This window comes from Aythya ferina (assembly GCF_964211825.1).
Source record: "Aythya ferina genome assembly, chromosome: 3".
Lineage (NCBI taxonomy): Eukaryota > Metazoa > Chordata > Aves > Anseriformes > Anatidae > Aythya > Aythya ferina.
In genome coordinates, this window is record NC_140298.1 from 38,696,054 (window position 1) to 38,817,949 (window position 121,896).

Here is a 121,896-nt window from a genome sequence, read left to right on the forward strand (position 1 = left end):
GACACAAGTAAGTCTCTGAACACATTCTCATACACTGCTGCTGGGAAACACAACACCCTTTATTGCTAGATATTTGAGAAGAAAGAAGGAAAAAATCTATGTTTAAAAGAGTTTTTTAGTTAGATAAAAGTTTTGTGAACAAGAAGTTACACAGCATTTTTAATTAAACATAGCTTTAAAATGAATATGACCTGAAAGAAAGGAAAAAAAAAAAAAAAAGAAAACTAGAATGAGAAAATTCATTTTGTTCAATGTTTCCCTGAGATTTATTTTAAAAAAGGGGACTTAAAATTAAAATCTTTTTTCCTTCTTATTTTCTTGAAAAATATGCTATGTAGGGACAGAACTATTCTCCAATTTAGACAGCATGTTCAAAAATCCAAATTCCTCCAACATAAACCTTTTTCTTTCTGAAACTGAAATTTCTAAATGTAAAGCTAGTACAAACAAAAACAGTTCAGAAGATGGTGAGTAGGTGTTTTGTAATAAAAGCTATATCCAGGCACTGTTTTCAGCAAACTGCAACATGTTCCTGAAGAAAAATACTTTTTTTTTTTAATTATAAAAAAGTGAATATACAAGTCTATATTTTTTCTTGATTTCATATCGTCTGCCTGGCGTTCCTGCATATACAGAGGCAAGAGAATTTAAATCTATTCTGTTCCCATCCCCCCAAAATTGAGAGCTTGTCTTCACAGGATCTATTTGATCAGGAACAGCAACTTTGGAATAAGTATTGGGGTAGCTCTGTAACTGCAGCACCCTCTGCTGCTTTTTTAGTTCCAAAACATGTAAGTCTACACTCCACTAAGTAGAAAATGAAATGAGTATGTATTGAACATGTTTCTTGCAATGGTTACATTATTAACTAATGCTATGTGTAGTTTATAAGAATATTTTTTTTACTATTCCAAATGGTATAAAATTGCAAGTGTATATATACTACATGAGCACTCTGGAATATCTTGTTTCTGGGTTGACATCAGGTAGATACTAGACAAAAACTCCAAACTATGTTTTATTTCACTGCTTAAAATTCTGCTTTACGGTCATTGTAGCTTTCTCAGACTTGTGGCAATTAGTAAAGAGGATTGTATTTTGACCCTTGATCATTTCACTTATAGCCTCTCAAATTACGTGTATAATTATACGAACATTTCTCCCACTAGAAAAAGACAGGGGAAAGTGATAATTGACAACAGCTCATTCTTGCAGAATTTCCTTTGCCTTTTGGACAGTCATTTGCAGAAGAGATTTTCTGCAAGGATGAGCATGGCATGTGGCTCCCCAAGCCAGCTGATGCTATCCCACAATGTCACCACTGAGCCTTCTGCTTGGGATCCATCAGTTCTTTTGAAGGAGTGTCTTATGACTAGAGATGGTCTCAGGATGTACCATTTTTTTAACAGATGGCATACTGTTGTCTAAAATGAAAACACCAATCTCTTCCTCTGTCCTTGCCTTCTTTTCCTTGCTTCCTGTTCATGCACAGAATTAAAGCTGAATGAAGTGCATTTAGCATTGCATCCTGTCTGTGTGGAGAATTCATTCAGCGTTTTCATGTGCAAACTGCTCTCTCACAAAAGATGAGCAGAAAAGATACCCAAAATTTTCACATGTTGTTTGGAAAAGTGATTTGTAGCATGAATTTTTATTCATGGCAGAATTCCTACAATGAAAAGGCATCATTGGAAATATTTTTGAAAAAGACAGAATGTAAGGATACCAAGTTTGAACAACTTTGTGCAGAGGCAATTTCTGGAGTTAACACTTTGGAGACTCATAATACACCATTTACAGCTACTGCAGTTGGCTGCATTTTTGCCCTGAAGTCTTACTGGTGTAAGGCAGCACTGTCAGAAAGCAGTCACAAATACTCCTCAAAAGCTGCTTATTGATATTTTATATAATGCTGCCAGCTAGTGGCACATCTGGTACTGAGTTTGTGTGTACTGGGAGTGTAGAGAAAGTGGTATTGACTAGAATTTGCTCTACCACTCTTCTTTTGATAGGGTATGGTGATGTGGCCATAGGTAGAAAGATCAAAAAAAAAAACAAAATTTTAATACAAGGTCCTTGGTTATTTGAAACAAATGATTTTGGTTTCAAATGTTGAAATAAGAATCATGTTTCAGTTTTTAGAAAATCTAATCTGTTTAACACAATTATTTAATGATCTAGGTTAGAGGTTTGCTAGAGGTTACTCTAGCAAAACATTATCTAGTACAGTAGCCAAAGCAAATACGCAAAACACTAAAATATTTAACTATTTTCTGATAACTCGGTCCAAATCATTTAAGTGAAGTTTAGTGCCCAGTAAGTTATGACTACGCAGGGTACCCTAAAAGAACATTAAAGTTTGTAATTACTCGATAGGTCCTCTCACAGAGACACTGTTGATAGAACTGATAACATGCTCAGTACTGGATAGCTCCATTAGTACTAGGTGTTAGAAGATATGATTTAATAATGTTAAATGTAAAAAAAAAAAAAAAAAGATTTTTTTTTAGGGTATACTGTCATATGATAAAATAAAATTTGTAAATAACACTATAGCACTTTAAAAAATATATCAACCTAGCTTTAGAAATATAAGAATTGTAGTTACTCTTAGAGATAAAAGGACAAATTCAATCAGGTACGATCCAAATTAAACAGCTCAGTAACTCATGAGTGGGAACTTTACTATGATGGTATGATATACACAGCAGTTCTGGCTTGAACACTGGGCACATTTACTCCATAAAGGCAGTAGCAAGGAAGTATGATTAGTATACTCCAAGCCAGTATGCTGTCAAAATGCTGTCAGAAGATAACTATTTTAGTTACCCTAATAGAGTGTAATCAAAAGTGCTCAGTAAAACAGGCATAAATCAGTAATATGCACATCAATACAGAGTCACAGACATTTAAAAACAGGGAAGCAGTGAATTTTAAAATGACTTTGCAAACACTGCCTATAATAGCACAGCATGAACTCTCAAAGCAATACCAAATCCAAAGGGACAAATGTGAATCTTTGTGTATACAGAGAAACAGTAAGGAGAACTACAAATGTCATATTACTTCTGTGTTAGACTGGTGTTGTGCCTATTAGAGTAGTAAGTCCTGTTCTACTATCTGCAATCAATAAGCAAGTAGCTGAAATACTGGAAAAGGTTAATAGAAGAGCCGACAGCACGTCTAACAACAGAAAAGCATATCAAACTTTAGCACAGCAATTTATTTGTGTTATCAAAGAAATTTGTATAGATTGATCACAATCTAAGTACTTACACAAAGAACAAAGATTAAGAAAGCACATTACGGTGTTTAACAAAGTACAATATCTTGTTCCAGTATGTGGGTGTTAATGTTAAAGCACTTTTGACATTAAAAAAATAGGATTTTCTCTGCTGTTCGAACTAAACACTTGAGTATTTAATGAACAATAGTATTTTTTCTTTCCTCTCATTGCCCCTTCACTGTCAAGATTGGACTTTTTTTTCTTATTTTTCTTGTTGTGTTTTTTTTTTTTTTAAATTGGGTAAAGCTTAAGAATAAATGTAAATGGTTACAAAAGTCTCTCTAGCATCCTATTCAGAGAATCTACATCAAATCTCTTCAAATGCCTCCTGTAATTTAAGCAAAGCATTTTCTTTCAGATCCTAAATGTCTTAAATTTAAATATTTTCATTATCTACCTCATGATGCCTACACCTATACCTGATGTCAGTCATAATTAGAAATGTGAATTTTCTTTCTCAGCCCTATTCATTTGGGATTTTAGTATATTACTTACATAAATTTTTCATTCCAAAATCAGACAAAAGCATCCCTGTTTGGCAACAGTGAAAGAATGTATCCAAACACATTTTGTGGCAGAACCCTGCAACTACCTCCAATGTTGAGAGCTGAATGGAAGCTAGCAAATTTTAAAAGGAGAGCACATGATTTATGAATAATTTTTTTCCTTTGGAAGACAAAAGTTTCTTCAATAAATTGACCTTTTTCCTAATGAAAAGCCCATGTTTATTGAAACAGCTTTGGAATACAAAGACTGGAGTTTTGAGATGAAATACTCGTATTTCTGGACAGTTTTTATCTTATACCTTTGACAGGGATGAAGAGAACTGCACTTTTCTTGAATAATTGGCAACCATAGAGACACACCCCAAGCTCCGCCCCCCCCCCCCCCGGTTTAATCCGCAAGCTTGCTTGTTTGAAAACAACCAACCCTTCCTGAGAAATAAGGCAGAAATTACCAAATAAAAATTCAATATATATCTGTGAATGTAAATTATATTTACATTAATTATACATAATTAATCACTACAAAAAATAGTTACTTATTTTAGCTTGGCTTCTTTCTTGTGATCTACCATAATTTTATAATTAAAGTCCATTAACAGCATAGAACACTTTATTAATAAGTATACTGAAGCAGAGCCATACTGGATCAGACTCTGAAGGTCCACTTAAGGCTCATCTTGTCTAAGATTAATGTGGTCAGTAGCTGATGCTTAGAAAAGAGCGCAAGATCAGGACAAACATATCATCCTACTGCCCCATTAATTCTCCTACTGTCCAGCAATTTCTGAACCGTAACTGATGCCTTTACACTCAATAGCCACAGGGAATTTTTCTTCCACAATTTTTCTCCTCTGCTTTTAGAACCCATGCGATATACTAGGAGCCAAAACGTTCTGTGGGGAGGAATTTCAGAACTTGATTAGGTGCTTTCTTTTGTTTTTCTGTCTGCCCTCTGTAAGCCAGAAGTATCATTGTATGTTTCCCATGCTCTCACAGCGTTCCTCAGATAACCACTGCTGGCCATTAGCCAAGACAAATCAACGGGCTAAACTAATTTTTTGTCCAACCCGGTTCAGCTGCTCTGATGCACTGAACTCCAGTCAGTGAACTTCCCACTGCAGTCACAGGACCAAAAACAACATACACTGGGAAGATTTAAGGGTGTATGCACACAAACAACTGTGCTATATAAAACAATGCAAAGTGCTTAGGTAGGTAGTAGATGTGTGTATCTGGTCACGGTAAGGCTGTTTCTCAGGTAAATGAAATGGTTGCTGATGGCTCATACAATAATAATTTGTATTAGTACAGTTAGGCTTCTGTCAACATTGTACTGTATTTAAATAAACAATGACTTACAGACATTCCCTGTGTTGTCAAAGCTTGTAAGAACATCTTTAACATTTTGGAGTCCATCGTGAAATCTAGAAGAAAACAGAAACAGTGACTTACCAACATATAAACAATCAAAAAACAAACAAACAAAAAAATTTTCATAAAAAAAGGTTCACTGCACATGTTCATTTCTCACAAATGCCTTTCACAGACAACAAACAGGTACTACTGCAGCCACGTGGGGCACAACAGGGAGGCAATCAGTAGTCTTCAAAGTTCCACCACAGTCATTCATGAACTATGAAAATGTTTCTCCAAAACTAATCTTTATCAAAATTAAAATATATCCAAACAGCATCAGTTTTGACATAGTTGTGGAAACCACATACAGGAAAGGAAGAATTTTGGTAATGAGATTTCTTTGAAGAGGAAAAACAAAAGAATATTTTTGAACAGCAGCAGTACGCACATTCCTATTTTCTTCCACAAAAGTCAAGAACATTTCATTTAATTATGTGAACAATAAAAATGGTTAATGTGTTCAGTGAATTGCATTCTCTTTGGTTTTATATTTGTATAATTAAAGTAAAATATTCAAAACTGAGGAAATTAAATTATCGTATTATTATGAAATCATATTGTTATGATCTTCACATATCACCTTCAAATTTTAGCACACAATGAGCAAATCACTCACAATTTGCAGAAGAAAAGTGCATTAAAGTTGAATGAATGTTTGCTTATGAAACATGTAAATGCTATAGACATGCTGGCTGGACTCACACAAACAAAAACAAAACCATAAAAATAAAAAAGAAGAAGAAACTAAAATTTTTTTTAACTGCTCCAAACCAATTTAGGGCCAAAACAAGCAAATAAAAATCAAGAAGTCTTACACTTTACAACAGTTAGATCACACAGTTGTTTCATAAATGCACTTAGAGTTCTAAAAATAATTCAGCTAGGCAGTAAAACACAAAAATGCAGTCTTTTAATAAGATTTCACATATAGCTTCCAGGGCCATTTGGGATCATACCAATTTTCAGCAATTTAAGAGTGAAAGAAATCCAGCACCTCTAACATTTTCAAATTTAATGCTCATTCTCTAAGCTTTTCATTCCTGAATATTAGTGTAAGAATGGGGGAAAAAAATCTAACTTTTTTTTAATATGAAACTCTATATTGCAAAAAGACATTTCTAACACATTAAATGACAAATTATGAGAAGTACAAAGCATCAACTTGACTAATTCTTAAAAAAGAAAGAAAGAAAGAAAGAAAGAAAGAAAGAAAGAAAGAAAAACAATGAAGCCAACAGAACCTGAAATGAGGTCATAAACAGGGGCAAGAAAAATGATCAAAGATATTACAAGCAACATTCACCTGTAGATCAGAGCTTTTCTCCCAGCTACCTAGAAGCAAGCCAAAAATACATTTCTAAACTGCACTAGAGGGTGGAAGTCTACAAAAATTTTCCTAGCTTGCCTGGACAAAGAATTCACTTTTTCCTTCTTTTATTTTCCTTTGGCAAGTTTGTTTTCAATCAGATTAGCCAACTGATGCAACAGAGTTAATCCAAGGGAAGTGACAGGAGAGTGAACAGGATCAGTAGTCCTGCTAACTGCAGAGCTGCCCTTTGAACTGTCTCCTGCTGGCTCTTCAGCATCCTACTCACTCCATAACCACGCATACTTCTGACAAAGTCAGGGTCTCTCAGACAGCTGTGAATGTATTCTCTCTAAATGAATGTAAGACTGGGGGGCAAAGAAAAAGATTCAGGGAAAGCTAAAGAAATATATTAATCTTTGTTGACATATAGATTAGTCCTGGAACAATAAACTGATTTTTTTTTTATATTATTATTTCTTTGTCTATATGTTTCATATATTAAAGAGATATCATAAAGTTTAAAGGTTAAGCAAGCAGAGGCAAGGAAGAACAACTTTTGATATACTTAACTTTCGTTAAAAATCTTCCTCTGATTATAAAACATTCTTTCCATGGTTAAACATCAACATACACAGACATTTCAAACACATTCCATTTATTATTCAGTGGCCAAAAGCTTGTGGCTTCCAAGCACAGACACAATACATCTTAATATTTGCTGTTTTGGCCAGTGGAGGCATTTTGCACGGGCCACCTGCAATATTCAAAGTCTCTTCCTCTCCGTCTGTGTCTTGACAGCCTCCTTCTTGCTTTCACAGATACCGTTCATGGCAAGCACATACGTGAACCATAATTTAATGATGAGAATGATCCAGCTTTCCTCTGAGGGGCATCCTTCTCCTCAGTCCCACCCCACACTCATCCTAAAAGCAGTCAGGGTTTAACACCTGCTTCCTTTAGTCTGATCAGCTTATGAAACCTTCACTGAAGAAAAGCAGGGAGCAAGCGCAAACATCTAGGATGAGAGGAGTAGCCATTACCTCAGTAATCACTTCTCATTTACTCCCAAAATCACACCTTGGGCAGGTCTTACACATATTACCATTATGGACTACTGTAAGACTGCTCCAAGTTAGTAACAATGAATCTTCCCAAGTTTTTCCATCACAAATGGGACTTGCAGCCTAAAAAGTACATGCATCTGTAAATAGAGGTAATCTCTAACTCCAAGTTCTGCCATAAATATCACACCACTTGGTACCATTCCTAAAAAACAGTTTCTAGGTTGGGATCCACTACTGCCACCCCAGCAGTTCTGTAGCTGCTGCTGCTTCGCCGCCTCATCCCATCAGCTGCTCCTCCTATATCTAACCAGGAAACTGTGATCTAATACACATCACGTCTCTTTTCTATGAATGCCTGTCATAATCACAGCTTTCAACTGTACATCTCACAAGCTGTGCATGAAGCATTTGTAAATGCCATGTGCACCAAATTATGAAAGTCAAGAAAAGAAATCACAAGCGTTTGTGTTTTTTTTTTTAATATGAAACTCTATTTTGCAAAAAGACATTTCTAACACATTAAATGAGCCCCCAAAACTCCCATAAGTTTCCACAGTTATCCCCAAATACAGAAGAACATCAGTATTGAGCACTTTGGAATATGTTATGAGCATTGTACAGTTCAAGCAAAAAAGTTCAAAGCTGTGGTTGCTGAGATCAACAAAACCTTTTGTACTTCAGACAAGCATAGGTGAGCATCACGGACAAAGAATTTCAGCTCAGGTTAATCTGATCTGCAGTGTTCTTATGATAAGTCTTCGAGGAACAGTATGCAAAAATTTCTGTGGTGGAAGCAGTAAGTCACAGAAGACAAATGAAAGGATGATGAACTAATTTAACTCATGTTTCTCCTGATATGAAGTAGCGCAAAATTCCTTGCTTTGGACTACGAATAAAGTTAAGTCACAGAGAGAGAGGGAAAGAAATATCTGTAAAGTATGTTAATGTTTCTTCCTCTCCAGTTCAGGAAACACAAGTGGCAGACTTTTACATGTAGGTGTAGGCAGTAGAATGAAGATAATCAATTCTTCAAAAGCTCCCTATAAATGTACGCTTTCCATCTAATCAGTATGAAACAAAACTTTTTTCTTCCTTTATATTATTCGTCAACAGAATTAGGAAAAATAATATGAAACTTAAACAAAATTACAAACATTAAGTAGACCCCATATAATAGCTGGGGGGGGGAGGGGATAGCAATATGTCACCATCTATTATTAACTGGGATACAAAGCAAAGCTACAGTACTTGTGGAAAAGGAAAGACAGGATAAGGATAAAATAGTTATTGCTAAGGGTACTTTACAAAAAAGGTTGCATGGTCACACCATCAATTGTCACTGCAGTCCAGTTAAGAGACTCAGAACTATATACAAACTTTGTTATTTAATTCGCTGCTTTTTCTGTGCCAGTGTATAGAAAAACAAGACAAATTCCTCTTTCACTCCAGTTCAAGATCTCAGTTTAATAGGGTAAAAATAATCAAAACAACAGCTTCTTTATCTACAAATTCTTTTTACAAATACACAAGTATTAGGCAGTATGAAGGAACAGTCTTAACTCAATCAGGGATAGAAGTATGTTGCAAATGAATTACTCTCTTTCCTCAATTTCTTCCTGCTGCAACCAAGTATTTATGCTGCTAAATGCATACACTGTCTCTTAGTATGCAATATATGGAACAAGCAATTTTATCATATCTTCACAAAGTGTCCTTAAGGGGTAGGCAATATTCCTTGAAATCTGTTTATCTCTAAAAAAAAAAAAAAACCACCTATCCATTAAAATTTCAAAATGTTTGTAGCAGAAATAACCTACAGGAATATCCAATGGAATTCAGTCCTAAACCATCTTCTAACATATCACTTGCCACAGACAAATAACATGCTTCTCATTACTAAACCAAAGGTCTAGAATAATCTAATAATTTCTTTCTTTTTTTTTATCATATTCAGAATAAAGGCATGACATCTTGCAAAGAACACTTTACACTCTTTACAAAGATTTAAACCTTCCTGTAAGCCACTGGCATTGTTCTTCTCAGTTCTGCATTTTAGTAGTTGAAATACCAAATTACTGATCAATGGAAAATATTTTACCACAAAAACAACTTATTTTTTCTGATTGCTTAAAATAAGCCTACAATTTTAAAGTAAATCCATATCCTGAAATAGAAAATTTAAAAAGATATTGACTGCTCATTTTTTAAACTCTAATAAAAGAACAATTTTCCTGTCTAAAAGACAGACAGCATTGCCACAGTTAGACACTACATCTTTATGATCTGTAATCATTTCATTGCTATAACTATTTGTACAAAATTTAAATTTAGAAGCACATTCGTGACTTAGAATAGAAGGGTTTATATATGCAAGGTTAAATAAACAAAACACGTTAAAATAATTCTAATTACTTATATCTTCCTATCACCAAGAAAACAATTATTTAGTACATGCACAGTTTTTGAACGGCAAAGTGAAATACTCCCAGTTAAGAAGAACTTAAAACTTTATGTTTCTCTTCCAGCTTCATTTTTGACTAAAAACATATTTCTCATAAAGAAAAGATTCAGAAGAGTAGATAATATCTGTGATGAAAGATAACTTTTTCCACCTCACGCTTGCAACAAACGTCCCTCAAAATGGCCTTTTTGTTTTTCATCTTCAGCCTACATTACCTTAGTTTATTCTATCCAAATCTGAATGTGAAAAATGCAGCAAGATTCCAGCTTGGACTGAAGATGAGTAAATTCTCCATGCTAGACTGCCATAAACATTCAGCCTGATGCCCAGTCTGACTTCCTATCAGCTAAGGGACTTATTTCTTAACTAACATTAATTGCAAACAACACCAAGCAATGCCATATACATGTATGTAGCCACCCAACTCGTATCATCAAGGCATGGATGTAACATGTAAGTGTATCATTACAACATACTTAGTCAACAACAAAATCTAGTCAATCACATAAATCCAGCTTAATTTTTTTAAGCAAAATTTGCCTTATATTGGGTGCTTCTGGCTTCCTGCTTTAGAAGACTTCTTACAAAAATGATTCTAAAATGAACTAGTGACAGAAAAGCACGGCATAAGAGAAAGGTGAATCCAATCTGAATTTGGATAGAAAAATATCATCTCATTAAAACAAGCTGTTCTGAGAAATTCAGAAAGTCACACACATGACTTGTAGCTCCGATTGAAGCTTTTATTTGCCTAACAAACTGATCCCAAAGTCCCTCTAGAACAGTAATTCCAGCTAGGTCATAGCATATCTGAATACACAATTTGATCAGTTTTGATAGCCCTTGAACTGATATAGCTTGACCTTTAGACTTTTTGCCAAAAGCCACTACCAACCTTATGAACTTTCTAAAGTATTTAGTCTTGTCAAGATATTAGTTGACAACCCTTTTAACATCCAACATATGAAATAAGCTTTCCCAAGAAGATGTTAATGCATGAGGAAAACATATGTAGATGAAAATTCTAAAGCACTTCTGTCAAGATCTTAGAGGGGTCATAGCAACATTTTTTTCCTGACAAAAAGATGTATGAAAAGGTTCTCCTACTCAGGCACCCTGTTCTGGATTTACCTGACCGATGTTCTTGTTATCGTTAATTATATGGTAATAAAACATTCTTGTATCTTCTTTAAATTGTTTCTATTAATGAAAATTTTAATTAACATTTTGCCAATAGGAGGAGAAAAAAATGAATGAAAACCTGTCAGACACGCAGAGGATCCTTAGGTTTCCAAGATACATTTAGTTCTCAAAAATCCAAGAATGCTGACTCCAACATTTATCTTCTAGACACACCAGTTTCAGCAAGGAGAACTGTTAATCTGTTATGTATGTTGAACTGTTTTGTTTACCTTCTTAAATTATATGCTTTTGCAGAAGCATTGAAGAAACTTTATTTGATACAGACTAACGGTAAACTGGATTTTGTTGCAGCTATTTATGCTTTAGCAAAATACACAGTGTGCATTTCTTTCTTTCTTCACCACCCTTCAATATTTTGAAATAGTAAGTATATGCTATCCATTATCACTGGTTCAATATATAGAGAAAACATTTTAATACAGAAGTGTAAGAGTACATAATTTCTGAACAGCATTCCTAAACGATCACTATGATTACCATTTTTAGAGACAGCATCCTCGAGAAATGAATAAAATATAAGCAAAAAATAAAAACATGGATCTCCAGCAGGAAACAATTTTCCTATTATCCTCAGTGTACATTTTTTAAAACCAAATGTGACCTTGCTCCAGCACAGAAACTGTGCATTCCTATTGGCAAAGATCAGACAAATACAAAAAGTAAAAATAAAATCCCTGTACTTAGTAATACAGTGTACATTGATCACCAACAATAAAGCCATATATAAACAAACATGCTGTTTGCAATCTACAACTTGAGCTGTGTCCTATCATCAATGAAGGTACTCTTAGTCAAAAAAAAAAAAAAAAAAAAAAAAAAAAAGATGACATGGGAAGTGATGGAAACAGAATTGCGCAGATATCACATATGACAGCAAGATCAGCCTGACATTCTCTCCATTTTTGTAGTGCCAGCACAGCAGAACCTTAGCTTGCCTTCTATCTTAAAATTCCTGTAAACAGTAAATCAAGAAATGACACTGAGTGTTGCACATCATGGCAGTGAACTACGGAGACTGAATGAAGAAGTTAAAGACCACAGCCTAAAGGACTGCAGACTTGCTCAGCCTAAATTCTACCAAACCTTTCCTACTACCAGTGTGCCTCTAAAGACCTAAAACCAGGGAACACAGAGACTGCACAAAGAGGTTAGGTAGACGGTGAGCATCTGGCTGAATCCCTAGCATTACCCGACAGTTCATTGCAAAAGTCCATCTGCAGAAAAAACACTGTACCTAGTTCTCTTAAAACTAGGCAGTACTTTCAAATTGAAAGGTTTTCTTTTGAAGACTTTCCACATGTGTAAGCATGGAAAAATGGAATATTAAATTTTTGTAAAACTTTAAACAATTTCAGATGTGACTTCACACCCAGCTGCAAATTTAAGACAACCTGCATGCAGAGTTGGTTTGTCTGTGCCTGTTTTATGTTTATAGACTTGCAAAAGTGTTAGAGCTAATGGTGGTCACTTGTTGGTGTCAAATCTTAGTTTCTATGACTGATTTTAATTTAAAGGTCCCAATTAAATTAAATTTTCCACGAGTCAGGCTCTCCGGAACATCCTTTACTGTGCACAGAATGCAAAACCCTACATAATCAGCAGGGCTAATCTGAAACTGCAGAACGAAGTATTGATTCAGGGATGCTTAAGCTACTGTTGAGGCAAAAGCAAGTTATAGATATGTACAGGACTGAACACAGAAAAGGAGACAAAAGCAAAAGAGAAGAAAAACATAATAATGAATGCACAGCTATAAAATGCTAAGGCTACTAGAACTCACACTTCCTTCAGATTCTTTTTGTTGGTGTTCTGTGTGTTACTTTTTAATACAAACCTCTTCATTTTCTGCTCTGACATAAAACATATTTTTTCATTACATATAAACACTTTCTGTAGAAAGAGGAATTCTTATATTCTTTTGTTTTACCAATTGGCTTCCAAATTATCACTGAGTTTTACCAAAACTAGATTGCTACCAAAATATTAAATATGTGTCTGTATTTGCATTATGTTACAGGTATAATCACCAGAATTTATGTCAAGCTCTGGCAGTTCAGTGAAATTTACTGGGAAAAAAAGAAAACAAACAACAACAAAAAAACAGGCAACCTGCTTACTGCAACAAACAACTAAAAATAACATCTAACAGTTTATTTGTAAACTATGCTCTAGTTATAAAAAAAAACTGGTAAAATGACAAATGAGTTTTATATTCAAGTCTTGTATATGATCTTAAGAGGTACTTAAAACTGAAATGATGGTTACCTTAAAGACACGCTATACTCAGGATAAAAGACACTTTTATACTGAACCCAGGTCCCAGTCTCCTCTTCAGTATTCTGGTCGTCTACTGAAAAGAGATTGAATGATGCGAACCTTCTCACAGACACTTGTTGGAGATGCACATCTTTCAAGTGCTTTTTCTTCAGAACCTTTGAAATGAAGAACAAATTAAACATTAAGAACAAAACTTTCAAGTAAAGAACAAATACAGGCTTATTTAACTGAACAGGCAAGTCTGGCATCAACCATAATAGCCACACTGTTAGCTAATAGCTATGAGTAACTCGTCCAAGTATGTCAAGCCTGAGAAAAATAACAGTGGTATTCATGATAGGGGTCAAGAGAATGGTCTATGAATGTATTATGTCTCAAGAACTGTAAAGCAAATGTACTGTGTTCACAAATAAACAAAGTTGTTTTTTTAACTCCCACTCCAGCAAACCCATGCCAGAATTGGAGAGGCACACTGAGCTCTCTCCTCTCCACACATCATCACCACAATGAAACTATCACAGACGGAGCTGTGCTCTCACTGAGGCAATTTCTGTGCCACTCACCTCTGTCTCTGCAGATAAAAAAAAAAAAAAAAAAAAAAAAAAAGGCAACAAGGCAACAACATCTTCCACAGAATTTAAATGACAGCCTCAAAACACAAAACATGATCCTCGGGTGCCCTAGTGCTGTTTTTGCCAGGTAAACTACTTCCTAGCTTAGAAGCCTGCTGCTGCACACCTCCAGAATTGCTGACACGCTTGCCAGAGTTGAGCAGCTTGCTGCCTGCCACAGGTCTTGGACTTCCAGATGCCACAATTGCATGTTTGTTCCCTTATTGGAGCCCTGTAAGGGTACTGACACCCTAACCAACCTTTGCACAATGTGAACACATGCACTGACAGCGCCAAGTTCAGCATGAAGATACCAAAGAACTCAAGGCAGCAAAAAAGAGAGAATGTGGCCATTGACATCTTTTGCAAGAGCTAAATGACTGAAACACTTGCTCAGAAAAGTGACGATGTGGGTTGGAGTCCCACACATCCTGCTGCGCTCACCCTTGTCTTCCAGGAGCAAGGTATCAGCTCCTCCATACGGGAAACCCTTGCACCCAGCCTGCTCAGGCTGTGCCACTGCACAAAAGACAACTAGACTTCTTTGTGCCACAGAAAAAGGCTAATTCTTTCAGTCAGTGATGTGGAAGGAGAAGAGAGATGTCCTGGGTGCAAGTTCTTCCTCCTAGCATTGGACGAAGTGCATAAATAATTGCCACTGCATTTTTAAAATCAAGGTGCGGAAGCAGTGGACAATGATGAAGAATGGAGCAGGAAAAAAAATCATCACTAGAGATGGGGAGGGCTACATGGGACAGCTCTATTAAATAGGAACATGCCACACTTTACAGGTTTTAGCCAACTAGAGCTAAACCTGAGGTCAGAGAAGTAGCTCTCCAGATTTATGAATCTTGAAGTGGAAGCTTTGCATACTGAATGCCTGCAAGAAAATAACGGGTCAGTGAATTTCTTTTTTTGCTGCGCCCAACCTTTGTCAACCGTGCTTTAACTGGAAAGGCACTCATATCCAACAGCCTTACAATTTGGTGCCATGACCTATTATTTTGCAGAATACTTGGAAGTACTACGTATGCGAGCAAAACAATTGTATTTGCCATGCTGTTAGTTTCTAATGGTAGGTCTGATGCACCCAGCTTATTGCTTTTGTATCTATTTTCATCGGCAGGTCCCAGCATATGAAAGGCACAGGCATTTTTATCAAAATATTAAAGATGGCTGTGTGCTGTCCACACTATTTCTTCTGCTTGTATAGCACATGAAAAAAAAAAAATACACACATGAAGAAAATCACAAAGACATCAGAACAGAAGAACCAAATTAAAAGGCTACCAGAATTAAGGCCTTCATGTAATAGTGGCATGTCCAGAAACAAAACAGACCACCTTGACAACTAAAGAAAACCACCAAGACCTGATTTTTAGAAGAGAATGCTGTTCTGGGGCTTTCTTAAAGAAGAGATTAAGTCATTACAAACATGCCAAAAAAAAAAAAAAAAAAATCTGGCAGTGACAACATTTTCCTCTTTTCTTTTTTTTTTTTTTTTTTTGGTTGTTGTTCTGCAGGGGTATCTTCAAACCACTCTGTAAAATGCATTCTCTGGGATTAGAGAAAATCTCATGAGCTTTTGAGTCCTCAGAAGAATATGATTCTCTCAGCCTCAAATTAAAATTAAGTGGTCCAAGATTTGAAAATTATAACAGCAGGTCAAATCTTTTAAAAACCTAAATGTAACTGAGAAAACAGAGCACAAAGGAAGAACGTGTTGCATTATTTATACGTAACTCTGCATTTTTACATTAGGATCAAAGTATTTTTTCTCAGCTCCTAAAAGCATCACAATTTTGTTACAAGCTACAAAGACAGGGTGCTGCTACAGCATAATCCACTAACAACAGCATCAAGAAAAAAAAGGTGGCAAACCTAGCTAATGTTAGAACAATATTTTGAAAAGGGTGAAAGGGTCCTCTCTAATTTCATGATGCCCTTCCAGTGAACTGGAATCTCTCCAATTTCCTGCACGCTGCCATTCTAAATGAGTCTCTCCCAGGGACCTGTACAAGCAGTACCTGATACCAAAGCAAGGTAAAGGCTTCTCAGCAGAACAGACACATCTCCAGGTTTTTGTGATGGCAAAGTAGAGCTATGGTAGGGAAGGCATTGCCAGACACCACAGTTCTTTGGTTGGGACCTGTGGCCCCTTCATCCCCTCCCTCATTAACTTTGAGCTGAGTTTCTCCACATATTTGTTTCCTAAAATTTCAGGAGCCTTGTTTCCCTTTCTTTGCTATCTTCTTTTCTTATACAGAGGCTCTGCCCTCTGCACAAGATCTTTACAGCTGTACACAAGTGTTGAACTTGTACACAGGTCATGCATACAGAAATTAATTACATAAATAAGAACATTTTACTTTCTATAATGAAAGATGCTCTCCCATCAATCACGTTCCCTAAAAACAAGTACAACAAACCAAACAGTGCAAGCTCACTTCTACCCTGTGTTTTTCCCTCTCCCAAATGTGCACATTTTTCCCTCTCTAACATCACCTAGCAATAGGGAATTTTAAGGCAAGCAAGGATTTTTCTCCATTTACCAGAACAAATGCAGTAAACCAGGATTAGAGGACCACATATACACACCTTGAAAAATAAAAATAAAATAAAAAAAAAAAACACATGACCATCCATTCCTCCTACTTAATTAGGAAACAAATGACATGCACAAAAATATGCAAAGGATGCCATCCAGAAGATTAACACCTTGTAATTAACCAAAACAAGCCTGAGACCCAAAGCTCTGACATATTCTGCTACTGTAACTGCCAAGTCATTTCACCAATCTGCCAACTTTTTACCTGTAGTAGAATGGAGCCAGAAACACAGTCAAGTCTTAGTTAAATACAGGTGTTTTTTCCAGGTTGCAGACTAAGCTTTCTTGCAAATCTTCAAACTAAAGCATGGATTGACTCACGCTTAGGCACTGCAAGCTTCAGACTCAAATGAAATCAAACCCAATAACCCTCCAGCACTGCTCTAGCAGCCCACCGCTGCCTGTTGCGCTGTACGAGCCGATGGCCCACTTGCTTGTTTGTTCCTACGTGGTTCAATGGGCATGCTGTACTTCCAAAAGGAAAACAAAAAGCAGCAGCTATCTGGTAACAAGCTCCTCCAACACCTTTGGGCTCCCTGAACTCATGAGATACCAGAGAAAACAAAGGAGTTGGCTGGACTCAGAGACAGGGGTTGTGACCAAAGGTGAATCCAAACACTGGAGCTCAATAAATCCAGCATGAATCCAGGATGTAAAACTGGAATGAAACAGAACAACAAAACAGCCCTATATAGAAAGGCAGAACAGCACTATTTCATTCAGTCCTGAGCAGCAGTTATTAGTCATTATCTCGGGGAATGTGGAAAGTATGTTTTTAAAATTCCGTACATAAATGAGCCAATGATATGAGTAGAAAAGAACTATTTTGGTAGGATACTCCTAGAATTTCTGTAAGTGATCACCATTCAAATGCTTCTAAAAGAATTAAAAAAAAAAAAAAAAAGACTAAAAAAAGACTATTTGCTCAGCTGGATCTCCCACCCTCACCCAAGAATACTAGAGGTTTTCCAGTATTGGTCATTGAGAACATTTCCAAATAGATGTTGGTAAACTAGCAAATGTGTCACTGATTCTCAGAAATAAAGCTCCTCTAAAGAGGCATTTCCATTTAAAGTGTCCATTATATTCAACATGTATAAATAGGCCATGAAAAAAACACCCTTCATTCTTCATTAAAACACAAGACATTACAAAAAAAAAATAGTCCAGAAAGCATTACCAAACTGTACCATTTCAGAAAGATGCTAGACTACTTCAGATCCCAATTACACTGCCCTTGGTATTCAATAACAATATTTAGATCATATTTAGAACATCTTACAAAGGCTAAAGATATTTAATCTGTTTTCAAAAATAAGAACACAGGCAATCAGCTGAAATTCACTGCATTTCTTGTATCTCCTCACGTACGGCCTAACAGCACTAAAAGCCACATTCAGTTACAGCTGGTGTGGTATAAACTCCACTCAGCACTATAGCACTGACCAGGCCACGGTATTTTCTATATGCCATAAAGTTTCAATGTAATTAGCTACAGTGTAAGCTGTAACTATACTATCTCTAAATATTATTGTTAGGATTGTGCACTATTTGGTTCTACAAGTAGTGTGTTTACCAAACAGTTTAATTCAACTGCAAACAATTTACAAACTCAAGACCAACAAAAACAAGATCAGGAGCGCAGGCACCATTCACAGAGACACGAGTGTAATAGAATAAAAATTCATTTTGCAAGTTTAACGCAGCCCCAAAATTGGCACTATCCTCACTTCTGCTAATATTTTTCAATTTTGGAAACTAAAGTGCATTAGCAGGTGAGCAAGGCTCCTATGCGAAGAAAGGATGGCTGTGAGAAGAAGAGCAAGAGGAAAGTAACAGGCAGGGTAAATACTTCGAACTTGGAGATTTCAGGAAAGTTTTCACTAAACTTTCTATAGGAAGCAAGTGTATGTGTAGGGAGCAACTTAGCACATGCCTATTTCTCCAAATCCCTGCTAAAGACTACAGACTGACTAATGTTATCAATTGCATAGACTGGCAGAGCTCAAATGCAGCCTTAGAGACTTTATTTCAGTCATTTATAATGCACACCACACGTGTACCTTACCTCAGCGTTCTGTTTAACTAAAAATATCTTCCTTGATTCTGACAAGTGAAGTATATTGCCAAACTCAGTATATATAAAACATTTTATTAATTAAAAAAAAAAAAAAGTAATTATGCAAACCCCTGGTTCCTTACACTAGCTTCATAGGATACCTGATTAAAGGGCTTTCTTCTTAATTAAATCAGCAAGCACGCACTCAAGCATCCTTACCGTAGCAAATCACTCTGCGTACCCACTGAATGAAAGCAAATTCAATATATAAACACACCACTGAACTTATTTCAACTAAGGTGTTATTATAAGCAGTATGAAAGGCATTTTTAAAAGCTCTGTACGAAACACATGGACAGTGCTCCTTTAAAGACAGATATAAAGAGAGGTTGATACCTCCTTCCAGTCCACAGATAGACCTAAACACCACCACTATGGTAAAGAGCACAGAACTGATTTTTACTTTGGATGTACCAGTAAGATTAAATTGATCCTTGCTCATTGTACCATACAAAAATCAACAGAAAGGCTAAAGAACATCAAAAAAAAAAAAAAAAAAAAAAAAGTCTGCAGAGGAAAAGGTCACAGATGCACGTAGCTGATGGAGAAACAGAAACCTTCTCCCCGAACAGCTACATACACCTCCACACACTCATCCTATTTCTATGAAAAGTTCCTTATGATTTTAAGGGACAGGGATATGCCAAAGGTGATAGACTGAAAACAAATAAAAGCGTATTGCTTTAGCACATCACAAAGGAGAAGTTTGTCCAGCTGAACAAGAATTTACAAACCCAAAGGACATGTCAAGAACCTGCCGCTACCGCGCCTCCACAGGGAGAGCTCGCCATGAGTTCCATTTGCATGAGGCCAAGTTAGGGACATAAACGTCACGTCCAGTAACAACAAACAAACAGATTGAGATCTTTAAGTTTTCATGCATATGCTTATCTATAGAAGAATCACTTTCAACGTACAGCCTCGCCTTTCTCTTAAAGGCTTCAAGAAAGCACTGAAGGCTGTGGCTGACAGGCTGCTCTTCACCAGGAGCGCTGAGGTGGCCACTTGCTGCTCCGTTCTCCCCAGCACCTTGCACCCATCGCCCCTGCCAGGCAGGGCTGCACTGCTGGGCAGGCCACCATCAGGTAAAACACAATTTTCAGCGCACCCAGCTGGATCGCTCCCCACTTCCCCGTGCTGTTGCTTGACAGGGAGCAGGGAGTCAGCAGACAGGCATTTGCTACTAACTGTGCCAACCAAGTCCAGCAGCAGTGCCAAGTGTCAAAACACGACCTAAAACTCCCCAAACCCCACCTAGTACCCTCAGCGTGCCGCCCCCGTCCCCGGGCAGGGCGGGGATCGCCCTCCTCAGAGCCCCGCCGCCATCCCGGAGGCACGGCTCCCCCCCGCCCGCGGGCTCCCCCTACCTGTCCGAGCAGCCTCCAGCGGGCTCTCGCCGCTCCCGCACCGGTCGCTTGTCGCCTGCCCGCGGCGGGGCGGCACGGGGAGCCGGCGGGCTCGGCCATGCAGCACCAGGGAGCGCCCGGGGCCGGGAGGGCGAGAGAGTGGCGGCGGGGATCTGCCGCCGAGCCCGCAGCGGGTGCTAGGACCGGCCGGGCTCCGGGAAGAAGACGCGGGGGGCCATCTTTGTTGAGGGCAGCAGCGTGTGCCCGCTGCCTGTGTCTCCCTAGGGCAGCGCTGCGGGATCGCGAGGGGCGCGGCGCTTCTCCTGCGCTACGCCCGGCTCCTCGGGAGCGCTGCGGCTCCTAACACACCTCAACACGGCTCTCCCGCAGCCTCAGCGCCCTGAGGGTAAAACCCTGAGTGAAACGCGAGCGATGCGAGCGCTCCCAGGCTGCCATCAGCGGCTGGATGAAGCGCGCCCGGCCGCCATCTTGGCTCCGGGCAGCGCTGTGAGGGAGCCGGAGCCATCTTAGCCCGGGGCAGCCCGGCCCCGCCGGGACAGGGGCTGCTGCGGGGGTCGCCGCCGTCGTGAGGGGCTGGAAGGGTCGGGGCCCGGCCGGGGGGGTAAAAGGGGTGAGGGCTGTGAAATAGGTGGGATATTTCCCGTGTTCCTGGCGAGTGGGTTGATTTTCATAAAGTGCCCGCCTGGGATAAAGTGATTCTGGTGTTACGTGGTGCTTCTAAAGTAGAAAAGAGTCAACTTCCCGAAAACTTGTTCATTTCTTCTTCCTCAGCATTTAAGCAGCTGTGCAGTTACATCTGCCTTTCCCTACTACAGCTAAACTTCCAGCTGCCTGGACCCACTCTATGAAGCAGCGTGGCAGGTCAATGTGCAAGCTGAGCTGCGTGTATCAGCTGTTAAGAAACAGCTTCACTTTTACGCTTCCAGTCTGATTTGCCTCATAAAGTAGTCTTTGAAAGATGAAGTTTTACCTTCTGTTTATATCACGTATGTTTCACATAGTGCAAGTGATCAGGAGTTTGGGATCTTCGTAAATTTCAGGGTGACTGCCAAGAAAAAGATTCAGACATCATGTGTTGGACTGCAAAATCTTTCATCCGAGGGCTGAGCTACAGTGTCAAATACTGCTCTAAGGACAACCATCTTCAAAAAATACGTCTCTATAGTAAATTAAAACAAAAAAAATGCCACATCCTGGACTGGTCAGGAAGCACTGTGCCACCTGGAAGCATCCTGCCATGGAGATTCTTTTCCTGCAAGGTATGAAGTTTACGTGCAACCTTAATGTCAACAGCCATCCTGATGCATCTGTTAAGGAAGCCAGCCATAGTTTTCAGAAGTCAAGGAAATATGTTCTTCCTAAAAGGTTTGAAGCAGAAGAATAAATACTAGGGTTTCACTTATGTTGAAAGACACATACTTCTGCTCAGCTTCCTGTACTGCTTTGATGTCAAGCTACATTTGGGTTGATTTTCCTGCTGTAGCAATTTGTAAAATAATAATGAAAGGATCTTCGAGAAAGATTGAGTTAAAGTGGCAGGAGGGAAAGATCAGCTAGTATCAAAAGTGTCCAAACTGGTGACACTAGGCCTAACCATGAGGTGGCTCAGAAAAACTTGGCCTTTTGTATCCTGATCAGTAAATCACATTTTATACCATATTGTAATATTAAAATATAATGACTTCTCACAATCATGTACACATTTGAAAAACTGTACTTTAAAAAGCACTTGTTTTTATTTCTCTAAATAGCTATTGTGTAAATCACTGGTAATGTATCACACAGTCATAAAATGGGCTGAAATAATTTCAGATCTTCTGCTCCTGTGTTTCTAATTAAGAATTTTCTAACAGTAGCAAAAAAATAAGTTTACTGCAGTATGCCCACCTGTAAACTGATTTATATGTGTAACACATAAACGCCATAAATGTCATGTTAAGACTGTTGCATTGGTTTATCTTAGACATACTTTCAGATGTCTGTGTAGTTGTTCAAAAATTGTTTTAAGTTAACAGTGTTTCTTCAAAGTTAACCCAAAGATTATGTTTGAAGTATTTGTTGTAACCCTCTTATTTTTAACCATAATGTAACATGTTGCTATGTCTGTGCCATCAGCATATACTAATGTTTCAAGGAAGGTACTTGACTTACCTTAACTAATTACAGAGTTCCCCTAGAGCTTTTTTAAGAGCTTTCATGGTTTGTTTGACATGTGCTTCTGATTTGATATGCTAGGCCTAGGGAACTCCTGGACTGAACTGGTAGTGAACACTCATGCTCTCATGAATGATGCAGTTTATGTTGCAGTTTATGTCTATAGGCAGCTTAGTAGTTGAAGCAGACATAGCCTGTGAAAGGAGAAGGAACTGCTGCTAATGTTCACATTTCAGATCTCAACCATTTGTGAGGACAAACCAGAAACAAGCCAACAGTTCTTGCTGCAAAGTAAGGATGGGTTATAAGTGTATACAGCTTTATAAGTTCAGAAACATATTACATAGAAAGTTATAAAATGCTCCTTCATGTGACCTATGCAGTGTTGCGTACTGTAATACATATTAAGCATAGTTTGACCAAATGACATTTTACAGTAAGCAAAAAGAATTAGCATTGTTCTAGCAATTTTAACACATTTTTCATGTTTTTACAAAGGACACAACTTTGTTGGCAATGAAGTAGCAGAATATAGCAGCTCATGGATTGTGCAAAACCAGATCCATGAGCTTATTCCTGATAAAAACTTGTTGCATAACCCTTATCAGTTCACTGCTTCACTTTGCTCTGCTCCTTATGGACATTTAGACTACCCCTTTAGAGGAGGTGAAGAAAGAATCAGAACGAGCTGCTAGGACTCCTAGCTACAGGGATAGGCAGCGTAGGGGCATTGCTATGTAGAAAAGGAAATAAGAAATAATACAGTACGAAAGGAAAAAGGTGAAAAAAAAAAACACTCCTGAAGAAGAAAAAAATAATAGAATTCAATAAAGATAACTGAAAACTAGTTTTAGAACAAAACCAAACATACTTACATATAATCAGTTAAGAACATACATTAAAGTACCCTAAACTTGAAAAGGAAACCTCAGTAAATGTGTTAAGTAGAGTTCATTTAGAATGCATCCCTAAAATACCAGGAAGAATTGAAGGAATCCTTCCAACTGTGGTTGTTCTTTTTAATGGCTTGTACTATTGTAATAACGCAAAGTTGGTTTGTGGGTCTGTAGCTCAGGAAAGATCATTATTGCCTCAGTGTATTCATATTGGAGTACAAATTGCTGGCTTATAGCCTTTGTTTTCTTTCCTTATTTAGCAGGAAGGGACAGAAATCCCTTGCAAAAGAAAAAAAATAGCATCTATAACAACACCAGAGCTTTTGTACAAGGATCTTCTGAAATCAGAGCAGAAAAACTGGAATGAAATTTCAGGAAGATACAAAGCTATGGCAAAAAGAATTAAGAAAAAAATAGAAGAATTGCACAAGAAGTATACACTCAGTTCGGAAAGTCCACGGGTAAGTGGCAAAAAATACAAACATTTTCCATCGTTGCGTACAAATGGCAGTGAAGTCATTCGTGTTATAAAATGCTATTTCACTGGTTATGGTGGTAATTTCAACTATTGAATAGTTATGGATAGTAAAAGTATGTGTTTAGAACAGCTTGTCACTTTACGATAGTGTATTTGACCTTAATTTCACCATAGTCAAAGACAAAAAAAAGGTTCAACAACAATCTGATATTTGATAAAGAATATAAGACATTATAAATTAGAAGAGCAGGTACAGGTCATCTCAGCCATTGATTAAATTTAGAGCACGTTTAGGTTGCTTAAGTACACACTAATTTTGAAAGAACCTTTCTGATGCATGTAATTCCTTCTTTCCCCTCTTTCTGTTATGTGCTATTTTCTTTGATTTACATACAACTGTGCTGTACAGAACACTGAATATTGGTTTTCTAAGGTCATAATCTGGCTGTTGGACTTGAAACAAGTTTGTTTTGCATTGAACAGATTAAGGTTGGAGAGAGTGTGTACTTTGAGGAGAATGGATGCATATTTCTTTCAAAAGCAGATGATGGTAAGGGATTTCTCTTCCTAGCATGGTACAACTGTTAAAATAATTGTGCATGTATCATCAGCATACTTCTCTTATATTAAAGCTTAATTGCTCTTTAAAAAAAATTAAAAATTATAACATTCTTTAACAACTGATGAACAGTTCTAAAATCTTGACTCTGAAAAGGTGAGATGAAAAGAGTAAGGAAATAACATATACTGAAACTGAGGCAAGTTTCTAGAAAGGAAAGAGAAAAACCTCTTCTTCTCAGAGTCCTAATTTAAAGTTTTAAAAAAGGCCTATTTTATTTCAGAGAGGATGAAAAAAAAAACTGATTATTTTTAGTAAAACCACATACTATAGGTATCTGAACTTTAAAATTTAGTACATTTTCTAGATGCCAGTATCTATACTTTTCAAATATTTGTTATACCAACAACACTTTGGGGAAGGGGAGGAGTGCAGTACTTATTTCGTTCATTTTTACAAACTGCATTTGCAGGTGTCTCACAAAACAAATACCTGGTTCCAGCAGTATGCTTATGAATACTGTGAGCAGACTTATTAAACATAGGTACTAACAAATACTGTTCATTTTGACATGCCTTAATTAAAGGATTTTTTTTATTTTTATTTTTTCATGTAGTAGATGAAGGAAATGTTCGTATTTTATTCAGTGCTGAAGATCTTGGCTTTGATGATACCTTTATTCAACGGATCAGAATTTCACCAGATCAGAGATACATGGCTACCAGCTTAAAAAGTGAAAATTCTGAAGAAGCAACCTGTGTTGTTATGAAACTTGGTGATTTCCCTGTCGTGGAAAAAGTCATTCCAAATGTATTTAGTTTTGGTAAGCTGTATTTATAAATATCCTGTAGATCACTCACACCAACTTTCAAAGCATTTTTCTTAGTCTACATATAATAGGAGTAGTGCTTTATAAAAAGTAAGGAAGTAACATTTTTAGATTTAATCCTTACAGCTGTTGAACTATTTCTCATTTGAGAGATGTGTTCCTCCACACTGCAAAATTACAAGTTATTTGATATGAGTGAGTGACTCCTTTCATGATGCAAGTTTTCCTTCTTTATAAAAGCAAGCATTTATACATGTTTGAACACTCATGCACATCATTCTTTTTATTGAATTCAGTATGCTTCCTTAAAAATTTACTGACATAACTGTTTGCAATATAAGGATCTTTTTGAGAAATGTAGGTATTGAACTGAAATCACTGATAGCTGTAAGCACTTAGCTTAAAAGTATGCAAATACTAAGTACTACAAAGTGTTGGCTGGAATTTCAGGCAGACCCTAGGATGTGGGTCACCATTCAGAGCCCAATGAATTCAGTTAGGGCTTCAGTAAACTCTTTTAGCATAGGTGAGGGAGTTTTACATTGCTCTTGAAAACATGCAGAAGTAAACCTAAATGAAAGAGAAATCTTTCTTTTTTTTTTTCTTTTTTTTTTTTTTAAATAGTATATTAAAGAATATAGCAAAAAGAGCGCAACAGATTATACAACGTTCGACAGCTTGTATTTTGGAGTTCGGTAGATGTTATCAAGGATATGTAGCGCAGTAAGGAGTTTGCCTGGCCAGGGCAAGAATTTACCATTCTAGGTAATTACCACATATGCAAGCACAGAAAACTGGAGTATTTTTATCTCAGGAGTACCCATGGGACATATACATCATTGTTTTCCTCTATATGCTTTCCCTGCAGCCACACGCAGCGGTGCAGAGCTCATATCCTCTATTGTCTGGGTGACTATTTAAATCTCTGCTGCCCTGTGCAGCTTTAAACATCCACATATCTCCTATTTTTCTGTTACCTCCAGGACTGTGACAGCATCAAGAGCTTCCTCTTCCTGGGCCCTGTTTTTTTTTTCTTCCCTTCACATGTTACGAGATACGTGGCGTTCAAAGAAAACATGGAAAAATCTTTTTGTGGCGTACCCCAGCCTCTGGAACGTAGAAGTGTTGTCTTCAGTTCCACATCAGTTGCAACCCACCTTTTTCAGAATGTTCATGGAGCTCTATTTTCTGTCAGCAATAGCATGTACTGTTCCCAGTTTGACATGCATTTGTCTTTTTTCCAGAATGGGTTACAAATGATGTTTTGTATTACACAAGTCAGAAGAACCTTAAATGCCAAGATGTGTTTATGACCACTTTCACTAAACAGAAGCATACTGAGCTGGTTTATACAGAGCAAGATGCAAGGTAATACCCATCTAAAATAAAATAAGCCCTTTGCATATTCTATGGTATTTAGCAAGTAAAATACAACTGGTTTGGAAAACATGTTCTTCTATACCACACTTCAAATGGTAGAAGACATGTTGAAGTTCTGTTCTGCTGTGCCATGTAAGTTTTGTTCAGTATTGCCGAATACAGTCTGAGAATGTACTTTTGTCTCCTCTTGATATGCGAACAGCAGTGATTTAACTTTTCTCTGTTACCTCACGAGTTCAGCTAAGATTATAAATGTCAAGGTCAGTCTCGGGTCAGGGTGTCCTTTAATGAGTATGTGACAGTTTCATACAGGATAAATCAGACTGGGGGTTTCATTTTGTTTTCTCTGCTATTGATGTCTGATACATCTTTTAAAAAACATAGAAGTTCAGGCTAATCCTTGCTCTGGGTAATGGATGAGCAAAATCATTACAGCGTGCCCAGAGAGAGAACTATTGTTGACTGAATACCCTCTCAATAACCTTTCTTTAAGCAGTGGCTTCGGAAGACAAGAGGGCTCTTGCTGAATTGAGTGCATAACTTGTTTTTCGGCCAAGTAGCATTAAAATGACAGATTTGTACGGCATACTATAAATGTTTGTAAGTATTCTTAATTCAAGTAACATATTCAGTAAAGAAATTTCAACTATACATTCATCTGGAAAAAAAAATCTGCAATTGAGATGGAGTAAATCAGATCTTTTATTCCAGCTGTAGTTGTTGCATATTATTTTAAAATCAAGTTGCACTGGCTTGACATCTCCCCACAGGGAAACTGCTGGCATAATTTTGAAGGTCGTAGTCATTACAGTAAATCTACTAGAAACTTACTCTAAAGGTTCATGTGCTAGTACAGCTCATGACTGAACACACTTGTTTGTGGAGAAGGGCAAGACGGGCTTGTGCACTGCCAGTAAGCAGTTCTGTTCTACATATCACCAACTCTTTTACTTGCAATCAGATATTTTTTGTACAAGCTGACATTAGCTTGACTTCCTTAAAAAAAAAAAAAGGCTAGATATATGTTTCATATGTGATATGAAGGCCAGAGACCTTGGGGAGAACTGTAACCTGCATTTCAGATTGATTCTCTTAGAGTTAAGGTCAGCAGAGCCGGACTGTTGGAATTTCTACTGAAGGCAGTGCCACACTTGCCAAAATTTGTGTGGACTGGAGAGCTAGGAGGCTGATTCCTTGCAGACTTGAGAACCCCTGCTGTCTCTGTCCTCTTAAAAACATCAAGAGGGTGCAATTAGACAAAACAATTGTACCAAAATAAAATTGGAATTTCTCCACCTGCAAATAATTAAAGACACTGAAAATACTGTCCAAAGCTTCCTTTCTTTCACCATTCAAATATTTTGAAGTCTAGAAGGATCATTATTGCAGTCTTGCATCTGATTTGTATAATGCAAAGTACAGTTCTCAACCCTGCAGTTTCTTCATGAAATCTCCTGAAGCTGTGTGTTGGACGTACTTTGTGTAGAAACATCCCATCTTAAAGATTAAAAATGACAAAGAAACTCTTAGGTCCCAAGCTGTGACATTTCAATTAATTTGTGTGACTTATTTAGAAATTTGAATCTGACTTGCAGCCTGAACTTGTTCAATATCCAGCCACTGGTTACCATTATTTCCTGTTTCTACATTTTAGAAGCATTTAAAACCAGTAGAGTTTCTAAACAGTTCCTAGTTTCCAGCTTTATCACTTCAACACTGTCTGTCTTGTCTTATACAGACAGTATTGGTTTTTTTTCTTTTTTCCAAGTTGTCTTCTTGTCTTACTTCGGGGAAAGTTAAATCAGTAACAGGCTTTTTATCAATTTATCTTTATAAAAGCTCCTACTTTGCTGTTTCCACATGATGTTCTGTATCAATTTTAATTTAAGTTATTCTTTAGAACTTTTTTTTTTCTGAAATAAGGTCACTAGCTCAATAGAAATTTCTGCATGAATTTTAAAGCATATACATCTGTGACCTTCCAATCCATATGACTGACACAAAAACCTGGATTAATTTGGGGAATAACTGAACTGCTTTCCCTGCAGACTTCAGGTTCCACATACAAAGTTGTTGGTTTTTGAGTGCTGAAATAAATGCTGCAGAAGTGGTTTTGGAACCAAGTGGTCTGGATTTTTTCCAGCCTACTTGTAGGCATGCCGTTTCTTACCTTGTAGCAGGAAGCCCATGATTCTGGATTAATTGATATAGTTTTTGATTATTAATCAGGTTTAAGCTTTATTATTATTATTATTGCTTACAGATTTTTTGTGGACATATACTGCACAAAAGATAGGCGTTTCCTCACCATCAACAGCAACAGCAAGACAGCCTCAGAAGTTTGGCTGGTTGACTGTAGACATCCTTTTAAGTCACCTGTTCTTGTACAAGCACGAACAAAAGGTGTCATTTACCACATTGAGCACAGAAATGATGAGTTGTATATTCTCACTACATACGGAGAACCTGCAGAATATAAGGTAATCTTAACGGATAGTAAGAGTCGTAAGATTAATTCAGATGCCCGTTGCAGATGATAGAAATAGTAAGGCTGGGTTTTAACACTGTGCTTCACAGTTTACTGAAATAATTCAAGAGAATTACAAAGATTGCTGCATGGATTCAAAAACTACAGTACTATCCGAGTCTTGCCTGTAGCATGCTGATTTCACTTTTAATTTCTTTGGAAATGTCAAGAAATGAGCATTCTTTACCAGTTATTTGCCCTCTTAAAATTTAAGTTTATCTGAATAACCAAATGATTTGCAGTGCCACTGGACACACTGAAAGCCCTTACAAGATTTGAGCTTCCTTTTGCAAATGTATTTAGATAGAAATTGTTCCATAAATTTACTTCTATCCGTATCAGTTTTCCTAATCACATTAAAACGTTTCAAGTGGCAACCTTCCCTTGGTAACTAAGACTATACAACTTACTGAGAGGAAAATCCTTGCTGCTCAGGTGGCAGCATTTTGTGTCCTCCTGTACGTAGTGCACTGCTGCGAAGTGCTGACTGCCAGACAGGGAACCTTCCATCAACACCATCCAACTTGCCCATTTTTGTGTACCAAATCAAGTCCGTACATTGTAGTATATAAGAGTATATCAAGTATATACATATATACACACTTCAGTGGTGTTACTTTTTTTTAAAGTATTTCCCTTTGAAGCAAAACCCTTTACTGAGGAAAACAGCTTGCTATGATCCTGTCTTCCTTACAAAACCTTTAACACCCATGTGACTGGAGGCTGAGCCAGTACAGGTGTTTTGTTTTTTTTTTTTCCTTGTTTAATAAGGTTGGTTTATGCTGGATCAGCTAGTTGAACAAGTTCACCACTTGGGTTTAATAAGTAGTAGTTGTGCCGGTACAGAGCAAGCAGTGGAAATTCATAAGAAGGAGTGGAAAAGGCAGTCTTAGAGCAGACTGGATTTAGCCTTGTCACCTCCATAGTATAAACCTATTGCTTTGTGAAAGAAAGGTGGACTGGAGCTTTCAGGTGACCTCCCCAAGGACAATTAAAAGACATTTTAAACTGGAAAGGGGTAGGTTTCAGTAAGCATAACTAAGAATAATTATCTGTAGTTATTTTGAGTTGTTTTTTTTTTTTTTTTTTTTTTTCCCCTGTATTTAAAGATCAGACTGAACAGAAGCAAAAAAAAGAACTTCTGCCCTGCCTGCTATGTCTGTGCAGAGCCACTCCTTGCTCCCAAGCTCACTTTCAGCAAACTTTGGAAGGGGAGGCTGGAGAGACATCAGGTATGATAAGCAGAGGAAGTGAGAGAACCATGGCAGAAGGAGCTGAAAAAATGAGATTTAAACAGAGAGACTGCCTGCTTAGATGAATAGGCAGCAGGAGCAGCCTTCGTGGAAAACCCCTACCCTGCCCTCTCGCTTCCAGAAGTGTCTTAAAGCAACATAGTTCAATTGCAAATGGGGTTGTAAAAAATAATTGCCATCTGTCACACAGATCTCTCTCGCTATCAATATGTATGCAGTTACTGAATTGTTTTTCCATTCTGCCCAAGTAAAGCAAACCCTCCAGTTTTAGTCAGGAAGAAAAAAAAAACACACAATCTTTTCTAATTAAAATGTTGCACAAGATCAGCTGTATGTCTGTACGTCTCATAACTGTTACTACATCTTAGTAATACAAGGTTGTATTTTGTGTTTACAGTTGATGAAGGCACCAGTAAGTTCCAGTAGCATGGAGAACTGGCAGCTAGTTTATGCACTGGAAGAGAAAACCAAGCTAATAGACTTGGAAATGTTCAGTGATCACTGTATTTTGTTCCTGCAGAATGCCGGTCATCTCTACTTAAATGTGATTTCTTTTGTTTCACATTCAGTTCAATCAATAAAGGTAAGTTTTAGCTTCCTCGGGCAACTTGGTCTTTTTCCAGCAGTACTTGATCACGGAATGGCTGAGGTTGGAAGGGACCTCTGCAGATCATCTAGTCCAACCACTAGTTCATGTAGTCCAGGGCCACCCGGAACACATCTCACAGGATCAATTTAATTCTTTTAAATATAAGATCATAAATCAAAAATATCATATAAGATTATAAAGCAAAAGATAACTTTTACTGGGCTTATTTGTGGTTACAGTCATCAGCCCATGCAAGGAAGTAAGCCTGGCCCTCCCTGAGAAGACAGATCAGAACATTCAGAAGACAAATACGGTTGCTGGAATAATAAATGGGAAACCTGGGTATTGCAGTACAATTTATGGGGAGTATTTCTTCCTGTCTCTAGTTGTTGCTAAATACTTGTGGAATACAAATATGGTGACTTAATTAAAAACCATGGTTTCTGGAGACCACTTAGCTGAAATATTTGATTGATCTGTTTGCCTGAGAAATACTGTCTGAAGAACTTGCAAGTTTATTGCAACAAGCTACCAGTACTGTGTTCTATAAAACTGCTACAGAGAAAAGGTTTTTAACAGAGTGTACTCTACGGTCTCTGAAACCTTTCATTTTTGAAAATGGTCTTAGTTAATTTATTTATTCAGAGAGGGTCTGCAGTTACTCTGGAGAACTTTGACTTTAGCTGCCATTTCAGAAGTCTCTAGCACGCTAACTCAAGTAAGCAGTGGCCTGGCAGAGGGTTTGACTATGTCCCCGCTGCTCTCAAAGAATGAATCTTGATTTCTTTTATTCTTAGTGGAGTTAAAAATCTTAAATACAATAGCAGTAAGTGTCTGAGGGTAAATGTGCCAGGAAAAGGTTTTGTTCTTCACAATGGCTGGCACTAAGAACAAAGTTAAGAGGCAGGGGTTTTCAGTGGCTTAGCATTACTGAGCTAACTCACAGCAAAAGCCTAACAACTGACATGGACTTGGCTGTGTAACATGGTGAAGTACAACTGGAAATCAGAGGGGAAAGAGGATATAAAAATTAAAAACCATGTGGAACCGTTTCAAAGAATGTTTTAATTTTAAAAAATCTGCACTAATGTTCATTTCAAACTGGTTTTTAATTTGGATTTATTTTTCAATTTCATTAACAAACTTCATCCAATGGCCTTAGGTGAAAAGTTTACCAAAGTCTCGCACTTTATGACTGTTATATTACTGAATTTAAAAGAAATAAAGATTGGGCTACGTAGAAACTGAAGATAATTAGCTTGCTATTCAAAATCTTTTCCTCTGAAGGACACACTAAGCAGAATTTATAGAAGAAGCGTAAGGGTCTCACTTGAAATGCTGTGTTTTCTCAGCTGCCTGCGTGGGCCTGTGCATTTGAATTGGAATCCCATCCTGAACATACCACCAGCACTTGCTATTTTCAGCTCACCTCCCCAGTACACCCCCCTAAGCGTTTTGCATATTCATTTAAAGAAAATAATCTCATTGAACAAGCTGTGCAAGAGGTACCAATTATTACCAACTGTCACACTACACGTTTACTAGCTAAAAGCAAGGTAAGATTTTCCAGTCCTTTTCCCATTCCCTTTATTCTTCCCTTCCTCCCCACCCTTTTATAGAAAATGCATTTGGCAGGGAATAGAGATTAAAAATGTAAAAGAGCATTTGGTGCTATACTTACTTACCAGTGGGTGTTTTCTTCAGTACTGTAGAGAAGAACAAGAAGGAGTCGTGATAAGATTTTTTCATTGATCTGGGCATGCTAGAGCAGATAACAGCACACGATGAGTCAAGAATCTTAGTACAGCGTAACTTAGACTCCCTAGCTGATGTATGGAATCACGTTCTCTATGATAAATGAGAAAAGTATGCCAGCAGTTGAAAAGGACACCCCACAACCATCTACACAGTATAGATCGAGAGAGTTTTAACAGCCTGCGTTTAAAAAATTGGTGATGTTAATAAAGAGTTTGTGCTGAGTGGTAAACTATTTAGTTAATCATAGATATTCTTAGTGTTAAAGAGGAAAGGAAGACTTGGGTGCTTTGGTAGTTTAAAAACTCCTCAGGTGTTGCACTTAAATGAATTTTATATTCTGCATCCATAAGCCTACACAGCAGAGGTTCAGTCTCTTGCTTTATTTTTCAAGAGTGCTTTGTACAATCTAAGTGAAAAAAATTACTGTAATCAAAAAAACCACATTTTAAAATAAATAATTGAAGTTTTCATTGCCATGTGTCATTGAGATTTCTGAAATGTCCTTTATTGTAAAATACTCCTTCATTTCCAGGATGAAACTTTGGTGCCAATTACAGTTTTTCATAATACGAATTCTAAAGAGCTACACAGGAAACCACTTCTAGTTCATGTATACGGAGCTTATGGCATAGATTTGAACATGAGCTTTAAAGAAGAGAAGCTGTTGTTAATTGAAGCGGGTTGGATATTAGCATATTGCCATGTTAGGTAAGTCAAATAGAAATAACATAGAAATAAGATTTTCGTTTGTGGGAAATACAGATATTTCTTGATGTGCAACTGAAGAGATAGAGAAGTTTTTTCTCTGCTTAGCTATATCTTAAGTCTTCATGCTTTTCACCTCCATCTCTTTAGAATTTTTAAAAGCCCTTTAAAAAAATTGCTCTGGGAAGAAAATACACTTTTACAACTACATACTGTATTCAGGTTATTTAAATCAACAGTATGGTTGTGTATAAGTTTTAATCTTTTTGAAATTTCATTACTTTTCATCTCATCTTCACTCAAAAATATTTGATAACATGTTCAAATTGCAGTATATGTTACTGCCCTCTTCTTCTGTGGGCATTGTGTACTAATATTCAGTGTGTGCCTTCTGAAAACCATTTGCCTTTCTACAGCAACAACTAAACATTTAAGCTGCCTCTGTTCTTCTGTTGAGTAAATCTTCTGTTTTTAGTTTAACTACGAACAAATTAGTTTTATAAAACCACTATATACAACAGACTTCACATTTTCATTGAGATAATTCATTAGGTAAAGAAAGGTAATAAAAGTATCACTTTAAGGAGGGGAAGGAAAGGGGAGAATGAACACGTTATAAATAATAGTTCCAAAACTAATTCAGCAAACAAATATATTCAGTATTGTGCTGTTTTTCCTCCCTGTAAGTATCCCTGTATCTTACAGTGCAAGTCAATCCTAGAGAGTACCAAAAATGAATTTTGGCAGACTAATCAGTGGATTGATTTTAAACTTGAAACCTGAATAAGGAAACTTTAGGTAGCTTAGAACTAAATTCATGGTTGTATGTAAAGGAATACAAGTAAATTTAGTTTAAAAAAAAAATCTGTGAGTATTAAAAACAACAACAACAACAACAACAACAACAACAACAACAACAAAAAAAAAAAAAAAAAACAGCAAACCACCATTTCCTGTAGTATTTGAAATTCACAGAAAGAAAAACTTACTGACACTCTCAAATTTTAAGCTGCACAAAAGAAATCCTGAGCATCTTGGCACGGAGCTAGGAAATAATATTCTTTCACTCTTGTTAATAAATCTAGTGATACCATTATAAGAAAGGAAAATGCTTTAGTTATCATTTTAATAATTTCCTGTATAAAAAGATAATATCATTATTTTATTTTGTACTGGCTACTTAGACAATGACATTTCCTAAAATGCTTTTTCTGCAAGTTCTGTGTCCTTGTGCTCTTGTGTCCTAGAACACCCTTATGCTGTTACATTTTCACGAGTCATGCAAGGATTTTTTTTTGTTTGCAGGTTGTGTATTTTAGCTGTAAGGGAGGGTAAAGACAGGAACACAGAAAAGTTATTTGGAAAGGCAAACTATGTTTTTGCGATTCTGTGGCTGCTGCTGTCCTTTATTATCTGAAGCTTTGCTCTGTACTCTTTTTGAAAGAAACTCCCAACTTGAATTATTTTAAATTCCAGGGGTGGAGGAGAGCTAGGCCATAGCTGGCACAAAGATGGATGTCAGCATAACAAACTCAAAGGTCTCCATGACCTTAAGGCTTGCATCATGCTGCTGCACGAACTAGGATTTTCTCAGCCAAAATACACAGCACTAGCAGCTGCCAGTGCTGGAGGAGTTCTTGCAGGAGCCCTGTGCAACAGCAATCCAGAACTTATCAGAGCCATGGTTTTACAGGTAAGGTACTGTACTGCAGACATCTTACTCGTTATGATGTTAAAAATACCAAACTAAAGAACATCTTGTTTTAAGAAAACTCTTTCAGAATTTGAAGTGTTCTAAATCTCGTTCCTCATTTGAAAAAGCCTTGACTTTTGAGCATTTGAAGTCTGGTATCCTGTTTGCCAACTTTTTTTTTTTTTTTTAAATATTTTTTAAGGCTCCTTTCGTAGATGTTCTAAACACAATGATGAAAACTCATCTCCCACTGACAATTGAAGAACAAGAAGAATGGGGAAATCCATTAGCAGATGAAAAATGTATGAAGTATATCAAAAGCTACTGTCCTTACCACAATATTAAGCCACAGGTAAAGCTACCCATTCTGTGTGGAATACTACAGGAATAAACATGTAGCACTTGATAGGAAAATAATAGAGAACATAACTAGAATTTAAAAAATGTTTTACCTTTTCAAAGCTTTCTACCCCAGCATTTTAAAACTTAGCTGCTTCTTTGTGTTAAAATGAACCATTAATAAAAATATAAGCTATTTCAGTAATAATCTTAGCAATATTTGAGTCAGAGAGACTACTGGCATTAACCAAATGCCTTCCATTAAATAAGAGATTTCATAAGCTGGTTTTGTTACAGGACTGCCACATACTCTATCGTCTAACAAACCTCAGCATGTAAAATATGTTCTTCATTTTTGGGGGCTTTCTGCTGTTTTACTGCATTTTCCATACTTTGCCAAAGCAGAAAGGAGGTATTTTCTACTGATTAAACATCCTTTAGAGGCAAACAGTGAAATAGAAAATGAGCTATTGCTTTGACATGGTTATATCAGAGGAAATCTGTTTTTGAGGAGGTGCTACCTGTGTTACATAGCTTCATAAAAAATCTTGCTAAATAAAAACAACTTGAAGTGTAAAAAGAGTTTGCAAAAGTAAATCTCAACTACTTCTGTTTAAGGCTTACCATTCCATGATTATTTGGGGGGGGGGGGGGGGGGGGGGGGGGGGGAAGAGAGAGGGGATTGGGTGATAATCAGCATCAAGCAGTCACATATCAGACCTTTAACAGCAGAAATACAATGTTTTTGATTACCTTTTGCAGGCAGATGATCCCCTAATATTAATTAGTCATTTGTCAGACCAAAATACTTCTCCCATTTACTGATAAAAGTAAAATGTTTTCTTAACTACAGGTAATTATGTAATAGATACATTTTATATGAACCATAACAAGTAGTACAGTAAGATATATGGAGAAAAACCTGCTCACTCAATTGAATAGAAAATCAGTTGTGATGTATCTAACCTTTTTTTTTTCAACAGTGTTATCCCTCAGTTTTTATAACGGCATATGAAAATGATCAGCGAATACCACTAACAGGAGTTATACAATATGTTCAGAAACTTCGGAAGGCTGCACTAGATCATGCCGGCAGAACAAAAAAGAAAGGTAAGATAAGAATATTACAGGTGCATGGACTTAACTAAAGCAGAATATTAGCAGTCATGTAATTAAACATTATAGATTGACTCCTCCTTAAATGAATTCATACATACAATATAATCCAGTATCCACCTTAGCTCAGAAGGAGAAAGCACATCTTTCCAAAGAGAGACAGAACATATACATTAAATACATAAACATTTTTCAAATACTTAGTTAACATAAATATAGTTCATCCAGCAAGCCCCTAAATAATCCTTTTTTCCCCCATTAAAGAATAACAGAAATGATTTCAGAACAGAAGGCAGAATAACATTTTATCCCTAAACAACTCACATCTCCCACTTACCTTTCCTTGTTCATTCAGTGTCAAGTGATTGCTGGCTTCATTGTTCCAGGAAATTGGATCCCTAATATCATCTTAGACATCCAGGCAAATGGCAGTCATTGTGACTCATCTTGGGAGGATTCACTAAATGAGGTATGTTCCCTTTATTGTACACATCCATAACACAGTGTGGAGATTTTCCTCAATTAATACTTCAACCTCAGTAGTTCATGCAGTCATTGAATGTACGTTTGAAGTATTAAAAGAAAAAAAATGTTGGAATTAAGGCTGCTCTTGAGTATTTACACAAAGGAATCAACAGCAGAGTAAAATTATTGAATCTCATTATGCCTTAAACCTCAAAATAGTGTTAAAATCCCACTGTAATATGCCAGGAGCTTTGAATGAAAGGTTCTAAGTTGTGCAAAACATTGTTCCAGCATGAGAAGTCTTGTACTATACAGTATTAAGAGCTTAATTTAGCCATACTGTTTTTTTTGTTTTTTAATTTACTTACATATTCCTCATGAGTAAAATATATGATGGGTTTGGTCTTTATATTTTGGAATGCATGATCTGTACAGTCAAAGGAAGCTACTACAATTAGGTTTCAGGGTTTTGCACTTTCTGCAAGTATGTATGCTAAAAGCAACAGAGACCTGCTGCATTGTTACTGGTGTCTCAGACTATCACAAGTTTTATTGCTGTTAATTTTCACAAATCCTAGCTAGTGTTAGTTATTGTGGCAGTTATTCCCAAATGAAGTTCAGGAGTAAAAGACTTACTTTGTTTCAGGGCAAGGTTTTGCTTAGCATCAGTGTAGGAAAGGAAGACTGGAATAGCTCTACAACAATCTGAAGCCTTATAGCACGAAGAGTTTTATTATTTTATAATAAAATATTTTCCTTGCTTTAGGTTGCAAGACAGCTTGCTTTTCTGAAAAAAGAACTTGAGGATGTGTGATATGCCTCCAACATTACATCAAATCCTGCAAATAGCTGATAAGAACATCAGCTACCTGAAGAACTTGGTGTCAGATTTTTATTGATATGAAAGTGAACGCCTTCTCCAGATGGATCTCTGCTCTTTGAGCATAAGCAGACCAGAAATTCAAAGGCAAAGTTGGGCGTGACATTGCTTTATAAATATACAAACTGAGCTAAATTTCTCCACCACCAAATGGTACAGAAGTACCTGCTTTTGTGTACAGTTCTGTTTATAAGCCAAGTGTATGTACAGCACTATACAAGTGGAGCAGTAGTGCAAAACAGTGTGCTGAAAGCCTAACGTATAAAGACACACAATTTTTATGGGCAGCATTTCTAGTCTAAGACCTCTCTTCCAAGACCAAATTTTACACAAGGCAGTAATTCTCCCACACAGTTGTATTTGATTAAAAAGTCTCAATAAGTTCTTCTAAAAACTAATCCCCAGCTGTAGGCAGTGATGATTATTGCCCTTCCCAGCCACACAGCAGCCAGAGAGTGCTGATCACTTAGTGGGGCCAAACCAACTACAAAGGAAAAATGGACTCTTAAGAACAGGGATTTAGAAGTAGAACTCTTTCAGCTGAGAAGATCTGAAATCTTGCAACGGCCTTAACTAGCATGGTAAAGGAGGTGCCAAAGTCCTTCCAGAGGACAACACAAATGAATACCCCAGAAGGAGAGGCCAGAGTCTCTCCAGAGGAGAGAACAAAAAGAATGCTCCCATTGGAGCAGCTTGATGCATAGCTTTCATAATTTCTGAGCAAGGCAGTCTTGCACAAGAGTGCTACTCATTGTTTGGGAAGACAGACGCATGGTACATATTCAGAGCTACTAAGAGCTGAGAGAAGAGGGGAAGAGGTAAACCATCAGAACATTATATACTCCTTATCATCTTGCTTTTTCCTGTTTCAACAAATACAGAGCTGCCCCTGTGTAATGCTCATTCTAAAGTTACAGATGTAAAAATAATTAACTAAATAAAAATGTCAACTGCCACAGGCTCCAGATTCTCAGGAGTGCTTCACTACCAGCAACTGTAAGGGGCAGCACCCAGGAAACTGTTCCCATTTCTCACACACACTTAAACAGGCTACTCTTTCAGGGCATTTACTACTTTTTTCCACAGACCCAGTGGGGGTGTCTAAATAGCTATCGTTGTTTATTCCATACCAGTGTTTCATTACCAAATACAAGACAATTACGTATTAATTTCATTTTTCAGGCTGTTTATTTTGTACACAAAGCAAGTTTGAAAAGACAAAAAAAAGGACAGATTTTTACCCCATTCTTTGAAATCAGCATTTTCTAAACTAACATGAAAACTTGGTTACTCTTGCACTTAACAGTTCACATAGAGTAAATTGAAGGCACTGGAATAACAAGCTTTTTCTGCCACAAAACAGTTGTCTTGAAAAGCCTCCATAGTATGAACAGGCTTTCCTGTTTTATATTCAAGGACCAGGCCTTCTCCTGCTTCAGTTTTAATTGTGTTGGTATTGACAGCTTTACCAGTATTGCTAAAATTGGTACTTAGTCTTATAGTAGCTACCGAGGGAAGACTAGGAACTATAGCTTGCATGTCTATTGTTGATTCCAGTCCAAAATTGAGAACCATCATAAAGACTCTATCTAACCCATCCAGTTCCCTCACATACACGAAAACATTACTGTCATTCCAGACGTAGCACATCCACCCCCGATGAATGGGCAGCTCATTGTTGCGAAGTGAAGTTAGCTCTCTGTATAAGCTCAGGGTTGAGTTGGACCAGGTCATCTGTACCTGCAACAAAGCCAGCATTAATGGGGTTGTTTCTTCCCACTGAGTGGAGGAGATATTACTTCCTTCACACCCACACAGTCTGCCAAGAACACACATATTAAAGTTCAGTTTTGACAATTAACGCTTCAAATTTGTCTGCTAATTCCACTGAAAACCTGCCTTTTCTCCTGCACTTTCTTGGGATTTGTGCAGTGGCAGAGATGGAGGTTTTTGGCAGGACAGAATTCCCCCGTCAGTGACGCTATGTCTACCTCCGCAGGTGTCCTTTTGAGTATTTATTGTTTATTCCACAGAAAGCCATAGCCATTAAAAGCTTGACAGAATCACAGAATTTATTTCCTATTTTATTTTTTTCCTGTCTTTGAATCATATTTTTGTCTCCAGTTCTCATCAGCACTGTAAATCAGCAAAATCTGTTTGATCTACTGCTCAACTGCTTTGAAGAATTTATTTACTTACATTAGAGATGGTCTGTATTAAGTTCTTGTTACAAGGATGGTGCTTTATATATTAATATAAAAAAAAAAAATGCTGGATTTCAATTTAATGTTAAAATGATTAAAAGGATGTTAAAAAGCCACTCCTACATTGTAACTGCAGTTGCTCTGTTTAAATGAATATAGATGAAGTAGACTCCTTGCTGGTGCAAGGATTTTCTTCTCTCTTTAAATTAGTTAGGATTCCATACCTTTCTGTTTTCCTCCCTGGAGTTTGTTTTTATTAGCTACGCTGCCAGCTCCCACTAGGAAGTCAGAGCAAAAGAGATGCATTACAATATTTTCAGACCTTTGGTTTGTCACACAAATACCTACTTCAACATTCACACTTTGGTAGTCAGGGTTAACGGGTAACCAGCTACTGGTGCCTTCAGTAAAGCCAGCGTTAACTTGGCCATCCCACTGCATGGGGGATTTCTCTGGGAAGGTGACCTGGAAAATAAAGTGGGTTTAGAGCCGTTGCCAAGAAGTTCCTGCTTTGATTAGTCTGTTAAAAAGTTATCCCTTAAATAACAGGCTCTCAACATAGTCCATACAGTCACCATTTCAGTAGTGTTTTCTCTAGCTCATGCTAAGATGCAACAAGGAGGATGTAACCCTGCTGCAAATCTAAATAGAAACAGTGAGAAAATATGAATGGAGACAGTTGCTGAAATGGAAGAGAACAGAAAGTCTGATAGATGCGGCATCACTGGGTAAAACTGGGAGTCCCCAGATGATTTTAGTAGCCTTGCCTTGCAACAGAAGGTTGGATAAAAGACAGCTAGAATATTCTGATGGGTAACTAGACACGCCAATAGGGAACATATGAGGTAACGAGTCCTAAGAAGAGAGAACAGTAAACAACTGGTAAATGCTCTTTGGTATCTGCTTTCTTGTAACCACCCCACTTTTCACCATAGATCCCTTCAAGCATATGTTCTCAAGGACTACAATTTGGAGAGGATTTCTTATATTAGAAATAATTTTTTTCTCAAGTGCAAAAATTGTACTGAATACCAGCTTTTAGTTGATTAAAAAGTGTTGATGCAAAATGTCTGAAGTTCTCACTTTGAAGAATTCAGAAAAATTCTGGAAAAGCTTCCTCATTGTTATTGAAGAGCTTGCCAAAAGATCTGACACTTAAATTTAATGATATAAGAGGGCATAAAATATTTTGCACATACTTTGGGTGTTTGTTTTCGATGAAAACTGTTTTTCATATAAAGGGCACTTTTCAATACAATCTGTCAGAAAAGCAGCTCAACAAAAGAAATTGTCACTTTGCTTCGTGACATTATAAATAACGGGTTTCTCCTTTTAGCATGTTCTGAAAAGCAGGAAAAAAGAAACCTAAGTTTTCAGCACTGGTAACACTGCCTTTCATCTTTACCTCTTCTAGTTTTTCTTGAAGATTTTCAAATGCCAGGGATAAAAACTATTCCCTTAGCAAATACACTCCATCTTTCTAAGACACCCATTAATCAGGGATTCTTCCTCTTCCAGACTGAACGAAGAGTGGTTTTGCATTGTTACAAAGCCATGAGCCACAGGGTGGCTACTAAATGAGCGTACCCTGAGGAGCCAAGGGCAAGCCACTTTTCTGAAGAGTATCTTTCTGCCTGCAGTAATCAACAGCAGTAAGAAAATGCAGGAGATGCTTTGACCCAGGCATTTCTCAGGGGAAAGATTCCCTAAGTCAGAGAAGCATTTCCTCACATCTGAATCAGACAAACCTGGAGACAATCCTGTGCTTCCGTGCAACTGCTTCCTTCCCTTTGGCACAAAACTTGACAATACCATTGATAACATCACCACAAGTGTCTCATTCTGTAATAGAGGATTTCCACAGTAAAAACAGCATCTGCCATAGGCGCATGCTCTTAAGGTGCTCAAATGTGGTCGTAAGAGGCAGAGCTGAGCTGCTGCCTTTTGGGCATGACCTTTTCCAGCCATGCCAGTATGTCTCTGACAAAAGATACTACAGCAGTCAGGTACGATCAGAGGAGAGATGAGAAATTAATATGGGCAGAATTTGAAAACTGAAAGTCAGGTAGGTCAGCACAGTGTGAAAGGCACGGGCACTTTGGTTTAATCCCTTGACCTTGAATAAACGTAATTCCGAACATTTCCATCGCCTAACAAAACACAAACATCCTGCTGTGTTACCTGCAACCACGAACAAATGAGATAGGGACCTGGTCCCAAGGCTCAGGTACCTAAATTTTTTTACACCTTTGGATCTAAAATACAAATCCAAATAAATCCATTTGTGTGGTACAGAAAAGCCCCTTCCACCAGGAAATGGTAAGCAGAGGCTGGTCTGTACGGCCACCCTTTTTGGGGGACACCCCCTCTCCTGAGCTTGGGCATTTTAGTGAGGGCTGTGGTTTAGGGAGGTGCCTCTATAGTGAGAGCAAAGTAGTCTCCAGGAGACAGTGGCTCCAACAATGCTCCCGTGAACTTTGGTTTACTGTAAGAAGTCGCCAGGAAATAATGGACTTTGACAGAGTGAATCAAGTACTGTGAGAGGAAGGTGATACAGGACTCTGTTCCTCTTGCCTCAGGTGACCAAACACACCTCTCAGAGCCACTAGCCCAGGCCTGGGCACTTGCTGCTTCCTCTGCTGAAGTGAAGCAAAGCAACAAAAACTAATCTGGCAGCAGGCAGGGACCGGGATTGTGACCCTGCAGCTCAGCAGGCATCAGGGCCTCAGTTCTGGTCTCCGGCCTGGCTGTTTCTGCAGTCCGTACAATGGCTTTGCAATGTGGAACACAGAACACCCCCTAATCGTTGACAAAGACTGGAGCTGGTCAATTAATCAAGAGTTCTTGTATTTTTGGTAGTTCCATTTCTCAGAAATGAGTAACAGGATCAGAATTTATGTACTCTTCACTTACATTTTCTGAAGCAATGTTCTCCATACCAATTTCTTCACCATAGTAAGTTATAGGAGTACCAGGGAGGGTTAAAAGCAGCATGTTTATAACACTGACATATTCCTTCCCAAAGCGAGATGAAATCCGAGCAGTGTTAGGGCTTCCGGCCTGAAGAAAACAACATTCTGTTAAACAGACATTATAAAAATCTATGTGTACACGAAACTGCTCTAAGACAAAAACCATTTTGAGTGAAATTCTATCCAGAGGCAACAAAATAAACAGAAAAACATATTTGAATTGGCCTGTGTTCACTGTGCTGAAAGGGAGGACTCCAAGGGACATACACCAAAAACCACCACCTAGGTAAGCAGCTAAATGTATTTCATGTGTATTGGCCAAACGCTCACTTGAATATTCCAAGTGCATAATTACACTAATGCTACTATCACCCAAAAGAAATAAATGACAAGAGTGGCTTATTTTGAGAAAAGGGCCTTACCACTTAGAAAGACCTGTAGTGCTATTAGCTGATTTAATAATGTAGTGGGTAATTTTTCCCCTTTCACCTGCAGGTCTGTAAGGTGAATCCTGATTTTGATGCCAGTACAAGTTTCTGCCCAAAATATTTTAGAACGTAGGTGGTAGAGACACAGGGAGATGACAAATCAGCCTGAGACTTCGTTAACTCCCCCCGGTAACATTTCCCTCAGATTTCTACCGTTTTCTCTGCCACACGAAGGTGGTGCTTGTTTTGAGAAGATGATTGCTGTTATACCGGGGCTGGGAAAAGCTGGCAGCCCTGAAGGAGAACACCCAAAAGGTAAGCATGTTTGAGCATGGGACTGAAACAAAAGATCTGCGTGTAGGAAGAAATGTGGTGAAACACCAGTAGCTGCAACTCCATATGGTCCCGGTGTGTTGCCTTTTTCCTTCTGAAAGCCATTACAGCCAAAAGCTGTTTCTAAATACTCCCTTGGGCATTTTGCCCCCTTCCCCAGAGATACAGCCTTCAGGATACAAAACTGCATTCCTGAGGGTCCCATCCAATAGGTGAACAGAACTGCTCCCACGTTACATTTGTGGAAATCAAAGCCCGTGGTTTCAGTGCATTGCCTATGGCTCATCTCCTGTACGTCCCAACCATGCTTCACTGCAAATACCTGTAAAGCTAATCCTAGGGAAATCAACGTGTGTGGGGGAGATTTCTATCACCTTAAGAGGAACTATCACCTACGGTTATCACCTAGGAACAGGCCCTTCCTGTAAGGATAAGTCCAGAACTCTTACCGCCCAGTTTGGCCATTTCCCTTTAGGCATGTTTTGCATCCACAAGTTGACGGCTTCGAAAATACTGTTTCCTGACAGATTGTTCATGTTAATTAGGTAGAAATTGAATGGGAAGTCTGCTTCTTGGACAAAAGTTGTTCCATAATACATCATTGTTGCTCCTATGTCTTCCTTTTCATCACCGTCAGAACCCATAAATCTACAAAGAAGTACACAAGCTCTTTTTTTGTCTCAGTCCTAGTTTGTACAGAGCTGAAGAAAGCTATGAACAGTGTCTGGCATTCTTAGAAAATAATACAGGATTAAGAATTACATCTGCTTACCTCCTTCCCATCAAAGACACAGAGAAGCTTAGATTTTGTGAAGCGAGTAATAAAAGATATTACTTAGAAATTTCTGGTGAAAAATCTACAGCAAAAGGCTGTATCTTAATGAGCCCTCTCTTTCCAAAACCACACCCACATAAGTGCATTTTCAGCAATTTCCATGCTGAAAAGCAGCTTTGTAGAAAATGTCCTGGGGGTGCTGGTGGACATGCTGAACAAGAGTCAGACACGTGCCCTTCCCACAAAGACGGTGACAGTTTGGGGCAGCATTGGGAGCAGCACTGCCAGCAGGTCAAGCAAGATGATCCTTTCCCTCTACTCAGCACTGGTGAAGCCACACCTGAAATGCTGGGTCTTGTGCTGGGGAACCCAGAACTGGAGAGACATGAACTACTGGAGGATGTCCAGCAAAGGGGCACAAAGATGATGGGCATCTCTCCTGTTAGGAGCTACCTGAACCAACTCACTGTACACTTCTCCTGTACACACTGGGGAAGAAATAGCGTAGCCTGTGCACTGCCATTTGCATTTTATAAGAAAAGTATAATTTAAAAAAAAAACAACAATACATTTTATTGCTAACAAGAAGGTGACAATCAGGAAAAGAAATCACTAGCCCTAGTAACAATTACCTGTATCGGCCAGGTTCACGGCTGTATTGATCCATGGTTTCGCGGAAGCTGCGGATGATGTCGTGCATGCCAACTTGGGTGGTTGTGTAGTCATGGTAGAGCTCAGAATAGGCTGTGATGCTCTCCTTGAAGACCAAGGCAACATTCCCCATTAGTTCCCCAGTATTTTAGAATTCAGAACTCCTCAAATTCTTCCTGTCCACTCTTTAGACAATCCACCAACACAGGTAAAATTTTAACTGACATGAGCTTGGCATATCAACAGTAACAACATGGATCTGAACTGTGCTCTGGCTACACGCCAGGCTGGAAGCCGGGACCATGTTGTCGTTGTGGTAACTTAAAGCGACAATATTTGCGGAGCTGGTGAGTTTTATGTGATCCCCAGCTCAGCGGGGGAGCAGCATCTCACCGCCGGCACTATCTGCTAACATCACCGGGTTCACCACCTCAGCAAACACAACGGGGCGGGTGCTTCTCAACGCCTCTGGCCACCTCTCAGTGTAACATGCTGCCAATGAGGTGGGTTTTGTGTTGCTGTTTGTTTTACTCTAATTCCTATTAGCACTTAAAAAGAAATACGTGCTACTGACTGCTGTGGGGTCCCAAGTGAGCCAGAGCACTGAGCCTACCTCTTGTAATGAGCTCCCCAAAGACAACTGATAGCCCTTTGAAACTCACAACGCTGGTCTTTTTAGAATATAATTTGAAAGCCAAGTATTTCAAACAAAATTCAAAGCAACTGTCAGAACAGAAATACAAGGGAGTATGGACAATCTTCTTTGCACTCCTACTTGCTTCTTTCTTGTACATGCTCCTTCTGCAGGGAGCCCAGGAGCCAATTCCCTTCCAAGGATGGGCTTCCTAAAACCTTAATTAAGAGCCAAAAGAGTAAAAACATACACTTCTCTTGCCCCAGTAGAAAATAGAGGAAAAAAAAAGAAAATATACATTACAGAATTCTGAGACTTGTTCACTTGCGGTTCATTTCGAAGGTGCGTGGCTTCTAGAAGAAATTTAACAGCGACAAAACTAAATCCATCAACTCCTTTACCAAGCCAAAATTTGATAATATCCTAGACAAAGGGAAAAGTGGAGAGTTTCAAGTGAGCCTATAGCATTCAAAATAGCATGTACTTAAAGAGGAAAACTAAATCTACTGTAGGTAACAATATATCACAACTTAATTTTGATTTATTATTATTATTTTTTTTAACTAGAAGTTAAAATGAATCCTGTTGAGTTAGCACTGACATACAAATAGAAAATGTCTTATTATTTCTTCCGGTATAAAAAAGAAAGACTGGTCTAAATTCTCCCGTAATTCAGGAGACCAAAGCCAGGGCATGCCTCACTAAGAGCCTTCTAATCTCTTCCATCAGAACAACTGGGATCATGCTAAGCACTATTGTTGGTGAACACCCATCTTGCCTGCACACAATTAGAACGCATTGATTCAAATATGCAAGAATATGTTGTTCTGCACAGACCTTGTGCCACCAATTTTCTTTTTATACAATAGAGCTCTTAAAATGCTTGTTCCCTTTTATTTGACAGATGTGTTTGTTTTTTTCATTTTATTTTATTTTCAGGCTTACTTGTTGATTTGCAGGAACATGAAAAGTTTTAAATCTATAGCAGTTAACTTGGATAATAATTCCACTACCAAAGGCAGAGGTTAGTCACTATTAGTAGAATTATTTCCTACTTCAGTAGCTGTTATAATACTAAAATTCTGATTGTTCTGGTTTTCACAAACAACTCTGAAGTTCAACCCCCCTTGAGCAGTTTGTGCACGTGATCTTTTAGACCAGATGCTGTTTTTTTTTTTTTTTTTAATGTAAGTACAATAAATTGTCTTACTTTTAACATGTGTATGAAACACACTTGAGAGCATAGGCTGGAGTGAGAACCACTCCACATTCAAGCTTTACAGATTTTTGGCAAATCAGGTGTCCACCTTTGGAGCTGTACTTTCTCGTGGAACCATTCTGAAGGCAGCAGCTCTCAATGCAGTGTCTGTCCAATACTGAATCCACCAAACAGTGTATGTTTGGGCACGTGCTCATCACAAAAGCAGCACCAGGTATCAGCAGTGCAAATATCAAACACTGACTTGATTAGACCGATTATAGTCCTAACCTGAAAGAGGATTTTTAATTAACGTACTAGACAAAGATTATTCTTCAACGTGCTGGAGGAATCAATGATGTTTACAAGCATTTACCAAAGGTGGGTATTATCAGATCAAACTTACTGGTCTTTGTTTCGCATAAGACATGCAGCAACTATTTGCTACTTCAGCAATGTATCAGGTAGCATTCAAAAAAAAAAAAAAAAATAGCCATGGCTATTGAAAAGTATGTTTAACAAAAGAAAAAAGGAGAAAGATGTGATGTTATGGGAAGCATCAAGACAGAGAGGTTACCAGGGGAGTTGGTCAAGGATCAGTCTTGAAATCAATCCCATTTCATGCTTCAGTTAACAATTAAGACCAAAAATATTTTGGCTTGTTTCTTCATGCACTTGCAACATCAACAGTGAAGAAAGATACCGCAGAGACAGCCCATGAGATATTCATACTAGAATTGGGCAGGCATGAAGACTAGCACCCAAGAAACGCACCAAAATTCAGCAGTACAGAGCAACAAATGCCAAAGAACTAACATCAACACCCTTGAGGTAGCTGTACTACTCAAAAGGAAGAAAAAAAGGAAAAAGAAGCAGCTGTCATGCTCCCCATCTTCAGACCTACTTCCCAACGCGTTAATGAATTATGCTTTGTCTACTGGGAGACGTGGTGGAGGCAGGCATGAGGTTTTATCAGATCACAACCATTCCTTGGTGAAACATTTCTGGCTGTAAAGGTTATCCTTGTCCCTCCCCACAGAAAGTGGTCAGAGGTGTGGGCAGACCAAAACTAACTCCTTCTTATCAAGCCCAGGCATTCCTTGCATTTCAGATCAGCATTGCCTCACTTCCTCAAAAACGCAAACACCTCTGCTAACACAAGGTGACACCCCCCATTGGGCTGGCTAATTAACACCTCCTTGTATCAACAGAGATTAAAGCTTCGCTCAGCTTGCCTGATTCAGCTGTGCTTCAGCACCAGCTTCAGTGCAAGACACTTGACCATACATGTCAGTCCTCTCATTAAATGCTGTCCTCCATGCAACAACCAAATTCATTAAATACCTTCAATGTTGGTTCCTGGTGGAGACTAGACTTGACAGCACACAACTGTTTCCTTGCAGCAGTCATGTTAGATTATGTGACTACCAGCAGCATCTTCAAGACAAGTAACAATCTTAGGGCTTACAGGGGGAGTATTTATGCTACTGTACAAGATCTGACCCAGGCACCTCTTCTGTAAGTATGTTTAATTCTGGCCATCCATGTTTGAGAAAATGAGTGGAAAAAAATACGTAAGCTAAAGGATGTGTATGGTTCACAGACAGCAAGCATGAACTGCTTATGCATGAGGTTATGCTAAAAAGCAGAGGGCTCTTAAAGGTTCAAAGCAAAGAAATGAAGATCCCCTTCCACTTCCCACTGAAGGCTAAAGGAACTCCTTTTAAAGTGCACTAGCCTGTTCAAAAAATGATCAAGATCTTGCCAGGTGCTTGTGAAAGCAGGGATTTAATTCAGCATAAAAAGCAATAGTCATCAGGGCCAGAGCACTGCAAAAAACCCACTGCCAGTGCCTCCGCTCAAGGACAGTTTCATTTGGATTATTTATTTATTTATTGGGGGGGAGGGGGTATTGCTTGCTTTTAAATTAGAAAGACTTGAAAAAAAGTAGCTCTGATACTGGAAGCATCAGAAGATAGAGCTTGAATTTTTAAACTTAAAGTTCGTCTAGATGCTTTTTTGTTTCCATCCATGCACTGTAGCTCTTGAGTTACTTCCAACTAGATTGTAAATTGTGTAGCACAAAATCAAATCAAGCAGAGAAGTATCTGCTTAGCTACTGGTGCAGCAGCAACAGGTCATATACTTACATGGATTTCTTGTTGAACAGCGAGGTTGCGGAAATTTAAGTCTGGCTGTTCTTTCCCAAACTGATGAAAATAACACTGTTTTCTCACATCGTCAAACTGCCAGCTGGAATTCCCATAGACACTCACCTGTTCATGTAAGTGGGAAGAAAAATAATCCAAACTCTCAAATTAACAAACAATTAGTCATATGCATACTTTACGATGTGGTGCATTACAAGCACATAATAAAGCACAAAATGCCTAATAGATGGACTAAATTTTAAGTAGACTTTGATACTTCATTTCTCATTTCCTTCTCCTATTAGTTGCTCTTCCTTTCAGTCAGGCTTTGCCACATGTATCTCATGTTCAATGCTTTGTTTCATTCCTCTTTAAGTAGACTTCTGCTGGGAATTATAACAAAGAGGGGGAAACATGGGTGGAACCATTTCTTTTGGAATTAGTTTTCCTAAAACTGTTGTTAAAAATAGCTTTAGTTCACTTTCCTTAATCTGTTATTGTCCCTCTGAAGCACTACCCACAGTCAGTGTGTTAAAATGTTAATTTTATGATCTCTGTAATAAAGAATTCCAAAAACTGAGGTGGCTCTTAAGACTCCAGTTAAAAACACACCAAAAAAAGCACAACAAAATCAACCAAACAAAATTGTTGTTTGGGGGAACAAAATTGGGAAGAAAATAATAATCCTACCTGGAGGTTTTAGAATATAAGAATTGTTAACCATACACCCATCAATTCAGATTTTAGATAAATGAGAATCGCAGAGTGGTTTGGGCTAGAAGAGACCTTAAAGATCATAGAATTGCAACTCCCCTGCCATGGTTAGGGACACCTCCCACCAGACCAGGTTGCCCAAAGCCCCATCCAGCCTGGCCTTGAAAACTTCCAGGGATGGGGCATCCACAGCTTCTCCAGACAACCATATATACAGAATACATACATTTTCCTTTTTTTTTTTTCCCCAAAGCAAATGAAAAAGTAGATCCACCTTCCAGAAAAGGGGGAAAAAAGCCTAGAGCATATTGCTTTGCTTCGCTTGTACACAACTATGATTGCAGAGCAGAGATAAAGTTTCCAACACGGAAGAATTTTTTAATTGTTTGAAGTAGGAACCCCTCCACCCTGAACTGGTTTAAATCTTAACCCAACACAGCCTCACTTAGTAACCTCGGTCTGTACCCGTGAGCAACCATTTACAGCCCCGCATCCACCGGGACAACGATGTTTTAGGCATTGTTGTTACAGGCAACCTGCAACCCAATTTACAAGTGTCCCTGCCCACACTTACCCAGTTGTTGGGCACAGCGATCGCTGCCCCTGCCTGCATGCAGTCCTGCCAGATGTAGTAGTCTGTGTACTTCCCAGTACGGTTGCGACTAAGCTGAAACCATTGGTGCTTGTCACTTGTGTGGTTTGGTATTAAGTCCATTATCACTTTTAACCCTTATAAAGCAAATCATAAATAGATTTAATTCAACCTTTTAAGACTTTTTTTTTTTTAATATATTTTTTTGGTATCACAAGTATTTGAGCTTCTTCAAAAGCCTGGGAGCTTGGGTTTGTGCTCGAGGGACAGGCAGGTAGCTTGGGTTTACATAGCCCCATTGGCTGGGGCCGATATACACAAAGACAAAAAGCCCCAGGCTACCTGTCTGGCTAAACTAATGAGGGTCAGCAAGCAGGGGCAGCACATCTTGCTGGGTCTCTTCCCTGTAAAGAGGGAAGAAAACCAGAGCAGATTTCTGTGGTTATGAAACCACTTCAACCAAGTCTGGCCCAAAACTCTTGATTTCAACATCTCTCTCCCATCTCACAGCTGGGAAATGGGCATCACCACTTCACAAGCATTAATGAACATATGTTCTTCCTCACCCTTCCTACAGATCAGGCTTTTTTAAAACTCTCAAATGCTTTTGGGACTGGCAAACCATTTTCCATTCAGCCCAACTTGGAAGGAAAAACCTAAGAAGGAAACACCTGGGCAAGGCTTGGGTCTAAGGCATACAGGCACCAACCGAGGATGCAGTCGCAGGAAGGAAGCACATGCTTCCTCCCAGCCTCTTAATTGTTTTTCTGCTTTCTCCAGAAAGCAGCCATCAGTAATAAAATCCAGAGCCAGAAACGACTGCCTGGCAGGCGTGATGCCCTTGTGCCGTTGACACGCACTCCCAGACCCAGCAGGGACCATGGCAGTAGGTGAGCCCTGCATGCGTGAGCACGGAAGCTCAAGATCAGAACCTAATGGCACAAGGTACACCTCCATCATACAAGTGAACGCCTTTTTAATAGAGCTGTTTTGATCAGAGCTGCAGCTTACCTCGATCATGTATGGCTGCAAGCAGATTCTCAAAATCACTCATTGATCCAAACATGGGATCAATATCATAGAAGTCTTCAGCTCCATAGCCAAGGTCTTTTAAGGGGGACTTGTAGAAAGAAGTGATCCAGATTGTTTTTATGTTCAAATTCACTATATGGTCCAGCTTTTCTTGGATACCTATGTAAATGAAAAGGGCATCATCAACTCTTTACAAAAGACAAAATATTTTGGTTGAAGTAAGTTTGCTGTGGGTTCTCAAAGATGGAACACAGATCCCTTTGATACATTAAACACCCCAACTTTTCACTGATCTCAGCTAGCAGGGCAATCTTGAAATTTCTTCAGGAGTAGCATGAGACCACAAAATGGAAACCATATGAAGCCACTTGAAAGTTCTGCTGTTTCCTGTCAACCCTATACATTAACTTTTGGTCTAACTCCAGTCTTAGACTTGACTTGAGCAAGAAGCTGCTGGTGAGATCTAGTAATGAGAATGTGAGTGGCCATTGGTGATAAATAAAGTAAGTCTTATACGCCACTCTTAACTCAAGTGGCTTCTCTTTTGGACTGTAAGGTAACTATTTCTAAAATTTTTATATGTATATAAATACACACAAAATGACTGCTGCCCTGCATAACACACAACAAAAATGGAAGTTCACCCACCTTTCAGATCACCATTCCCATCCATGTCGCTGTCCTTGAAAGAACGAGGGTAGATCTGGTAAATAGGACTAGCTTGCCACCAGTCGAGGCACTTTGGGGACAGAGCAATAATGGCAATTGTAGCACACACGAGCACGACAGCAGCAGTGATTATGAGCCAAAAGAGAATCTCCCGGGTGACTCTGTACCGGGCTTGGCTGGAGAACTTCAGCAAGACTTCCTTTGGCATCCCTGCATAGGGCTCCAAAACTGGCTCCTCAGTAGCTTCTGGGTTCACACCAATAATGCATGTTTTTGGCATTTCTTCTTGGCTACTGGTATCGGTCTCCTTGTCATCAAAAGCCTCATTTTGAACAAATCCATTGTTCTCCACACCTCCCTTCTCACTCAGCTCCATAGGCAAGCTCTTTGCTTCCTCGTCACCCATTTTGCTTGGTGTCTCTTGTCCTGGAGACAGACACTCACTACAGCAAGGAAGCGAGCCAGCATACCTTTGTTCAGTGGAATGAGAAGCAGCTTAATTAGCACCTGGGTTTATAAATAATCCTGACCAATTGGTCAAAGTTCAAAGGAGGAAAAAGGACAAAGTGCTCCAGCTCTTTTGCATAACAGGCATCTTCAGCAAGATAACAAAACACTACAAGAAAGCACAGTTTTCCAAGGAGCAGTTATGTTTTCTGTTGCTCTCTTTAACATCCTAAACTTCTTGTCCTTTCTATAGCAATGTTTTTCATTTCTTTTTAAATAAATTTATAATTTATAACAGGTTTAGTAAGTGTTCAACTTTGCAGATTGGTCCTTGCCTCCCTTGCAACCTCAGGGTAAATGAGTAGTAAAAACATCGGCACTGAGAAGAAGGTGTAGGCAGCTTCTGGTCCAAAAGCAAGAGTACAAATTCAGTAGGAAGAAAAGATCCAAAGCCTGCCGTGCTGGGTTTCTCACAGCACGGACTAGCCCAGACGCAGCCCACCCACAGCTCCCAAGCAGCGATAAGGCACACACCGGTCCTGCAGCTCAGCGCACGTTGCAGGCTGCTGCCCCCACAGCTATCCCCAGGCACAAGCACCCAAGGGAGAATTGCTCGCTGATTATCAGCAACACTGAAGTTTTGCACAAGCAGGCACAGGTTTACACCTCTGTGTGCCCTATACTTCAGCTGGCCCGAAGCCTGCAAACCTGCACCCCCCCGAAGGGCCCCTCAGGCCTGTGTGCTGCCCCAGGCACCTGGAGGCAGGCACACCATGACACGGCCCTGCTGCAGGCCACAGCTGATGTCTGCCCACAGCCACTAGGCAAATGCCAGCAGGTCGTTGTGGTTCAGAAACATCTGCTTTTGGCTTCTTAACCAACTGAATCCCTTAAGTTAGGATACAAAAATGTTTTTACCACGACTGCCTCAAAGCATCACAGAAGGCCCCTTAAGGCATCTGTGGCAGGTCAGTGGGACACAGAACTGTACTTTTTCAAATTAAAGAACTGCTGGGCAGGCAATGCTGTGTGGCCATACCTTCAGGTGCAGTTTTGCATCTAATTCACCAGCATTTAATGCTCATCTAGTAAACTCCTACCCCTGGCTGCTTTTCCTGCCTTGCATTGCCCCCTGCCTTGTGCCAGGTGAAGTATTTGTGTGGCTGAGCAGCGAACCAGGCTGGGAAATACATCTGGCAAAAAACAAATGTCGTTTCATTCTTTAAACAGCTTAATTCCTAAACTGCCAGGTCACCGTGAGGCCACGGGGTGCTCCATGCCAGCTTGGCACAGCGAGGACAGGACAGGGAGCCAGGGTGCAAGGCACAAGGCACAGCTACTTGACCAAGCAACAGTTAAATAACACCCTTCACGTCTCACATTCATTTTGGTACATTCTTGTCCATCCCTGTAGAGGAAACCCTATTATTTCCACTTTATGGAGCAGAAAGCAAGGCACACAACAGTTAGATCTCACATCAACAGATCTCTGTGCACGTGCTTCTAGAATCAAAGGAAGGGAGAGAATTCAAGTTCAGTTAACAGCTTACCTCGGATCACATAAAATCTGCAGAGGATCAGATTTCCTCTTTCTTCACCCAGGTTGTACATTACTACCTAAAGCACTGCCAAAATTCAGATTCTAAGTTTTTTACCCCTTACCTTTTTTTTTTTTTTTTTTTTTTTTTAAGTTGGTAAATTTAATGGTAATAAATGCCTGCATGGCTGTGTGTGTTTGATCTAAAGATACATGGGTAGCTACCTTCAGTATGCATAATTCTTACAACTAATCAAGACAAACTGAAGATTAAGCAGTTGAAAGCTACTATCACATTTTGACACTTTTTTCCCCTTTAATTCAATTATTTTCCACGTGCACAACCGTGTTTGTTCTATGAAACCTGCCACTCATTAACTGCCCCTTCAAAACAGCGTCTGTTGTCCTAATGTAATCCATAAGTAATGCTAAATGCTTATTTATACCTTAAGTAGTACAGATTGTGTCTTAATTGCCAAGCATGCAGCTGAAAACAAGAGGATTATTCTGGGGGAGCACCATGCACAAGCTTCAGACATCTATAAATGAATCTCTGTGGACTAATTCAACCTCCAGGTGTCTACTGGGCATGCAGAGATACAGTGACACAATATTTTATGGTTAACACAAAATAAACCATGCTGGAAACAACCGCGTAACTGTCTTGGTGAACACACAGATTTACAGCCAGACTTCAGTGCTTTACAGTCGGACTGACAGTGTTTACAGGTTTCAACCACATTTCAGATTAACTCCACATTGCTACATAAGGAGAGCTGATGTACAAATGGGTATGAGCAGAGCACAGACATGTTTAGCCTGGACACCTGGACCTTGAATACCAAAAAAGTTATTCTAGAAAACCTGTAGAAGAAGTATGGCCAAGGATCTTAAAGTAGATCCTGGAAGCTACCTAGCATGGACCCTCGAGAAGAAGCCCCAGAATCTGGTACCTCCTCCTCCTCCTGTAGATGTGATTCCTTGCAGACTGAAAATAGCCAGTCTCAAACAGGAATGAAAGAAAAGGAAAAAGCTCCCATGTGGTATTTCTGTTAGTTGCTTTTGTACCAAAGCAACACGAGTAACGAGACCAAGACAGCAAATGCCTCTGGATAAGCTACCCGTACACGTACTGCAGAAGGGCTGGGCAGGGCTGGTGTCCTACAGCAGCTGACAGCTCACTCCATACCTTTACAGTTGCAATCAGTTAGCACAGGCAGATGCACTGCTTGCCAGCACAACTGCTATATATTAACTAGATATAAACCAAACAGGTATTTATTAGGCCTTTTTTTCCCCCCTCCTCATCTGAAGGACTTACTCACTTTAAAATTATTTGATAAAGGAAAGCTGTAAACGTCAGCTTGAGAGGCAGATCACCAGCAATTCCCACCAAGGTTTAAGTTTTTCTTTTTAAAATGTATTTTATGTATGCAGGCATTACACTTCTGGCTTGCTCTCAAGCATTTCCAAAACGGTTCCCTCCTGAGCAATTTTATAGTTTAGCAAGAATAACTAGCCAATGCTACTGCGTTCGCAGAATCCACTGAAAAGCATTAAACAGTAGAGAAAACACTTCATATTCTGTGCCAGTTATTCTGTTTACCTCAGCATTAGATGGGGAAACAAAACCAATCCGTATGTGGGCAGTAATAGCTGCTATCTCCACACAGATTGCCATGGTTATTTCTATAAGATGGAGGGGTTAATTTCCACAAGTATTTCTTATATATAATTATTTCGATGCACTGGCTGACTAAGGAGTCTGCTGTTTGATGCTATACAAATGCCAAGTAGCTTACCAGTTATTTGATACCATACATATTACACCAAAAATCATACAAAGGGGTGATTAAGCACCCTAATGCGCTAAGTGTAGGAAGATGTTTATTTTTAAAAAGTTCTCTTGCTTAATGCTTTTTTATTAAATGTTTTGTTACCACTGAAACTGCTCTGACATAATGTACTTCACAGCTAAATATAACTTTATTATTTACAGAACCCAGGCCAGCTTCACACCCATGTAAAAAGGCAAACACTGCAGCTGACAATATTTCCTCAGCAGCTCCCACAGGACTGATGGATAAATCTGACCTTTAAAGCTACATTTCATTCGGCATTAAGGAAGTCCTCCCGTGACACAGAGGGCAGCCATCGAGAGTGAGACACTCTCTAGAAACAAATTCCTGCTGTGGTATCTCTTACCCAGGGGTTCCCTGACCACACATGAGGTTTCTGCCATCAGCATGCAGCCTGAAGTCCTGCTAAAATCTAATTGCACGAGACACCACACCAAGGCCCGGTGTTTTTTTTTTTTTTTTTAAATGCTCTTAGTCCACTAATGGACTATGTGATTAAAGGTTAATGGCATTATAAACGCTGTAATTACCTACTGCTTGGCTCATGTGATGTAGCAGGGGTAGCTTTCTGGGAAAGAGGCACCTGGCCCCTGCCCCCCATGGGTGATCAGCATGGCTGGCTTCTCCCACTACTTCTAATGGAAACAATTATCCCCTAATCCTTACTCTTAGCAAAGCTGCAAGTACAGCAGCATGCAGAGTTGACTCCTTCCGATGTCCCCCCCTACAGAGGATCAGACATGGTACTGCCACACACCCTTTATTTTAGAAGTAAATTTGAGTGTGCTCCTCTACAGAATGAAGCTCACTCATTCCCGCACCCTCCTCAGTCTACACCACTTCCACTCTTCCCTCTATGGCATTTGTCTGTCACAGCTGTCCTAAAGGACACCAACTTCCAAACAATTTTCTTTTCCAGCCTAGTCCTTAAAATCTTGGCCAGCGAGAGACCCAGACCTTGATTGCATTCTTGTATGAGCTAGCAATGTTCAGCACAATATTAAATCCCAAAAGACTGCAGCTGCAGCTGTGATGGCCATAAACCCAAGAGTGACCTGGCGTTACTGAAAGATCTCTGAAATGGAAGATTTGAAGTACAGACAGCCCAGCTAGACAGCCCAATGGAAGGCAAGCAGATGCTCAAAACCAAGAAGGGACTGTGCTGTATCGTGACCACATCCACCCTTTGGGTTACCAAGAGACAGCACCCCATAAGCAAGTTAGCTGCTACATCTACCCACGCCACAGCTTACAAAAATTTACACTCACTGAATAGTAACTGAGGAGCAAATTTGGGTCTGTTGAACTCTAGGCACTTCCTCATGCAGTCAAAGGGGTTTTCAGGGAGGAGCCATCAAGTGTGGAATACAGTGTCCTGCCCGACCCCACAGTGCTGACTGTGTGTGACCACAGCCATCACCCCACTACACGAGCTGTGATGCTTTTCACAGGGCCCAAGTGTCCCCGCCTGCAAGAGCCATGCATGCAATACCACACGAGAATACACAGCAGGCCACTGAGCCTCTCCAGAGCTTAGTTTAATCCTTCCCTGTCTCAGCGCATCTAGATAGATCTTCCTGCAACTAATCTGCTTTCTTCATGTACGGTGAGTTGTGGCGGGCATTTCATGATCAAATGTACTCATGTCGTGCTCCCCTGAAGTAACCTCCTGCTGAAAGACATCAGATCACATCAGGTGTTTGCAGTCTGTGTACAGGCCTCACTGGACTACTGAATTGATCCCAAAGGTTTTACAAGGGCTGGCTGTGACCAACACTCCAGTGACTCCACATCAGAGCACACCAGCCCACCACCAGCAAGTGAGTGTCTAAAACGAATATGAACGCTGGGAAGTGAAACCCAAGAACTGGAAGTATACATTTCTGGAAAACGACACTGAAGCACACCTCCTCCCATTCAGATGGGCTGACCTTGTGCAGTACACGGCAAGAGCTGGCACGTGCGAGGCTCTGCGTTCAAGGAAGGTGCTCTCTGGCCAGCACAAACTCAACCTCAGCATCAAAAACATTTCACAACTACAAGAAGCCCTTTCCAAATAGATACACATACCATTCACTGCAGACTTAAGTGGCAGAAATTAATCTTTAATTAATTTTACACTGACCTGAACATACAAAGGCAAATGGAAGACAATGGTTATTTTTAAAAAGCTAGAAGAATTGCTAAAAAACACGCTAATTCCCATTACTAACCACCGCCTCCTTTCGAGAAGGTGCACGGTATCACTCCTGTTTAACAGATGTTAACAGAGGTCCAGTGGGCAGAAATACTCATGAAAGAGTTCCTAAAATTCAACATGAGACCTGACTACAGTTTTCCCTGGACAACTGTTATTTCCTCAGCTCAAGCCTCGCTGACTGCCTCCAAACTAACCTTTTCTTTGGAACTGTCTCTAAAAACATTCATACAGCATTTCCTATAGGCTAAGCCCCTATGAGATGAGCCTGTCCCTTCCAAGCTTGTCATTAAATCATCAGTACCAGAATGTGGGATGCAGGACAGCAGGGAGAGTATACGAGCCTTTTTGTCAAGGTTCAAAGACCCCAAGTGAACAAGGCACCAGCACGAGCAGGTTTACTGGGAGCAAGAGGCGTGGGGGCAGTAAAGCTGAGTAATTAACCCCTGTGTACGCACAGCTGGCTCAGAAGAACCTGTTACTTACTGACAGCCTTGATCTAACCTCATTGCCCATCGTCACAGAGGAGATCAGCAGCACAGGGTAGGGCGGCCTGGTGTGAGGAGCCCAATGACTGTGGCTGAGCGCGTCCAGAACGAAGCCGGTAAGAACAGGGCATCAAGTTCCAGTCAGTACCAGGAGGAAGAGACAGGGTGCAGCCTACACTGGCTTAAACAGACTCTGCTCTAAAAACAGTGATAAACAGAAGTAGTCTAAGCAGGTTTTTCATTTTTTTCCTCCATTACTTTTGATGCTAGTTTTTCTAAAGCAAGAAGAATTCAGTTAGGTCTTCACCCTGGTAAATACCACTCAGGATTATGAACCACGCTGCACCTCTTTGTCTTACGTGAAGCCTTGAACTTTTTTTTTTTTTTTAATATCTAAAAACTGAGCTTTATCTGAGAACATTACATGCTAAGTACTCCTAACAACTTCAGGTTTTCAGTTGTGGAATACCCTGGCATTCAAGGATCCAGTTATCAGGGTGAAAGTTTTTTGGTGATAGGTCAAGAAAGTCTTGACTGCAACGAACAGCAGACTTCCCATTTTGAACTTAATAAATCCACTGAACTGCACAGACTTTTCAGGTGCCAGATCTCAGAGCATCCATCTGCATAAAACAGTTTCAGCTTTGATCTAGCTTATCCATACTAACAAACCAAAGAAAAATGTAATCCCACATTCAGCAAGTACTCACATAATGCTTTTAAACTTTTCTCCCCACTAGTCATTCAAATACCACTACCACATGTACCCAATCCTCCATCTCTCCTGGAGAAGGACTAAAGCAAACGCCTGCCTTTCATTATATGACAGGTGCTCTCATAGTTTTCACATATTAGTTTTGCTGTGATGTCCTGGAGTCTGTAGCACCAAGTACAACAACACACTAATCTACTCAGAACAAAAACAGTTTGTTTCTAAGATTTCAGAACTGAAGGTTCAGACATACATCTTTACATCAACAATGATGTCCAGGTTGCACATTTTCCTCCTTTTGATTAATTTTGTTTAATGCGGTTCAAGGCAGAGAGGCTAGAACCAGACTAGAACTGGCCATATTGACTAGATACGTTGAATTTCACAAACTTCCTTCTACCTATTTGGTCCTCTCACCAGCAAATAGACATACATTTCATTATGCAACACAAAAAAATCAAAAGAAAAAAATAACATTATATAAAAATAACGAGGAAAAACAGGAGCTGTTTGTGTGATTTCCTTCCTTCTCAGGTAGCAGAACAGCACTCAAACTCGGCAGAGCCCCTTCTGGTGTCAATGTGCTATTATCCCTCCTTCCCATTCCACTTCCAGAAGCAGCACTTGAAATATTTTAACTACATATAAAATAGTTGTTGCAATTTTTCACACACATCTTATCTGCCTTTCTTCCATCCCCTAACAAGCTGATAGCAAAGTTAAATACAGTAACTCTAATCTCTTAAGCAACAGTACCTGAATGTTTTAAAGGTAAGGATGAGAAGGAATGAGCAGATAAATATATAACGTATTTCCCCATCCTAGAGTTTGTAACCCAGTATGGTGAAAAAGGTGCCCATGACTAAAAGTAAAGACTGAGAAATTGTGGTAAAACACCACACTTCTAACCACCATGCAGATTGTTTGCATTAGTGGATTATTTCCCACAACTGTATCTTGCCAAATTAAATGCAGATTTCAGAGCACTGGGAAAGGTATTTCATTTCAGTTTCACTATTGTGTTCACATTCGCTGCTCCTGAAACTGAAACATTTTTATTTTAAACACATTGGCAAAACACATCTGCTTTACATACCGAGGTCAAAATCCTTATTGCACCATTAAACTTAGATGTGTTTATGAACTGAAGATGACCACTGGATAAGGGATCAAAAAAATCTGAGAGCTCCAGTTCCTCCTAAAAAGAATCAAATACTGTACATTATTTGTCCAAGACTTGAAGCAGACGTCCACACCTTTTTGCATGTGAGTAACTTGCCACGACAAAATTTATGTATTTATATACACAGAATTAATTTGATGGGGATTGTTTCTAAGCTTCCTTATAAAAAACAGGTGGAAATATTTTTTTCATTAACGTAATCACACTCTTCAATATGCATGCATTTGCTTTGAAGTTTCCAACTAACTTCTAAGAGCAGGATATTTACCAAACTACATGTTCATTAAGAAAACTGAAAATGTAGCTGAAATACAACTTCAGACCAGAGCAGTATTTTCACTGTAGTTTCTCTTAGAACACTTAAAAAAATAAAAATAATAATAATAATAATAAAAAAAAAAAATCTAAAATTAACATTTTTGCAAGGAATATAACACTTTCAAGTATTTCTGGTGGTATCCTTTCTAGATTAAACTCCTAAAAGTGGTGTTTTGTAGTGGTTTACCTCCTAAGAGGCAGAATGTTCTATGATTTTCTGTGCAGTTTCTTTCACCGAAGCTCTGCAGCTCTTTCAAAGTGATGAAAGTAAACCTCATTTAGTCACTTTCTTACTTAACTTTGCATAGTATTTTTCTCAACAATACTTATGTTTGATAGCATCCCTTAGCTACCCGGCAGAATCCTTCAGTTACCTGAAAACGACAGAAAAATCTGTATTTAGATTTACAGACAAGACAGACTTCCAAGATCTTGATGAGGGGACCTGGGAATTTGATTGTTCCCATCTTGTTTAAAGATCAAAGGCAGGGCCCTTGCAGTACCAAACACTACTACATTGTAGCCTCGACCTTTCCCCAACTCACCTTAAATTCCAGCAGTCTGAGAAAGCAGAATCAGGGTTACAGTCCTTTCCAAAGCAGATTTGACACGATAGGTGAGAAAAATTACATCCAGCATCCCTGTTTCAATTTGTCACCACAAGCGTTCAGAAGGCATCTACCTGTTGCTTTCTTCCTTTATTAGCAAGGACAACTACCTTCAGAGAAAGATTACCAAACCGATGGGGACTTGCTCCTCCTCTAGAGAACTACCCTCATATGTCTTGAATTCCTATCAGTCTTCAGTAAGTTTTAAAAGCAAGTACTAAGGCAGTCGTTAGTTGGTATCAACTCCCAGTCACTAATCACAGCAGAAGTAGAGCGAAGCTTTTTCTGCTGGAGCATTCCCTGTCAAGCTGCGTATGGACAAGTAAGGACAGCCAAGAACAGAAGCAGGAAGCGTGCAGCGATGCTAGCCAGGCTTTATATCTGTGCACCCCTGCAAAGGAGAGCTTTGCGGAGGTTTTTAGAGGAAGAAAATAAGGTATTTGGGGGAACTTCACCCTTCATGCATAAAGAGCAAAGCACAGCAGCAGTGATTAAAAGAATAACAGCGTCAGCACGAGAAGTGAGGGACAACCTGAAGCAGTGAGCTGAACGCAGGAGAGGCGCAGTCATGCTAGTGCAGAAGTTGCCTGTAGGTGACTGACAGCAAAGCAGCCGTGAGGGGAATATGAAATGGTACAAGCCAAGCACGGCTAAGTAAGACCTGTAGAGCAACAGTCCAAGTGAATAAAAGCAGGACAGATCAGACTGTCAAGCTGAGCCAAGTGTAAAAAAAAAAAAATAATCAAAAAATGCACAAGAGCCCAGGCAGAGTTTCAATTGCATGAGCTAGCTGCGTACTTACACAGGTAATACTGCAACTGCTCAGTGACCTGGTTACTTTTACGCAATTTTGTCAAATTGCCTTCATCTCTGGGAGCATCCCATGCAGCTGCCCACCTGCACATTGGGAGCTACCTCTCTCCAACTTAGCTTTCAATTTAGAGCTAAAAATAGCTGTAAAGACCTAAAAGCAACATGTCTGCAGGCAACAAGCCTCAAATCTAAAATTTGCTGTTTACACCAACAAAACCTGACTTAGTTGATGGAGTAAAAAGGTGCTTAGCTCTTTTTTTTTTTTTTTTGCCAGAACCTCATACCTAACGTCAGGAAGCAGTGAAATTGTCTTTTTTCCTTCAGCTTTTATTTGAAATACTTCACTAGTACACTTATGGATTCATTCATGCAGGAAATTCTTTTTAGAATCAAAGCAAGCAAAAACTAGGAATATTTTAACTCAGTTCCTCATCCCTTACACCACATTAGCCCCAAATGACCCAGTATCTAACCAGTTTCACAGCTTTGTCCTATTGCAAAAATAGTCATAAGTGAAAGAGCTACATTTCTATTTAGGTAGAAAATATCCATTAATATTCAATAGTATCAGAACGTCTTCCAGAAGAAAAAAAAAAGGAGTGCCTTCTAAAGCTTGGTTCTTAGCCTGCGGTGTGCTCAAAGAATTGACATCTATTTCAAATGTACATTTTTTCCTTCTCTCTTAAAACAAAAAAACCCTCCCAAACCCACACAGCAGCATCAGTTCACATAAGCAGCATGAAAAGCACAGATGGTTTGGCCAAGTCCTGCAAAGGTTTGCGTGCAAGCTTAAAAAAACACATATGAAGATTCATTCTATTAAGAGGATACTTAGTACTTAACCTTTCATTTGCATCCATTTCTTTATTCCTTATTCAATTTAATATGTTAACGACAATCAGTTAAATCCTTTATTTTGCTCAAGATCAGAGAGCAGATCTGCGAACTGACACAGACTATGTGGTCTGTGGTACAGGAGCATTCACAAAAACGAAGGGAAGAATCAAGCTGAATGTGACATGTCAGGAAGACCTGAGGTGGAAGTGACACATCCCACTCTCAGCACTCTACAGAAGTATGTTAGTTACCAGATGGCAATAAAACTATGAAAACATAATTTTAAACCAAATGTTAAAATTGACAGGTTACAGTATATAGTAAAATACAGGAACAAAATTTTATCAAACATCTCAGACTTCTCATGCTAAGAATACCAAGTGAAAACGAGTTTTTTGTGTTTGTTTTTTTTTTTTTTTTTTTTCTCCTCCAGGCTGCTGAAATCTCAACAGTTTTTTGATTACACTGGAAACATGATTAGAATTAGAAACCCAGTGTATGCATGAATTAAAAGCAGTGCTACTTAAAAGGAACAAATAGTAGTCTTGATTTACATTTCAGTGAGCTTACAAGCTATGGTCCTTCTCTTTGAAAAACCTCTGTGCATGCTTCACTTCTATACAATAAATACTTATAGAAGTATAAACCCTCTTATTTCAGGGAGACTATCCACGCTGATGGAAAAAAACTACACGTGTAAGTGTTCACAGGACTGGAGCCCACGGAGTACAGGAACTCGTACTACAGCAGAACAAGGTTAAAATTGCAGCTCATCACAAGATCAGAAGCAGATCCAACAAACGTGTGTCATGAACTTAGAAACAAAAACCTACAGGTTGTTCCCATCACACCCATTCCACAATAACACTAAGTATTCGAATGCATTATGACTGTGCAATGTCAGTAACACAGAGTATTTTGTTCTTTTTTTCCTCCAGCTAAACAACTCCACTACTAAGTAAAATAAATAAAATCAGTAAAAGGTTTTAAAGTGAGGCTTATGCATTATAACTATTTCTCCCCAAAACACTGCAAACCTTTCTAGGTCTAACGTCAGATCTTTAAGGAGCCTAAAGAAATGAATTGACTAAAAAGTTAAGATTAATTTGAATATTTAAACTCCAAATTTCGTCCACAAGCTGCAAGAGGACTTATTTCAGCTGAACCTGGGATGGATTTACTGTAGGAGCTTTCCCTGTTGTTTGTACTGTTTTGTCGCCCACAGAGAAGCTCACTTAGAGACTTGTGACTTCTTGTGACAAAGAACCACACTCCCTGTTTAACAAATATCCATCACCAGGTTACATAAGGAGGGAAACTCTAAAACCCTATCATTTTATGTACAACACCTGTATGTCCTTGATAAAAATCCTTCTCAAGAAAATATAAAGCATATCACACTGTTTTAGCAATCCTTTATTGAAGATAACAAGTTGGTTATGTTCACTGTATTGTATGAAACATCACAATATCATACTGGGAAGGTACTATCAGTACAGGGTTGGACCAGAGCGGACAGTCTGAACAATAAACCATTTTGCATTCTTCATTCCCTATCTTTTAACAACCCCCAAAAAAACAGTAAAGGGACAAATACCTGTTAACATCATCATTTAGAACACTTTAACTTACAAGGCTAAAATCTAATGAATAAATAAAATATACTGTGGCAATAATCCTCTCTAGACCAAAAAAAATAAATCAGATACACAGTGAATCAAAATGATCGGGAAAGCTGGCCTTCGGCACCGGTATGACAGAGCATTTTTTTTTTTTTTTTTTTTTTTTTTTTTTTTTACAGACTCACCATGGGGATAAAGTTACAGAAAAATACCATGAATTCCATTTCACACAAAACCAGTTGATGACTGTCATTAGCTTAAAACTACACACAAGGGCATTACATCCTCGCTGAAACACAGTTTAAACAAATAGGAAAATGTTTACAAGGCATCCACAGCATGTAAATCATGTACAGATGGATACATTCATTGTTTCCCCTCCCCAATAGCTTTTACTTTAGATAAATACTTTACTCTTCCCCATTTTCAGCATTTACTGGACTCATTACATGCACAACTCAAAGAAGTCAGAAAAAAAAAGTCAAGGTTATTGCAAAAATAGAATTAAACTAAGAATCTTCAAGTACCTTACATGACAGCCACTCTGTACCATGCCCATTGCTTATAAAATGAAAGGTCATTGAACCCATGAAAATATCTCTAATATTTTCTTAATTTAAAATAGATAATTTTAAGTGTATTTATAGTAATCTCAAAGTGATAATTTGAACTTTGAAAATAATGCAAACAATTAAAAATTATACCCATATTACACAAAACTTCTGTCTGTATCTTAAGCTGAAAAAAAATCAAAAACTATAGAAAACCACATATAGAACAAAATAATCACAATTTACATTATAATAAAGGCAAATTTTCAGCATTTTTTTTAAAAAAAACCTGCAGCTGTGAGAGATGTCAAAGCAAGTCACTATTAACTATAAATTCATCAGTTTGGTTTTAAAAGATTTTCTCTAACAAGAGTTTAAGGGTGTGTTGTACACATGCGTAAAATTCTTACTGGTTTTAGATGCCTAGAATCTTCATATATTATTGCCAAATACACTTATCTCCAAGCAAGCAGTAGGCAACATATCACAATTTGGACACCGCAGGGAAACCTAACGGTCTGGTAATACAGGTAAAACTGGAAAATTAAAAAAAATAATAATAATACACATCTGATAGCGTATTGCCCAATTGAAATCACTTCCAAGCCACAGAGCTGCAAAGCCTTCCAACTCAGTAAAGTGAAATAAGTAACGTCTCAAAGAATTACTTGTACTCTCTCGCGCTTGTGTGCTGTAATTTCAGTTAACCATAGTGTATCTTCAGAGTACAACTACAATCCCATGCACCTCAGGTACATACACTGATCTGCTGAGAGAATCACTCCTTCCTTCCTTTTTAGGGCCAGAGTTCATTACAGATGTAATCGGTATGCCTGAGGCTGGTAAAAATACTGTAGTACAGGCAATGCTAAGAGTGGCAATATCAGAAAACACAAAAATGAACAAATGATGGAAAATTCTAATATCTTTCTGCCCATTTCACAAAATGTTGGAAATCCACCAGAATTTTTCCCTTGTATTGAAGAAAACAGATTTAAAAGTTTTTTCCCCCTTTCAGAATCAAAAGCATTTTAGTAGATTTGTAAGGCTACCACGGATCTTCTAGATCTCCAGCACCCTACAGGAAGAGAAGAGGAGAAATATTACTACTCACCAATACAAACGGAAACATTTTGCTGCACTTTGGATTTAAGTGGCACAATTAATTAGAACACTAGCATAAAAACAACATTCGCTTTTTTTTTTTTTTTTTTTTTTTTACACCTGCCCACTTCCACACACAAACATGCTTTGCTCTTCAACTACACAGGAGAATTCACTTTTATGAAACATGAACCCAGTAAAGCTATTTTAATGTAAAGACTTAAATATTACCTAAAATCATACTACATCATAGCTATCAATAGATACTACTACATCTATGGAATACAAAATACAATTCTACAGAGTACTAAAACTTAACTCTTAAGGTATTCCTGGTTCATCAGAAATTCCCACAGGCTCTTTTTCATTAAGGCAGTGAAATTTGTACCTATTTTGAACAACGATATTTTTATGCAAGTGTTACAATAAGGACTGAATACTGACACAACTATTCCAGAGTTAACTTGTTAGCAAATCAGTTACCACTGTTGTAAATTAGCACTGTGATCACCGAGCTAGCCAAATGCATGTGCATACATGTGTCATACACCAAAAGACAAGAAAACGATTTGGTAGAAGGTAAACTTAGGTAGAATAGCCAGTTTATTCATTTACATTGCTGTTGCTTAACTTGAAATGGAGAAACGTTGCTCAAACAGAGGATTAACGAGGAGTGCACCGAACTTAAAATTACTCAAATATCTGTAGAAGATACTGAACATCACGATGAGTTAATATTGGAAGCTACGAGAGAAGTTTTGATGTCAGAATAATGGCATTTCAAAATAAGTTTATTACTTGCTTAAAAGAGTCAATATGCATACAGGTGTTATTCCACAGCATGTTCTTTATTTTCACTTAAACACAAATTCTTAAAACTTGACACTAGGTACTAATTCTAAGTACATTTTCATTGCTGGATAGATGTTATGCTACAACCTGGAAAATAAGAATACAGTCATCTAGAAAATACGTATTTATGAACAGTAGATACAAACTAAACTGGAAAAATGGTACACATTTCAAGAAGAAGTGACAAACTAAGATGTGGCAAGTTGTGTAATTTACTTGTAATATAAACTATACACAATTCAAGTACAAACATGCAGTTATGATGCAGAGGAAAAAATTGGAAGTATTCATATAATTCAATTAATTTGAACAAAAGATACCATTAAGTTGTGAATTACTTTACAACAGCAAACATACCATCAAAATTGTTATTTAAGAATTTACTTACAAGGTGTTTTATTGGTTTTTCTTTAATTTACTTTTGTATTTGCATATTAGGTTCCTATTCTTGGTGTCAGAGGATTTTGAAAAAATCTCAAAGCAAAAGTTACCTGGTTGCTAAATAACATAAGATGCAACTACTGTAATATACCATAGCTCTTGAACTTCTAAGGAAAAAAGATACTTATGTAAACAATCTGCACAAATTATCAAAAGTGAAAACAAACAGACTTCTAGGATAGATGTGACAAATGTTGAGATATAAACAAAGGAAAATCGCCAAGTGAGGAGAAGCGTTAAAACCGCTACGTAAAACAAAGACATTATGTCTGTTTATCGCTCGTCTCATTCATCCCTGAATCTTCACTTGAGCTTTGTGTTTCAGCAAGGTGATTCCCAGATTCTGTGGGGTTTTCTGATACAGGGTCACTGGGTCCAGCATCATTATCTGAAGTAGAAGCTGCAGCTGATTCAGCAGTGCACTCTTCTCCCTGTATCTTAGCTAGCCTGTAACTAGTCAGCATCTCTTCCAGAAGGTGGCGGTAGTTCCCCCTATGATTAATTCTCATTTGCCTGAGTGCTTCCACCAATTTTCCCTGTGTTCCACTTTCCTCGGCTTCGCCAGGGTCCTTTTTTTAAGATTCAAGACCCCAAAAAAATTAGTTGTTAAACTAGGGTATTTTAGAACGACATTGAAAAAAAAAAAAAAAAACACAAACTTTTCTGACTGAGAAAACAGCAGCTTTGTTCTAATTTCAGTATAAAAACACTTATTAGCAACGTACATCTTAGAACAGTATCATTCATGTTTATTTTATACAACATAAAAACACTTAATAGGTATAATTCCTTAAATTAATAATTTCTATTTATTTTGAGCCAGACAGTGTCAACATGCTACCTTCACCCAATTAACTCCTTCTTGGTTCAAATGGTCTTTTTGATAGATGTTCTCCACAATTGTCATTTTGAAATGAATGAAATTTGAACATTTACGCTTCTTTAGCCAACAGGTCAATATTTTTAATTGTGAATTTTCACACAGCTGAGAGCAACGCAGTTCTGTGAAAAGCTTACCAAAAAGAACAGGCAATTCCCTACTGCTAGCAGTTCAGTTGAAGCATCACCTCGAAACAAATGCTTCAATGTGTTTTAGAAGATGATCCATCTATATTTAAGACTGATTTCTGCATGCATTTTGCTGCCATGAGAGAAAAAAACAGGTACCTATCAGCACCAGGAGCAGTGGGGTTTAAACAACATAAGATGTTTTTGGCAGATGCGTACTGCATTGAAAAATTCACAGCAACAGCCATTTAAAGTCAAATTTAGTGACCTACAGCACAGAACCTGAATAAGACGCACTGATTAAGGAATGTAGGTCTCTTCTGCAACCATGTATTTGGCTACAAGCCTTCAGTAGGAAGTCTTTTGTTGCTGTGGGGTTCTTTTGGTGCTTGTTTGTTTCCAATAGGCTTCTGTATCTATTACAGCACATTGAAATCAATACTAAATATTTTAACTTTCAAGTGCTACAGCGGTACTATTGCTTTAAAGGAATAGCATGTTTTAAATTATTAATATCTAGCAAGTTATCAAACGAGACAAATGGAACTAGATCACTTGAAGCTGGCAGATTTTGCAACAGAGGCAAAATCCAGACTGCCGCCTTCTCATGCTGACCTCATTTTATTGTTATCTAGTCCAAAAGCTCCATAAGCTACAAGTATTGTAGTTGCTCATTTCCAAGCTAATAGAAGTATTACGACAGTATCCTGAGTTCAGGAAGATTTTGGATGATGTAATGTTGCTGGAATAGAAGTCTTAAGACCAATTAGCAAAATGTAAGTTAAAAGGAGATGATTTTATCACAAAGGTGAGCATTACTGTCTATAATGAGATCCCTCTAAGCTCACTTTGTTGCTTAAGTAGAGATGTATTGCCACTGTGGTTTCCTGGTCTTAGTTTGAGATGTGACTGCCATGTACTAGCGTTTTCACATTCAGATAGATCTTTAAGAGTCCACTGATGAAAAGCAAGTTAAAAATATACTTATAATGCGTTAAGTGGGACTGTTTTAATGCCTTAGAAGCACAAATTCAGCAAAAATTCAGAGCATCCACATTTGACTAGATACAATTCCTCCGTCCCATCAATTTTACTCTGATGTTTTGACATTAGCAAACATAGGCCCACTCCACAATATTCAGATCTTTAAAGCCCTTTTGGCAGACTGAGGTGAATACTTTTGCTCCTGTGCAACTCTGAAGAGTACATGCAAGAAGCAATACACTAGCATTGCAGAGACTCCTCCACAACTCAAATGCTATTATGAACCCAAGAAAAAGTGCTGTTAGTGTTTGATATTTGAGCCTGCATCCTGCTTTTATCATGTTTGATGCTGGTCCATTTCGTGCTTCCCTTGTCTCCTTCTGTGTTAGCAGACAAGAAACTCTACATATAATAGACAGTAGAAACTGCTTTTATATACATATGTGTATATATATACACATATATTGTATATGTATACATAAGTATACACACACACAAGAATTACTACTGTATTTTCTCTATACACACTGTACAAGCTTGCATTTGTCCTTCTTCATGTTCTAATTCATCTCAGCACTAACCATAAAAACAAGAAGCTGTATTTGACATGAGCATTCACAATTCTTACACAACTTCTCCTCTGTTAGATAACTTGTACATAAAGAGCCACCATGTGTTAGAGGATACCAGATTTACAGTGTTTAAGGCTGCAAGAATTTTGTCCATTTAAATTTTTTTTAAAAGTTATCTGCCACAGCCCTTAGGGACACATGATCTGATTCAGCAAATGCCAGAATACAGTATTAGTAAAAGCAGGAGAGAAACATAGCCTGTCTCAAACAAGATACTCAAACACAAAGGTGGCTTTAAACAAATGCCACTGAAACTTGTAGCACAGTCACTGTAACTTTAACACTGTTGCTCATTTTTAAGGTTACACATACATCCAAGAGGCCTAACTGAACTAGTCTTAGGAGCACAAAGAGCACCAAAAACAGAGTCCTTAGAAAAAGTGTAATACTTTTAACAAAAGTGTACTTCACACTTAAACTAGACTGCCTACTGAGTCAGGTATCACTCTAACATTTCAGCAGTAACAATTATTTAGCTACTAAGTTCTTTTAAATTCCATTCAAAGATCTGAAAGCAGCAAGCCCCAGTACGTACCAGATTTCTGTGATTTCACACACACTTGTGAGAGAACAAGTGAGAGAACTTGTGAGAGTACAAGTTACTACAGACGTATCAGAAGCCTCTCTGCCACTAGCAAAGGTGCAGTTTCTGAGCCCAATGCAATGTTCTCTACAGCTCCAGATTTGTCCAATACTTGTACTGCAGTGAGATGTCAAACAAAACAAAACACTACAACTTTTAATGACTGCTGAAGCTACACTAGCAATCCCTCAATACTGCTATAATAAAGTCTCTTTTACTCCCCACAGATTCTCACTCTCACTCTACACAGTATCTACCTACTCAGGCCACTTGTTAAAGATTCTCAGACTACAAATGTAACAGAACAGACACGTGAACAACTCAAGTTACTCCACAAATCACAAGCTCCAATGACAAAAAAAAATGTAAGCCAGGCACAACACTGATAGATATATGTGTAGTGCCAAGAAAATACTAACCTAACCTAGAAAAGATACCATCTTGGTTTTCATTTATATACTAAGAACTTATCTGACAAGCTATTATGATCCAGTTCACAGTAACTCTCAGGAACTAGCTTAAGTTGTTCAACACTAGAAAGTAAACTCTAAGAGGAAAGACATATCTTCAATTCCATAAGCTTCTTTCTTGCTTTTCAATTTTTACTCACATGCATTAATATTTTAACAACTACTTTATTTTCTTCCCCCCATGGTAAAAAAAATAATAAAATGCTTCTGCCTTTATATAAAATCACCAGATTAAGATGACTGCCACAGGCAGATTTTCAAGTTAGTAACTGCAGTATTATGCCTTCCACCCACGCTGTAACAAACACATGTATGCTGTTAAATACACATGGGGAAAGATTCTCAAGTTCACGTCAGTGCACCTTCATGCTCTGCAGACTCAGAATCTGTCTCCACTGTGTAATTTTCAGTATGAAGATGCACTCTTGCTTCATACTAGTTTAGAACAGAAGCATTATAACTTCGATTACAGTTTTGCTGGAAATGTCATCACTGGGATGTACAGTATGTTTCCTTCCTACCTTCGCTTCCTGTTTAAATGCGAGATGTGTAGCAACGTTATCACAATGTGTAGACATTGCATAACTGAACAGCTTCCTTCCCTTTCTGCCCCTCCTGTACACTTAAACATCCAGTTGAAAGGACTGTGAGATCACTACATATATACCTAGAACCAAGGACTGAAATAAGACAAGCAGGGCAGTCATGCTTTGGTCACTTCAGATGAAGCCCACAAGATTCATCCTGCTCTCACGAACAAAAAAATAAACAATTCCTGCTCACTGGGAAAGCACAAACAGGAATTGCATCCTTCACCCAGTGGCAGCAGCCTCCTCTCAAACTGCTCTAGCTCAGAATCACTTAGGATAGGAAGAAAAAAAGGTACTGACTGGAAAGCAGTAGCTATAATTTGATCCAATGTATCTAAAACACATCGTTCAAATCACTGTTGAGATTTGCACTAAACAGCAACAGATGATACAGTTTACAAAATAAATCGGAGTGTACTCGCATTTCTTACTGAAGAAACCAAACTAAAAAGACTCCAAACAAATACACAGTGATTCTAACGGTAATAAAGTCCAAAGCTATATTGCTTTCTGAGTATTCACTTAGCATATTTAATGCCGTTACCCTATTTTATTATTAAATTATCACAGATGATGTAGAAAATTTTTCCTGGAAGGAGCCAACATACAAAAAGGATGCCATTCTCTGTATTAGGGCTTTAGGCAAAATTGCATAGCTATTGAGAACTAAATCTGGACTTTGAAAGCATGCATCACAAGTGACATTTCCAGACAGCTATCATTAGACACAAAAAAAAAATACAAAACATGCTATAATCTTCAACTAAACCTTCCCCCAAGAAGGAACAAGGTTATGGCTAAATATTAAGAGCAAGAGCAGAGTTGCCTGAAGTACTAAAGAAGTTGAAAACAAGTACATTTTGCAGCTATCTTAAGATAACAAGGTGAACAGTATAACCACTAACTTGTTTTGGGAGTACAGGTGCACAGTTTAGTGCATGTTAAATGAAAAAATAAAGTTCTATCACATTTGAAAAACAAAAAAGGAGCGAATCCTACATGATAAAGTAAATTAGAGATTTCTTCTCTATTCGTACTTAAAATAGCGTCCCCTTGCATCCGCAAAAGCTTTCTGACTTAAGAGGGAAGCCAAAAATAGGTAACCAAAAGGAAACACATTGGGAAAAAAACACAAGATAACTGTGGTAAGACTGGGTGCTCTAAGATAGTGAATATGCCATTAATCGTTTCAAAATATTTAAAAATAATCCCCCCAGCACACCACTGACTATAAAGACTATGTGACTGAGAACCTCATGGTCATCTCAGGAAAAAAAAATAAAAATCTGATGATGAAGGATTTACTAGAGGATGAACAGTATCTTCACAGATTAGTTCAGCATGTGTATCAACAGTGATGTTATTCAATCCTTTACAATATACTATTCTAGTTATTCAATCAGTTTTCCAAACTATTTTTTTTCCCCATGAAGTTTAGCTACTACTGATATGAATACCAATTACTCTTTATACCACTATTACGAATAGCCCAAAATCAGGTGTGAAGTTATAGTAAACCACATTGAAACATAAATATTTAAAACAACTTACTAGAAACAGGGCAGATGAATGAAGTCTTTTTAGAAATGGGAACAGAAGTGAACTGAAAGCAATTTACACTGTCCCCAGACCACTGCACATGGGATATTTAAAGATAACATACACTTTAAAATATGAGTCTCAGTATCTTTTATATTCAGTGTTCCAAGGTCTTCTACACTTACAGAAAGAAGACAGTAATAAGTGTTTGCCCTCTCTTTTACTAGATTTCTGGAATGTCTAGTAAGGAATATGAAAACCATGACTTTTGATTATAGTAAACTATCATTTAAAAAATATATATATGTTGTTGCTTTACAGATTTGACTGAAAAAGCAGTAGTCAAAAGTTTAAAAAGACTTTTAGAACTGGGTGCCAGAGTTAGATTTCTGTCTTTGAGCATGAAGTTCTTTCATATCAGATCCATCCAAAACAAGGTCAACATACACTGTGTGCTCCAATACATACTTTGTGTTTGTAATACTTTATTGGCAGTGATGTACAATTTTGCTCATGTGTATGACACTACCTGGATGTTCTCATTAACAAAGATGTGTAGCAATCAAAATGGAAACTTACCCCCTCATTCTCTCTGTGTGGATTCAGTCTACTGTACACAGCTTCAATAATATTACGCCTAAAAAGAGAAGTTGCATAAAAAATATGAGCATAACAATAAGGGATTTCAAAAACTTTGAGAACTTAAAGAGGTTTGAGCGCAATAATAAATGATTTCAGAACATTTATATGCTTGGTCTTCAACCTGTCTCTTAAGATGAAGCCCACTCTTGGTGTCTTCAAACATTTTCAATACGATGTTTAGGGATTTAACTCTATGTCAGAATTTGTGAAGAGCTAGTAAGGTAAAGCATTCTCTTATCTTACCCTCCCCATGTTTTTTCCCTTTACACCTTGGGAAGTTCCAGCTGCACAGTCAGATTTTGCCAAGAGTAATACTTAAAATTGTATTTTGCTTATTGCTACAGAACTCCTGAAGTTAGTTGGTTTTCTTATTTCTGGGTGTGGAACTTGAAGACAGTTGTGTTTGTTTTTTTCTCCTTACTTTTAAGACTTATCCATGGGCTACTACTTGCCTAAGAATTTCTGAAGTGTCGTGTCCAGTGCCTACAGCTTCTGAGGTTTGCCATTTAGTGTCTGTTCACACTGCAGATACTGCAACTTCAACACCATATGGTGCTTCCATAAAAAAATCCAGCTAAGGCCTTCACAGGCAGGCAAGATAAGCACAGAAAGCCAAAAACAGTAGTAGTAATGGGGAAAGCATTTTATATACTCTCTTGTTTTCACATTCTTCCCTAGGCATCTACTTTCAGCTATCCTGGGGACAGTACTCAGAATTAAAATGATACTTGGTTTGATCCAGTATGACGAGCTCTTATGTTCATATCATGAAAGCCAAAACAGAAGAGATACATTTCTGAATGGAATGTGCAAGTATGTGGATTTCTGAGGCAAAGAAACAGACTGGCTCATAGCTTGTGTCCAACATCACAATAGATTTTTCAGCATTTAAAGCAGTACCAACTAAAATATTCAGAACTATGGGAGAGTTTCTGGACCAATGAATTCAAGGGACTGAATCAGATCTCATGATGACAAGCCTAAAATAGCCAAAGGACACTGTGCTTTCCATCCTGTGCTCAGATGCAGGATATGCTGATAATAAATTAGCCATTTACCTAGACACATCATTTCAAGGCAAGCAGAAGGCATGCACAACAGATGCACTGACCACTTGATGCCTCAAGGTGTATTGTGCTTGTTCACAGACAAGGGGTTTGGGCTGCCTCCAGATGAGCACCAGTAAAGCAGCCTCATTAGATGAAGTGTCCCAAGTAAAGCATCGTGTTTTTTTTTCTTTTTGACTTAGGTACATTTGGATGAAACTCCTTCTCTGCAAGACATGATCTATAACTTACCATCAGTGAGGGAATCTCCAAACTTAAATAGGCATGACTACCAAAATGCCCTCAAAATAGAAGACGGAACATATGTTAGGCAAAGTCAATCAGATCCTACAAGCGCAAGAAGGATTTGACAAGATCTCAAAAATACCTCAAATGTACATCTAGCTGAATAGGGGTTGGAGTATTTCTCGTAACAGAACTAGACCTGAACAAAGAAAACCTTGACTGCTGAAGAATCTAGGCATTACTCCTGCCAACACTTAGATCCAAAGAGAAGTTGGTTCCAAAGAGAAGATGCAGTTTTTGACTATCTACCCTAAATTTTATAGCTCTTACAGCTTCTAAAGTGATACTATTTGTTAAAATAGAAAGTCTTATTTTCTTTTCTACAAACAAGCAATGTCTGTATCCAGTCACCTTTAATATGAAATAACTGAAACCCTTGTTGCTCTGGACAAGCTGAGTAACTTAGTGATGTTCACAACTTGAAAGGCAATTAAAATATCCATTGCGCAGCCTCTGTTGGGAGCGAGCCACACAAAGAACGAGCCACTTCTGGCTTCTACAGAAACAAGGTGTTTGAGGGAAGCATACAATGCCCCCAAGAAGTAGAGCACAGACACTAGGTGGTAGAGGGAGCATGACATCAAAAGTTCTCTTAACTAATACTTTGATATTCTAGTTACATTATTGATATTCTTAACAAACTGAAGTAATAAATAGCTAAGAGTAAATACATATTGTGCATATTTGTGTCTATGTATATTTTTAACAGCTCCATGGAAATAAACTAGTGCATTACGTACCAGAATACGATTTTTCCTTTTACCCTTCAGGAATGGGATCAGTAACACAAATGTTTATGTAGAGCAAAACATAAACTAGCCTCAGATATAGCAAACAACTTCTATTGACTTGAGTATAGTTGTTACACTGAGAAAGATTTAGAACATTTCATTAAAAGCATTTGTTGCAATAAACTAAGTAGTTAAAGAAATTCTAGTAGTGTACTCACTTGCCAGCTAAACCACCTCCTGGTGGTAAATTAGGGATATTCTCCGCAGATAAAATACGAATAACATGCGCAAGATCAGGCATTCCTTCTTCACCTGATTTTTCCATAATTTCTATTGTAAAAACAGAAGTATTTAGATTACTGAATTTACATGACCCATTTCTTAAAACAGTAAGGTTCAAGACACCATCACTTAAACAAATATTATAAAAAAAAGTTGCATGTAAACGGGACTTCTAAAAAATGTTTTAAGTAAGCTGTATTTGCACAGTGCACAGAGCTATTCAAATCCCTATTCTGCCTTTGCATTATGCTTCTGGCCATTCTCTCTCTGAGAAACTCTTAAATAGACTGAACTACTGGTTGAAACGTCCTGGGGACAGCAGCCTGTTCTCTTCCACAAAGGTGACAGCTAGGAGCCTGCTTCAATTACCTTCCCATTGCATTGCAACACACACTCAGAAGTTATTTGCCAAAAAGCCAACACTTCCCAGGAATTCAGTCTTACTTCATTGTGAATAACACCCTGTACTCGCAAAGTCCTGAATCTCTGGTGCGTAAGCACCAAGACCATCAAGCAAAAAGAAGATGACAAATAAAATGGCCCAGTGGCCAAAACAGAATACAGGAGTGATGCAACATGTAACTGATGATGTGGTGTTCCCTTTTCAAAGCAGACATATCTCACTAGTCCAGTGCTAGGACGTTTTTCTGCCTTGGGAAAGAAATACCTAAAGTATGAAGTCAATCTTCATATGTTCTTACTCATCAAAGCTGCTGTAAGACTAACTTGCAATAGATGCATACGTATATTCACATATGCATAATGCTACAACCTTCCAGACATCAGCCTCAAGTCATTTAATTTACAGTCATGGCAGAAAAAGATTCACTTAATTTATCTACAGTTGTAATGGTATGAATGTGTCTCATAATTTAAAGTCAAAGAAGTTAAAATTCTCCTGAAAATCAACTAAAATAAGGAATATAGTGCCATTTCATGTGGAGACTGAGTCAAATATTATGCAAAAAAAAGCTTCAGAATCTTTCTTCCCAACTCCCCTGTTGTGTACCTTAAACAAAACCTCATCTAGATCAGTCTGTATCATGGCTACAATCCTAAATTAAAAAAAATAAAAATAAAAAAATCACATTCACATTAAGTTTCTTACAATCAATTATTTTCCACTTTGGATGCCTGATTTGGAGCCTACAATCAAAGTGAGTTGAAGCTGCAACTTCAGTTTCTGAAGTTAGTAAAAGAGCACATAACCTACTTGAAACACTGCACCCTAGGTTTCCTGGTACTTAAATCTCTCTTGATGTCTGTTATATACCCATAAAACAGGAGATATGCAGACTTCTCTAAAGACTACTGGAAACAAAAATGTGTTTAAGGCACTTGCTCACTCTGTATCAAGGAGATCTGTAGCAAAGCCCCCAAAAGGCAATTCTACTTTCACAAGTTATACTACCCAGTAAGAAATAAGGCATTATGCTTCTAAACTGCAATTTTAAGTCAGCACCACAAAAATCTTTGCAATGAATGAGTGGGGTATATTACTAAAAGTGGTTAAACATTCTTCTAAGAAACTTTATATTATATATATAACTTTCGTACACCTATTAAGGATGAATCATGGCTAGTAAAGGAAATGACAGCTAAGTCTGTGCGCTTGTGTCATCTTCAGGCTTTGATCACTTCTTCCATGCACATTCACACACACAAAGCACAAGTCCTCTCACAGATCTTGTCCTTTTGTGCAGTTCTGCCTAGCTAGACGTAGATGCTATCACTATAATATAAATGGTGCTGAGTCACGTCAGATCGGAAACATGTCTCGTATATGCTGCCTTTTATACCCACAGCATGTCTGGTTCTCTACAGACTAAAAGTAACAAATATCAAAAATCACTAAGTACTAAGGCTACAGAAGCAAGCAATTGATAAATTTTAACCGAAGCATGAGATTTTTCCATCTTCTTAAAAGCAAATTAAAGCAGTCAGAACTCAGGATTGTTGTATGTTTCTTGGTACTGCAATCTTCTGCTTTATGCTGTATAACCCTTGGGAGCTCTGAACCAAGAGCACCTTCTCCCCATTTTCAGAGGGTGCTCATTAGGAATTCTGGTGAAATTGGCTGTCTCCTTTTTCTCTTGGTTATTAGGATGAGTAATTTCACCAAAACATTTTCCCACCCCTTTCAAAAAAAAACCAACACACAACAAAAAAACAACAACAAACCACAACTGAATCAGCTCCTTAGTAAAAAAAATAAATAAAAAAATCCAAGAACAAAGCAAATGACCTCTTCTCACTACACATTAGTTAACACATACATACGGCCGATTTGTTTGACAAAGATCACTAGAGAAAACAACCAAATGTTTTCAAAGCCTGACATACACATTTACAAGGTTTTCACTTTCTCAAGGATATTTAAAAAAATAATTGCAGGGTTATTTTTAACTGAATATGCAAAACATGACTGCAGAAACTTTTCTACCTCTATTGCTAATATAATTTAGACACTTGAAGAATCACTTCCTGATGTTATCATATATGCAAATCCATGGAAGTCCACTACAAAACAAGTCTACTACTTAACTCCTAAAATGATTTTAACCAAAAGTTCATTTGACTAAGAGATAAGCATTTTGAAAATCCCAACCAAAATTTATTCCAGTTTTATATCAATGCAGATGCTTCCTTAAGTTTAAGTCCCCTACCAGACAGCGTTACAACTTCTTACACTACAGCATCTCCTCTGATTTCTAGCTGTAAGATTAGGACATGGAAAAGAATCCACTTTTCTCTATCAGGTCCAACTCCAATGCCTCAAAACAGCTTTATATAAAGTACATATTCTACATACATAAAATGCACTATTCAACTTAATGTACTAATTAAGCATTCAACTATTAGAACTACCTAAATCTATACTGAAGTGCCCCTATTTATGATGTGAGGTGTTGGTTGTTGTTTTTCTTATTTTTCTTTTTGAATTTCCACATCTGACACACTCAGAAGTCAGAGCACTGACTTGTGTCTAGTTTTCTCTTCCTGTAAGCAATCGGTGGGTCTCAAAAAACAAATGACAAACCAGATGAAAACAAAAGCAGCACTTGAAAGCAACAGTACGAAAAAAGACTGACCTAGCATAACTTTACTATCCATCACATTTGCATTACTTTGGAAATTGACCAATTAAGTAACTCAAAACAGTCACTGTCATAAGTAACTTAGTCACAAGCCACCAAGCACTGCCTCATAGGTATTGCAGAAATACTCTTGAATTTACAGCTCTGGAATGCAGTTACACACAGGCCATCGACATCAAGCTCCAAGCTACCAAAATGTTTTAGTATATAGCTTTGAGAAATCTAACTGCAGAACTCTCTCTTGCTCGTTTCTTTATTTTCTGTTAACTCTGCGAAAATCTGACAGAACTACTAGCTTATTGTATGAATGCACAGAATCTTGGCATTCTACTTAGGAATGCATAAAAATGATTGAAAAATAACACATGCAAGTGTTAAACTGCTTTTGAGCACGGATATTAAAACAAGCAAAAACAACAAAAGCATGCCTCAAACAATGCCTTTTTCTCCAAGCCAAACTTTAAAATGCCTAAACAGAGCAGTGAAAAACTGGTTGTCTTAGAGGTTTGCTGGGATAGTCCCAGTCAGCTTTAAATCCAAGGTTCACAAGAGAACAGAAACACCCCATGTGGAACAGTGTGCATTCATGAAAAACAATTACCATTGATCAAACTCAAAAATGACATTCCTACCTTGCATTTTTTTCCCTATTACTCATACTTTGGACCCTTCTTTCTTACCCCCCCCCCCCTTTTTTTTTTTTTTTAAATGAAAGGCATTTCTTCTCACTATGTAAACCTGCAAGGTAAGACTATCTTTTTACTTTTAAGAATCCGACCCCTTTCTAAATGATTCTCTCCAGTTGTTTGAAACATTTTGTTCAAGTTTCTCTGTATCTGAAATAGTACTCCAGGCACAAATGTCATGTAGAAACTGCAGTCCAGTAACTTCCTTTCTATTAGGATACTGTGTCAAGATGTCAATTTCAAAGAATTTATGAAGTATGAAAAAAAATTGTTGGATAGAAGACAGTGGCAACTACTTCAAATTATTCAGAGTTGTTTCCTTTCTTTTCTGTGGTTCCTGATAGAATTTCCTCAAATATGCTAACACTCATTCCTTGCTAAATACTTGACATTTAAAGGTCTTGCGCTCTGGCCAATTCACTGAACACAAAATGACACAGGGAACTCATGTAGGAAAAATCAAGAATAGCTGAAGCAACAGAAACTCAGTCTTTGAAGCAACTTGTATCTGTTGAGATCTTCAGCTTAGCAATCATTTCAAGTTACGCTTGGGATGGCTCCGCATCAGTGCAGGTTGCAAACTCTCCACTTCTTTTTGCTGCGTGTAATGTGTTAAATATGATGAAATAGGTTAAATATTTTTGCTCAGAAGTTATCTTGATAGAACAGTAACTCAGTTATGCTACAACAGTAGCATTGTTACTAGTAAATAGTGCTTCCTACCTCATTTTCAGTTCATTTCAATCCAGTCAATCTGACTATGAAGTATTTGACAGCTTTTCTATTAATGCTTTTAACATTCACAAAAGCAATAAAGTAACACTGTAGTTCTATTTATTTTCCACCTGTTTGCAAATTGAGAGAGAAGCCCCCGAGAAGCTAGGCATACTAATTCCTAGCCACCATGTGTACACCTACCTAACTGCTGACAGTGAAGGTAACTGCTCCTGGCTCTCTCCCAGAGCCTATTAACAGCTCATGTCCTCCCCTCAGACATAGGAAGATAATAGTTATTTATCTTAACTAGTCATCTAGGAAGCCCAGGATGCAAGCCAAGTTCTGCGAAATGTGCCGAGAGCTCGCATGTGAAGTGACCATTAGCTCTCCCTAACCTCAGCAGAAAGGCCAAGTATGCAAGCCATGTCAGTTTAGATCCCATTTAAACAAGATGGGCAGTGGGGGAAGACGCCACATCGTACACACCACCAGCACATGCAGAGATAACTGTGTCATGGTCTGAAGGCCTTCATAGAGGGTGTTTTTTTTTTTTTTTTTTTAAAAAAGATGAAGTCGATGTAACTTACGTAACAGACCTGTCTAGATCACTGGGACACAAACAGGGAAAAAAAAATAAATTTAAGTACCTCATGCAGTTACAAAAGACTAATAAAAACACATCTAAACAAAGAAAATTAGTGCAGCCATTTCACATAGATGAAAAAAAATAAAGTATCTCCAGAAAATGTCATTTACAGCATTAAGTTAGTATCAAAAACCCTCTAACTTAAGTGGCAAAGATGACAGTTGTCCACAGCAATTCGGTTGCAGTGGCAGGACGGACGTTTAACTTATCTGTTGCATTTTATATTGAATTTGTGTTAAGAAAAGTTAAGAATGGTTAGCTGTAGGTGGTTTTTTTTTTCCCTTTTTGTTTGTTCTAATACATACACTCAGAAGTTTCCTGATCTCCTCAGATCTACAGTGCAGGCTTACTTCCCATTCATACTTAGTCCCTACTTACTTGGATATGAACTACTTTCTAATAAAAGCAGGTCCAATCCTTTAACATCCATTACAGCACACTGAAAAGCCAGTGGAACTCTTACATCTTCAAATAAAAGCAACAGGAAAAACAGAAGCGGAATCCACCTCCCATGTGACAGTGCTGAAGTCCTATATTAGTAATTCTCAAATAGTTTTAAGGAAAATTAGTATTTTCCTCTATAGTTTAAAGATACCATCAGGATCCACATTGAGAAAATTTAACAAAGAATGCTCAAGCTCAGACAGTTGGCGTTCAGAGCTGTGGTTCATGTCATAGAGACCTTGCTGCAGTCTCAAGACTGCAGGTGGGAACCAGCAGGAAGTCATCTAACTCCCAGACACCTTGGCATTTAAATTTACAATTACTTCCACAGAACACTACTGAACAGTCCTGTAGGTGCCAATGTTGCATTTTTCTACATGAAAAGAGTACTGTCAGGAAAGAAAAAAAGAGTACAATGCTGAAACACTGGTCTCAGCACCTGGCACAAATCCATCTAAGGTGGCTGCATGACTCATTGTCTGTCTACAAGAGGGTCCACCTCTTTATGAAGCACTGTTAAACCTGGATATATTCATCAGAATATGCTAGTCCTGTCCTGAAACAAGTCAATAAAGGGTTCAAACTACCTCAATGTTCTTTCTCAGCCTGTGTATTCTTCCGTAACCCATCTCCTTCCCCTGAACACTGCCGCTGCGATAGATGCAGCAGATAAATCAATAAGCTGCATCATACGTCAACGCATATGAAGTATGAAATACGTTCTTCAGTGCTCTTCTGATTAGATAACAGAAGTTACAGAATGATAACAACCAGGTTTTCAAAACCTCTGAAGACTGTTTCTCTCTAATGAAGCTCTTTCACAGCAGTATCATAGCCACATATGCAACATCAAGACAAACTGTTCCAGGAACAGTTCTTTTCATGCTTGGGTTGATTCTGCAAAAGCCTATGCCAACAGATGATCAATATTACAAACAGGCAAACTTTCAATATCAACAACCAACTTCAGTCAGTTCTACCAAACTGAGCTATACCGGGATCACTAAATTAATCAACAAGAATAAAGAGCCCCAGAAGCCACTACATACAGGTTTTTTGTCCAACCTTAGAGCAGACTTAGCCAGTGATAATAACAAACAGAAGCAATAGTTTGAAAGTCAGTTTTTCTGACATTAAGAACATGGCAGAAAAGGAATAAACATACAAGGGCTAGCCTTTCATTCTGCTCAACTGTTCCTTTAACTGTTTCTGAAAATGTATTCAATTCTTTGAAGGAATAAAAAGAACTATAAAATCAGTGAATAAATGGAATTGGTTAGTGATTAAGTTCAGTCCTCTACAAGAAACATCTAGATTTGCTTTTATTGCAACTTTTATTCATGCACACACACACTTGGTAAGCATTCAGAACCAAAAGGATGATTTAAGGCTCTTGTATTCAGATATATTTTGATCATAGAATCATAGAATATCCTGAGTTGCAAGGGACCCTTAAGGATCATCAAGTCCAACTCTTGACACCGCACAGGTCTACCCAAAAGTTCAGACCATGTGCCTAAGTGCACAGTCCGATCTCTTCTTAAATTCAGACAGGCTCGGTGCAGTGACCACTTCCCTGGGGAGCCTGTTCCAGTGTGCAACCACCCTCTCTGTGAAGAACCCCCTCCTGATGTCAAGCCTAAATTTCCCCTGCCTCAGCTTAACCCCGTTCCCGCGGGTCCTGTCACTGATCAGTTACACTCTGTACAAGTTTTCATAAGCTATTTTTCAAACTGACACTTCAAAACAAACTCACAACTGGATTAAACAAAAGCACTTAAACAATCTTGATAATTAGGAGTCCCTTCAAAAAAAAAAAAAAAAAAAAAAAGATAAAGGTTTTTCTTTTAGTCAAGCTTCCACAAAAGAAATGGAGCACGTATCACGAGCATCCCTTTGTAAGCAAAACACTAACAATAACACTATTTAATTAGCTGATGTAAGCCTCTGTAAGGTCAGCGGTTACTTCTGTTTTTACAAAACAAAATGCAAAGATCTAGGGTTTTATTGAGAAAATGCATGTGGTGTATGGTTTACAACATCTTTCCTCATCATAAAGTCATGATGGCTTGTGTTGGTTTTGGTTTTATGCTCAACAACATTATGACAGCATTTTTAATGAAGAAAATGGTTTTCTTACCTTCAACCCGTGATTCCAAGTGCTTATCCAACTCTGCATCTTTTTTCACTGCCTCATCTGAGACCTTAGGAGCATTTGAAAAACAAACTAGTACAATACTCATGTTATCACGACTCCCCTATGCGACAAAGAAAAAGAAGAGTTAGGCTCTTGAGATTTCATCTTTCCTTTTTCTATTCTTGCTACCAGTTATATTTTTACTTAAGAGTATTGTATCCTAGACTTACCTGGGAAAAAGAAGCCTTGCAATGAAATTCTTCGATTAATAACAACCTCTCTTTCTCAACTAAACTACTCATTTAAATTGATTTTCACTGATTTTACATTGTTAGTCTAAGCTGAAATTATTTAATGTACTTTATACGCCAACTGTTTAAAAATAACATTTCCATATAAAATAACCATTTAAAACAACATTAAAAAAAAAAACAGGCCAGAAATTAAACTGTCACTTAATGTTAACCTTAAGGAAATGAAAAAAATATTCATGTTGCAAAATGAAATGCTGAATATTCTGAACTCCCAGAATAGCTAGTTTCAGCTACTAATGTATAGCTTTGAAAACATTCACTATGGCTGTTCAATAGGAAGCACACGTTACACATCATGCACCTTGAGGAAAATCGGTAAATTACAAAATAAAAATTCATTTAGCATGGCCAAACTAACACTACAGACTATCCTGTGCTCAACAGTATCAGCCAACGGCTTTTGCAGATAATAATTTTAATGCCAATTGTTCACTAGTAAGCTCCAATACCACTTTCCTCCTCACCTTTCAAAATTACAATCCATAGCCAAATTTAAAAATTATAATTCAAATTTTAAAACAAAGAGATCCAGCAAAAATGCAATTTGAACTCCTGGTTTAAAATCAAGTTTGTTTGTTTGTTTTTTTGTCAAGTTCTATATTCTTGCACTTTCTGTCAAGTTCTCTATTCTTGAGCTAAGTTTGACATCTTTAACAAACATTATGTAAATAGCTCCTTATCCAAACTAAACCAGAAATTTGTGTGCCATTTTTCACTGCACGTTGTTTGTCTGTAACGCCAGCCCCCGGGCAGTTCCTATCATTTACCAAAACAACTCATTCTTCAAAGTAAATTAGGTAGCACACCAACACCAGAATAAATTACTTCAGAATGTAGGACTTGTCCCAAAGTCCCAATGCAGGACTTCATCCAAATTCCTTTTTGTATCAAGCATATGGAGACACTTCATATTTTACAATAAATAATACTGCACATGCTGAAGACCTTCTAATCTTGCCACAAATTGCTCAGATCCACGATCTTACTTTAGAAAATAAGCATGAGGTTATGTCTATTGCTTTCCTGAAAGTATACTAGAGTGACAAGTCATTAATGAAGCTGATCGAGTGCTTGCTCAGAAAAGCCAGGGCATTTAAACCAATCTTAAAACATTTGACATATACTGCAATACAACCCTATTTCCAAAAAAGTTACTTACAATTAAACAGTAAAGGGTAAGTTCTAAGTTTTAAACCTTCCTCAAAACGGCATGTTTGGTCTATGGCTTCATCAAGGAACTTTATTTGCAATAGTATAAGTTACACTTTTGAGGGAATGCTGGAAATGACAAATGTTTGCAGACCAACCTGCAGTATCTCCTAATGAATTTTGAATTTGAGGACTGTGAGCAAGCTCAGATGAAGAAGCACTACTTTTGCATCTGAGCTACAACAATTTGCTGAGGACACCACTTCAGATGATAGACAAAACATACCCTGATGAGGAGATAGTAGTACAAGCACAGATATTATGCGAAGGAGAGCAACACCACCCAACTCAAAAGAGCAGAAAAATACAAACCTTGCACAGAACGTACTTTTTAAGTTATGTTTTTAAAAATCATTCACTTTAAAAGTTGAAAACAAAATTTAGAGCTGGGACCATATGCAAACATTACACTAAACATTTATTTTTGCAACTGCCATCACCTCTCCAAGCACAAAGGATGAGGCTGTACACTTTTCAGCAAAGACACGGTCAAATGGGTACAGAAGTTTGAGGGTAGGAGCAGGGAGAACAGGAAGATTAGGCCAGAAACTGCTGTTAACATTGTACCCATCAAAACAGAAGATACATTTAGAACATCTGCTTGGAGAACACAGTTACATACCTTATGTAAACAAGTGTCCACTACCCAATTGCACACTTTTTCCAGGTCATCTGATACTTCAAGTCTAGACTTAACAAATTCACAGAGCTCTTCGTTGCTCATTACATCCCAGATTCCATCACAAGCCAAGATGATAAACTCATCTTCTTCTGCCCTTAAAATTTCACAAACCTCTGGCTCTGGAGAAACAAGTTGTTCTGTAGGGCCTTTACCGTCAACACATTTGTAGTCATAGTCCCCCAGAGCTCGAGAAACTGCCAATGAACCATTAACGCGCTGAATCATTACACTGCCTCCTGCATTCTGGATTCGCTCTTTCTCCCTTGGGTTGCAAGGTTTGTGATCCTGTGTTGAAAAACAGACTTGTCCATTCCTATAGAGAACAGCACGTGAATCACCACAATTGATAAAGTATACATGCTCAGGTGAAATCATAACTCCCACTGCTGTTGAGCCACTTCTGTCCATCCCATTTCTGAGGTCTGAGAAATTGCGCATATACTCATCAATTTTCAAAAAGCCAGTTCTGATTCCACTCTTGACATTTTCCACTGAAGGTTCAAGAGCAGATCCAGGTTTTTCTGCCGCCCTAAAGTCTTCATTGTTAGTGATGTGTTCTAGTAAGTGTGTGGAGCAATAATTTGCAACACGAGATCCTGCGTGACCATCATAGACAGCAAAAAAGGACCAGTCCTCTAAGCCGTGAGGAATACCTACAACAGCTGTGTGAGCATCTTCCATTTCCACTCTCCATCCCTGCATACTGCTGAGGCCATAACGCAAGCCATTCCCTGCACCATGAGCATTATGCTTTTCAGTTTTTGGTTTATCCAAAAATGCACCCATGTTTATGCAATAACGAATCTGGAAAACAGAGAAGAAGAATCTTAGTTATAATTCCACCATGCTATCTAAGTTCACTCAGCAATGCCCGTTTTGTTCTCCCTTCCCTTTCTTCTTTATAAAACGTATTACAAAGCATGCACATGTGCAAAAAACAACTGTAAGGTGGAGGGAGGGATAAATAACAAATTACATTAATGAAATTGGAACTTACAGACCCCTGTCCGCCTTTCAGGCAGTTTGGTATCTACTTTGTGTGCACAGGATTTTTTGTTTGTTTTTGTCTTTAAGACCTACTTCATGAAAATTAAAATGTGCAAGAAGGCTCTCCGTATGAAGGTAGAGTACTTTACATACCTCTGCAGCCCAATTTTGTCATTCTCTGCTGGAAAAATAACATCCATATTACTCTTACTCTCCTTCCATTTTCACTAGGGCATGAAGAAAAGCTAATACTTCATAAGTAAGTACCAACTGACTTGCTAGCTTTGCATGTACTGTGCCCCTTCTGCAATCTTCAAAGCATGGCAAAATTGACAATAGAGAAATGCAGACCACTCACCAAAGGAAAGTATGATTACAGCACTTCCAAAGAAACAGTAAGTCATTTCCCACTTTGACACAAAAAAACTTTTCACAGGATTCTCTTACTATATTACTTCCTGCTTTGTAATACATTTCAATTGTCACCATCCCTAAAAGACATTCATGTGGTTTTAAGTTCATAGATGCACTGATCTTCATTTTAAAACATACCCAGTCAAAACAGTTACGAGCCCTCTAAGGGAAAAAAATATTCCACAGAAAGTTAGCTCCTCAACATTTGGAGATCAGCTTCAGAATACGTGAGAAGCATCCTCAGAGAGTAAGCTTGCAGATACAAGTAACCTACACTGAAGCTTCAGAGGACTTCCAACTTCTTCTCCTATACGAGAATAGGTCATCCTATGCAGGCCTGAAAAAACACCTTGCACTTCACCAAATCAGCAGGGAATATTTTCTTTAACCCAGATACCCTGCAGTACTTTTTTTTATTTCCTCCAAGAACTCAGAAAACTACTTGTCATGCTAACAATGACAGCCCCATGAAACCCTTAGCGACTGGCTGTAAATACGATAGCAACTTTCAACCAGCAAAAATCTGAGAGCCTTGACTGATTGCGAGCAAGTCAGTCACTAGCGCTCCCACACACTAGCACCCACCAAAAACCTGTGGAGTCACGATAAACTACTATAAGAGTTTGTTACCATGTCAGAAAGATTAATGATTCCTTTCTTCTTTCATTCCCCTCCACTAAAAATATTTTCATCATCCATAGCTTGCTCTAACAGGAGAGATGAAAGGAAGTAGTACACTGCAAGAGGAAAAGCTTATGGCTAGGTTCCTCACCCCACCCTGCCAGGGTCATTTCAGAACTTTCAACCAGATAATGCAAACCTCACACTCTGCTCCAGTGGCCTCCATGAAGGGCTAAGGATGGCCTTTATTCTGTAGACCAAGACTTCGGTCCCCAGCTATACTTCTTTTGAACTGTATTTCTCACTCTTACTCTAAATTTAGACACGTCTCCAAATATTGCAGCAACTCCCTATCTGCTTTACTCTTTAGTTTAATTTACTTCCTTAATTCATGTTTAATGATCTTTAATTCAAGTGCTACTAACACTGCAGAAGGATGAACATGGTTCTGGTATTTTTTTTATTAAAAAAAAAAAAAAAAAGTGAAAGCACTTGGCTAAATCAAATCAGCTGAGAAGCACCAGAATTCAGATGGCTCTTATGTTCAAGTACCATGTTATATTCTAATTACAAGCCTTAGAGTTACCTCTTTTGAAGATCTTTTCAGAAATGTAGAATAAAACATCATCAATTGGATTCCGAGTTTAGACACATCTGCTAGAGGAAAAGATTTCTTTACTAATCAGCTAAAGGAAATGGAGGTTTTGCATGTACAGTGTAAATTCTAACACTGTGCAAATACCCACCTCTAGCTCGGCTCTGAGCTACTACCATGATTTTGATCATTCACGTTAGGGAACTCTATAATTGCAGACTAGTTGATTATCTCTATGTACCAATCTTCTGCTATCACGAAGTCTGGTATTAGAACACAAGTCTTGTACTTAGTAAATTGTTTTAAGCTGCTGTTAAAAAATAACAATTGCGTGACTAAAGAAATATACCCTAAGCTTTGTACGTGCTCCAAAACGAGCATTCCATGTACAAGGTACGCATCTCCAGCTGCAGCATCTACAGTAAACTCAAGTCACAAGACCACACTACAAAGTTGCTGCGAATTTGTTTTTACTCTATATAATTTTTATACAGTTTTTACAGTTTCTAAATATAATTAGTTACTATATATAATGTTATTTTATATAACATATATATATATATATATAATTTACATATTAACAGAATTTATATATAAATTCTCAAACTAGACTTTGTAAAGCAAAGCCAGGAGTGCCATCCCCTTGAACTGATAATTAACTGGCACATCTTATACGAAACGCAAGAATGACTTCGGACCAGCAGTGAATGTTCTCAGAAGACTTCCCAGTCATGAAGCCCTTTGAAACACCCACTCTCCATCCCCAAGCTCCCCTAAGTCCCCCCACCTTCCCTGTCCATCCAATATTATGGTATTATCCAAGGAATTCCACAAACAAGAAGCCCCGTTATCTGTACTCTTTCTCTCTGCAGTCACTATCTACAGGTCTCTTATTATCTAGGATAGTAGAGAATGAAGTAAGGAATCATATGGCTGCATAAAGAAGATCAGAACTCATCTAGCTACAAAAGCCAATGACCTGACTATTGACTGTTTGATACATTTGCATTTATACTGTTTAATAAAAAAGTCAAAAGCACGGGTTCCACATCTTAGCTTCATCTGTTTCATAAGTAGCTTCTGAATTGAGTTCTTACAGCTCAGAATGAGTAAAAAATTGAAATGTTGTCCTATTTGCAAATATATTTTTAATATTACATAAGATATTTAGAATATTACACATATTTAATAAAGGACGTAGAGACAGACTTACAATCAATATGTAAACAGTAAGTTTAGGTATCAGCTTATGGCTGGTCCTAAAGAAAAATACCAAATACATAGAAGAAATCTTTCTATCATTGCATATATTATGTATGCTGCACAAAGCGGCAGCTGGCTTGAAAATCAGCTGAAAAAGTCAAACCATTTATTGAGCATGGAAGAAAGAACCAGCCAGTTCTTTAAAGCAACATACATTCTGCAGATCAAGAACGGAACCCTCGGTTTCCCTTCTTGCAATAGTTTTCTCACCTCCAGAAGGGAAAAAAAAAAATCACCTGCTAAGTACCAATAATGTACTAACTACTAACAGTAGCTTTTGTAAGGCCTTCAGAGGAATCTCAGCAACATGCTGCTAGAGCACTAGCTCTAGCACTCTACTGTACGCTCTTCATCTCTACTTTAAAACTAATCGTTAAGTCATTTCCAATCAAATTCAATGCTGCAGGTCTCTAAAAAACCTGACGTTCCTTTCCCAGGGGGAAAAAAAAAAAAAAAAAAACTAACCCAAGACATACTTTTCTGAAGTCCAAATGTGTATTCTTCCCTAATGTTTCCTATCTGATGTAAATTTTACATGAGGTCCTTATCTAATACACAGGTAAGGCAAACAATAGTTCAGTCCTAGGAAACCAAAGTCATCTACACTTTTGAGGTATGGAAATAGAAAGCATAAAGCCAAAAACCACACCTTCTGACACTGAAAAATCTGTGGTCGGTCTCCATTTCCCCACAGCTACGCACTGAATACTTATATTTGCATTATATCAGCCCTAAAATAAACAGTCCTAAATATCAGGTCTGTGAACAAGTGTGAGTTTCTCTGCTTAAAAGAAAAACAACCACACCCTCTGATTTTCTCCAAGATGTACCCATAAAATGGTAAAGAGTTCTTGCTCAGCTCCAGAATATCCATGATGAGTTTATTTTCCACTCTATCACAGAGGGGGAATAGGAAGCTACTTTAAAATAAAAGCATGCTTCTTCCCACATAGATTAAACTGGCAGAAATAACATTTGCTAGTTGCCATGAAGGCATACAAAAATGTAATTAAATAATACAGTCTATACCCATGCACTTGTAGATACCATAAAATAATTTCCAGATCACTTGAGAGTTCCAAAAAGAACTACTGCTTTGATAGCCAACAGTCCCAAAGACAATAATGTGTCTTTTCATATAAGGACAATGGGTCAGACGTCGACCTTTTGGGCTTAGGTCATAAGAGCATATTGTAGAACATCTCTTTCCTCAGAAGGGTTCATTCCACAGGCAGCCATTTTTAATAAGTCAGTGCTGTGGAAAAGAAATAGTGCCAGTTTCCTGTTACAATACACATGTGCTCCTTCTGTTAAAAAAAAAAAAAAAAAAAAAAAAAAAAAAGTATGTTTCCACAGAAATAAATGCTGCGCTAGATACTAAAAGTGCAAGTGACAAATCACAATACCTATGACAATTTCAAAGCTTAGTGGAAGTGCAGCAAGAAGCAGTTTGTCTGGTTTAACTAAAAAGATTTAAACTGGCCTTGTTGAAAAAAGTTCCTCTCTAGTGTGACAGAGACACACTCTGTATGTGAGATGTGCCTGTACAAATGCACACATGCACACTGTAGATTGTTTTGCTATCTGTGGAGGTTCAGAGTATCTCTCCATTTACACGAGAAATGCAGCATGACAGAATATTCAAGTAAATACAAGACTATACTAAGTAGGTAAATAAAAGTTCATTTAATGAGTGAAATCTTCAAAGATCTCTATTTTGATCCCAGAAAACTTGGGATCCCTTTTGACTTACTGACCTTAAAAAATACTGGCACTACATCAATTTACATTAGGCAAATAGATACTGAAATTCTGAGCAATAGCTCTAGTTGAAGTTTGGCTGGAGCAGCTACATACCTTCAGGTACTACAGCACAGGCACGACCTGAACTGCAGTTATTGGAATTTCAGAGTGAGATCTTAATATTAAACGTTCATTTAAAAAATGAAATGTGAAGAAAGCCAGTAATTGATTGTTACTTATGCCCATGTACTATGGGGGTTTGTTTGGTTTGAGTTGTTTTATTTGTTTTTAAATAACCTGTGGGCAAGGAGCAGGTTGGGAGTCAACATCAGAACTGGTCCCAGTGATAGCGCTGACCAAAGATCCACTTTCTACTGATACAAAGAAATTGAGTATGAAGATAAACCTCTAATATAGATCTTACTACCAAAAACTTTTCCTGACACAAGTGCAATAAGCTTTTAAACCAGAAAGCTGAAAATGTTGCCAGCTAGCCCCCAACTAGCTGGCAGGATACATGCCCAGGAGCAACAGCCGGAACTCCAAAATGAATTTCTGCACCTTTGTTATGGGGGAGAGGAGGCTGGAACAAAAACACACAAGAAAACCCACACTGCGCTACTTTTAAACCAGCAAGATAAAAAGGAGGCAAGATTTCATAATATGCTTCAGCTACTTTAAAAGCTGGTCTGGAGGTACTAAACGATCACGGGCGGTCTTTAACGCCGTGGATTTACATCCGTTCTCAATGTCTGCAGCAATTCCTGAAAACAGAATTTGCTATGCCTCAGCTAGTCACCACTGCCTTGTGCCAGCAATTTCTTCTCTTTCAGAAGTGCTGGCTGAGATGTTTTTGCTGCTGCTCTTCAAATTGTCTCACTGAAGAGGTGCAAAATTGGCTTTAATATTTCAGAACTTTGTGACTTTGGCTGTACTGGATTTAGAAGCCAGCAGATCCAAGACAGCAGTAACCTCCTACAGGGAAGACTCTGGGAGTGAGTAAAAAAGGAGCACCAGGAGCTAGTTTAAGGACCCAGTACCTTTTTAGCTAGATTGTTAACACTACAAACATACGTATGCTTGTGGTCCAAGTGGCAGATAAATTTTAAATGGCTTGGTACATCAAAAATTTGAGATTCTAAAGTTCCTGTGAGGCAGACAATGCAGTTATGTAATCAGAAATACGCACGGAAGCACTGTGCATTAAGCTTTGGGGTACATTTAGTGCTAGGTGCAGGGTGCATGTACTTAAGCTACTAACAAAGTATCGCAATAGAATTAAGGGCTGAAGGTGACTGAATTCCCTCAACGCCAAATCAAGCACAAGGAGACCAAGAAACTGTTTTCCGAGATTTGAAATAAAATGAACTTCAAGCGTGAAGCTAAAAAACCACACACAAACCTTAATTTGCCCCTTGATTTCAGTTTGTCATCAAGTCACAGGGTAAGAAAAGGTGACTAGCTCTAGAAATCACTTTCATAGCACTTTTTAACTCAAAACTTATTTAGATTATGCTCTCCCATTCAATTCTATAACTATTGAGAAACTAAGTTTAAAGACTGGTATAAAACAAAGCTACACAAAGATCTGCACAAGCAGCATAAGGAACTACCAAATATGCACTCATAGCATAGCAAGTGAAATACACCACACACAAAGTGACAAATATGTCCAAGTTCACCTTTCCAGAAGTTCAATTAACATTCAGCTTTCTTGTACCTTATTAAAACATGAATGAAGCCACATAACTGCAGATCTTCAAGACTGGTTTATGTGACAACTGCCTGTCTCTCATGGGTAAGTTCCACGCTTTTATGCTGTGGCTTATTTTTCTGGAATGCAGTTTGGTAGATGCAAAGGGACAGATCGTATCTCAGACACTCAAGATGAGTGGGTGTCTTGAAACAGGAAACTTGAAAGTCGACTCTGAACCTACCTGTGCAATCACAGCAAATAGTACAAAATCCATCATCAATGCTGAGGCTGACATATTTTACAGTCACCAAGCCTTTATCAGTACATGCAGCATCACCCTTACATAAACTGCAGAGTTCAAATTCACAAAGTTGTGTGGTCAGATGCAAACAAAAAGTATGCAGTGTTCCCGCTAGTTAGCTACACATAGTTCTGTGATTGCTTGTGTGGCTTCTGACATCTAGCAGCCCTCAGTCCGTATTGGCATCTCAACTAGGGACTTGCCAAAGAAAAGGAATGCAGATGAGATGTCATTCTCAGTAAAGAAATACTCTAGAGCAGTAAATTTCTTCATTTAATGTCACTCATCTTAGTTTTCTAGGTAACAAGTTCAGATTTCCTTTATCAAGATTTCCTTCAAACATAATGAAGTCTGGGAAACATAATCCCCATCTCAGAAACACCGGTTTTATTTGAGTTAGAGATTAACCATATGAAAAGTGACATGTAAGCCACAAATACCCAGACTGGTTCACTTAGTACAACAACATCAGGTCCAGACAGTGCAAAACAAACATACTGTTGTTTCTACACCTCCAGGGGAACAGTGAAGGCTCAAGCATCTACAAGCCAAGCTATCTCTGTGCAAACCAAGATGGCACAAGGAAGCGAATACTGAAGTAAGAGTTTGGTGCACAGGCACCTAAGTGAAATGTGTCTGCTTGGTTCAGATATTACCAAGTCAAGCTCATCAGCTCTGAAGTCACATTTCATCCTTAACTCGACCTCTACAACAAGGCATGGCTTTATTATACCACCCAGTGGACTGCACTGTACTTGTTTTTTTTTCCTACTGACCATACTACGACAAATTCATTATGAATATTTATATACCACAATATGAACTGAAATTCCTTTTGCTCGCCTCTCTCAGCTCCTACTTCCTGTGGCCAATAAGCACATTCTCCCTTCTGAACTGCACTAATAAAAACAGAGATACATGCACAGCATTTGGATATTACAAAGCACTGATTTAGTATAAGAATGACCCTTCCCTAAATAAAGTTTGTAGTTACTTCTACATAGAATCTTCTTTCTTCCTCTAAATTCAATAGAAAACCAGCTATTTTATGTGTTAAAATTACTTTGTACCTTCTCAAGCTACCACCAGCCAGGTTTTATTAAGGAAATAGCATGTAAAATTTTGAAGCAAGAGCCACTATTCAGCCAATACATCATGGGTATCAAAACTGAAGTATTTATTTTACTCATTAGCACAAAGCAGTACATCATTAAAAATGAGTTCTTCCTTATCCTAAATTTATGCATTTAAAACAACTTCTCTCATCTTTTTCAACATTCGTTTAATTAGGCAGACACATTTTTGTGAGAATAAGGCAGAAATGAATGCCTAATTCATACGATCAATTAATTGTTCCCAACTAGCTCTGGAAGACCAGGATAATTGTTCTGCAGCAGGTCTGCAGAACCACAGTAAAACACTAAACCCTTTATTTACTTAATTGAGGGATGACTTGTTGATTCACACACACAAATCGGACGAAAACACAAGGGTTGGGCCAGATGAATGCTAGAAGTCCATTCCAGCAAAAAATTAGTCAATGACACTATAAGAAGCTGTGCTTTTTTTCAACCTGTTACATGACTGCAATTTAAATATAAATATTAAATTATGCAATTAAAACAAACAAACAAACAACAAAACAACCACATCTGAAAACTAAGCCAACCAAAACCCACGAAAACAAAACATTTGAACCTTTCATTACAGCAGCGACAATCCATGCCACCTTCCTGGCACAAACTCGTCATTGACCTATGCATCATCCAACCTCAGAATAAGACATACGAGACTGCTCGATATCAACATCCCAGACTCTGGTCCTGACACTCTTGAGAAGTACAGCCTAAGGCAAACAACTCATCCTGTCAAAGATACCAAAGGGTGAAATCAAGACTAAAAGGCTTTAACTTCAGCATAATTCTGCAGATTCAGCATGTGCAATAAAGCAATTTGATGGATAGTCTTCGAAACACACAATCCCTGTTTAAAAACAGAAGTTCATCATTCAGAAAAAACAAAACATGCAGGTTCTGTGACAGATTTCTGTTGTTTTCTGTGCTTCATTAATACTGCTTTGTAGCATTTATCATGTTCTAAAAAGGGAGTAAAAGAACAGATTTTTAGTTCCCCACACACAGGTTGAGCAGATAGTGACTGAAAGTGGGACAAGAGTTATCAACACCACCTCGCAGCCTGTCAGATAAAGTCAGGACAGAAAACCAGCAGCCAAAACATTTTCACTGACCTGGAAGAAGACATCAACCTTTCCCCTTGAAAAGGTCATTCAAGAGTTGAAGTGGACTTGTAACAACAATTTAGAGATTTTCTGTAACTGATTAAAAAGGGTAACTTAAGCAGTACTGCTGCTATTAGCTCGTTTAAGGAAGTACAAACCTCGAGGGGAAGAAAAGCCACATGCAGACAGTAAGCTGATTTCAGCTCACGGTGGCAAAACACTTCACGACTGACTGACACTATACCATCTTTTGTGTGAGAAAACAGTCTCCTCAAGATCTGGGTCAGCATGCATTTGGGTGTTGAGAAATTACATTTCTTCCATTTATTAACAGTGCTTTGTACTGTAGCAAAGAGAAGCTATACTTTGTTATATTTTCTCCCTCCCTACTTTAAACAGGATTAAGCAAAATTCAAATGTAATTAAGGAAGAAAAAGCATCCTTTTACCCAATCTGTTCTCAAATTTATGGTTAAAGACTTAGTCAATTACAAATTGCAAATTAGAACACAGCGAAGCGATTATACCTTCCCATAAATTTCCAAGAGGCAGAATTAGTTCTTACCTGTAATCACAACCTTGTCAAGGTTCTAGTTCAGTGCTGAGAGAATTAGTTTACATTCCTGCTGCCAAGAAGCACATAACAGAATGACTTGCAAAACCTTGAGATAACAGTACAGGACACAACATCTGCTTTATTTTGGTATTTCCTAGAAAGAAACAAAGAAAGCAGTTAGCTACTCCAGATGGCATACAACAGATTTGTACATGAATTTAAGAAAAAGCTGTATTCACTAAAAACAGAAGTGCACAAACTAAAGCTATGTCTGGATATCTAAAAACTTTCAATGTAGTCTCTAAACAGAATATTTAAGATAAATGCTAAGAAAAAAAAAAATATTTTTTTTTTCTAATTTCCTTCACCAGCACAATCTAGTACTTAAAAAGCCATCTAGCCTATTACCTGACATTCATGTCCCTAAACTGAGTTACAGAAGGAACAGCTTTTGCATGCCTGCTAACAGAAGTGCTGTTCACCTGCTTAAGTGACAGAGTACTCACAGTGTTTGACAAAATTGAAATCCACCAAGTGCAGTAAGTCTAATTTGTAAACTCTCTACTTTGCCTGCTTAGATGTAAAAACGCACGGGGGTTTTGCAACTGAAGTTTAGTGCCTTTCTTTTTTTAAGTATTAGAACTCCTCTGAAAAAACAATCATTATACATCTTTAAATGTAGTTTCAATAAAATTGATCAGAAATTCAGCTTCAAATGCAGAAGTATCAGGTAACTAACAATTCAAACGTACATATCTCCACAAGCATCTAGACATCTAAATCCCATTATTTTCAGCAGGATGCAAATGCCCAAATTCCTTCATGGATCAGAGACTACACATTTAACCTTACAAACCACTGCATCTTACAAAAGTTACCATGACAGTACACTGGTAGAAGGAACTACCCCAGGAAGAATTCTGGATAGCAGCCAGCTTTGTCTGGGGCAGGAGGGAAATACAAGCCGTACTGTAGCGCTGTGATTCTTGACTGATTACAGCACACTGAAAGCCTAGCCAGCGCTGCTGGGCTGAAGGAGGCACAAAGGGGACACGCTGCAGGCTTGGACTTTAAGGCCAGGGACTGAAGAAGCGAGCTGTGACAACATTTCATGACGGTCTGCCTCTTCCAAATGGTAACTAGTCTTTTTCAAGCATCACAAAGCACCAGTTTTGATTCTCATACAGAAGGGATACTCTGCTACTGCTTGAGGAAGAGCCGTAAGGGCTCAGTTTTATGTGCATGATGTCACGCTGCTGCAAGCCCTTGTGTTCTCCCCATCATTCTCTCTTAGGCACCACAGCAGGACGGATGGTTCAATGAATCAAGCTAAGCCAGAAAAAGTCGATTCCTTTCTGTAGGTTTAGATCTCTGAACCAGCTTGAAAATGCCTTTCAGGCAAGTGCCAGAAATGCAGAACCAGCAGCTGCTGCCAATTCAGATTTGCTCTGAGTATTCCGAAACTACGTGTTAAGCAGCATCCGCTAAATTATTAATGGACTCTGAAGAACTATTCTGAAATAACTAGACACCAAATGTCTTAAATCTTTGTACCGGACCACACAGCAAAAGCTTTCCTCCAAAAAAGTTACGAAGTCCATCGGTAAAAAAAAAAAAAATTAAATTTTCTTCTACACCCGAGAACTTCAGGAAAAAAATAAGCCACAAAAAGCATGGATTCACAGAGCTGCAGGTAACAGCACAACTCCCTCTTTTGAAGTACATCAGCACTTCTTAAGTGACCGGGGCACGAACGCAGAACACGACCCCAAGACAACTCCCTTCAGCCAGCCTCCCTCAGCTCCAGAAGACAGCCCTAACCACGAGGCTACAGGGCAGGTTCATGAAGTGCTCCACCCTCACTTCTTCTGATGCTACTCCAGCAGCCTCCAGAAGCTGCTGACTCACAAACACTGACCCAAAGACAAGCATTATGCTTCCCAGAAGCAAAAGTCTTGATCAATCCCAAATTCTTCTGCTCTACAGAGGATGTGCAAATGTTCATCTGACAAGGGTGACTTCTAGCCCGGCGACTGGACACTTACATTAGGGTGGATTCACAGAGAGACACTTGGAGCTAAGAGCATCTTACCCCAATATGCCCCCATTCATACAAATTCTGTCCACCCAAATTCTCAGAAGTGTGGAATAGGGGTATTCAGTGTTTCAGGAAAGACAAAAATACCTCAACAGATGCCCCATCGCTGAACACTGCCCAGCAAGGGGACGTGATTCCTGTTCCTTCTGCGCAGCAGTGCCTCTTACCTCTCTAAGTAAGCCACAGGTTTTTATTCTGTATGGAGATAGTTCAGTTCCTGATGCAGCCTGGGGACAACAAGCTAATCAAGACCCCAAAAACTTGGGTGCAGAAAATGCTGATATAAGCAAATGAAATGGTTTTACACAGGTAGACAACCATAAGCTACGTCACGAAAATAAACCTGAATGCCTCCCATTAAAGGCATTAAGAGAAATATAACGTATAAAATGCTTAATATGTGCTCCTTGAACATTTGGCATGTCTAAATAGTTATTTGAGTAGGACCAAGTTTGTTACTAAGCTTCTGTTTTCATTTTTTTGCTATTAAGATACTAGTACCACGGTCTAAAGTTTTGGGTAGACCTGTGTGATGTGAGGAGTTGGACTTGATGATCCTTATGGGTCCCTTTCAACTCAGGATATTCTGTGATTCTATGATTCTACCCTGCAGTAGCATAGTTTTTAATTGAGCATGACTAAAACATCCCTTCGCTAAAAGAATTTGAGTTTCACCATGCTTAACAGCATTTTCTTCAGATGCAGAAGACTACACAGCCGGAGCCATTGCAAGTAAATCACTGCTAAAGAACTAAAACCAACAGTCAGCAATAACCACGTTAAAAAAAACACACTAAGCAGGCAAGAATCTTGACAAGTGTGAAGAACCCCACCACTGCACTTTACAGAAGGGCAAGCAGCACATGCTAGCCTTTCTGATCATTAAATACATCTTCAAACCACCTTGACGGTAAAGCACTAATGAACTTCAAGCTGAATCCAAATGTTAAAGCAAGCAAAAAACATCCCACCGTCCAGTCCTTCGCAAGTCTTCAGATTCTGGTCAGCTGAGCACTAGAAATACATTTCTTACGCAGTTCCACAAACAGCTGCAGCTGGCTTTGTAAAGGACAACCAAATCATTGCTGCTTTAAAACCAACCAACCCCACTCCCTAAGCATCATGAAAAACGAAGTGAAATGTAATGTATCGTGTTTGACTTTGTAACACCAAAATACTACCACTGCTGACATCATCCCTCTGAACTGCGGGTGATGCAGAAGTTAATAAAAGATTTTACAGAAGTAGAAGACACCAGAGGGAGAAGGAAAAGCGCAATCCCGTGAGCTTACTGCAGGTCAGGCAGTATCCTGCAACTTCCCAACTGCGTGTTGTCAACATGTGGTAAAGCTAAGATAATATCCCCCTCCTCACATAGACATTAGTGACCTGATTTTACAGTAAAAAAGAGCACGTACCAAAGGAGTGCAGTAGCTGTGCAAGTTCACGCAGTAGTTCTTCATTAACCTACATATGGCAAAGCCCAAACATAAACGAGCAATTAATGTCTGTGTAACTACTTGAGGCAACGTACAACTTCCACTCCAAAGAGCAAGTTGTTCATCTTTTACAGGACAAGATGAATGAATTTTCTCTGCAGTTGCTGAGTGATTCCTGGTTCTATACAACAATATCATGAATCAACCAAAACTGAGCTTTTTTTTTTTTTAATGTTTTTCCACCCAAATGCTGAAGTTCCATCAAAATGTTAATTAGTGCAACATCTAAAGAAAAGGGAATGAAGAAGAGTTTGAAATTAAGACCTGTAAGAAGCAAGTTAAGTGCTTTAGCCTTTTTCAAGCAGCTGAACTAGCATCCAGGTTTTGCTAAAAGTACAGTGGTATCTAAAATGCAGCGAAACGGTGTAAAATTGAGGGTTTCTTACGATGCTAAGTATCTTGCAGTAAATTTACTTGGGTTTCTGGTGATTATTTAGATCAGCAGTTTGAAGCTGACAGTGCAACGTTTAAATTGCAAGTTAATCAGTTGAACTATTCAAGCCTGAATTTCCAAGGGGAACAGGTGATTAGCATTGTATTTAGCAGCAGTACAAACCTCAGTAATACTAGGGGCTTGGCAGTCCGGTTCAGTTCATACTTTTAAGTATTACTTCACAAATGGTGGGCTTCAGTCACAGCACCACAAACTTGGCTTTTGATACATCTAGAAAACAGTTACAAAAGACTCTCTCAACTTTTTTTCTGCAGACCTATCTTGCATACAGATTTGCCAGGCACATTTTGAATTCCTGAATTCAAGTCTGCAGCTCTCTCGGGTAAGTTTTTGAACACAAAATTCACACGATGGCTATGTAGATGCCTTGGCAGCAGGGGCAGTTTGAGCAATATTTGCTATCAGCAGCTCGTTCCACATTAATCCCTGTTACTTAGCCACGTAGATAGTTCTGCTGGTGTAAGTGAATGCCTGAAGCAGAGACTGTTCATCTAGTTGATGAGTAACTCAAACTCTGTTGAATTATACAAGCAGAAGATGAAGAAACACTGCAAGCCAGCCTTTCTAGAATTGTGAATACACGTATACAATCCACGCTCACCTACTGGGAGCTCACTAGCAAGCACTTACTTCTGTTCTGCTGTAATCCAAGAGTTCACTTGGTTTCAGCTATGATTAGAAGAAATCAAGCACAAAGATCAAATCATCTCAAACAGTTAAGCTGAAGATCTTTTCCAACGTCCAGTTTCAGGTATGCTTAAGACAAAGGCAACCAAACACGCTCCAGTAAAAATATCCAAGTATAAATCTTCATATTTGATTTTTTTTTTATCAGAAGTAAGAAGGGAGATGATTTTCAAGAGTTAAAAATGTATTACACTTATATGCTAGTGTTCTTAAAACACATTGAGACTACAAAGAAGAACTGTAAGTTGATTGTACATTGGAACATGTACTTTGAACTAATAGCTGTTATCATACACTACGTCCACAACGCCAGATAAATTCTCAACACGCATTATGCCATCCATGGCAGTTCAGGAGTAGCAGGTAGAAGTGTTCATATTCAGCTGGGACCCGAGTTTGGTTGTTTTTAATTGCTAAGGCCAGACTCTGCCAGCACGCATCTTCCTGACAGGGATTTGAACTCAGCTCAGGCACACCAGTGACTTGCAGAGGCAACACCAGAATCCCGTTCACTGTTCGTGAAGTGCCCATCTTTTGAACAAATTCTTATGGCATATCCCCATGAGGTAACCTTATTATCATCTTGCTCGTTAATTTGATAAGCAGCAGTAGCTAATGAGTCAGTTTGAAGTTACCCATCCATTTGTTGCCTCTGTGAGCATCTGGCCTTCAAATCAACATCTGAAAAATACAGTCACTGCAGGCGGATTACTGAGGCTTTGTCAATATCCCTCTGCTTCAAGCAAACAGAAATCACAACCTAAGCACTGTCAAACATTCTGAGAAAGAATTCACCACGCTTGTGCTTCATGATATTATCAAATGACATCTATTCACAAGTCCTCTGGGCTGAAATGGCATGTCTCTTAGCCACGGCACATCCTGCAACAGCACCTCACTTAACACTTAAGCCAGCTGTCTCGCCCTCTCTAGCTACTCCAGCAGTACGGAAAGAACATGCTGAGCTCGTCAGACCCTTCCACAGCAGAAAAGCAAGGTGTTAGTAAACCGCAGCATTATTCACATTCAGAAGTAAACTTGGGAATAAAAACTTGCTCTGTTGATTATAAAATAGGAACGGCTTAGCCCTTTCTTGCTAAGCCATTCAAAAAAAAAATAAATCTTAAGACCATAAAGAACCCTTACAGAAGCAGTTCTCAGGAAACATGCGAGAGAGCAACAGATCGGTCAGTTCTGTAGCAAATGTGTGCATTCAGATGAAGAACTCCCACTGCTACAGACTGCAAAATATCGTAGGATGAAGACATATAGAAAATGTGACATAATTGTCTTGTTTTCTTGCTAGGATACAGAAGTTGACTGTGCTCCAACGTGCCCTAGCTGTGGATAGGGGCAGGAAGTCTGACAGTTTTCAGAGTGACACCACTGCAAGTCTCTCAGAGGAAATGTTCACAGAGTGGAAGAACAGCTTCTCGGCAGATGACTATCAGAAAGAATTAAGTCCTCTGCCACTTGGTAATGTGACTAAAAACACCACAAATAGATCCATTTATAAGTTTATGCACAGAAGCACTTCAACGTTAAAAAAGGTCATTCAGCACCGTAACAGAATCACCAGACCTTTCAAATCAGTAACAGAGCACAAATATTAACACTTACTATGTTACAGCTCTTTCAATGCTTACTGCAAAGCAAACTTGGAAAGAGAGAATTCAAACATCTGCTATGTCAACTAACAGCCCGCACGCACACACACAAACTTGCAAAAGAACTAAAATCAAATACTTAAGTAATACAGGAACTGAAGCCTCCAAAAAGGAATCACTCAGATGCATCGTTATTTTTATACCTCAATTAGTTTTAGAACCTCGTTTTTTCCTTCATCTCTTCCATGCTAAGAAACTTTTCATACCTATTAGCAAAGTTATTTCAGTAACAGTACTGTAATAGTGTGAAGAGACTGTGCTTAAAAAGACACCTTAAAATTTTTAAGTGTGTTCATCGGCCTTGAACTCTCCTTGCCAACACAGGCTGATCACCTTCCTGACTCAGCCCAGTTCAACTGATCATTTCAAGTGAGGAACGCCATGTGCTTTTAGGAAGTCAGTTATAACCCAATGCTTAGGAGAAGCAGCTGGTTCTACATGGTATGTAATGATAGATAGACTCCCATGCCGTAGCAGGGTCGATTAGAGTTGTAATCCCACGGTACGCACTATTCAATCCAGTGTGTTACAGAAAATTATGCTTCAGACCACAGATGGCTTTTCAGATTAGGTACAAGAACACGGTACTGTCCCCTGCATTTTGATAGCATGCTCTACTTCTTCTATATGTTAAAGACGCTTTCTAAGAAAAAAATCTGAAGTCTAATCAAAAAATCACTGTCTCTAGGAACTGCAGAGTGAAGCAAATTTCCATTACCTTTGTTTCTGGCAGCAGTCTCCAATATCGTTGCCTGGACACATGGAATCTTTTTCAGGTATCTGCATTGAGGCTATCTGAACTGCTTCACTTGTCATCTAAACAGAGGAGTACTTGGCAAGCAGCAGTCATTTCGCAACTTGCAAGCTTAAATACTCGAATAGTTTTGTCCAATTAGTAGTGCAACTTCAGTTTGACAACAGATCAGTTCGACTCACTTTTAATCAATACCATTTAAACTCTTTTGGTTTACAGTGTATTTTAATGAAGAAGTTTCAAATGTATCTATCGAGGCAATGACTGTTTTAATTTTGCCACTACGCAAGTGTTATAATACATGTTGAAATATACCTGCAAAAATTCAAAGGGCAATTTTAGCGATAAGAATGTTAAAACTAACATGCAAAAAGACCATGCCAGTTCAGAAGAAATCAATAGTAGAGATGGGGCTCAAGGGCTTACAGGCAGTCGATGCAGTTATGAGAGGTCTACACAGACTTGACAGCAAAAAGGATTCCGGGAAGCAAGCATGTTAATAATTCAATGTTTATTTTATGCTATTCATCAGGTCAGACATCAGCTGCAGGCAGTTTTGCCTAACAGATTAAGACACCATCTCCAGTTCCACAAAGGTTACTGCTCCTACAACACTGCTGGCTGCAAGACACTGCCTTGCTGGGAACGCCACCTTCACAGCACAATGAGGAAGACAACACATGCACTGTAGCAAGGGGGTAGACACCCTACGCTGTCATCCTGTTTATAGGGGTATAGATATTTAAAATTACGTATCTAGATCTTCCAAGGCTCGCATCTCAGTCTTTCTTTAGCAAATGTCAAGCTTAAGCTGTATGTATGCTTATACCAGGTCTAACAAACTGGACTAAACTAGGTATCCATACAATAAAAGAGGGGGGAAATAAGACTATCCCTTTTGCGAGCCCTTAATAAATATTCAGGCCTTTGCAGAATGATAACTGGAAGAATTTGATTAATTTAACAGTTTAAAAAGCAAAGTAAACATTCAGCTTGGGGATTCAGCAGGTAATTCAGTAAAATCTACAACATAAAAAAAAAAAAAAAGGAACCACAGAGGCACAACAAACAAGAAATAGTTCTGTGAACAAAAGCCTGCTGACCTGAACCTTCAAACGGGTGCTGAATTCAGCAAAATAAGCACCAGCTTCAGTAGTTCTGCCCAACTCACTGCCCCTACAAGACTGAAGGGCTGGCGTTAGGCAACCAGCTGCCTACATTAGGCACTACTTGTACTTTACAGTTCCCAAAACATTTATGTCCTTCCGACTCCACATGAAGGTCTCCACCATCTGTTTTCCAGCTGGACACTGTATGATGAGGGGAATACAAGGCCACAATCTGTTATCTGTAAGGAGTATCTGTCTCCATTCTTCTGAAACACCTTCTCAGTGCCACAAATATGATGCTAGCCCAGTCAACAGTAGAGTCCACCAACACTCCCTGAAACTGGTCCCACCAGAGGGAACTCCACTGTCTGCAATGCGTTTTACCTCCCCAAACCTAGATACACTCTCCATTCTTCCCTTGGGGGCTGGGAATGATACGTTTTATTAAACATTTTCTTAAACTGTGCACAGAAGCTGAAGGCGATGGCATCACCCCGCTGACTGATGTTAATGACTCCTACCACTTGACCAGAGCTCTAATTTGCAGGGAGATGACAACCGTACAGGTGCTTGAAGCTACGGCTTTCCTGAAATACATGCACCTACCATTCCTTCTAACTCCTACCCTCTGATTCCACAGTTATTCCCTGATATTTTGAACTTGACCGAACACGGCAATTCCAGCTATAATTGCACTAAAGAGAAATTCCGACAAGCTCAGCGCAGGCCCTTCCACTAAACCAAAGATGGTTGCTTACATGCACACTTCAGTAAGACATTCCATTTCTTATCATGCAAATTAGTGTATCGGTTTTAGAAGTATGAACACCTGTACTACCAAAAGCCAGCTTTGCATAGCAAACACCAGTTGCACGTACCAACTTGCTTAACCGTTTGAGTTAAAGAACGCAGACACAGCTCGCTTTTATGCACCTGATCATAACGAATGTCCACAAAATTATGCGGTATTTAATGCTTAATTATTCATAATATTCTGCAGGAGAAGTATAATATGCAAGAAAACTGACAAATGAGAAGTAACTCCATTTCGCAAGCCTCGGTATTCATGCTTTTTGCCATCTGATCATGGACAATTTTGAAAGTCTTACCTTGAACGCAGTGCAAAAGTCAAATTTCTTCCAGATCTCTGTCCTTCTGATAAGGATTCACTTTAGAGACTCTTCCTTGTATATTAGGGGGTGAATAAACCGGAAGAGCCTCTGGATCTGAAAGCAGTAAGATGGAAGAATTGACCAATTTCTTTCCTGGGTAACGCATTATTCAATCCAATCCATAGCTCAAGAGCTGCTTAATAACAACTTCTTGAGGGGAACCAAGAAAACACGTGAACCACTGGAAGTGGTTAAGTTAGTCAAGAAGTCCCTACTTGCAATCTTCTGCTGTATTACCTCATACATGAATGCCTTTTGTTTGGTAGAGGTAAAATGTAGCAGGAGATTTAAGTTAAACCATTAAATGGCCAGTATCTGCCAAAAAAAAAAAAAAAAAGATCACCATCATCTGCACCACCCTCAAATAGGTGTACGGAAAGTCATTTCTAAACCAGGAACACATTGTGACAGTGCGAGAGCCTGCATATGCTTCACAGGTGCATGTTTAAGAGGAAAGAGGATGAAAAAACCTGGACATTAACACAATCATTTACAAGAGTATATACAGATACTGGACTCAAAAGAAAAGGACTAAAAGTTGGGGTTCAAACTTTATCTCAACTACAGAAACCATAACAAAGAGTCCTGTCACTAGCTACTGTAGATATCTGTAAAAGCCGAAGCAGAAAGACATGCGACTATTGACCAAAATTACCTTGCTAATAAGAAAGAAGCAAAGTTGCTTTCCTCACAAACTCATGAGCAAGGCTATCACAGTTAAGCCCACCCTGCCTAGATGTACCAGTATACAATTTTGGTAGCTTGAGTATGGCCTTCCATTTTCAAGATGCCCGTGCGTAGGATCTAGGATGAGTTTCTTTCCAAAGGTCTGGCAAAGAAGGAACTGGGCCAGTCTCAGTGAAGTCATGATTTGCTTTTTCAGCATCTTTCTTCCCCAAACCGACAACTTCAAACAAGAAGTGTTGCACATATTGCTTAGCTTTACTTCAAAGTTGAGAATAATGGGTGAAGGAAGTGAACGACAAGACACATCGGTCACTACAAAGCTCTAGAACAACTTGTTCAACTTAATGAATATTCTTTATTTCATTCTTAGATGATGCTATTCAATGAATGTACCTTGCTTACTCAATGCTTACCAACAGACACAGATTTCAACTAATTAATGATTAATATCAGACATCATCAACAGGAGTAGCTGATCTTGTCCAAACTATTTTATTTAGCAGCAGTAGAAATACATGCCACTTGCACAAGGAACCATGTTTCTAAATAAAAGAGAATGTATCCCTTAGTTTGGCCAGTTATATCTCAGACATGAGTGGTTTTTCACAGAAAGATTTGGGTTGAAGGGGACCTAAGAGGTCCTCCAGGCAACTTCCTTCTCAAAGCACAGCCAGTGCTGAGCTCGGACCCTGCTGCTCAGGGATTTATCTTCTCAGGTCTTTAAAACCTCTACAGAGGCAAGCCCATGACCTCTCTGACGTGGGATCTCCTGTAACCTCTTAACAGTCACCCTCACCGGAAAAACTTCTCAGCATACACCCTCCCACCCAGTTTATGACCCAATCTCTTGCTTTCCCACTGTGCATCTCAGTAAAGAGACTGGCTCCATCCACTTGGGATCCATCTCTGTAGATACCAGAAGTTTGTTATCACCCCAGAGGCCCAAAACTGGGCATGGTATTAAAGATGCAGTCTGGGAACATGTGGAACAAATGCCAATTAAAGGGGAATAAAGCTGTTGGTTTTAACCCCTGCCTGACTTGTACTTAGTCCACTGTTTGACAGAAGCAGCTCCTTGTCAGTAGAGAAGCAACCCAGCCAGCCTCCAGCACCACAGGAGGGTTTCTGACCCTAGAAGCAGGATTTGGCACATGTCCTTGCTGAATTTCATAGATTCCTACAGGCCTGCTCATCTTCCTGAGTACCTCTGGATGGCCACCCTGCCTCTGAGGCACCTTGTTCCGTGTCTGCCACAAACCTGTTGAAGGCACATCCCATCTCCTCCTCCAGGTCACTGGCAAAGATGTGAAACTGAGTAGGTCACAGCAAAGCCCTGAGGAACTGCTTCTAACTGGTGTCCAGGCAGAGCACAAATGATAAACTGATACCCTTGGAGCCTGACTCTTCAGACAGTTCTTCACTTGTCTTCTCATCCTCCCATCCAGACTATAAATAGGACTACGCTGTGGGGCACTGTGTAAAAAAAGTCTTGCAACAGTCAAAGTGACATGCACTGCTCGCCCCTCAACCAGGGATCTAGTCACTTCATCGCAGAAGGCAGGCAGCTGGTCAAGCACATTTTACCCTCCGTAAATCCACTCTGGCTACTTCCAACCCCTGTTTTCAAGGGCCCAGAAACGTTTAGTTACAGGCTGATATAAACTACTACTTGACAATGCTACCCAAGCAAAGCACTAAATGTTTTTCGTACATAAAAAAAGTTTTATTATGTAACATAGCAAGGATGCTTGAAACAGTGAACAAGAAAAAATTGAAGTCTCCAAGCTTCAAGGATTAGCAGAATTCAGATGTTCCAAAGCCTAAATATAAGGATTCAGTGCATAAAAATAAGCTGGTCTCAACAAGCTGAACACAGCCATCAAGCTACAGAGTTTCTGATTGATTTTCAACGTGTCTAGCAACAGGGCAGTAACAACAGAGGATATAAAAAGGAAAACCTGGTATCACTAACTCCACTGAAAACTTGTAACAAACTGGTAGCAGAGAAAGGGAAGAACAAAAGGAGTTGAAATGAACAGCAAGTGGTCAAGAAAACCTTTGTGTTTCACTATGGACATCCTAAAAAAAGCATCTCAAGTTGGGATTGCTTACATCTTTTCAGATGACTTGACTTCCTCCCATACCGTACTGAAAGCTAATCCTTCCTAATGAGACCTCTGGACTTGAACAAATTCAAGAATTCCCGAACACAAAGAACCGCAAACCGTGGTTGATACCAGTGAAAACATAACCCACATTTCACCCAGAAGTCTCTCCTAAGTTCCCCAAAACTGGTGCTCAAAGCAGGGAGCAGATAAGCAGCTCTAGCTCCACATTATGCAGCCGTGGATAAGCAGAGGCAATTCTCTTATCCCCCAAGGAAATCTGCAAACATGACAGAAGACAAAGAAAAACCTCTTGGCTCCCTCAGGAACTTTCTGACGAACTCCTCACCGTGACCTTTGCTATGTAAAGCTTTGCTTTCTGCTGTATTCTCATGTGCCTACAGAATAAAGATCTTCTTGTCAGCAAGTGTTGATATTTAATTAAACTGGAATGACCACTGTGAAGGGAGTCAGATCATCACCCGTAGCAGCCTATGCATTTGGGGAAAATCCAAGAGAGAGGGCATTCATAATTTAGCCATCACAGAGGTTTTAACATCAATATTTAATTGCATGTTCTTTTACTTTAGTGTAACACTACAGCTGGTGACACTGCTAACAGTGTCAGTTCACATGATTTCCAGTACTGTCTTCTCTTTACATTTTTCTCATTTAAATAAAATTTAAGATCTCTGATCATGTAACTTGACATTGTTTCTATCCTGACTCATTTATTAGAGGAAGTTCAGAGCCATGTGACAGAACTCCAGCTACCTGCAAAGAAAGCAGCAGCAGCAGCATTCCACGTAAATTTAGGACTTCCACTGGCAAGTCAGTCTTCGGGTATCCAAACCATGAGCCCTAACAACCTGTGTCAGTAAGTATGTCTTAAGAGAAACTCCTTGGAAACATCTCAAAGTGTAGTCTTGCAACAATCTGCCTAAGCTGAACTGATAGTGCTATAAACCCACCTCAGAGAGCTCTCTTTTTCTGCACTGAATTAGCACTAAAAAGCAGTGAAAACAACAACAACAACAACAACAAAAATCAATCTAAGGACCGTTATCTAAGAAGAATAGCAGATGCTCACCAGCAAGGCAGCACATAACAAAATGCTGTTTGGGCAGAGAATGAACTCCCAACTAAGAAGAGACAAAAACAAAGCTAGATTGTGTACATTAAGCAAGGCAGCTTCCAAGATGTTACATCCATTGTTTTTAAACAGCTGCAAAGAAGTGACAACAGGGCCTGGCTGACAAAGGAAGCGGATGTGTCTAGTGCCCAGCGCTGCCACCGAGGTAGCATTAGACTTGCAGACTAGAAGAAATTCGAAAAGAAAAAAGCAGCTTTGACCCAATTATATGCTAGCTGCTGCTTCAGCTGTGCTGGGTTTTCTTCTGTCCTGTCCATAAGGGTTTGAAGGCACTGCACTTTGGCAGTGAAACCAAACAATCCTGATTGCTTTTCCCTTCTCAATGGAAAAATGACACGAGATCATTTTAGCCCAGCCTAATTTTCCATCTCTTCTCTGAACACGGCAGTCGGATCCAAGTATGTTCTTTCTGCCTCCTAAAGACCTTTGAGGAATCTTTGCTTCCTCAGACCGAGATGCAAGCCCAGCAGTTCCACGACACCTTAAATCTATACCAAGAACACGCCATGCATTGAGTTTTCCTGTATCTGTAGGTTTTCCAAGTTTGTAGCTTGCTGTGTTTTTATTGTTGCTGTTTTTTGTTTGGTTTTTAATAAATACCATTTGGGGGAGAAAGCTTTCTACAAAGCGCAGGGAAAAAAAAACAACAAACAACTATAGACTGAAGCTTCTTCCCCTTCCCCAGTCCTGTCTCAGGAAGGAACACAACAGGAGAAAGTGAACTCAAACGATGTCAACAAAAATCAGGAGAGAGAATGACAACTGAAGGCAAAGCAGCACAGAAGTCAGTGGGCAACTTGCATTTGCTGATTTTTACCCCCAGCAGTATCAAGGAGTTGTGGTACCTCCATCCACAAGGCCAACCATCCCGGTAGGATTGGGGCAGCCAGAGCTTGGTAATAAAAGGCTGCTGATAAAAAGCTCTCACATGATGAACTGAAACTATCAGAATGCTCAGCCCAGCACTAAGGTAATAAGGAAGAATACTTGGCTGAACTCTGCCTCCCCAGATAGTCTATGGACTCGCCTATTTCTCAACACATTTATTATCTCGGTTCTTTAGAAAGTATTTTGGTTTTCTAATACATTAAGAAAGGGTATTACTTTTGAATTCCTCTCCTGTTCCACGTTTCTCTCCTTCAGCAACAGTATCAGACTTTGACCCAAGGAAAGGAGAGGATAAACACTGCGCAGGAAGAAAGAATCAGCAGCTCTGACGCGGGAGCACACCAACCGTGCAGAAAGCAGCTTGCCCACAGGTAGGCCAGGGTCACTGGTTCTGGTTGTATCAGGGACAGCTGAAGATGACAACTACAAAGTAACAGGAAAGGACGATGGAGATTCCAACGGAGCATGTGAGGGCCATTACTTACTTTAGAGAGGCTTCAAGCAGAAATATGACAACCCATGACAGGTCTGGCATGCCTGCTTTGTGTGCAACAGCTCCTGTTTTAACCAGACCATCAATAAACAAGCAAACAAGCCTATGGAGGAAGGGACAACACGGTAAGGTGTAGTAAGATGTCTTCCACATTAGCTCCATGTTCTTTGTGGAACTGACAAATAGACAGGTTTCATATCCGGACAAACCCTTCTAAAAAAGTTACTTCAGTTACAGAATCGTTACCCCATTCTTTTGTAAATACACACAAATTTACCTCTGATAACCTTGACCAAAACAGAGAAGCAACAGTGAAGAAAGATCACTTGAAGTGAGTAGTTCTTCTCCTAGATGGAGCCCTACTTGGCTTCTGCACAGATGCAGAAATACAAAAAGCTTTTTAGGTTGAAAATAGCCAAGTCACCAAGAATATCTGAGAATCAGGTATTTTTCAAGGACGGTATTTTCCAGTAATAAATTAATAAAGGGTTTCCGAAATACAGTTTCAGAACAGTTCCCCCAGTGACATTTTGTGACCATGTCATGGGCAACAACAGCACCCGAGCTAGTTTCAAGAGCCTGCACCTACACTGGAATTGTATTCCTTCCCCTCTGACTCTGTAGGTTGAGCCCCGTTTCGCTGCCTGTTCAAGAAGTTGTTCTGACAATCTCCAGCACTGCCCCCTCCCCTGCAAAAGGCAGGAGATGCTAAGCTGACGGCATTCTTTTTTTCTTGAGACTAAAACAGTGCTGTAACGGTAGTCAAAGCCGCACAGTGAGCTGTTATGGTTAACAACAGCTACTATTTTGAGATCATTACATATTTCAGAGTCATTCTTCTCTGGCCTGGAGTTTCTAGTGTGTTTTTTTTGTTTTGTTTTGTTTTTTTTTTTACTCATATAAAGTAAAAGAAAAACATACCTAGAAAAGCATAGATGTGGTTTAGCATAAGGCATACCAGAGAGATAACAGAAGTGAATTATGTTGTTTCACTGTGAGATAAAGGTAGGATGCAAGACACTGCCATCATTACGGCAGAGTCCTGTTTTTTTTCCCTACATCACACGCAAGTCAAATCATTACTTCAGTTGTAAAATGCAGAAAAATGTAAAACTGCAACCTTCACCATTTATCAAAAACTGACAAGCTCTCAGGTTGGTGCGCAGAGGAGACTGCAAAGCTTTTTGACTCCAGCAAGTGCTGTGAAAGTCTCATTCCTGTGCAACCACCCACAAGGGTAGCAGTGTGCTCGTCTTTTCCTTGGTCCCACAACCAACTATTCAAACAAAGTCACTTAAACTGCTTCCAGTTTCTTTACTGTATAAGGGCGCCCCGAATCCAAAGGAGGGTTGGCTGGAAAACCTCTCACGAACCAAGCAATTGCTCCTATTAAAGCATCTTTTTCATGACAGCGCCTATGAACCCCTGGGTCATCTTTTAAACTGCAATTCAATTATGGCGCACTTGCAGAGGATTTACCAAGTAAGTCTCCCCAAAAAAACAACACAGTTAACATCTCTAGCTGTTACTTCCACAAGATCATTGGCATTTGGCATGTACAGGAACGCTACTACTTGAAGTTTTATGCACAACCACACCCTACTTCAGAACAAGTGCCCCTCACAGCATCATCAGCCCCAGCCCAGACCTCCAATGACTGCAATCAACTCATCGGGCAGACTAAGGGAAACAACTGGAAGCAACAAACCCGCACCAAGCAGTGTGTGTAGTTCAGTAGCATCAGCAACACAACAGTGGTTTGGGGGTTTTAATAAAAAACACACTCTAAGCAAGCACATCACAAAGACATCGTTTCAGAGGAAACAAAGTGAGACAAAAAGTCTCTTGCTTTGTGTCTCCTGGAAAAGAGGTGAAGACACAGAAAACACAATACGCTGACAAATGGGTAAGCAGCACACCTGAGGAGCCAGGTCAGTACACCCAGGGTACTGGTCCCACCAGTACTGGATGAACTTCCTATGGATGCCTGTCAACCCCGGCTGTAATTAGGCGCTATTAATAATTCCTCGGGGGTGACGCTTCGGTTGTGACTCAGAACACCCCGAGCGCGATGCGCTTCCATGCCAGCAGAGCACACGCGGCGCTGGGGCTCCATCGGGACGGACGGAGTTTCTTCGCCTCCCAAGGCACCGAGCTGAGTGCTCTGCAGATGAGTCCCTGGCAGCTCTGTTAGCTCTGGGTTTGAGCATCACAAGAGCTGAAAACACAAAGGCACTCTGGGTTTCTCTTGCCTACACACGTTAAAAGCAGCACATCCTTCTCCTGATGTCAGCTATGAGCGTTTCTTTCTCAAATGGCCCACGGAGAATCGAACTGATGCCGGGCAGCAGGCACCAGTGCCTGCAACCAGTACCGTACCTGCAGTGGGAGCTGCTGCATGAACGAGCAGGCAGAGCACCTTCTCACTAGGAAGAGAGATTCCTCTGGGAATTAGAAGAAATAACACAAGTCCTTTATTACTATTCTTCAGTGCTTTGAGTATAGACGCACTTAAAATAGAAGCGAAAAGAACACTTTCTTCAGCTTTTGTACACTGCAGACAAAACTCAGTCTGCAGTCCACTCAAGCCTGAGCGCAATACTTCTCAGCCACAAAGTTTCAAAGCACATTACCAAGTTTCAGCAGCTTTTCAGGGTCACAAGAGTGATCACAAACAAAAATCCGCTCTCCCTCCAAATCCTAATCCACCATCCTCAAAATCTAACCCAGCTGTATTCTAGGCATCAATACATGATTTCTCTTCAAAACTCTCATTCAGCCCCTCCCAGAATCATGGTCCAAAGTTACTGGACATGCTGTGGGTATCACCAGCCTCACATTTGGTGTAATTAGCATGTCAGGGACTCTCACAAATTTCATCTGTTTTATGGAGGAGAGATTTTTAGCTGCCATTAAGAGGAGTTGCCACTGGAAGTATCATTTCCTACCTCTAGACAGGTTACCCGAAACACTGCGGGCAAAAAACTGAAATATTTTACCTCTTCTAGAAGAAAATTCAAATCAGTGGTAAACACAAAAAGGCAACAAAACAAGAGCTACCATTAATGAAAAGATCAATAAAATACAACCATAGAAAGCCAAGTGTTGGTTTTCCTCCCTCACCCCCCAGCAGTCTGCTGACACTGGCCAAAATTCTTAAGTTAACACCAGGGTAAATACTTCAAGAAATAACCATGTTGTACAAGCTTTGCAGAAATAAATGGTTGGATCAAAGAGAGACAGCCCATCCAAACTGGTGCCTCGAGGCCAAGTGCTGCAGGAGTGCAGCTTTAATAGCGGTACCATCCTTCCATGCACAGGTATCGTACACATGCCCCCAACACACAGAAATACTTTCAGGACTTGCTTGCAGTATTATACATTAAAAAAATAAATCCAACCACAAGACAGCAAGCCACAGGAAGCCAGACTTCATAAACCTGTTGCTCAGCCGGCTACTAGTTTCATTCTTGATGAACTGAAGTAAAGCCATGAAAGAGCCGCTTTACAGAATTTACTGCAGCTGTAACACTGGTCATTTTAACACAAAACTGCAGAACCAGGGACAACCACCTGGGAAGCACAATTCAGGTACCATTCAAGAAAAACTAAAACCTTCTGTAGAGAGCAGGGGACAATTTCCACGGTCCACACAGCAGCACTATCCGCATCAGTGCTTTAGTTTGGATCAGTAACGCACTTTCAAGGAAATCTGAGTCACCCCACTTACTGTGCTTTGGTTTGCATCTCAGAGCGATTTCTAAACACAAGACTGGACACCTCTCAGATTAACCTAAACCAAAACTCCTGGAGAACACCTAATGGCCAGCAGGGTTTGGGGTATTTTCAGTTCATAGAGCCAGAGCACAGCACATCTGGAATAAAATCCCAAGAGCTACACATAAAACTGGGGACACGGCCCATGTAACTTTGTTCCACCCTACAGGTCACCTTTAACTACAGCTCGCTGCTCGATCATCTCAGAGAGCTTCGAGCAGCAATAACTAAGCCCGTAGGCTGGAGCTGCCAACAGCCCCCTCCTCAGCCCTAAAAAGAAGGGCTGCACTGGGGATTGAGCATTTCTTTTCCTGGAGTAACCAGAGCAGGAGTGTTGCAGCACACATTCACTTTTGCTTCCAACCCTTCACAGTTAAGATTATCAAAAGCTGGTGGGACACATCTAGGAAAGACATCTGATTAAAAACAAAAGACATTTCATGTATCACCCACATCTCCTGTAACACCTTCTAAATAACAGCAAAAACACAATTCAGTAGCCCACATCAATGGCTCTGCTACAGCTCGTGGTAGGACATGAAGCACGTGCTCAGTAACACTCGGTACTTCCTGCCCATCAGCACAGCCAGCAAAGCTGCCCAGATAGGAGTGAGTTCTCCTGGTGTGGGAATAAGCTAATGAACACTTTCTGAGTGTATTAAAGGATTACCATCATGTACATGAGTTTCAGTTTCCTTGCCTCAGTTTTTTCGAAACAGTTCGATCATTTTAGATTTCTCTTTCCAGTCACCCGCTTCTCTTTTGCAGCCCAAGCTCCTACATGTGAGGTGCTGAGTCCCTAACACAAAACCTGGCTCTGACAGCGCAAGAGAGCTGGTGAGAACAGGCCCCAGCAATAGGGCACGAATTGCACACAATGGTCATAAAATCACCATAAAACGTTACCTCCTCTACTCAAATCCTCCTCAGCTTAATCCATTAGCTGCTTGATAACAACCATCAGTTCACACGCTAACAATGCAGAGCCCTGTTTGCTCTGTGCTCGGTAAAGGTCAGCTTCCTGCACCGGGGTGCACACAAAGCCACCCAATTACCGAAGGTGCCGTTCTGTGTTAGCACACACCAATGCCCTGAGAGCTACCAGGCCACGCCGCTGCTTTCTTCTGTGACTTAGTCGGAAGTTTGTGGTCATTGACTTGTCACGCGTGTCATTGTGTCACACACGGCGGAGCCATCCTCAGCTCCCCAGTAGCCTGGTCTGAAACAGCCTTAAGTGAACTGGCTGTGGTCCTGGGCTGAATTCCTGTTATTAGTGCTCGTGAGAAGAGGTTCAAGCACCTAGTGGTATTATTTAGATGTAAGAGATCTCAATGAAAAGATCATTTCCCATCAGAGAAGCTGAGAACCTACACCACAAGCCAGTAATGCAGTGCCACCATAAAAGGAGGAACTGACGTAACGTTAATGAGAAACTAATGGTGCATGGGGAAAAAGGGTAGTGGGTGCCACTTGTCCTAGCAGAGCAATACCTGGGCAATACCTCAATTACTTCCTCAAATTGTACGAGTGGCTGCAGCAGCCAAGACTGGGGGGTTCCCTTCTATCAATTCCTACACCAAAAGCATCTGCGTGCCTTCTCTCCCAGCGTAAGGGTTGCCAAGAGCCAGAAGACTGACCTCCCCTACGCTGACGCGCAGCCCTCCCGTTTCACAAGGCCAGCAGTGCCTCAAGAAGCTGAGGTGAGCTCAACAGCCAGAGGTCACCCCCTCCACGGTCATCCCATGCAAAACTTTTCAGACCAGTTTTCTTTGTGAGTGCCACTCATTACCAATTCCTCAGAACTTGCTGGGCTTCAGCACAGGACACTGCCGCAGGTACACGCTACCTCACTGCCTTTCCAACCCCACAAGCACACTACAGGACCCATGAGGCCCCAAACGCTCCTCAGCTACAACATCTACATGCCAGAGTTGAAATTCCCCAGGCTAGAAGTGATCAGTCCTAGAGACTTGCCAGCTTTCAGCCACTTTGAAGTCTCCCATGCTAGATATCTGCCCAAGCCTGAAAGACATCAGCCAAATAGCTGAGGAGTTTGCAAGGCTGTCTCCTAAAATGGTTTGGATTAGGTTTTTGGAAACTCAGCATCCTTGTTCTTGCACCAAGGGCGTGTTTTTCATTGTCCATGCAGACAATCTCTTTTCCAAACTCTTACAGTTTGACATTGATACTTTTTTTTTTTAAATTAAGAATCTGCAATGACATTATGTCAGATACCGCACCTGAACTCCCTGAAGATCACAGGCATACAACATGTGCTGAAGACCAGGGCTAAACCAGAGCCCTCCCAAAGTTTCAAACAGCATTTCTCTTGCCTTCACACCACCAGCAGCTCGGCAGCGAGGAAGAAGCGCCAACAGTTGACACCCTGTCCATCTGTAAGCCAAACCTTGCAGATGACCAAGCATAAACAAGTGAAGCACAGAATGAAGGAAGTCACGCACATGGAAGGAGCCAAGGCTACAGGAATTTTTACTTGAACAGTTTTTCAGAGAAATCCCCATTGCTTCCCTCCGATTTGGTGGGAAGACCAACATTCAAACCAAGGCTCTGGGGCTGCTACAAGGCCCAAGATGTGGAGGATGCACCTTCACAGAGAGGTGAAGAGATGCAGGAGTGAACCCAGAGATATGAGAAAAACTTGTTGGACAAGATAGTGGGAATAAAACAAATAAAAAAAATATATACTTGGTACTAACACTACAAGGCGACAGGCAGAAAGGATCGGTTTTAGTGCAAAAAAACGCACACAGGCCTGCAGGACCTATTAGGGTACTCGCTTCCCAGGGCTCACACATGGAGCCTAGAACTTGGATTCTTTCAGTGTGGCTTTCCCTGGCACCTGGGGAGACCATGCCTGCAAAAACCAGCAGCTCGTTATCTTCCAGAGCTGCCTGAACACACCAGCTCTCTTTTACTAAGCTACAGCAACAGGCCTGTGTGCCACACCTGTGCAGCCCTGCTGGAATGACGAGCCAGGAGATGCTGCCACACAACGGATTCCAGTCTTTGGATTTTTGGGGGAGAAGAAAAAAAGGAAACATCCTGCTTCAATGGCTGATATTCATGATAGTAATATAGGTACTTCCGACTGATTCGTTCTTTTTACATCCAATACTGAGTGGATTATTACAGAAGGGGAAAGACAGTAGGAAAAAAAAAGACGACACAGGTAAGAAATATTGACCGCTCTCAGGCGCCCCCTCTGAGAAGAGCAGTTCTTTGATTCAGGATCTTAAAAGACTGTGTCCAGCACTCAAACTTCACAAGCTTTAACTTCAGCTGTGGCGGGTTCATATTTATGCAAGGCAGGGTCTCGTGTGAACAAACCAGCACCCGATGGGAATTCCACACAGGAGCTGAGAGGCAATTGCACTACCCAGGGTAACTACCAGGAGCGAGGCTCCTCTTGGCTTTCTGTGGCTCTCGGCCTTTCTAACCAACCACCTCACAGCTACTGCAATAAAAGATTGGCTCTACACACTGCCCCAACCACTTTTCTCATAAAAAAAAAAAAAAAATCAAATACCTACTTCTTTCCTTGTCACCTTCTGTCTTGCCCTTCACAGCCCCTACAGGTGTCTCTGCCCTACTAAGGCCTGAAATTCCTCCCAACTCCCAACCACATCCTTCAAATATGCAAGGCCTCCTCCTGTCAACCTCACAAAAAAGCCACGTGCTACATACAGCCCACTCCACAACATTAATTCAGGATCCCCACATATTGATGTTCTGTGCCTTGATCAAACCACACATCCCATAAGACAACATCCTCTAAACATCTGTGCCAAACGGGAGATGAGGGGCTGTGGAACCAAGCACATACTAACACAAACCTGCAGAACAAATGATACACAAATGCAATTTCTCCTCCCGAGCCAAACAGCCTCACATTCCAACACAGAGCATTTTTTCACAGATCTCTGCCCCTCAAGTGTTTTATGCACCAAACCTCCTTCAAACACAACCATATGTCCAGGATAAAAGACTTCATGCCTTCTCAATGCACACGCTCATGTTAAGCATAAATGTATCTCTAATACACAGGCACAGACACATCCCAGCCCCTGATCCCATGTGCAGGGGGCTTGTCTGTATCACAGAGTGCCTCTAGTTAGCTCCTGACCTGTCAAGACCACTACAAGCACCAGTTTACACTTAATGGCCAAGTTACCCACTGGAACAAATAGAACAAAATACAGAGGGGGAAGAAACAACGAGCCTTTAAGAGGAACCCCATGACTATGTGGTAGGCCCCCTTAATCTGACAGTACTCCTAACAGTGACAAGTTGCCTCATCTTCACTCACTTTTTTCCCAGTTTCCACGGGCTGCCACAGCTGGGAACTTGTCCCCACACCGAAGGGAGCAGAGGACGCCCACCACCTCCCACCAGCTCAGCCCCAGCTCACTGCCACTCCCCCCCCCCCCCATTTCAGCTTTCCACACCCGCGGCCAGAAGGCCTGCCCCCTCTCCACACAGACCGCAGTTCCCACTAGCTCAGCACTATGAAGATTCCAGTTTCCCTTTTGCACAAATGCCATTGCCCTGGTATGCACATGGATGCACAGCCTACGGGAAGCTTCGCCCTGTACAGGCACAATCCCCACGAACTCATCCGACCCCCGCATCTTTCCAAACCCACAGAGCCCTTCCAGTGCCCCCGCTGCTCATTTCTACTTCTAAATACCCGGCCAAGCTCCCTCACAGCCTCAATCTACAGTAAGCCGTGGCAATTTACCCACAAGAATGAGGCACTGATGCCCTTACAGATAGGAGCTTACACTGCCTGACACCTGCCCCAAGCACGGAGGGGCGCCTCCAGACACCTCCCAGCCCATGCGCAGCCTTTCCCCCACACAGCACCGTTGCGTCCACCAGATTTGGCAGCTGCCACGAGTTTTCCACGGCTCGACCAACAAACACCCTGGCCTTCCATGCCACCACAGGCAGGCCATCAGCCCCCAGCTCCCGCCATGCTCCCAGCACACCGACCCCATGCTTTGCCGCCCTGGCGTGCCCCAAAACACCCGAACCGGGGCTCTCTCCGCTGGTGCCAGCCAGCCACCTCCCTCAGCCCTCGACAGCAGCGCCCGACACCGCGGCTCGCAGGCAGCTCGGCACATGCCCGCCCCGCCGCGCACACCCCAGCTCCTGTTACACTCCGAGGTCTCGCGCATTACGCCCAGCCGCAGCGGCCACCCAGCACAACGAGCCCCCGGCCTCGCAGCAACCTGTTGCCACCGTGCCTGCCAGCCGGACCCGTGCTCACCGCCCCACGCCTCCTCCTCCTCCCCCTCCTCCTCCTCCTCCTCCTGGCTTATCCCCATCCCCGCACCTCTCACAGGATTAGCTGCCAGCGCTCCTCGCCCTGCGAGCCTCCCCGTACCCCCCCCCCCATGTGCCTCCCGATGCCGCCCGCACCCCTGTGGCAGCCGCACGCCCCTCGCAGGCCCCTCAGCTCCCCCCCGGCCCCCTCGCACCGCGCAGGGCCGGGCCCTGCCCCCCCCACCCCCTCCCCCCCGTACCTGTCGGGGAGCGGCCCGGCAGCGCAGGGCCGGGCGCGCTGCGGGGCGGCGAGGCGCAGCCCTCACCGTGAGGCGCAGCCCCTCAGGCGCGGCCCGCCCCGCGCCGGCCGCCGCCGGCCGCAGCCGCCGCCCGCTCGCGCAGCCGGAGCGCCGCCCGCAGCGCCGCCATGTTGGGAGCCCCCGTCCCGACGGCCGCCGCCGGCCCCGCCCTCCCGCCGCGCGACGTCACCGCCCCCCCTCCCGGCCCGCCCCCTCCCTCCGCCCCGCGTCCGTCCCGAGGCTGCTATTGGCCGCCGCCGACGTCGCTCGCCCTCTTCCCGCCCTGCCCCCGCCGCTATTGGGCGGCCGCGCAGCTCGCGCTGGGAAGCCTCGGCCCCATTGGGCGAGCCGCGCGCCGCTCACCCGCCGGCCCCGCTGGGGAGCGCCCCCCGATTGGGCGTTCCGCCCCCGTCTCGCCAGCTATTGGCCGCCGCTCGCGTCAATCACGGCGCCGGCGCGCGCGGCGCCTGCCTTTCTCCGCACTTCTCTTCGCCCGGCCTCGCCGCCTGGGCCGGCCGGACGGAAGCGGCTGTCAGGCGGCGCCCCCGCCCCGCCCCGCCGCCGCAGCCCCCCCGCCCCGCCCCGCCCCGCCTTGCCTGCGGCCCATTGGCTGCCGGCGCTGCCACTCCCCCGCCGCCTCCCTCGCCCCGGCCGCCGCTGCGCGGGGTGGGCGGGAACCGGGCGGCGGGTGCCTCCTCCCGATTGGCTGCTTCCCCTGCCAATCCGCCCGGGCCGGCGGGCCCCCGGCGGAGCCGCGGCGCGCGCGCCGCTCCGCGCCGCGATTGGCCGCGCCGCGCCGGGGGGGCGGGGAAAGGCGCGCGGCACCCCCCGGACAGAGG

The 121,896-nt window shown here is 39.7% G+C and overlaps 4 protein-coding genes across 19 annotated transcripts in view; 1 reads left to right on the forward strand and 3 right to left on the reverse strand.

The window, feature by feature from the left end:
- CAMKMT (calmodulin-lysine N-methyltransferase) overlaps positions 1-20,779 on the reverse strand; it is a 221,280-nt gene extending 200,501 nt beyond the window's left edge. Inside the window, exons 1-3 of the mRNA XM_084514642.1 lie at positions 20,228-20,779; positions 13,511-13,677; positions 5,152-5,216 (exon numbers count right to left, since the gene is read on the reverse strand). Of these exons, the coding sequence (XP_084370768.1) occupies positions 5,152-5,216; positions 13,511-13,677; positions 20,228-20,326 (331 nt within the window). The 5' untranslated portion in view covers positions 20,327-20,779. The remainder of the gene's footprint in view (positions 1-5,151; positions 5,217-13,510; positions 13,678-20,227) is intronic.
- Positions 20,780-20,835: 56 nt separating this feature from the next.
- Positions 20,836-38,809, forward strand: PREPL (prolyl endopeptidase like). Its single transcript, XM_084514624.1, is given in 15 exon segments — positions 20,836-21,486; positions 23,538-23,738; positions 24,239-24,305; positions 24,934-25,137; positions 26,388-26,511; positions 28,787-29,003; positions 30,701-30,886; positions 32,245-32,448; positions 33,183-33,358; positions 34,832-35,048; positions 35,251-35,400; positions 36,371-36,497; positions 36,890-36,972; positions 37,735-37,776; positions 37,779-38,809. Coding segments are annotated over 15 exon segments (2,226 nt in total). The 5' UTR covers positions 20,836-21,297; the 3' UTR covers positions 37,818-38,809.
- Positions 38,810-39,017: 208 nt separating this feature from the next.
- Positions 39,018-53,097, reverse strand: SLC3A1 (solute carrier family 3 member 1). Its single transcript, XM_084514625.1, has 10 exons — positions 52,180-53,097; positions 51,511-51,690; positions 50,482-50,636; positions 49,194-49,319; positions 46,149-46,268; positions 45,193-45,317; positions 44,235-44,433; positions 42,966-43,112; positions 40,401-40,517; positions 39,018-39,588 (listed from the first exon to the last, which is right to left on the reverse strand). Exons 1-10 carry the CDS (start codon positions 52,604-52,606, stop codon positions 39,148-39,150), a joined length of 2,037 nt encoding a protein of 678 aa, XP_084370751.1. The 5' UTR covers positions 52,607-53,097; the 3' UTR covers positions 39,018-39,147.
- Positions 53,098-64,597: 11,500 nt separating this feature from the next.
- Positions 64,598-121,672, reverse strand: PPM1B (protein phosphatase, Mg2+/Mn2+ dependent 1B). 16 transcript variants are annotated; one of them, XM_084514634.1, is made up of 9 exons: positions 121,019-121,157; positions 106,307-106,423; positions 96,939-97,083; positions 89,124-89,191; positions 86,456-87,319; positions 84,314-84,431; positions 76,519-76,630; positions 74,155-74,212; positions 67,252-68,338 (listed from the first exon to the last, which is right to left on the reverse strand). In XM_084514634.1, exons 4-9 carry the CDS (start codon positions 89,163-89,165, stop codon positions 68,033-68,035), a joined length of 1,500 nt encoding a protein of 499 aa, XP_084370760.1. In that variant the 5' UTR covers positions 89,166-89,191; positions 96,939-97,083; positions 106,307-106,423; positions 121,019-121,157; the 3' UTR covers positions 67,252-68,032. The 16 variants fall into 16 exon arrangements, 15 of the variants coding, with proteins under 15 accessions (XP_084370754.1, XP_084370766.1, XP_084370755.1 ...); XM_084514636.1 differs by lacking the exons at positions 106,307-106,423; positions 121,019-121,157 and adding an exon at positions 121,654-121,672; XM_084514635.1 differs by lacking the exons at positions 106,307-106,423; positions 121,019-121,157 and adding an exon at positions 121,421-121,562.
- Between the last annotated feature and the right edge of the window lie 224 nt (positions 121,673-121,896).

Coding starts and splice junctions, on each gene's coding strand:
- PPM1B (XM_084514636.1), bottom strand. CDS start 89,165: ATGATGTTTTATTCTACATTTCTGAAAAGATCTTCAAAAGAG. Junction 87,320..89,123: donor TGAAAAGATCTTCAAAAGAG/GTAACTCTAAGG, acceptor TCTGTTTTCCAG/ATTCGTTATTGCATAAACAT. Junction 84,432..86,455: donor TGGACACTTGTTTACATAAG/GTATGTAACTGT, acceptor TTTGTCGCATAG/GGGAGTCGTGATAACATGAG.
- SLC3A1 (XM_084514625.1), bottom strand. CDS start 52,606: ATGGGTGACGAGGAAGCAAAGAGCTTGCCTATGGAGCTGAGTGAGAAG. Junction 51,691..52,179: donor TGGGAATGGTGATCTGAAAG/GTGGGTGAACTT, acceptor TCATTTACATAG/GTATCCAAGAAAAGCTGGAC. Junction 45,318..46,148: donor TGAACAAGTCTCAGAATTCT/GTAATGTATATT, acceptor TTGGTCTTCAAG/GAGAGCATCACAGCCTATTC.